We start from the raw sequence: 144,179 nt of genomic DNA on the forward strand, positions 1-144,179 counted from the left end.
ATCCTAAGGAAGCTACCAGAAAACTTCTAGAGCTCATCAATGACTTCAGTAAAATAGCAGGATACAAAATTAATGCACAGAAATCTCTTGCATTCCTATGCACTAACAATGAAAGATCAGAAAGAGAAATTAAGGAAACAATCCCATTTACCCTTGCATCAAGAAGAATAAAATACCTAGCAATAAACCTACCTAAGGAGGCATAAGACCTGTACTCAGAAAACTGTAAGATACTGATGAAAGAAATCAAAGATGACAAAAACAGATGGAGAGATATATTATGTTCTTGGATTGCAAAAATCAATATTGTGAAAATGACTATATAGATTCAGTGCAATCCCTATCAAATTACCAATGGCATTTTTCACAGAGTTAGAACGAAAAATTTTACAATTTGTATGGTAACACAAAAAACTCCGAATAGCCAAAGCAATCTTGAGAAAGAAAAACAAAGCTGGAGGAATCAGTCTCCCTGACTTCAAACTATACTACAAAGCTACAGTAATCAAGGCAGTATGGTCCTGGCACAAAACAAAAATATAGATCAATGGAACAGGATAGAAAGTGCAGAGAGATAAACCCACACACTGATGGTCACCTAATTATGACGAAGGAGGCAAGAATATACCATGGAGAAAAGACACCCTCTTCAATAAGTGGTGCTGGGAAAACTGGACAGTTACATGTAAAAGAATGAAATTAGAACACTTCTTAACACCATACACAAAAATAAACTCAAAATGGACCAAAGACCTAAACGTAAGATCGCACACTATAAAACTCTTAGAGGAAAACATAGGAAAAACACTCTTTGACATAAATCACAGCAAGATCTTTTTTGACCCACCTCCTAGAGTGATGAAAATAAAAACAAAAATAAGCAAATGGGACCTAGCTAAACTTAAAAGCTTTTGCACAGCAAAGGAAACCATAAACAAAATGAAAAGACAACCCTCAGAATGGGAGAAAATATTTGTAAATGAAGCAACTGACAAGAGATTAATCTCCAAAAGATACAAACAGCACATGCAGCTCAATATTAAAAAAACAAACAACCCAATCTAAAAATGGGCAAAAGATTTAAATAGACATTTCTCCAAAGAAGGCATACGGATGGCCAAAAAGCACGTGAAAAGATGCTCAGGAGAGCTAATTTTCAGAGAAATGCAAATCAAAACTACAATGAGGTATCACTTCACACCAGTCAGAATGACCATCATCAAAAAATCTAGAAACAATAAATGCTGGAGAGGGTGTGGAGAAAAGGGAACCCTCCTACACTGTTGGTGAGAATGTAAATTGGTGCAGCTACTATGGAAAGCAGTATGGAGGTTCCTCAAAAAACTAAAAATAGAACTACCATATGACCCCGCAATCCCACTCTTGGGCTATACCAAGAGAAAATAATTCAAAAGGATACATGCACCCCAATGTTCATTGCAGCACTATTTACAATAACCAGGACATGGTAGCAACCTAAATGTCCACAGACAGAGGAATGAATGAAGAAGATGTGGTACATATATACAATGAACTAATACTCAACCATAAAAAAGAATAAAATAATTCCATTTGCAACAACATGGATTGACCTAGAGATTGTCATACTGAGTGAAGTAAGTCAGACAAAGAAGGGCAAATATCATATGATATTGCTTATATATGGAATCTAAAAATAATGGTACAAATGAAGTTATTTACAAAACAGAAATAGAGTCACGGATGTAGAAAACAAACTTATGGTTATGGGGGGTGGGTGGGGGGAAGAAGGGTAGGGATAAATTGGGAGATTGGAATTAACATATACACACTACTATATATAAAACAGATAACTAATAAGGACCTAGTCTACAGCACAGGAAACTGTACTCAATACTCTGTGATGTCCTATATGGGGAAGGAATACAAAAAGAGTGGATATATGTATATGTATAACTGATTCAGTTTGCTGTACACCTGAAACTAATACAACATTGTAAATCAACTATACTCCAAGAAAAAGTTTTTTAAAATATGTACAATCTGAGACTCAAAGGAGATTAGGTAGTGTTTCTTTTTTTTTTTTTTTTTTTTTTGTGGTACACGCGCCTCTCACTGTTGTGGCCTCTCCCGTTGCGGAGCACAGGCTCCTGACGCAGGCTCAGTGGCCATGGTTCACGGGCCCAACCGCTCCATCTTCCCAGACCAGGGCACAAACCCATGTCCCCTAGCATCGGCAGACGGACTCTCAACCACTGCGCCACCAGGGAAGCCCTAGGTAGGGTTTCTAAAGTCCCAGTACTAGTAAACAGTGTTGTTCTGATTTTAATTTAGTTCTGATGGACTCAAAAGCCCATTTTCTTTCTTCTACCACAACTGTCATCAAGATGAATGGTGAAATCCATACTTCTCCCTTTTTTGTAAGCAAAACCATCTTTGAAGCAGGTGTCACATTTCAGGAAATGAAATTAAGTTTAGAATCTGAATAATTATATCCACAGTTTGAATTTGAATCTCATATCTATATTTTTTTACTGCTGCAGTTTCTGTTGTCTTTAATGATCATCTAAATTTATTCTTCCCATTATAATATTTAGCAACTAAGAGTATTAAGAAAGTTTGTTTCCTTATTAAAGTGTCAGAAGTGCACAATGAATTCATAATGTCAAGGCAATAGCTGTTATTTTAGTCTAAAATACAGAGGAAAAGGTCATTGCTTTTCTTATGAGCTTAACATATGTTCTTGATGACACACCAGAGTTCTATTGGTGAAAAACTACTGTAGGCTTTGAAAGCCAGTTATTTATATTTAGGAGAATTTCATTCTCCCTTTGGGTGTAGCTGATTGTTTAAAATAGAAATTAATATTTTTATTCATGTATTTTATATTTTAGAATGAGCTTTGCTTTAAACAAATACTACATGTGTGCATTGAAAATTTTAATTTCACTGGATATGAGTTGTGCAATCATGAAATTGACAGGAAAATAGCTGTCAATACTTTTAATTTTGTTATGTAGACATAAATACTATAGATCATAGTGTGACTACTTATACTTGTTTAACTCATTTTCATTTTGCATTTTTCTTTTTAAAATTTAATTAATTAATTAATTATTATTATTTTTTGCAGTACGTGGGCCTCTCACTGTTGTGGCCTCTCCCGTTGCGGAGTACAGGCTCCGGAAGCGCAGGCTCAGCGGCCATAGCTCACGGGCCCAGCCGCTCCGTGGGATCTTCCCGGACCAGGACACGAACCCGTGTCCCCTGCATTGGCAGAGTGGACTCTCAACCACTGCGCCACCAGGGAAGCCCACATTTTGCATCTTTAAGCCACTGCTTTGAGTTTATTGATATTGATCAAGTGGCCACTTGATGGTCACTTTTAAATTGGCATCAGGGTGCTCTTGAGCTGTGTATGAGGAAGCTGTTCATTAATTTTCTCTTTCTGTGTATGTGTAGCTCCTAAAAATAAAAGACTAGACCATTTCATCCAAACAAACTTAATTTTGTTTAAAGCAAATATATACTGTGAATGATTAGATAATAATCAATGCATTTGAAATCTGCTATTAATTTAGGGACTTAAATATGTCTAAAATAAACTGGCAGACAATAAAATACTTACAATGAATGGGAATTAAAATGAGGAAATATCCTGAATCTGCAAGCGCAAATTTCTGTTGTTTCTGTGGGAACCTCAGATATGTAAATGAGTACAGTTAACAATTAAGTTAAATGAAAATATTAATGTTTTAGTAACTTGGAAGAGATAAGCAAACTGTCTAATAAAGTTTGGTTTGTATCATTGTTGGAAACCTATTTTCTTTAATAATCAAAGAATTATTTTGAGGTCTATCTTTTTAATTTGGATATTCAGGATTAAGCTAAGTAACCGGGAAGCAAATTAATTAAAACCATTTTAGAACTGAGCTAGACAAGAAAAACCAGATCCTAGAGTCTTGATAAAGGTGGTTGGAACATTCTTTTTCATCAGTAAAAAGAAGTACAGTTCTTGGATAACAATCATCATATGGAAGAGGGTTTCTGGGGTTACCAAAAAATGGCATGTGATTTTGGGTTAAAGACACAGCCTTACTGATCTTTCACAGAAATCATGGTTCAAATATCAAATACATTGTCTGTTGAAACTACCTTCTGCAAAACTGACATTCTTTCAACTTTGGGCATGATTATTTACTAGAGAAAAATGTTTAGCTCTTCCTGAAGCTTAATCATATTTATATTTAGAATTATCATTAAAAATAGTATTTTTCAGGATAAAGAAGATGTGGTACATATATACATTGGAATACTACTCAGCCATAAAAAAGAATGAAATAATGTCATTGGCCACAACATGGATGGAACTAGAGATGATCATACTAAGTGAAGTAAGTCAGAAAGAGAAAGAAAAATACCATATGATATCAGATATATGTGGAATCTAAAATATGACAAAAATGAACTTACCTATGAAACAGAAACAGACTAACAGACTGTATAGCACAGGGCACTATATTCAATATCCTGTGATAAACCATAATGGAAAAGAATATTAAAAAAGAATGCATATATATGTTCAACTGAATCATTTTGCTGTACAGCAGAAATTAACACAACATTGTAAATCAAGTATACTTCAATAAAAAAATAATATGAGGTATCTGGAAAAATTAAGAAAGGCACTAAGATAAAAAACTCAGCGAGGTGTCATAATGGGTTCATATTTTCCAACAACATTCTGTTTGGAAATCTTTTACTGACCAGTTTAGTTTCATAAACTATACTTTTTGGTTATAAGAAGGAGTTTTAGATACTTCACATCCATATATTAACTAATAAATTTTCAGCCCATCATGTTCATGCCTACCAGAATTGTCTCTCTGGAAAATCAAATTATATATGCATTGCCCTGATTGAAAAGCAGGATTCCTTTTTATCTTGTAGGGGCAAGTATAATATCCTTAATATAGCTTACAACCCTCTATCACAAAATCCTCCAGATTTTCATTTCTCTACTTATTCTGCCACATTACCCTTTAGTTACAACTGCTCCTCATTGCTCTCCAAACCCTCAGACCATTCATTCTCTGCCTTTTCTGTCCCTGCCTTTTCCAGCTGATTTAAATTCATGAGCACTAATATTAAATTGGTTGCAATCCTACTGCATTTTTCTGATTCACTCACCCAGGTGACTATTCCATACCTTTCCTTCTCTCCTCCAACCTCTAATGCATTATTCTCCATCCTTATTCTCATCTGATTACCTTGTTCCCTATACCACTGAAAACAGCAGAATCATTCAGAAGCTCCCTTTATCACATCCACCCACCTGGATGCATCTGTCCCCTTCACTCTGCCTTCCCTCCTGCTACTAGAGAGAAAGTGTCTATGTTCCTGCCTAAGTTTAGTCCCTTTGTCTGTACATTAGATTCAATTCCTTCTCTCTTATTTAAGATGTTACTTGAGCAATTGCCACCTCTTTGGCACACACATTTCCCCATCTTGACTGCATCATTCACCAAAACATAGAAACATGTCATTGCTTTTCCCACTACAAACACACACACACACACACACACACACACACACACAATCCTCTCTTGATCCCATCCCTTACCCTTAGATACTGTCCCATGTTTCTGTTCCCCTTTTCTGCAAAAACTTGAGATACTTTCATTATCTCCAATTTTTCTCATCCATTAACTCTAGAACTCACTCAAATGAGGCTTTTGCTCTACTCTACCACTAAAGGTTTTTGTTTGTTTTGTTTTGTTTTTTGTTTCAAGGTCACCAAAGACCATCATATTGCTAAGTCCTTGGGCAGTAGTAGTGTTCAGTCTTCATTCTCAGTGCTCATCTTACTTGACCTATCAGGAATATTTAACTCAATGCAAATGCTCTGTGTTAAGGGCTGGATTTTTGTGTGCCCCACCCCCATATGTTGAAACTATGCCTTCCAATATGATGGTATTAGGAAGTGGGGCATTTGGAATTAGGCGATTAGCGATTAGAATTAGGTGAGCTCATGAGGGTGATGTCCTTATGGATGGGATCAATGTCCTTATAAAAATCATGAGAGAGCTTGCTTCCTTTCTCTGCTTCTGTCATATTAGGATACAATGAGAAATCTGCAATCCAGAAGAGGGCTCTCACCAAAATTTGTCCATGCCTGCATCCTAGAGTGAGACTTCCAGACTCCAGAACTGTGAGAAATGTGTTGTTTATAAGCCACCTTGTCTATGTATTCTGTCAATAGTAGCCAGAACTAAGGCACTCTCTCTTTGATACAGTTTCTTCTCTTGGCTTCCAGGAGATAATGTCAATCAAGTTTTCCCCCTCCTTCTAATCAGTCAATTTTTCTTAGACTCCTTTGCTGATTCTTTTCATCTCCCCAAACCCTAAGTTTTAGAGGCTCCCAGGTCCTCGGATCTCACCTCTTCTCTTTCTATTACCACTCTCTTTAAATACACTGATGATTTCCAAACCTAAATCTCTAGGCCAGACCTCTCCCCTGAACTCCCAGCTTATATTTCTCAACTTGACATCCTCGCTTGTATGTCTAACACAAAAACACATTATGTTCAAAACTAAAATCTTTATCTCTTTAAAAGTTTTCTCATTCCACAGTTATCTCTCCATAGTAGATATAAATTCTACTTTTTAAAATGTTTGGGTTAAAAATCTTGGAGTTCCGTTAACTTCTCACTTTCTCTTATACCCCACATATATTTCCAGTCTTTCAGCAAGTACTGTTGGCCATACCTTTAAAATATATGTAAATCAGACCACTTTTCATTATCTCCAAAATTACCACCCTTGTTGTATTCTTGTTTTTTGCTTATTTTACTCAAGATTTTACTTTTTAACAAGAAGCCAAAATGGTCCTTTTAAAACTTAAGTATGATTATATGCCTCTTTCGCTCAAAACTCCACATGGTCTTCCAACTTCCTCAGACTAAAGACCAAAGTTATTATCATGGCTGATGAGACTTTATATTAACTGCCTCTACCCTTACTACTTCTTTGACCTTATCTTCTATATTCTCTCCCTCTCTTGCTCTGCTCCACCTATATTGACCTCCTTGCTGTTCTTCAAATACACCAAGCAAGCTTCTACCTCAGAAACTTTTCAAGAAACTTGGAAAAAATTTCCCCAGGTATAAACATGGATTACCCCCTTACCTCCCTTTGGCTCTTATGAAAATATTGTCAAGAAAGCCTTCTCTCACCCCCTAACTAAAATTAAGCCTTCTTTCCTAATTTTCCATACCCATTTATTTTTTCATTTTACTCATTATAATCTATATATCATTTTGCTCAGGTTTCTGGTATATTATTTGTCTCCTTATCCCCAGTGAATGAAAAATATTGCCTGCCATATCAGTAAACAAAGGATGTTGCAGCCTTCAAGCCATCACATTACAACCACCCTGACAGTGAGCCCTGAGGGAACTCAGGAAAGAAGCATAATGCCCATCATCAAATCATCAGACACTGTGGCCACCACACCGACTCCCAACAGAGCACCCCGAGGAAACTCAGGGTGGGAAGCACAAGATACTGGCCCCAAATATCTGAGATGCGTATCAAAGGAGTCATTTCAGTGAGCCCAGACTCTTGCATCTCCCCATACACAGAAAAGCGCTAAATTCCTTAACTTGAGATATCTGGTTTTCTTTAATTAACAGTAATCTTTTGATGTCCTGACTACCTGGTCTTTGTTGCAAAAACTCCTCTATACCCTGGCTGCTCCCTTGCCTCTTTGGAGCTGTCTCTCAGAGCTATCTGAGATGCTGTGTCCTGGGCTTAAGTCAATTTTGTCCACCTAATAAAACATAACTCTCAACTTTTGGGTGGTGCTTTTTTTTTTCTGTCTACATCCCCATTAAATATTAACTCCATGAGGGCAGAGATTGTAGTCTGTTCTGTTAATGGCTATATCCCTGTTGATTTGATCAGAGATTCAATATGTATTTGTTGAAAGATTGAATACCTTCATAGTTTTATTAACTCTTCATGAGGCTTTATTAATCTTTTTTCTGAGATGTCTTGAATGTTGTTTGTTTAGCAAATTGTTATCTTCCATCTGTAGTACAACATTCTACCAGGGAGATTTTTCTCTCTTATGAAAGCAGCTTCTAGTTGTTTTTTATAAAAATAATAATAATCACTAACACCTATGTTGTGCTTACTCTGATCTAAACGCTTTACCTGTATTAATTACAGGTAGAATAAAAACCCTATGATGGCTGAGCTATTGTAACATCTATTTTACTGATGAGTTAACAAAGTTTAAAATTACACAGGTAGTAAGTGGTGGAGCAGGGATATTTCAAACTCAGGGAATATGGCTTTAAAGTCTGTACTTTCAAGCACAGTGTTTTGCAGCTTAGAGATAGAAGTTCACTGTTAAGTAAGTCTGCAGAAAAGATAAATATCAATAGATACTTTCATTTGACATATGGAAACCAACCCCTCTTAGTGTTGGAGACAGAGTGTTCTTGAAAAGGATTGGATACATTTGCATAGAGGAGTATGTGGGCATTCCGGTGGTGGTGGGGAAGTAACTGAGTTACAATTTGATATTCTGGTGGACTGGGATGATAGAAAAAGTTGACTGTTTTTATTGTCATAGAGACTGAACTAGAAATGGCTTTGAGTTGTGGCGAGGAGCAAGGAGAGTGGTTCTGCTTCCATGATGCAGCAAACCGTGGAAGTGATCCTGACTCAGCCAACTTGTTCTTTAGGAAGCAACTGGGCAGGTGAACCAAAAACGGGCTCAGGAAAGCCTCAAAAACTTGGGATACATGAGGGAGGATGTCATCTCAACTGAACCTATAACTCCCTCAAAAAGCCTCTGGAGAGTTTCCCTTGCAGAAGTGCTGTCCCCTACAGTCCTCTCTTCAGTTCTTGCTATTATTTCTGAAAAGCTTCACCTCACAGCTGGAACTCCATAGTCACTAGCTCCTAAGGTGACTGGCACTCTGCAAACTGACTTGACCTTGCCACTCTGGGGCTGCTTTATGTCTTATGAATATGCATAGGTGAGGGAATTAAAAAGCATTGATCCTCAGGGCCCTGGCCTCTTCTCTAAGCATCATGCTGGGGAGTGGGTTCTTCCACCCTCAGAGAATCTTTACAGCTGTGATAAGCTGCTATCTTATTTGAGGAACCTCCATATTGTTTTCCATAATGGCTATACTAATTTACATTCCTACCAACAGCACACAAAAGTTCCTTTTGCTCTACATCTTTGCCAACATTTGTTATTGCTTGCCTTTTTGATAATAGGCATCCTAACAGGTATGAGGTGATATCTCATTATGGTTTTGATTTGAATTTCCCTCATGATCAGGGATGTTGAACACTTTTTCATGCACCTGTAGGTCATTTGTATATCTTCTTTGGGAAAAACCTTTGGAAAAAAATGTTTTTTCAGGTCTTTTGCTCATTTTAAAATTGGATTATTTGTGATTTTTTTTGGCCACTGAGTTGTACTAGCTTTTGTGAATGTTGTGATAGAAGTCCAATTTTATTCCTCTACAATGTGGTTATCCAGTTTTCCCAGCACCATTTATTGAAAAGACTATTTTTTTCCCCATTGAGTATCCTTGGTTCCCCTGTCAAACTTTAGTTCACTGTATATGCATGGGTTTATTTCTGGGCTTTCTATTCTGTCCCATTGGTCTGTCTGTTTTTATGCCCATACCATACTGTCTTTTTATAGCTTTGTAATATAGTTCAAAATCAAGACATGTGACGCCTCCAGCTTTGTTCTTCTTTCTCAAGATAACTTTGGCTATTCCAGGTCTTTTATGGTTCCACACAAACTTTAGGACTGTTTTTCTCTATTTCTGTGAAAATGCCTTTGGAATCTTGAGATTGCATTGATCTATAGATGGCTTTGGGTAATATGGACACTTTTAACAATATTAATTCTTCTGATCCATGAACAAAGAATATATTTTCACTTGTTTTTTTCTTCTTCAATTTCTTTCATCAAAGTTTTGTAATTTTCAGTGTACAGCCTGCTGTCTCTAGAAATATGGGTGCTACTAGGCCCTGTAGAATATGTAGATTCTCCAATTGCCCCTGTCCCTATTTCTTTGCCCCTCTCTTTTGTGCCCTTTAGAGAGGGAATTGGGGAAATTCCTGCTGACGCCTTGTATACAGATAGGTCTAGTCAGGGCAATCTGCCCAAATAGACTGCAGTCACTATTCAGCCCAACACTGACATCACCTGGATGCAAACAGGAACAAATGACAGCAGCCAGTTTGATGAATTCAGAGCAGTTTGTCCAATCACTCATGAGCCCTGGCCATTGATTCTTTGTACTGACAGCTGGACTGTTCTAAAGGGATTAATTCTATAGCTTGGACAATGGGAAGCCAATTGTGATCAATGGGATGATCATAAATAAGCAATTGTGGGGGGCAAAATATGTGGAAAGACATTTGGGTTTGCCTGAAAGAGCCTGAGGTAGTCCTCACTGTTTTCCATATGCCAGTTCATAAGGCATTGACATCCCCTGGCAATCAGGAAACTGATGTCCTAACCTGGGTATGAACACTAGCAACTGATCCCTCAGCAGATATGAGAGATTGAGTGCATAGGAAGAGTGGCCCCTGTAGCACCCAGGTGGGATGGCACATTGCTAAGGCTGTTGGATTGCCCTTGAGATACAGTGATTTGTTTAAGTTCTGGTCAAGAACAGCATGTTCTGTGTATTCTCAACAATGTCCAAGGCAACTGGCCAAGGAGTCTGGGGCCATCTTCTGAAGTTCCCAACCAGTGAGGAATTGGCAAATTGATTATATTGGCCCCCTCCCTCTGAGTAAGGGTTCTAAATATGCCGTGATTTTTGTGGACCCTACATCTGGCCTAACCTAAGCTTTCCCCTCTTGGTGCATAAACCAGCCTGCCACCGTTGGGACATTAGAGAAGCTGAGTACAAAGTACAAATACCCTTGATGAATAGACAGATCAAGGATCACATTTCAAAGGAGAAAGACTATGCAAAAGAATACAATATCAAATAGAGGTTCCATCTCCTCTATAACCTACTAGCAGCAAGGTTGGTAGAAAGGAAAAATGGAGTATTAAAGTGACAGATAAAATTATGAACAGATAAAACCACCCTAGCTGGTAGGTCAAAGTACTTTCATAGGCTTTAATACATTTGAAAGATCAAAAACTAGGGCCTGTTGCCCTGTTTTCCAGACTGGGGTCCCCTGATGAGATACCCAACATTGTAAAGGTATGGAATTCTTGGATGATGGCCATTGCCCCTACTCTCGCCGTGGATCAATGTGCTATTCCACTGAGGACACCGAGTCCTATCATGCCTGGGAAAGGCATTATCTACTGCAGTTTACAGTGGGGCATCCCACTGGGATGAGTGAGTTACTTCAAACCCTTGTGTGAGGGGAAACTACTCAGTCACCACTGGGATCCCATTGTCCTGCTGCAAGCCAGATCTATTGAAACACACTATACTGGAATGGAACATGCCTCACTGAAAGAGGAGAGAAGGCGGGGGTTCTGGTCTGGAGTGTCCTGCCCCCATTCATCTCCTCACACCTGACAGTTCTGCCCACCCCCAGCCCTGGTCAACGTGTGTAGTATGCACAACCAGGTCAAGTTCCTTAAGCTGACAACCTCTCTCCTCAAGGCCAGGTGGGTACATTCTGTTCTCCACTGAGAGAACAGATGATAATTTGGCTGCTATCTTTTTTCCCTCAATTGCCTTGGAGGAGGTTATGGCACACACAGAAGCCCTTACTAAATTCACCTAGCAAACTTTAAATGATAGTCAATAAAGCCTGTCTTTACTGAACGCTAAAAAGCCTCTAATGAGAAAACCTGTGCTTCAAAATAGGATGGCTTTGGATATTATTACTGCCTTGCAAGGGGGTACTTGTGCTATTATCCAAACAGAATGTTTTGTGTTCATACCTGATGATCTGCTAATGTATCATCTTTATTAAATCACATGAGGAAACAAGAGAAAGTTCTGAGTGATTCTTTTTTTTTTTTTAATTTATTTTTGGCTGTGTTGGGTCTTCGTTGCTGTGCGTGGGCTTCTCATTGTAGTGGCTTCTCTTGTTGTAGATCCCGGGCTCTAGGTGCACGGGCTTCAGTAGTTGTGGCACGCAGGCTCAGTTGTTGTTGCTCATGGGCTCTAGAGCACAGGCTCAGTAATTGTGGCGCATGGGCTTAGCTGCTCCACGGCATGTGGGATCTTCCCGGACGAGGGCTTTTACTCGTGTCCCCTTCATTGGCAGGCGGATTCTTAACCACTGAGCCACCAGGGAAGCCCTGAGTGATTCTGTTGGCCTTAATAAATCATTGGTTTGGGTCGTGGGCTCTTGGTGGAAAAAAAATTACTTATTTTGGGAATCATTATCTTAACCTGCATTTTTCTCTTGCATGTGCCTATGTTGTTGCTGTGGTATTTGTTTCCAGAGCAGCCAGATAGCTATAAAATGAGCCACCTCCATGCTAGTAAAACCCTTTGCTGACCACTCAGGGCACATTGTGGAAAAGGGGGGGGCATGTAAGACTGTAAGAGCCAATCATGAGTGTAGAATGTGGGAGGAGGTCATAGAGAAGATGCAACAGTTGGTTGACCTGTGAGCTGGACCCAGACAATCAGAAGATCCTGAGCCCCTCCCCTGTCCTTGGAGTATACATTCCACCCACCCACACTAGGAGCTGTTTCAAGGATGTAAACTTGACAGAATAAAGTTGTTGTAGAGACCATCTGGATGGTTTATGTGACTGAACCCAGTAAATGCCTCTATATAAACTTTTAAGATTCTGGAGTGTGGGTGCAGAAATCTCATCTTGTGGCCATCCAAGACAAGCCTTTAATGAAAGTTCCCTTGTTTATTAAACCTGCCATCCACCAATCTAGTCTGCCTCTTTCTTTGGTCTTTCCTTTACCCTCAGTGTATGGGGGCCAGTTTACAGACCAACAAAACTTATTCCTAAGTATTTTCTTGTTTTTAATGCTATTGTGAGTGGGATTGATTTCTTTATTTCTTTTTTTGGTAGTTCATTGTTAGCATATAGAAATGCAGCTTATTTGTGTATTTTGATTTTGTATCCTGCAACTTTACTGAAGTCATTGATTAGTTCTATCAGTGTTTAGGTGGGAATCTTCTAGGTTTCCAATATAAAATATCATGTCATCTGCAAACAGATACTTTCACTTCTTCCCTTCTGATTTGGAAGCCTTTTATTTCTTTTTCTTGCCTGATTGCTCTGGCAGGACTTCCAGTACTATGTTGAATAGAAATGGTGTTTTGCCACTGATCTTACAGCAAAAGCTTTTAGCTTTTACTATTGAGTATGATGTTAGCTGTGGGCTTGTCATAGGGCCTTTATTATGAGTTACATTCCTTCTATATCCAATTTGCTGAGGGATTTTTTTCATTTAAAGCTGTTGAATTTTGTTAAAATTTTTTTGCATCTATTAAGATGACCATGTGATATTTTATCCTTCATTTTGTTAACATGGTTTATTTCATTTATTGATTTGTGTAATTTTTTGTTTTTCTTGGTTTTTTTTTTTCATGCAGAAAGTTTATTGAGGAGTGTCAAAATCAACACATATAGGAAAGTCCAGGAAGTGGGAACTGGGCAGAGGGAGGAGTTGAACTGTGATGTGGTTTCCATAAAGGCCTCAGATGACCTTAGGTGGGAGCTCTGGAGCTAGGATCATCTTTCAATGTTGTCCTAACTTGAGGCAAAGGGGTTGAGGTTCAGATTTTTTTTTTAAATTAAAGAATAGTTGACTTACAATATTGTATTTGTTTCAGGTGTATAACATAGGGACTCTATTTTTATAGATTACAAAGTTTTTACAAAATACTGACTATATTCCCTGTGCTATACATTACATCCCTGTTATTTATTTTATAACTGGTAGTTTGTTCCTCTTAATTCTCTTCACTTATTTTTCCCCTCCTCTTCCCCTTGATTTGTGTATGTTAATACATCCTTGCATCCTAGGGTTAAATCTCCACTTGATCATGGTGTGTGTTTCTTCTAATGTGCTGTTCAATTCAGTTTGCTAGTATTTTAATCAGAATTTTTGCCTCTATGTTCATCAAGGACATTTGGCCTGTAATTTTCTTTTCTTGTAGTGACCTTGTCTGGCTTTGGTATGAGAGTAATCCTGGCCTTGTAAAATGAGTTTGAGAGTGTTTTCTTCTCTTCAACTTTTTTTGGAAGAATTGGTATTAGTTCTTCTTTAAATGTTTGGTAGAATTTACCAGTGAAGACATCGGTCCCAGGATTTTCTTTTTTGGGAAGTTTTTGACTACCACTTCAATTTCCTTACTCACTGTTTTGTTCATATTTTCTATTTCTTCATGATTGATAGGTTGTATTTTTCCAGGAATTTATTCATTTTTTTCTAGATTGTCCAATTGGTCTGATTCTTAAAAGAATTATTTGTTCAGCTAATAGGTGGGGAAGGCAGTGTGAAGTAGCAGCAAATGTAGAGAGATAGAAAACAGCTTGGAACATTGACTGTCAGTGTTGGGTAGGGGTGAATTAGGTGGAATAATAATTAGCTTCTAAGGTTCACAATTTGGCTGCAAGGAGGGCTACAATTAGATGTGAGTGGTAGGGAGGGTGGTGGTCATCAATAATGTAACAGGCTAATGGATTTGAATTTTATTCTATAGATTATTGGAAGCCATTGGAAGGATTTTAAGCAGTAAATTACTTTGATGGTAATTCTTAACTCTTTAAGAGCAGTATTGTTACTTAAAAGTCTTCCCGCAAGCTTTGCCTAAATCTACTAAAAGTCAAAAAGGGACGTTTAATGGAAAAGTTAAACCAGATGCTTAATCCTTCTGATGGACTTGTCATACACAGATCGGTGAACTAAAAAAATAGCTGATGTCTAAAAAAGAAGATGAATTTATTCATTGATAAAGCAACCCTCTCTTTGTCAGGTTATATGGAAATGACCAAGTTACCTGTTTACTGTTTTCCCCAAACCTGGGATTGAATGTCCCATAGGGCACCTCTGTGGCTCAATTAAAACAAACAAACAGAAAGCTTTATAAGTATTTACAAAACTCATAAATCTTGAGACTGACTTCAGAGATGAGAAAAATTTAAATAAAATGTGTGAAAATAAAAACCATCTGGCTGCCCAAAGATTAATTTTAATCCAAACAATGAATCCAGCTCAGCTTTATGCATTCTCTACTCATAACAGCAAAGAATGTAGAAAAGCACTGGTTATACATTAGTGCTCAAACTGCAGGACTTTTTATTTATTTATTTTGTCTTGAGCATTGAAAAACCCAATATAAACTATTAATATCCTGTAAAATTAGATACAACCAAGTGTATTGATGTTTCATCTGATTTGTATTATACTCATTTCTTTGGTTTATTTTTATACAACATTGTTTTAAAAGCTAGTAAAATGAGTTTGAGAGTGTTTTCTTTGTCTAGTGTTCATTGTCTCCATATACAGAAATTCTATGAGAAACAATTCAAAAGGCATTTCTCCTATGCTGGATTCTTTGCTCATAATGCCAAGCATAGCTTAAACTACTTAACAAAATGTAGCTTCAAAATGAAATTCTTATATAAAATGCAAAACAGGAGGATATAAAAATAAGCCTGAGAAGTCCAAGTGATGGCTCTCAGACTAAGTCCTGTGCAAAGAAGATAACTCTGAGCACGCTCCTTGGGCTGAGCCTTGAGTACCTTCCATGGCTGAGGAGGAAAGGATTTGAGAAGTTAAGTACAGTTCTGGTTTTATGATGGTAAGAGTAATAGACAAAACTCTTATTGAATAAAGTATTTATTTGATAATCCAAAGACATCATGGGCATGATTAGCAACTCTTTGGCAGGTGGCAGTGCTCCCTAAAATATTATCAAATACAAAACTTCACCCAAATATTTGACTAATGATTAAATGACCTGAAATGGAAGAGCAAGTATAAATTAACTAGCTATAAAGTTTGAGTTTATTGGCTTAATGACACTTGACACTTTTAATGAGAGACTAGAAATATCAGGGTAAGAGAGGAAGCTCAAACTCTATATACTCTATATACAGCTGATGATTATGCAGAAATTATACATGGTTATTTTTTGGTGGGAGGATTGTAGATTTATTTGCATGTCTAGAATATATACAGAATAGTTTATTATCATTTTATCTTCTTATAGTGTTTTATAATTTACAGAGTACTCCTAAATGAGTTAAAACATAGAAAGTGCTGTTAGCATTCAGTGTTCTCTATATAAATGCTAGATGAGAGAGCTTTATCTCAAAGTACCAAAAATCTTTCTTTTTCATTGCTGCCAGGGATCCTAGGCTAGGTTTTTTAGTAACTACTGCCTCTCTCTTTGCCATTGACATGGCTGCTTTCCCCTCCCCTCTTATTTATTTATTTTGCTTTCCCAAAGTTTTTTTTTTTTTAAATTTATTGGAATATAGTTGATTTACATGTTATGTTACTTTCCGCTGTCAGTGAAGTGAATCAGTTATACATATACATATATCCACCCTTTTTAAGATTCTTTTCCCATATAGGACATTACAGAGTGTTGAGTAAAGTTCCCTGTGCTATACAATAGGTCCTTATTAATCTATTTTTTATATAGTAGTGTATATGTCAATCCCAATCTCCCAATTTATCCCTCCCCGCTACCCCCCACCCCTGGTAACCATAAGATTGTTTTCGACATCTGTGACTCTATTTCTGTTTTGTAAATAACAAAAGTTATTAAGTTCATTGGTACCCTTTTACAAATTTTTTTAAAAATTAATTAATTTTATTTTTGGCTGCGTTGGGTCTTCATTGCAGTGCGTGGGCTTCTCATTGCGGTGGTTTCTCTTGCTGCGGAGCATGGACTCTAGGTGCATGGGCTCAGTAGTTGTGGCTCGTGGGCTCTAGAGCACAGGCTCAGTAGCTGTGGTGCACGGGCTTAGTTGCTCCGGGGCATGTGGGATCTTCCTGGACCAGGGCTCGAATCCATGTCCCCTGCATTTTGGCAGGCCGATTCTTAACCACTGCACCACCAGGGAAGCCCCTGTACCCTTTTTTTTAGGTCTTCTGCCCATTTTTTGATTGGGTTGTTTTTTTTCTTGTTGAGTAGCACTTTTTAAATTAAGCATTTTATTTTGACATAATTGTAAATTTACATGTAGCTGTAAAATACTAGAGATATCCTGTGTACTCTTTGCACGCAAAACTGTAGAACAATATTACAATCAGCATTTTGATATTGACAATCAAAATACATAACATTAACATCTCAACAAGGATCCCTCATGTCCTACTACAGCCATACCTACCTCCTTCCTGCCCCCACCACCTCTTTAAACCCTGGCAGTCACTAATCAGCTCTCCATTTCTATAATTTTGTCATTTAAAGAATGTTGTATAAATAGAATCATACACTATGTATGCTTTCATAATTGGCTATTTTTTTCACTCAGCATAATTCTTTGGCCACTCATCCAGGTTGTAAAGTGTTTCAATAGTTCATTCCCTTTTATTGCTGAGTTAGTATCCCATGGTATAGATCTACCGTAATTTAACAATTTACTACATAATAGTAGACTGGATAATGGTCCCCAAAAATGTCAAGTCCTAATCCCAGGAACCTGCAAATATTATTTATATGGGAAATAAATGTGATTTGGTTAGGAAACTTGAATCCTGGATTATCTGAGTGGCCCTAAATTCAATCACAACCATCCTTAAAAGAGAGAGACAGAGGGAGATTTGACACATGCTGAAGAGGAGGCCATATGTTCATGGAGACAAAGAATTGAGTGACATGAACACAAACCTAGGGATGTTGGCAGCCACCAGAAGCTAACAGGCAAGGAATAGATTCTCCCCTGGAGCTCTAGAGCCTCCAGAGGGAGTATGGCCCTGCTGACACCTTAATCTCAGCCCAGTGAAACTAATTTTAGACTTCTAGCCTCCAGAACTGTGAGAGAATACATTTCCATTCTTGTAAGCAACCATGTTTGTGGTAATGAGCAAGTTCACACAGAATAGATCCACATTCCCCTCTCCCTAAGACTCTGGACTCTTCCCTTTATAGTACTCTGGGAAAGTTCTGACATTTCCAACTAGTTGACTGTAGGCAGCTATTGTGTCAATGTTACCATCATTTCCAGGTTCTCAAGCCAATACGTTAAATCACGTTTCCTGTGTGAATACACCAATATCAATATGCCTGGCCTATCTTATGTCATCCTTTTTGGTTTAATACCCTTAGAATCTACTCCCATACTTGTTCCCCAGACTCCTACCAGTGCAATGTGATAATATCCTGTACAGGTGCCTTCTCTTGGGCCTAATCTTGTACTCGTCTGGGATATGCTGGCATCTAATTGATTATTTTCCGGAGTGTAAAGATGGATAGTAGGTGTGGATCCTGATATCCCCTTATGAAAGAATTTTCTTAGGTGAAGTCACTGAAAGCTTTTTTTCTTGGGTGTATGGCAGTTGGGGTAAGACTGTTTCCCTCAGACAGAAGGGGTTGCTTCTGTCAGCTACAAAAGACAAGATATTCCCCTAAAGCTGCCATAATAAGTTTTCTGATGTTTCACGCTTGCTTTCAATTTATCCTTTTTCCTGTGTGTACATCCTGGACATCCAAAATGACTAGCCCGTGACTTCCTTGGCACTCTGGGGGCATGGGTTCGATCCCTGGTTGGGGAACTAAGATCCCACATGCTGTGTCGTGTGGCCAAAAATCAAAAAAGAAACAAAAGAAACAAAACAGAACTACTAGCCCTCACAACAGCCTCTGTAATCCCCATCATGGCCATAGTGACAAAATGCCACATCCACTTGATTTTCCTCTGTCTTCCAACACCTCACACCACCACTAGTGATAATGTGAGTAAATGTGAAATCACCTCTTGCCACAAGTATCCATTTCCCCTGACAAGGAAGGTATTTGTATATCCACCAAATGCATGCAATTCCAGAATCCTACTTTGAGGCTGTGTTTCTAGGAGCTACTCATGGTACAAATTACTATATTATACAGGTCTGCAGCAGGAAACAGATGGCACACCCAAATTGAGTGAGCAAAGAGTGTAGGCAAGGATAAAGGAAATTACAAGAGATGGTGAAGCAGCCTGGGCTAAGCAAGAGCAAGATGTTTCTACTCAAAAGAAGAAAAGGCGAGGAAAACTGGTTGCTGAACCTATGAGATCTACTTCTGGGCTATGTCAGGAGCTGTGATGTAGAGGAATACAGCTATTTCCAAACCACTGCATGGGAGGAAGGCAAGAAAATACACTCCCTGACCTCTTTCCCTTCCCACCCAGTCTTCTCCTAATGGTTTCTCCCATTTGCAACACTCAACCAAGGAAAAGGGATTCTGGTTAATATTGTGCATAGAAGTCAACTTCCCAGGGTACTGAGCAGGGTGAAGGGTAGAGTAGATTTAGAGGGGGGAGAGCCAGTTTAGCAGGCTTCCTGCTAAGGCAGTACTAGGAAGAGCACAGAAAGAGTGCTAAGTATCAACAGAAATAACATGGTACTGTTAGGACCACCAAACTTCTGGGCTTCTACTAGCCTACTGCTTAAGGTCTAGGCCAGTAGAAGAGTGGCCTTACACCTAGCACATGGGTGCTTTCTCAGAGGTGACCTGCAAAGGTGTGCACTATGCCAAGCGTTAGGCTCTACTTCTGATTAAGTATTCAACAAATTGCACTTTTCATCCCCCTAATGTTGGTTCCCTAATGTTGGTTCCTTTCTAACTTTTCCACTGAAGAATGATCCTAAAAGAACAGTGACTGCATATTCCTAGGCAGGAAAATTCCTTTGCAGTCCCCTGCAACTTGTCTTAAAACTTGGGCAAGTTTGCATTCTATTTTACTATTATCTGTATTGCTTTCATCATATTCTTTCTGAAAATTTAGATTAAAATGAATGCCTCCAGGTGTCCTATTGTAACTCCTAAGGGTGACTGCTAACCCCTAAGGGTATGTATAATGTCCTTTAAATTTCTGCTTAAGTGAGCTGATTATTCTTACACTGTTGTCACTTTTAAGACATCCAATCCTGATGTTTCCATTCTAATAGGAAAATACAGGATATAAGTACATAACACTATGCACAGACTATGGATGCATACACAAGTAGTTAAGTGCATAAAACTACAAGTGATACAAGTTACCTCTGGAGAGGGAAAAAGGAATAGGACTGGGGGTGATGCCGAAACTTAGCCTCTGTGCACTGGCGCTGAATTGAATCTTGGAGACAGAGTTTTGTGTGAAGTAGAAAAGAACTTTATTGCTTTGCCGGGCAAAGGGGGACACAGTGGGCTAATGCCCTCAAAACTGTGTGCCAACCTGGAAGGATTTGGTGAGGAGTTTTACAACAATGGTTCAAGGGTGAGGTTGCTGATAAAGATCAGGGTGTGTGCAGGGCCTGCATTCCTTTAATATGGCCTCAGGTGTTCTCCTGATGAGCTTCTTGTGGTCCTGGATGTTATCCAACTGTGACCTTCTCTCTGGAATAAAGAATGCTTCATCAAGTAGTTAATAACTTCCATTTGTTGGGGGTTTTAGTTCTGCAGAAGAGCTCAAAGATATTGTTATGTGTATCCCTTGAGGCAGAACTAGGACCCTGCACTATTGTTTGACTGCTCCTCCCTTGTCTCTGCATCCCCTCCCTCACCTGATTAGCAGCTGTTTGAATCTGCCCTTTGCAACTCAGGGAAGGTCATGGAGACAAGCCTATTGCCTATTCCCTACAAACAAGAAAGAGGGAACACAGAAAGGCTTCCATGCCCAAGAGCCCCACAGAGTCCTGCTTGGTTTCAGGGGTGAGAGCTATTTAGCAGTATCTTTGGGATAAAAAATTTGACGCAGATATGGCAAAATAGTGTTAAACTAGTTGTTGGTGACACACCTGGCATTATTTCATGAAATCAGCAAAAACTACAAATAAAGGCTCCCAGGCCCAAGCATTCCTGCCCCAGGATTGCTTACATTCATTTACAGCAAATCACTGAATTTAGTAGAGCACAGTTCAGACTCTGGATCTAGGCTATCTGGTTCAAATATGGAGTCCACTGTATAATGGTGGTATGATCTTTATTTAGTAAGTTGCTTAACATCTCAGTACCTTATTTTTCCCACCAGTATACTGAGGATAATAGGACTTACCCTATAAGGTTATAAGGATTGAAGAGCTTGATACATGTGAAGCACTTACAAAGGAAGACAGGTATTCTACTATAAACACTCTCAGACAAAGAATATTAATTGGAGATATGTCCAAAGACTTCTGCCAATCCCAAATTCACAAACACTGATGGCATATTTTCCCCATAAAATGAAATAATTATTAGCTCTCTTCACATCCCTTTTAATATGATCTAGTACTAGGAGATGGAACTGTTTTCAGGCATAGTTTTGATCAAAGATGTATGTATATACATGTATGTATAAATCTGTTTAGTTGTTCAAGTTCAGTTGGCAGTCCTTCAGCCAGCGAGGCTATTTAGTTACCCAAATCTAATTAGTTTCTGAGGTTCAGATACTTAGTAGTAAGGATGGTGAATACTTTAATTGAAAAATATATCCAAATCTATTCAGTTCCTGAGTTTGAATAGCAAGGGGTATGTGAATATGTGTATGTGCATACGTACACACATAGATCCACACATAGATCCATCAGAGTTCCTATGCAGGAAACTATTAACAGAAACCATTTTTTTTGCCAGAGCTGAATTATGTTTACTGTACAAAGAAACTAAAACTGTCCAAAATGAGCTCAGGAATAGTGCGAGTGTGGACGGCAGCAAAGGGTAGTGTTGATATGGTGAATGCCATCTGTAGTTAGATCTCCTATACCACTCTGCAAAAAAATGTATCTCCTGTGCCCCATTTGTTCTCAGGAAGCTACTTGAGGATATGATCCATACAAATGAAGGAGTAAATCTAAGACAGACATGAGATATAGGAAATGGGAAATCAGGGAATCCAATATAGGGGAGACACAAGCAATTCCTAGGATGATGGTGAAAAGAGATTCCAAGATGACAGCTGTGCACCAGTCACAGAAGGTAAAAAGTCCAGACTGGACAAAACAGATTATTGCTCCAGAAGCAATTTCTTCAAGATGGATGAAACTGATAAAACAACTGGTATGTCTGAACATAGAGTTTTGGATTTAATTAGCAATAAGTATATAGAAACCTATGTAAACAAAATAAATTATTAAGTCAAGGAAATAAAAATGCAGTACAGGGTAAGAATAACACATCACTTAGCTGTACAGTGTTACAGTAATCTTAATGATGTAAACATTCTTAATCACAGTCAATAATGTAAACACTGAATTACATATGCTGGGAAAAGGGGAGCAGGAAGGGTAAGTGCAATGGTTGGGAAGCAGAAGAACAAAGCTTTGTATCAGGAATTAAAGAAATACCTCAAACTGAAAACAAGTAAAAGCAATATAAGCATGTTACCTGAAGATATGGTAATAAATAACAACAAAATAAAACCAGTGAAACAGCTTGCTCTGGGGACAGGAAATAGGAGAGGAAGGTCAAGGGAGTGGTATTTTTCATTTAGAAAAAGAATTTTTTATAGATCTATTTGATTCTAAACTATGTGAATCCATTTGACTATGTGAAACTTTAAGAAATAACAGAACCCCCCACCCCCACACCCCCAGAAATCTAGCATGGTACCTGACTCATAAAAATTCAATAATGTTAATTATTTTATTATTATAATGACAAGAAAGATGACAATTTTTCACATCACCATTACACTCATGCTAGGGATAACAATGCTTCCTTTACTATAAATGCTATTTGATCTTTTTAAAACATGTTATTTACTATGCTTGGAATATATGGGCATGCTTAATGAAATAAAAAATTATAAAACATTCCAAATTTTTTTTTTTTACTTAAGCAAAGTATCTAATTTTATACAATTTACACACAACTTTTAACCAATGAAACTATTTCACTTCTTGACATTCAACAATTATAAGACTTTAACTCCCCAAGACATGCACTACAACCACAAAATAGATTCTGTCATCAATATGATGGTCTTGGCATCTTATATATAATGTTTCCACTTTAAATTAAGTCTTATTTACCAAAATAGAAACAGGCTAAGATAATGAACAGGAAGTTTATAAAAAAAGAATACGAACAGCGAATAACAACACTGACATACCAACCTCATTTGTAATGAAAGAAACACAAATTTAAAAAATAAGGTACCATTTTTCACCTATTTTGGCATAGATTAATTTTTTTAAAAAAGATCCTATCTACAGATGACCAGAGAGTATGTAGGTGGGGGGTGAGAGAGTGGTCACACATATAACAATAACTAGAAGTATAAGTTGTACAGCCTTTTTAGAGAACGATTTGGCAATACTTATAGAAGCTCTAAAAATGTTTATTTAATTCCTTTGAACCAATCATTCCATTTCTAGAAATTTACTTTCTTAAGGACATAATTAAACATGTACCTCAAAATGTGGTTACAAGGATATTCAACAAATCACTGCTTATAGTAAAAACTGCAGACATTCAAAATGTCTAACACAGAAGAAAGAATGAGTAAATTGTGGCACACCTCCATTATGGCAGACACTGGGCTTCCCCTAGATGTCATTCCCCCAGACTTTGCCTTAGCTTCTTCCTTACCCAACCCAAAAGTGTCAGAGGTCAACTTTCTCAGTGACCTGATCTGAGTCAACAGAAACTTTGTGGAAATTTTCTGGGGGCTCTTAAGAGGAAAAAAATCTTCCTCACTGACAAAACTGAGATGTGAGAGGAAAAACAGCCTTTCCTGCCTTTTAGATACAATTTTTATGAAGATGTGAAGCTGGAAGTTACAGCAGCAGCTCTTACAACCACGAGGGAGACAAGCCTAAGGCAAAACCAATAAGCTGAGGCTAGGCAAAAAAAAGCGTCCTTAATGACACCTCTGAACTGTTTATGTGAGACAATAAATGTCCTTGGTTATTTAAGTCGATTATATTTGAACATTATTACCTCTGGTCAATAGCATCCTGATAGAAACCGTACAACACAATACTTTAGAGTCACTAAAAGTTACGCTACAGCAGTCTATTTATGAACAGTAGATGTACAGTTCAGAGAAAAAAAAATTAAAAATAGTATGTTCCCATTTAAAACAAGAGTAACTATGTTAATATGGAATCGTTTGCCAAGAAAAAGGTCTGGGAAGATACTCCAGGTTTTAGGGATAGTTACCTCTGAAATAGTTATCTCTGAAAGATAGGAATTCGAATGTTCCCTTCTTGTGAATTCACATTTTCTGTTGCTTTCTAAAATGAACATATATCACTTTAAGATTCTCCCACCAGTTTCTATTTCTTCAGTAAATCCAATGCGATTTTGGGGAGGAAGAAGAGGTAAACATGCATTCTAGTGAGCTATCCTGAACTGGGAGTCTGCCTTTTTAATAGGAAAAGTTGTTTCTTCTTTTTTAAACTGTTTTGTGAAATAAAATTTGATACTCTCAGGCATTTATTTTTTAGTGAATACAGAAGATTACCGTTTTCATTTCCCTTTTTACTTAGAAAATCATATCATGACTTTGTACCATTTCGTATTGAAATTTCTTCTGTGAAGCAAAAACAGTCCCAAAATGAAGGATCTTCAGGGGTCATAGGAACAGCAGATGATATTAAATCATTAAAGGTGAGAATAGTAAACTGCCTCTGGGTTGGTTTAGAATCACCTTGAAATGAAACCTAAAAGGGTAAAAAATTGGATTACCTCAATGTTATACTGCATATTAATCTTATGGTCAATTTTGTAATTAGGAAAATAAGAAATCAGTAATCACATTTCAGCAATATTAAATTATACTTCAATAACATTAAATTACAACACAGTAGCATTTCTAGATAATTGCTTCTACTCCTTATATTAGTGTTGCCAATATAACAAATCAAGAAAAATATGAAATAACCTGATTCTCAAACTTTTTGTAGATAAAAATAACCTGTGGTATTTGTTTAAAATGTAGATTTACTGAGCCACACATCCAAAAATTCTGATTCAGTAGATGAGTCAAAAAGGATCCCAAAATATATAACTTTAACAAGCAGGTGGGTTATTCTGATAGAGAGGGACCACCAGGCAAACTTTTGAGAAATACTCTAGAGGGTGCGTCTGATAAAATACCCATAACCACACAGAGATGCAACACTTCATTAGGAAATGACTCATTCAACACTAAATTTAAACTATATCTTATACTCCGTGATAGAGCCCTTGTTCACAACTCAGCCCAGTGTGGACTGTCTTTAACATTCTATACATTCTACTAAAGATAGTACTTGGGTCTTCTACAGTGCTTTTACAAGGTTAATATCTATTTTATATGATGTAATTCTCATAACTATGCTGATATGGTTGTTACCTCAACTCTATAGATGGGGAAATTGAGGCTCAGTAAGATCAATCAATTTATACAAGCTTACAACACAGGTTAAATGGTAGACCTGAGCCTGAAACTCAGCCAGGTCTTCTGAATAGTACCCTCACCCTTTTCTCACTATGCCAGTGCTGCCTAAATAGGCTGTCTCCAGGGAAATAAAAAGAAAGTACTGCCATGTGCAGACATTACAAAAAATATAAAGCTCTATGGAATCATAAGGTATTAGCAGAAAGGGTAATGCTGAGACTTCAGCACACAAGGACAGGTAACCTGGGTTGGAACATCTTCAGATTACAGGGGTCAATTTTAACATGTCATTCTTTTAAAAGAAAATAATCTATGAAGAATTTTAATCTTTTTAATCTGTCAAAGGCATGATCTGTAGACTGAGCTTTTTTTCTAAAAGTAATGATGCATACATATTGATCACACTACATTCTCTCATGCAGATTCCCTAAAAATAGTAATAAGCATATAGTTTCAATTATTGTGACATTATCAGTATTCCTTAAATAAATACTTCCACAGAATCACAACTATATGTAGGCTGAGAGTCAAGACCCTAAGGTTTCTTTTTTAAAAAATTTCTCAACTTACCAATTAAATAGCAGAAGAAAGTAAAAATTGATTTTGATTGGAAGAATTGATGTTATGCTAGAATATATCACAAGATCTCTCACATTTTTGACACTTTGGAAATAATTTAGGAGAGTATTATAAAAAGGGGAAGGAGTTCAATTTGACAGATAATTCCATTACTCACTATCCCTCAACTTGGTACCCTTAATATTCAAAGACAGCCCCAATTCACCAGGAAATAAACCACTGTTAAGATGACCAAGACAGTGATTATCTTGAATATCTACTGAATATATGAATAGTAGGACAGTACCACCAAAATTTTTTGTCATATTTAAGTGTATTTGAATGTGAAGAAGCAAGTAACATACTTTTAAAACATTTCTGTGAAATCCCAGATGATCTTAAGGATTAGATAATGAACACTTCTAAAGTCTATAATTAAAAAAAAAAAAATGCCCAAACCTCTAACCTGATATAAACCAAATGATTATTTCCATCAATAAATAACAAATTCAACTTTAATACATGCTTTTTAGAAAAAAATCAGAGAAATCTTAAAATCTTACATCCTGATGTCTAGATCCATTGGGTTTCCTAAGAGCTACTGCAACAAAATGGTGCTCATCTATTTTGCTTTCCTGAAAAATAAAACATAAGTAAATAGAGAATACTAAATATAGAAACATAGATATATTTCTATTTACATTTAAAAAATTTCACTCCCCCCAACCATATACACACATACATACATATATATCTCCACTCCCCCTGACTTGAAGGAATAGTCACATATATTTTGGCCCTTTACTCTGTAATATTTCAATATATATTTCCTAATAGGGACATTCTCTCACATAACCACTGTAGTTAATAACTTTGGTAAATTTAACATTAAAATAATACTTAAATCTACTATCTGTACTCCAACTTTTGTGAATTAATCCAGTAATGTCCTTTTATATCATTTCCCCACCTCCAGTACAGGAGGCAGTCTAGGGTCAAGTATTACATTCAGTTGTCACTGTCTTCCTAGCTTTTCTTTTGTCTTTTATGATGTTAGTATTTTAAAATACAAGCCCCATCCCCCACTTTTTACTAATAAACGTTGGCTATTTTCAGTCTGATGGTTCTTAATGATTACACTTATATTATACATTCTTAGTAAGAATACTACATAGATAAAGTATCCTATCTAGAGGCACATCTAGATAGCCATCTGCCCTCACTGGTGATGTTAGTTTTGTATATGCTTAAAGTGTACATTTAAAAAAATTAGATTGCAGCACTGGTTTATAAGCATTTAGTTAACTACATACTACAGCCGATGGAAAATCATGGTGGAAATTCATAGGTAAGACTTAAAAAATATGTAATTTCCTATTTTCCCCTATGTATGAGACAAAGGGGGAGGGGGCTTTAAAATATAATAGACATTGAGGCAGTTACCAGAGAAAAGTATGAACAACTGTTAAAAACTAAACAAAATTTCACCAAAAAGCCACTTTACTAAGGCAGTCTTCCATAAGACATGAGTTGAAATAGGAAACTACAATCAGAAATAGTATTACTTAGGGACTTTTCATCCTTCATCCTCTTCCTCATATCTTCATATGTTAAGATATCCAAATTAGCAATAAATAAATAAATAAATAAAAGAAATTCAAAAGAGATAAATTTAGGAAAACACTTCAAGAGAAGAAAAAATAACTAGCTAAGTATGAGAAAACATTTAATAGGTCAAAGTTTGTTACCGTAAACAAAACTATTCTTTTTGAACATGGTTCTCCCATTCTTTACACTGAATGTATCAATAATATAAACACTAACATACAGAGATGTTTTGGCTATAATTGTTTTTGGAAAACAACTTAGATCAGCAGTTTTTGTAGTGTCTGTAAGGCGGAATATTAAGAGGTAACCGTGGGCAATAACTAGTTTTCATCCAGCCTGTCCACTAAAATGCCACTTAAATGCTCAATTTGTTTACTTACCTCATTATAAGCTAAAATTCAATGAGACTGATTTCAAAATATTCACCATATCTACTCGGACCTCATCAACATCACATAAATATGAAATTTGAAAACAGCAAAACTAGGGAAGTTATTTTACAATGACTCCAGTTTATCAAACATTAATATTTGATGTCTCACTAGAATAAAAGTTCTATGAGGTGATCACCTTTCCCTAAATCCTTTCTGCCTAGTACATCTATAATAAATATTAGTTGAAAAAAGAAATGAACCCAGCAAGCTAGCTAGCTAGTTAAGCTAGTACATTCAATGCTACTGAACTTGACTTAATTTTAAGACTTTATAAATTTTCAAAAGTTTCCTAAGCTTATAGTTTTTTATCCATAAAACTATTGTGAATAACAAAATTTCCTTAAAATCTCCAACAAACCCAAAGGGAGCAAGAATATTTTACTTTTTCAGGAGATAGTTTAGCATTAGATTACAAAGATTAACCTGCTTTAGTCAAATTTTATGTCATTTTCTTAGTATGTATTTTCACCTTATAAACAAAGTAAAATAACAGTTTAAGGTATAACTTAAATCATTCAACTTTTACAATGTTTTCCCAATGGTAAAGTACTAAAGAAAATCTCATAAATGTTAATATATCTTTTTTTTTTACATCTTTATTGGAGTATAATTGCTTTACAATGGTGTGTTAGTTTCTGCTTGATAACAAAGTGAATCAGTTATACATAGACGTATGTCCCCAAATCTCTTCCCTCTTTCGTCTCCCTCCCTCCCACCCTCCCTATCCCACCCCTCTAGGTGGCCACAAAGCACCCAGTTGATCTCCCTGTGCTATGCGGCTGCTTCCCACTAGCTATCTATTTTACGATTCATAGTGTATACATGCCCATGATACTCTCGCACTTTGTCACAGCTTACCCTTCCCCCTCCCCACATCCTCAAGTCCATTCTCTAGTAGGTCTGTGTCCTTATTCCTGTCTTACCCCTAGGTTCTTCATGACATTTTTTTTCTTAAATTCCATATATATGTGTTAGAATATGGTATTTGTCTTTCTCTTTCTGACTTACTTCACTCTGTATGACAGACTCTAGGCCCATCCACCTCACTAAAAAAATAACTCAATTTCATTTATATTTATGGCAGAGTAATATTCCATTGTATATATGTGCCACATCTTCTTTATCCATTCATCCGATGATGGACACTTAGGTTGTTTCCATCTTCTGGATATTGTAAATAGAGCGGCAATGAACATTTTGGAACATGACTCTTTTTGAATTTTGGTTTTCTTAGGGTATATGCCCAGTAGTGGGATTGCTGGGTCATATGGTAGTTCTATTTGTAGCTTTTTAAGGAACCTCCATACTGTTCTCCATAGTGGCTGTACAAATTCACATTCCCACCAGCAGTGTAAGAGTGTTCCCTTTTCTCCACACCCTCTCCAGCATTTATTGTTTCTAGATTTTTTGATGATAGTTATTCTGACTACTGTGAGATGATAATCTCATTGTAGTTTTGATCTGCATTTCTCTAATGATTAATGATGTTGAACATTCTTTCATGTGTTTGTTGGCAGTCTGTATATCTTCTTTGGAGAAATGTCTATTTAGGTCTTCTGCCCATTTTTGGATTGGGTTGTTTGTTTTTTTGTTATTGAGCTGTATGAGCTGCTTGTAAATTCTGGAGATTAATCCTTTGTTGGTTGCTTCATTTGCAAATATTTTCTCCCATTCTGAGGGTTGTCTTTTGGTCTTGTTTATGGTTTCCTTTGCTGTGCAAAAGCTTTGAAGTTTCATTAGGTCCCATTTGTTTATTTTTATTTCCATTTCTCTAGAAGGTGGGTCAAAAAGGATCTTGCTGTGATTTATGTCAGAGTGTTCTGCCTATGTTTTCCTCTAAGAGTTTGATAGTTTCTGACCTTACATTTAGGTCTTTAACCCATTTTGAGCTTATTTCTGTGCATGGTGTTAGAGAGTGTTCTAATCTCATACTTTCACATGTACCTGTCCAGTTTTCCCAGCACCACTTATTGAAGAGGCTGTCCTTTCTCCACTGTATATTCCTGCCTCCTTTATCAAATAAAGGTGACCATATGCATATGGGTTTATCTCTGGGCTTTCTATCCTGTTCCATTGATCTATATTTTTGTTTTTGTGCCAGTACCATACTGTCTTGATTACTGTAGCTTTCAGTATAGTCTGAAGTCAGGGAGCCTGATTCCTCCAGCTCCGTTTTTCGTTCTCAAGATTGCCTTGGCTATTCGGAGTCTTTTGTGTTTCCATACAAATTGTGAAATTTTTGCTTCTAGTTCTGTGAAAAATGCCAGTGGTAGTTTGATAGGGATTGCATCGAATCTGTAGATTGCTTTGGGTAGTAGAGTCATTTTCACAATGTTGATTCTTCCAATCCAAGAACATGGTATATCTCTCCATCTATTTGTATCATCTTTAACTTCTTTCATCAGTGTCTTATAATTTTCTGCATACAGGTCTTTCGTCTCCTTAGGTAGGGTTATTCCTAGATATTTTATTCTTTTTGTTGCAATGGTAAATGGGAGTGTTTTCTTGATTTCACTTTCAGATTTTTCATCATTAGTGTATAGGAATGCAAGAGATTTCTGTGCATTAAATTTGTATCCTGCTACTTTACCAAATTCATTGATTAGCTCTAGTAGTTTTCTGGTAGCATCTTTAGGATTCTCTATGTATAGGATCATGTTATCTGCAAACAGTCACAGCTTTACATCTTCTTTTCCAATTTGGATTCCTTTTATTTCCTTTTCTTCTCTGATTGCTCTGGCTAAAATTTCCAAAATTATGTTGAATAAGAGTGGTGAGAGTGGGCAACCTTGTCTTGTTCCTGATCTTAGAAGAAATGCTTTCAGTTTTTCACCATTGAGGATCATGTCGGCTGTGGGTTTCTCATATATGGCCTTTATTATGTTGAGGAAAGTTCACTCTATGCCTACTTTCTGCAGGGTTTTTATCATCAATGGGTGCTGAATTTTGTCGAAAGCTTTCTCTGCATCTATTGAGATGACCATATGGTTTTCCTTCAATTTGTTAATATGGTGTATCACATTGATTGATTTGCATATATTGAAGAATCCTTGTATTCCTGGAATAAACCCCAACTGATCATGGTGTATGATCCTCTTAATGTGCTGCTGGATTCTGTTTGCCAGTATTTTGTTGAGGATTTTTGCATCTATGATCATCAGTGATATTGGCCTGTAGTTTTCTTTCTTTGTGACATCCTTGTCTGGTTTTGGTATCAGGGTGATGGTGGCCTTGTAGAATGAGTTTGGGAGTGTTCCTCCCTCTGCTATATTTTGGAAGAGTTTGAGAAGGATAGGTGTTAGCTCTTCTCTAAATGTTTGATAGAATTCGCCTGTGAAGCCATCTGGTCCTGGGCTTTTGTTTGTTGGAAGATTTTTAATCACAGTTTCAAATTCAGTGCTTGTGATTGGTCTGTTCATATTTTCCATTTCTTCCTGATTCAGTGTTGGCAGGTTGTGCATTTCTAAGAATGTCCATTTCTTCCAGGTTGTCCATTTCATTGGCATAGAGTTGCTTGTGGTAATCCTTCATGATCTTTTGTATTTCTGCAGTGTCAGTTGTTACTTCTCCTTTTCATTTCTAATTCTATTGATTTGGGTCTTCTCCCTTTTTTTCTTGATGAGTCTGGCTAATGGTTTATCAATTTTGTTTATCTTCTCAAAGAACCAGCTTTTAGTTTTATTGATCTTTGCTATCGTTTCCTTCATTTCTTTTTCATTTATATCTGATCTGATCTTTGTGATTTCTTTCCTTCTGCTAACATTGGGATTTTTTTGTTCTTCTTTCTCTAATTGCTTTAGGTGCAAGGTTAGGTTGTTTATTCGAGATGTTTCCTGTTTCTTAAGGTAGGATTGTATTGCTATAAACTTCCCTCTCAGAAATGCTTTTGCTGCATCCCATAGGTTTTGGGTAGTTGTGTCTCCATTGTCATTTGTTTCTAGGTATTTTTTTTATTTCCTCTTTGATTTCAGTGATCACTTCGTTATTAAGTAGTGTTTTGTGTAGCCTCCATGTGCTTGTATTTTTTACAGCTCTTTTCCTGTAATTTATATCTAGTCTCAGAGCACTGTGGTCGGAAAAGATACTTGATACAATTTCAATTTTCTTAAATTTACCAACGTTTGATTTGTGACCCAAGATATGATCTATCCTGGAGAATGTTCCATGAGCACTTGAGAAAAATGTGTATTCTGTTGTTTTTGGATGGAATGTCCTATAAGTATCAATTAAGTCCATCTTGTTTAATGTATCATTTAAAGCTTGTGTTTCCTTATTTATTTTCATTTTGGATGATCTGTCCATTGGTGAAAGTGGGGTGTTAAAATCCCCTACTATGAATGTGTTACTATCAATTTCCCCTTTTATGGCTGTTAGTATTTGCCTTAGGTATTGTGGTGCTCCTATGTTGGGTGCATAAATATTTACAATTGTTATATCTTCTTCTTGGATCGATTCCTTGATCATTATGTAGTGTCCTTCTTTGCGTCTTCTATTAGTCTTTATGTTAAAGTCTATTTTGTCTGATATGAGTATTGCTACTCCAGCTTTCTTTTGATTTCCATTTGCATGGAATATCTTTTTCCATCCCCTCACTTTCAGTCTGTATGTATCTCTAGGTCTGAAGTGGGTCTCTTGTAGACAGCATATATATGGGTCTTGTTTTTGTATCCATTCAGCCAGTCTGTGTCTTTTGGTGGGAGCATTTAATCCATTTACATTTAAGGTAATTATCGATATGTATGTTCCTATTCCCATTTTCTTAATTGTTTTGGGTTTGTTATTGTAGATCTTTTCCTTCTCTTGTGTTTCTTGCCTAGAGAAGGTCCTTTAGGATTTGTTGTAAAGGTGGTTTGGTGGTGCTGAACTCTCTCAGCTTTTGCTTGTCTGTAAAGGTGTTAATTTCTCCATCATATCTGAATGAGATCCTTGCTGGGTAGAGTAATCTTGGCTGCAGGTTTTTCTCCTTCATCACTTTAAATATGTCCTGCCAGTCCCTTCTGGCTTGCAGAGTTTCTGCTGAAAGATCAGCTGTTAACCTTATGTGGATTCCCTTGTGTGTTATTTGTTGTTTTTCCCTTGCTGCTTTTAATATGTCTTCTTTGTATTTAATTTTTGACAGTTTGATTAATATGTGTCTTGGTGTGTTTCTCCTTGGATTTACCCTGTATGGGACTCTCTGTGCTTCCTGGACTTAACTATTTCCTTTCCCATATTAGGGAAGTTTTCAACTATAATCTCTTCAAATATTTTTTCAGTCCCTTTCTTTTTCTCTTCTTCTTCTGGAACCCCTATAATTCGAACGTTGGTGCGTTTAATGTTGTCCCAGAGGTCTCTGAGACTGTCCTCAGTTCTTTTCATTCTTTTTCTTTATTCTGCTCTGCAGTAGTTATTTCCACTATTTTATCTTCCAGGTCATTTATCCATTCTTCTGCCTCAGTTATTCTGCTATTGATCCCTTCTAGAGTATTTTTAATTTCATTTATTGTGTTGGTCATCATTGCTTGTTTCATCTTTAATTCTTCTATGTCCTTGTTAAATGTTTCTTGCATTTTCTCTATTCTATTTCCAAGATTTTGGATCATCTTTACTATCATTATTCTGAATTATTTGTCAGGTAGACTGGCTATTTCCTCTTCATTTGTTAGGTCTGGTGGGTTTTTATCTTGCTCCTTCATCTGCTGTGTGTTTTTCTGTTTTCTCATTTTGCTTATCTTACTGTGTTTGGGGTCTCCTTTTTGCAGGCTGCAGGTTCGTAGTTCCCATTGTTTTTGGTGTCTGTCCCCAGTGGCTAAGGTTGGTTCAGTGGGTTGTGTAGGCTTCCTGGTGGAGGGGACTTGTGCCTGTGTTCTGGTGGATGAGGCTGGATCTTGTCTTTCTGGTGGGCAGGTCCACGGCTGGCAGCATGTTTTGGGGTGTTTGTGGACTTATTATGATTTTAGCCTCTCTGCTAATGGGTGGGGCTGTGTTCCTGTCCTGCTAGTAGTCTGGCATAGGGTTTCCAGCACTGTAGCTTGCTGGTCATTGAGTGAAGCTGGGTGTTGGTGTTGAGATGGAGATCCCTGGGAGATTTTCGCCATTTGATATTACGTGGAGCTGGGAGATCTCTTGTGGACCAGTGTCCTGAAGTTGGCTCTTCCACCTCAGAGGCACAGCACTGACTCCTGGCTGCAGCACCGAGAGCCTTTCATCCACACGGCTTTTTTATGAGAAGAAATTCTGCAGAATCATTTCAGAAACTGAGGGAGGAAAGTGAATGAAGACAAAAAAGACCCTTTTCCTGCAATCCCTGGCCTCCTGGTATGAAGACACTAGGACAACATTCAATATTTCTACTTTATAAAGCACTTCCTTTCAAAAGCAAAGAATTTCTGTTTCATCTAATTTCATCATTTGAAACTTTTTGGTGGTAAATTTAACTTTCCTAAGAGAAACCAGTTACGAAAATTGAGAGCCTATGAAATCATGAGATTCCTCTTGGCATAAGAATTCATATTTCTTCTAGAGTATTAATTTTCCAGGTGTGAGATACAATACTCAGGTAAGTGGAAAATCCTTTGGAGGATTCGTTGTAATAAATAATGGATTCTTGATGATGTCCACGCTAGCATTTTAGGTCTACAACAGATACAATGCTAAGTAAGATACTGCCCCTGCCTTCAGAGAGCCCTGGGAAAGTAAAGCAAGTAGAGAAGTACAAAAATTATGAGGCAAAATGTGGTATGTTGTAAGAAAGAAAAAAAAAGCTTGGTCTTAAATGAAATAAAGAAAAGGCTCCTGAAATGGATTTAAATTGTTCAAGGAGAAGGCAAGGTGGAGATTGCGGCAGGGTGGATGGGTGGGTGGTGGTGAGGACACAGAAGAATTGAAACAAATATAAATACAAGAGGGTTGGAGATATTTAAAGAATATCAGATAGCAGGTTGTGATTTGGCTGCAATGTGGAGTGTATATAGGGAAACGACGGCCAAAAATGAAGAAGGATGAAGCAAAATAATGGAAGAGGAACCCAGTTAGGAGGCTACTGCATTAGTCTAAGTTGGATGTAAACAGTGCCCACACTAAGCGTTTTCAGAGGGGAGCATGTCACTGTTAATTAGAGGGTTTGGTATAACAAGGGGAGGAGGAGGGGAACTTAAAATGGGTCTGGGCTTTCTTAATCCTGGATGACTGGATGGTGGTACCATCAAAAAAGTAAAGTTAGAAAAAGAAAATAACTTGAAGGGCAATTATTATTTTGACTTATCTGCAGAATTTGTGGTGTCTGTGTAGTGTTCAAGGAGAAGTACCTAGCAGTGAGAAATAGGAGTCTGAAGAGTGAAAGAAACTGAGTTAAAGGTTTGGTAGTCATACGCAGAAAGGTAGTGTGCTTGAAACTGCTAATTGTGAGAGTGGATTCATGAAAACAGTAGATGCCTGGGAAAATGTCTATAATTAGAAGGTAGCAATGAAATGTACTTCTTAAATATAAGAGTTTTAGGGTTCAGTCTGTTGTCTTCTATATACTTCTAGATGGTTTCACAGACTACCTTCCACTAACAGCTCTCGTTTAATGACAAGCCTATTCTTTCCTTAAAGCTCTCAGCTTCTATTTCATAGCTAAACTCTCATCTTGAATGTTATTCAAAACACTAAGCAGATTTTTTAAAAAATACTCATTTGCTTTATAATTTTCATTTCATATTCTTCTTTTGAGTCTCCAAGTAAATAAACACTCCTTTTTCTCCCAGGATGCAGAATTTTACCATATGTCCTATGATGGCACTGTCCTTTAGTTCTGCTTAAATGAGGATAGTATCCTTAGCCTTCTGCACCATTAATTTGTGTGCCAATAGATACCACATATCCACACGTGCAGTCTAGACCCTATTTCTGGTATCCTGCAGGCATTCTTTTAATGCTGCCTGCAGGAACAGGGCTATTTTTTCCACTTAGCTTATCAATTCTCACACTAGGAAGAGAATCTATGAGTCTGAAGTAGTTCAGTTATTCACTGGCTATATGCATTAATTAATGAAAACTACAGTCTCTGACATGTACTATTTCTAGGTATTTGTCCCACCTCCAACCCAGGTAACAGTACTTTCTAAAATACCTTTAAAGGTACTTTCTAAAATACCCTGTGTGCTTACATTTAGTCATCAAATACTTATGGAGAAAAAACCAAGCCATGGGGCTAATCATGTTTGGCTATGACTCTGTTTCAAGAAGTTGTGTCTACACAGTACAGAAAGGAGAGAAGAGCAAGATGGCTACAAAGTTGTCCTGTGCAGAGGTTTCATTTGGAGTTACCCATGAAAAGTAGGGAAGGGTTGAAACTTCTTCCTACCTTGTTTTCAGTTTACTAAAGCAGCTGGACTCTACAGAGTAGGAACAGAAGGCAACTTATTCTCTCTCACCATTTCCCTTTAAACAAGTTCTGACAATTCATTTTTCTCTTTCCCTGGATGAAATCTTGATCAGATCTCATAAATGACATTTCTGGTCATTCTCAGTATCGAATTTTCTCTGAAAAATGTTTGATCCAAATTAAATTTTATTCTAATTTCATAAGAAATTCTTCCTCCCACTATCCTAGCTCAAACCTAATTCAGGGTTGGAAGTCTCCAATAGGGAAAGGAAGTGATTTCCTCTCTTCCTAACTGCAGATGCTCCCTCATTCACTATGCTGCCACCTCTAGTTCTTCTAGTGTGGGTGAATTTAGTGTGTATGAGTGAGAAAGGAAAAGACTGAATAAAAGGGAGGAAAGGACAGTGAAGATCATTCACGCCACGGTTGTACACTGAAATCATAGCCCTTCCTCAGCTGCATACCTAAAGACTGGTTCTTTATCTTGTGGGGGTACTTGGAGATGCCCAGACAGGAACCTCCCGTCTGTTTCTTGACTCTAGGTATGCCTCCCCTGGCTCTACGTTCATCATTCTCCCCTCAAACCCTGGCTTCTGGCTATCCATACCGTAAGATTCATTCTGTTAAGTTCACTCTCCCCTTCCAGGCCTGTTTATAGTATAAAAATAATCCACACTTAAATATATGCATCTAACATATATTATTTTTATATTTTTCTAACTGGTCCACTGAATGGGTAAAACACCCAGGTACATTCAGTAAAGAATTTAATTTTTCTTCCATAGATGTCTTCAAATATGCCCTGCTGGATCTCCCTTCCCACCTTCTGAACAAGCCCTTAAACAAACCCCATAGCTCTTCAGTCACTTTCAGCTTAAAAAAAAAATCCCATTTCAATTCTTAGAACACATTCTTCTCCTTGGCCTCACCTTGCTCTTCTGCTCTGGTTTCCTTAAGGTAAGGTGGCAGAGAGGAAAGGGATGGAGGAAACAGGCAAAGTAATGATCAATGATGTTGTAATCTAGTTTTTAGAACTCTGGGTCATATCAAGTATCCAAATGCTGGCTTAGTGAGCATCTGAGGAATTTTCAGAGAACTACTTCCAGTTCCTTTGTCCCGTACCACTGCCTGGAACTAGCAGTGCATTTAACGGCTGACTTCTTGTAATTCTTACTCTCATCAATTAATACACAGTAGAATGCACAATGCCTCTTTTTGGAATTCCTCTTGGGTAGGGTCCTTTCAAGACACTTCAGGCCCATTTTCCACAGCATCTATTTTGGTCCACAGGAACTCAGACATCTTTGTCACCCAAAACGTTTAAGCACAGCTGGCCCAATCACTGACTCTTCCCTCCTCACCCTGCTACTAGGCCTACTCCATCTGGCACCACAAAGGATTTCCCCATGAATGAAATGGCTGACGTTTGCCCCTTTCAGTATGAATTATTTTTTTAAACAAATGTATTAAAAAATACAGTATCCTAATATAATATAATTTACTTTTTAATTCATAGAATCCCTACCTTACATGGTATGTTAGCAGTTTTGACACAACTCTCTTTCTCAAGATACTTTCTGCCCTTGGATCCTCCTAACAGTACTTTCGTATTTTACTTCTTACCATTTTGGTCATTCTTTCTTATTCTCCTCCCCACTCCACCTTTAAAAAGTATTCTCAGGACTCTGTCCTTGGTCTTTCTCAATTCTACCTTAGGTAATCTCATTGCCACAACTGTAAATCCCATGGCTTCAACTACCATCCACGTGTTAATGATTATGATTTTTTCCCTTTAGCCCAGCCTTTCATTCTGTTCGCCTGCTTGACAACTTCACTTAGATGTTTTTATGGTATCTCAAACTTAAATCCCACTTGTTCTCTAGTATTCAGTATCTCAACAGATGGTCATATAAGTCACAGAATTGATCATAACATCTTTATCACCTCACTTCCTTAACCTCCATATACCATCATAGACGGAACATGGTTTTAAAATACAATTCTGATCTTACCACTCTCTATTTAAACCTTGTTAAATTCCCTTGAGAAAATTAGTAAACACCTTCTATTTTATCCATTCATCATGAATTCTTTATTCTGGATACTGACTTTCTCTGTACACAATTCTGATGACTATGGGAACAACCACATTATAATACAATCCATTTGCTGGGCTCTGGACACTTGATACAAGTTGTAACACACTTCCTTGGCTACAATAATTGGTCAAGAGATAAGCACCTAACACCCAACCTAAGCCTTTCTCCAGGGCTTATAGGGCTTGAACAGAAAGGGAGTTCACCAATCTCTTAGGGTTTTTAAACTACAAACTGTTACACATAAGAGTGGTAGGCAGTCATGTTTCCTGCCACACAGACCAGATAAAGTTAAGAAAGCTGGTGTACAGAATGAGAAATGTGGGTGGGAGAAAACTAAAGCCAGGAAGGCAAAAGTAAAAGATAAAATGAGTTCTGAGTTTTCCAGTCCCTAATTCTAGCCAATTCTGAAACCTGGTTATATGAATTACTCTAGTAACCTACAATAATGTCTTTTTGGCTAAAATGAATTTGTGTTAGGTTTTTCTCACTAGCAACCAAGAATTCCTAGTGACAAAAACCAAATAAAGAAAGAGACCAAAATATTAACCAACCCATAATGCCCTACATGATATCATCAGCCTAACATAGCATCTCTCTCAAATCCCCTCAACACAGTACACTGGCAAAATGGCATCCTTTAGTTGTTCATACACACAAAGCTGTTTTATTCCAGGGCCTCTTTTCCCTTCTCTTTTACTTAATGCAATATGACTTACCTTTCAAGTATCAGCTTAAATGTTATTGTGCTCAGAGTATCCCTGACTTTACCTTCAGAGCACACAGACTGGATTCCAAATGTGTCTAGTTTCAATGACTAGCCTCCCCAAGTTAAGCGTATGCTCACATGCACAAAATAAGAAAATGCTTATAGTTATAGCAATTCTGATAAATCTCTTACCTCAAATGCCCATTCTTTTTCTTCTTCCCCATCCAGAAACAAACGTGTTTCTTTATAAACTTGGCCTATATCCAGGTTTAATGGGGATATATCAAATTCAAGCCGCTGCAATTCAAATCCTAATCCAACACCTATTGCTTTTATGAAGCTTTCTTTCAGTGCCTAAGATACAGACAGACATTTTCTCTTAGAGCTTTAGTAAATTGTTCATAAAATCTACTGTCCCCAAAACATATGGATTTTTAATTCTTTACTACTTTACAGCTATAAGCTATTTATTTTTACCCTTATAGTAGCATGGAAACAAACCAGTTGTGAGAACTTAAGACAAATCATTTAAGCTCCCTTTGCCTCCATTCCCTCATGTAATAATAGTAGTACCTTACTAGTGGGGTTGTTATGATAATTAACTAACTTATGAAGGGCTTACAATAATGTTTTCTGGCACATAATAAATATTATATGTTAAATAAGGTCTCATGTGTACGAGATCCTTTAAGACAGAAAACCTTATTTATAAATACTGATAAACTGTCTTGTTTTTAGCTTTAAGAGTATCTTCTAGTTGAGCATTAAATATATGTTAAATTTTCTTAAATGTCATTAGAATATAATAATGTGTACATAAAAATCATGAAGTTTCCAAGTAATGACTTATTTACTTCAAACACTGTATGAACTACAGGTTTACCACAGGACTTTTGCTCCTGTTTTTAGCAAAGATAATGGAATCAACACAGGGGCTTACTCTCAAAACTAGAAAGAAATTATACCCAATTCCTATAAAACATATCCAGCTGAGTCCATTCATCCTTAAAGCTTCTGATTGTTTCCCATTCTTTGTTGGTAAACTTTCTTTTCATAATATGAAAAAATTCTGGAATTGAACCACGACCTGTCAATTGAGGAAACAGAGAATTACCAAAATTATTAGACAGCGCATAAAAGAAAACTATAGTCCAACTTTACTTTTGAATACAGTCACAACAACCCTAAACAAAATATCAGCAAATCAAAATAAGCTGAGAGAAGGGTAGCTTAATAGAACAGTGAAATTCTGTGAATTATTAAATAATTAAGGAGAAAAAAACATATGGTTCTATATAGATGCTCACCAAAAATTTGATAAAATTTAGCAGCCAAGCTATTATAAATCTTAAATAACTAGGGGAAATTTCCTATATATGAGAGAATATCAGAAATCCAAAACAAGTACTCTTAAAATAGAGCAATAGTATGCTGGGGTTTAAAATTTTGCTTTGCCATTTCACAGGAAAATCAGGGAACAATTTCTTTACTATAATTTTGGGGGAACTGGTAGAAAGCTAAGGAGTGTTCTTTTATCCTAAGTTATTAACATGACTGGAAAGTTAATATACACTTACTTCCTTCACAATAACTGTTTTTAAACATGTTTTCTAATATGACTTTTCCAAACAAAAACAGATTTTAATTTCTGTTCTATTGGCTCATTTTTTAAAAAATCTCAAGTATATCCTTAGCTCCACTGTTCCATAGACAATAAAATTTTACATAGCATCCTAAAAATGAATAGAACTCAAAGGATCTGACTCCCAGAACTAAGACACAAATTAAAATATATGGTATGTCTTTCATATATTTTTTCAAAATATTATAATTATGTGTTTGTCTATCTTTACTACTAAACAGAAACCTCCTATCATCATTCATTTACTTATTGTACAAGTATGTAGAATGTGTACAAATACTATACCAATATGAATTGACCTAATGGTTAAAAACAAATCAGTCATGGTTCTTAGCCTCACACAATTACAGCCTAATTGGTCAATCAGAAAGTCTGGCAACAAGGTAGGTGAATCACAAATGTTTACTATATGAATAAATGTACATTAACTATTATGTGGTAAATTACTCCTAAATGCTCTATTGCCCTGTATCCTTAGTTCATGATTGCATTACTTCCAGTAAGCCTCTTGAAAGTAGTCCCTCTGCAGATTCTGTTAACATAGCTTGTCTACTCCGCAACTCCCATTTCTAAAATACTCAACTCCAAAATCTGACATTCCCAACTGGCTGCAACCATAGCATGTCTGGAAAGAAGAAATATGTCAATTCCCCTACTTAATGCTTTACTGGCATTTAACAACTAACTAACCCCATGAGAATTCAACATTTAGAACGACAACTATATCATTCACTCTAAAAATACCCAAGTGCTCAATGCCAGGAATATCATGATAATCAAAACAGACATGGGTCCTTATGTTCATAGAGAGTTTAAAGTTTCTCCTACAGTAACCAAGTACCTTTTCCATAGTTACCTCAAGGGTAGAAAATATTAAAAACGAGCTCTCCCACAAAATCGTCTACAATTCCCCCACCATCCCTACTTCAAAATGGTCAAAACAGTCTCCTCTTGTTTACCTAGGAAATATTTCTAATGACATTCCAGTGATATGTGGTTCTTCACTTCACTTCTTCACTTCCTTGTTTGTTTTCAAGTTCAACAGACTCATTTAATTAATCTGTCTACTCTTTAGTCCTCTACTATTCGTAAGAAAGATAACCTTACAATCCATTTTTATTAATCAACTAATGTTTATTGTTTGTATCTGTTCATATTAATGTTAAAAGGCTATTATTTCCTAAAAGCCCTGCAAAGCTGTAAAGTCATTTCACGCAACAGCACTGACATATTAAACTGGGACCTTAGGAGTTCCAGGGCAGGGCAGGAGATTCTTACCCTTTTGGGTCTATGAACCCCCTTTGATAGTCTGGTGCTTATTCCTCAAGCCCCTTAAATAAAGACTGTCTTATTAAAATGCAATGCATCACTAGTACATACTGGCTTGACAGATAAAACACTAAAGAAAGTAAAGAAAGCAAGCTTGCAAAAGTTATAAAAGTAAATCTGGAGATTTTAAACACTGGGAGCACTATACCTACATAAATTGTAAACTGTTTCCTCTTGAATAGATTCGGGTACAAATAGTGTAAATAAGAACAATGAGAAGAACAGCTACCTTGGATTTTGGAAGACAGCATTATATATTTTGAGTGGAATTGTAGTTTTAACAGAATACTATCCAAAAAGCCTAAAATTTAAAAAGATATGCCTGTTGTCATCTATAGTGTCATTATGTTTGTTGGTTTCTTCAAGTTATAATTCCATAACCTTCAAGAAACCCCCTGATTTTTACATAAATATGATGGGGCAATCGAAGAAAAAATTTAAATATTCACACTAATAAAAAAAAACTCATTTAACATAAAAAGCAATCTAGCACAACCACTGGAAAAGAATCATAACTGATCATGTACAGCTTAAAAATATCCGATATGAGTGTGTTTTCATATACTTTTGAGAGCATCATATCCCACAAAATAAGAGATTGACAGCAACAGAAAAAGATGACTTTGTAAATATTCAGCCAAAGACAACAGCGCCACATTGTGGCATTATGGTGAAAATACACAGTGAATGAGTACTCTGTTAAGGACTTAGTTTATCTAGGAAATTGGAATTAAAAAAAAATCAGTAGGAAATACCAGAATAGTACGTTTGCCCCTCAAACTAGCTGAGACAGCACAATTATTAGACACATAAGTTGGCAAAGCCTCCTAATAATACCAACACATATTCATGTCTATTACAATATTTGATTTAATAGACATATAAGAACTTAAGTTAAAAAAAGATAAAGATAAAATAACTGAGAAACTTACATAGAACCACTAACCAGGTTTAGAAAAGCCAGATCCCTCATCTTATAGCTTAATCTTTAGGGAAAGCAGCACTAGATATTAACTAAGTGTTCTGCAATGATCAACTAACCAAGGTCACAGAGCAACTAGAAAGTTTATTAAACAGAGTAGTAACCTACAACAAAATAATTTATAGAGTTGAGCCTTGAACAAGGCGGGTTTGAACTGTGAGGGTCCATGTCTTCCAAAACTCATGCCCACACAGAAACTAAAAATGTGACCTTATTTGGAAATACAGTCTTTGCAGGTGCAATCAAATTAGGATGGATTAAGGTGGGTCCTATATCCAATGACTGGTGTCCTTATAAGGAGAAACATTTAGACACGAAGAGAGAATACAGGGAAAAAGGCAACATAACAATGAAGGTAGAAAGTAAACTGATATAGCTACAACTCAAGGAATGCCAAAGATTGCCAGGACACTAGGAAGAAGCAAAGAAGAATTCTTTCCTGGAATCTACAGAGGTAACATGGCCCTGTCAACACTTTGACTTCTGGCCTTCAGAACTGTCAGAGAATAAATTTCTGTTTTTTTAAGACACCAAGTTTTTGGTACTTTGTTAGGAGCCCTAGGAAACTAATACATTCATGCACACAATTTAATTCATTTATACAGACACACTCATATACTCTTAGCTTTAGTGTTATACCCCTGGAGTCAAATGTTCAAATCCTGGCTCTAACACTTCTTTACTATTATTTATTTAACTTCACTATGGCTGTTTCTTAAGCTATAAAATAGGGAAAAAGAGCTGGATAGTTTAAGAAATAAACATATAAAGGGCCTGGAGCTATTAAGTACCAAATAAATGTTAGCTCTAAGGCTATTGTGGTAGTTGTTTTATATATATATCCTCTTTTGTGAAATGTTTTATCAAGTCTTTGTCCATTCATTACGTAAGTCTTTCTTTTTTTAATGTATTTTTTTTTTTTTTTTTTTGCGGTACGTGGGCCTCTCACTGTTGTGGCTTCTCCCGTTGCTGAGCACAGGCTCCGGACGCGCAGGCTCGGCAGCCTTGGCTTACGGGCCCAGCCACTCCGCGGCATGTGGGATCTTCCCAGACCGGGGCACGAACCCGTGTCCCCTGCATCGGCAGGCGGACTCTCAACCACTGCGCCACCAGGGAAGCCCTAATGTATTTTTTTAAAATTAATTTATTATTTATTTTTGGCTGTGTTGGGTCTTCGTTGCTACATGCCGGCTTTCTCTAGTTGACGTGCGCGGGCTTCTCATTGCAGTGGCTTCTCTTGTTGCGGAGCATGGGCTTCAGTAGTTGTGGCATGTGGGCTCTAGAGCACAGGCTCGGTAGTTGTGGCGCACGGGCTTAGTTGCTCCGGGGCATGTGGGATCTTCCTGGACCAGGGCTCGAACCCATGTCCCCTGCATTGGCAGGCGGATTTTTAACCACTGTGCCCATTAGGTAAGTCTTAAGTGACTTTTCTATCAATACTTAAAAGTATTTTAAATATTAACAATATTAACCTCTGTCTGTCTTATTTGCCCCAGTTTGCGAGAAGAGATTTAATATAAAATCAATTACATATGCTAACTTTGCCCGTTCTTCTTATCTTTGTAAGTTTAAAAGGCATCCTTCTTTCAGAAATCTGGCCAAATATACAATTCTATTGTGTTCTAGTAATTGTTATTAAAATTTAATTCTAATTAATTCTGTTGTACACTGTGTAACAAGGATCTAATGGCTTTCAGACAATTTTACTCATGAAAAAAAAAGTTGATGGGTTACAATCTTTCTTTTTGTTGGCTCTATAAATTACATCTAATATAGTGTTTCCCAAACGCTAATAGGTCTAACAATCACCTGAGAAATTGTCTGAATATAGAATCCTTGGTTGTATCTAAGAAATTCTAGTTGAAGAGGTCTGGGAGGGTTTCAATGAACCTGCATTTTTTTCAAGGAACCTGCATTTTTAACAGGCATCCTGGCTGATTTTAATATCCTGGCCACCATTTCAGAAACACCATTCTATACATATAACAGTAATAACTATCACAACCACCTTAGAGCTAACATTTACTTATTAAGTACTTAATAATTCCAGGCACTTTACATGTTTATTCCCAATCTAGCCAATGCTAGTGGTGGTATGACTGTTGAGCCATCAGTATGTAAAACATATACACACAAGTTTTAGGGGAATTAAAGATTTAAATGTTAAAAAAAAAAAAAGTGCAATTTTAGAACAAAATCTAGGAGACTCTATAACCTACAGTTGGAGTAAATCTTTTACCAACTTATTTTTTTTTTAAATGAGACAGAGTTCAGAATTTATCAAGGAAAAGTTAGATATATTAATTAAATAAAAGACAAAATTCATATGGCAAAAAATACAACCAAATTCAAAAGATAGACAAATAACAGAGTGGGAAAATAGTTGTAACAGATTTGGTCAATGAAGTGTCAATATCCATAATACATAAAGAGCTTTTATACATGGATTAGAAAAGATTAATAAGTAGTTCACAGAAGAGCAAATTCAAGTAGCTAACAAGCTACCCTAGTGATTAGTGTAATGCACCATTTAATAAATAATCTTTAACCACTGAATTGAAATATTATGTATAAATACTGGGCACTAACCTTTAACCCTCCTAGCTGTCTATTCTTTTGCTAACACCACACTCTTTTGTTTACAATGCCTAATATAAAAAATTGTTAAGGCAAGTTCCCTCTCACTAAACTTTGTATACTCTTCTTAGATATCAGTTCCTTCACAAAAACTTTAAATTCATTTAACCCAGTTCCATGGAATTTTTCAGATTTTGTACTTGCAAATCCTTAAACAGGTATCAATAAAATCTAGTATTGAGAGGTCATATATTATAGAATGCAGTGTCTAAAAATATAGGCTTTGAGGTATGGGTTCAAATCCATGATATGCTACTTTTCAGCTTGGTTGCCTTGGGCAAATGTCTTAACCTACTCCATAAAATAACAATAACTTATAACTTAGGCTTAAGAGGGTGAAATAAGATAATGCATAGAAGGCATTTAACACAGAGAAGTTGTTCAATAAATACTAGTTCTATGTTGTGATCCCACTCAAATCCTCTGCACAGTGGAAAAGACCCATCCTGTAACTTGGAAAGGGGGAAAACTACCTGCCAGTAAAGACCTGGTTTTCCAGCAAGTTCAGAGCACAAAGAGAAGTGTGACTTATTTAAGCTGCTTGCTGGCTGTAAATCTCCAAGTTAAAAAAAAACAAAAAACAAAAAACAACATTTTGCACATCCTGCAAAATGCAGATCCAAAAAGAATGTAGATCAGCTTAGAATGTAGATCACAAACAATAGTGGAATACAGATCTTCCTTGACTTACGATAAGGTTACGTCCCGATAAACGCATTACTAAGTTGAAAATAGTTTAGGTCAAAAATGCATTTAATACCCCTAACCTATGGAACATCACAGCTTAGGCTAGCTTACTTTAAATGTGCTCAGAGCACTTACATTAGCCTACAGGTGGGCAAAATCATCTAACACAAAGACTATTTTATAATAAAGTGTTGAATACCTCATGAAATGTACTGAATACTGTACTGAAAGTGAAAAACAGAATGGTTGTACTAGTTGTTTTACCCTCGTGATTGTGTGGCTGACTGGGAGCTATGGCTCACTGCTGCTGCCCAGCATTATGAGTATGGAATGGCATATGGCTAGCACAGGAAAATGTCAAAATTCAAAGTATGGCTTCTACTGAATTGCTTTTAAACCATCATAAAGTTGAAAAATTTTAAGTTGGACACTATAGACTGTAGCAGCAACAAAGCTGGAAACCGAATCTGATGGATGCAAATGCAGGAGAGAAGAAGCTAGGGAGATAAATGCAGGGTGAGGAAGAAGACTCGAAGGAAGAACTATTTTAAATCACAACTCACTGATGAGAACAGTTTATATTCCAACTAGAATCTGATATGAATATCATTTTTCACTGTAGTTGCATAACCACTTTTTAATTTTTCAACAAATTTTAGGAATATTTTGTGTGAAACTGAGAACTCCTATTATTTGTACATTCAATAAATATTTACTGAGCACCTGCTATGTGCTAGACACGCTGCTAAGTACTAGGTATACTGTGGCAAAAACAAAACAAGCATAGCTCCTGAACTTATTTAATGAAGGAGAACAGATAATAATCAAATAGCTAAGTTATAATTACAAATGAGAAAGTCCATGAAGGAAAACAAGATCAGGTGGTCAGGAAAGTCCTTTCTGAGGAGGTACTGGTACTGGCTACTTCTCATCCTTCATGTCTAAGGTACTCACGAAAGAGTGGGGAGAAGAACAGGCAGAGCGATCAGCTTTTCTGAAATGACCTGAACAGGAAAAAGTCTACTACATTCAAGGTAATAAAAGATGAGTATGGACAGAAAATAGTGAGCAGAGAGCAGCTAAAAATGCAAATGGAGAGATAAATGAGAATAAGACGATAAAATCATGTTAAAGGGACTGAATTTTATTATGAACCAACCTAAAAGTTTTAAGAAAATTGCTTTAAGGAAATTTTTAAAGACCACTCTAACTCTGTACCAAGAATGTACTGAGAGAGAACAGAAGTGAAGAGGGGGAACCAAACAGGAAGCTATTAAAATAGTGCTATAAATAGTATGGTGGAAAGAGACAACAAATAGGCTCTACCATAGCTACCATATAATATCACCACTTACTTTATACTTACTGTACGTAATTTACATAACAACTGTTCAAGAGGAGTAGTTCTATGATACAGTCATTTCAAAGTTATTAAATTAGTATTAAATCTCAAAATATTGAGTCATTTTGTCCTGCCAATTAATATCCAGCAAAGTTTATAACAAAAATGTGAACTTGAAAGTATAAACCTGTGGGGAAAAATATTTTCAGTCTTTTCCCAAATTTTAATAATTTTTATACTGTATCTCTTATCTTGCCTTGTAAACATGGGAACCAAACTGAACAATTCATACTTTTATACTTTATACAATCCTTACTTTTATACTTCTAACTGCAAAAGCCTTTAGTGGTAGATAAAAATTAGAAAATGAAGGAAAAACAACCAATATTTCTCAATTGGGTACAGCAAATTATAAAGATGACCCACAAAACACCTCACCCCACTCCTGACCACAGGGTTGGGATTGTATTGCACTGGCAATTTATCTATTCTAGGGCCCCCAATATCTTATAATCCCTCTTCTCTGGATATCCATTAAACAATTATTTACTGAGTGCCAAGTATGCACCAGTTACTTCTGTATAAGTTTCCTCTCTCCATTAAGTAGAGAATAACGTGGTGGTTACAATAGGGTCCTTCTAGCATCTGGCTAGAAGGGAGAAACCCAAAACTTCTTACATCCATCAATATATTCTCTCCTGCCCTGCCACAGCAGCAATGGGAGAACTGGGAGATGGCGGGAAATGATCTGCACCTAGCAGAAATGTCTAATGTGATAAGGAAAGACTCCACAAGTTCCTACATGATGTTGACCTGCAGACAAAATGGGAGTAATAGAACTGAGTCTTACAATATACTCACGATGCCCCCAAAGTCTAACTCCATCTTGAGAGTTGATAATCTAATAACAATGCCCGAAACAAAGTACAATACTTCCCTTGCTCCTATACTGTTTTACCCTCCACCATTTAGCAACTCTTGGAAACTTTCCCTGCTCAATTTCCTCACTTACTCTGATAAGCAGAGCATTTCAAATGAATCGCCAGTGAAGTAAACCAGTGTCTACTTTCCTGAGAAATGATGCTGTGTCCATTAATCTTTCAGACACTAGTGACACAGTAACAATACTAATGGCAACTGGAAAACAGCTCTTCCCCAATGCATTACTGGATATATCAATAGCTTTTTGGCAATGAAAGAGCCAAATAGGAAAAGGCCTGGATACTGTGATTAGTCAAACAAGAGCAATGAAAAAAGATGGTGGATAAAAAAAGTCTAATAAAATATAATTAACAGAATCTTCACTTTTTGCTCAATTACCTTCCTATCATTTATTAAGTTTCAATTAGTACTTACTTGTTCATCTGGTATTGACCATAAGCCAACATTGCCCATTACGCCAACTGTAATTAAATCTGTGTCTCACAGGCATAATTTCTAAGCAGATATCAACCTGATGAGCCAACCATTACTGTGTAATTGTACTGACTGCATTCTAAGGAGCAATGGTCTCTCCAATAATTTCTGATTTTTAGGGAAAGGTCACATAAGGACCACAGAAAGCTATGAAGTTTATGGGCTCATTTGCATGCTCACTCTGAATCCTCTGTAACAGTGGTTCGTTGATAAGGTTCACAATAAGCCTTCTATGACCCTGCAAAAAACCAGATCCTCTCTCAGAAAAATGTACCTGTGCATACAAAATGTAGCAAACAATTTCAGGAGGTTAAAAAAAAAATGACTTGATGCTTATCCAGGGTCAAGAACCCCTGCTATCATTAGTATAGCCTCCTTCTGAACAAAGTTAAGAATAGAGGTTTAATAGATTTATGAGCAGGTCAGAGAAAAAGCTGTTGGTGGGAAAATTCAAAGCAAAGACACTGACAATAAAGATGAGAGAGGAGATTCACAGCAATACCCTGAGGCCTAACTACTGCAGCACAAAGTGCTTATTCATTCATTTGACAAATATTTATTGCACATTATTTTGAACTAGGTAGGGTGCCAGACGTGATAGCTACTATCAGAAGTAGCTAACATAGTTCCTGCTCTCATACAGCTTGTAAGGACCAGTGGGAAGAAAATCAACATCCTGAAAAATAATTATAAAATGAAATATATAATTGGAATGAAGGAAATATACTTTATGAGAGCCTAGAACAAAAGAACCTGGCTTAGATTGAAGGTCCACAAAGGCTTCCCTAAAGTAAGACTAAAGTGAAAGCTAACCAGTAAATAAGTTACCTATGCAGAAATGGGGGTGGGGGTAAAGTTATTACAAATATTCCAGTCCAAGGGAAACATAAGCAAAGATCCTGTGGTAGACACAGTGTGGAGATTAGGGAACTGCACTATGAAATTAGGAAAATGTTGGTTCTCTTATTTTAACAGCTTTCTTCTTATCCTGTTACTTATCTTCTGATAAAAATGATAGTATGCTGTGTCCCACCCACCCCATAATATACGTAAGGCACTTAGGAAAATGCCATGGCACACAGTAAGTGCACACTAATGTTAGTGATGATGAAAGTTATAGAGTAGTTGAGAGAACTTGTGTTCTAGTAAAATTACCTAGGTATAGTCAACACCACAATAAATGTTAGCAGTTCCTACAGCCACCAATTACAAATTTCTAAGGCAAAATATAAACAACTTAAAATATTTTAATAATTGCTTGCTCTTCATTTCCATTTATATAAATGTGCTACAAAGAGCTATATTTAGATACAGTACAAATACATGTTATCTCTACTTAAGGACTACAATATACTTTACCACTGAGATTATTCTTTTTTAAACAAACCAACAACTAATTGGTTAATTCTGGGAAAGACTTAAATGAAACCAAGTTCTTACAATACATATAATTACTATTTTTTTAATAGAATGATACTCAAAATTGACTCCCTGTTGAGTTCAATTTGATTGAACATCTACTACTTAAATAAAAAATATTGAGCTATGGAAAAACTGTTCTTTAGAAAATTTAACAGTCTTTGAGAATAGTTTCAAATTTAGTCTTACTTAACAAGCTGAGGTATAATTCAAAAAGAAAACCTTTGTTTTCACTTTGCCTCTAGGCAAAGTATTATACGAATCCCCAGTAACGAAGAATCTATCTTTTATGTAGAAGTCTGTTAACATTCAAGAAAATATATAGTAAACAAAGGATGTTGGGGCCCTCAAGCCAACAGCCACCCCCAACTGTGCACCCTGAGGGGATTCAGGATGGAGAAAAGCAGGATACTGGCCCTAGACAGTTAAGGTGCATATCAAAGGAATAATTTCAGTAAGCCCAAACTCTTGCATCTTCCCATACATAGAAAAGTGCTAAATTCATTAATGAAATGTTTGGTTTTCTTTAATTAACAGTAATCTTTTTATGTTCTGACTACCGGATTTTTGTTGCAAAAAACTCCTATATATCCTGGTTCCTCCCTTATCTCTTTGGAGCAGTCTCTCAGAGCTATTTGAGAGGCTGCTTCCCGGACTTGAGTCCTCAGAAAGTCTGCAGAATAATTCTCAAGTTTTGGGTTGTGCATTTTTTTCAGTCGACAATACCCTGCTCTCTCAGATATACTACCCTTGAGTACGAGCACGTTTTTCCTAAACTTAAATATCTACATCTCCTTGTCTGATATTATTCAACAGGTAAGAACTAAGAGAAGACACTTAATAACTCTTGTACTACAAAAATGCAACATTACCTGGAAAACTAGTCTTCATTATATCAATTCCAACTTGTAGCTCAGACTCCGCAGCAAGTACAGCATAGTCTCCTTGATGAGAGATGTTAAAGTTGAAATTGGGGTAAGGATTCAATGAGTCTTTCGCAAGGATTGGTTTTCCTTTTGCAGTTCTTTGCAAACGAATATTATTCCAAGGTATATTCAATTTCTCTGCAACTAATTTCCTCATCATCAGACGACCAGCCTGTTAATAAAACATTTTTTAAGTATTGATGTCTGTACTAAAGATTTAGGTAACACTGCCTATAACATACAAAGTCTATTTTTGTGGTTTCTAAAATATTCATTTCTTAAAGTTTTTAAAAAGTACCTAAGTATTAAATACCTGCTTTAAGATTTAAGAAATGCTTATGAAGACAGACAACTTAAAGTCCCTCTTTAGCAATTCCCTCCCTCCCCTTAACAAGTAACCAACCAATGTTATCAAGTATTCATCCCTTCAGTCTTTTCTCTAAGTACCCAAAATATGTTCATTTGCTTTTACTATCTATCCATTTATATGAAATCCTACTATATGTACTATTCTACCATGTATAATCTTTTAAATTTCTAAGTGTTGGGGATTATTTTATGTTTGTATATAACCATCTGGCCTGTGCATTTCATACTATCAAGGTACCACAACTTGACTATCCCCTATTGTTGGATATTTTAGGCTGGCTCTAGTTTTACTATTATAAAAAAAATTCCCCATTGAGCAACCTTGTTGTACTTACATCTCTGTGCATATGTGCATGTATTTCTAGATCATATATTCTTATCACTGGGCTCAACAATTAGCAATGCATGACCTATCTTTTTTCACATATACCCCATCCACTCTCTCCCTCCATTAATTATTAAGAAAGAAATGGGGCTTCCCTGGTGGCACAGTGGTTGAGAATCTACCTGCCAACGCAGAGGACACGGGTTCGAGCCCTGGTCTGGGAAGATCCCACATGCCACAGAGTAACTAAGCCTGTGTGCCACAAATACTGAGCCAGCGCTCTAGAGCCCACGAGCCACTACTACTGAACCCACGTGCCACAACTACTGAAGCCCGCGCACCTAGAGCCTGTGCTCTGCACCAACAGAAGCCACTGCAATGAGAAGCCCGCACACGGCAATGAAGAGTAGCCCCCCCACCCCACCCCCCGCCGCAACTAGAGAAAGCCCGTGTGCAGCAACGAAGACCCAACGCGGCCAAAAAGAAATAAATTAAATAAATTTTAAAAATATATGTATATTTTAAAAAAGAAATGACTAAAATCACACAAAAATACCTAAGGGTATAACAAGGCATATAATATTTTGAAAAATATTCCAAGTTTTTTTCCCTTCAGTTCTAAACAATGACTTTTAAATACTGCACGAGTTTGAATTTGACAACTTCTTACAAATTACAGAAAGTATAAAAATATTCACCAATATGCCTTCAAAAATCAATCAGCCCACATTTCAAAAGAAAAAGTGCTTTGACAGAGGAACATTTTCAAGGTAACAGTCTTTGATGGTAATTAGAAGTTGTTTCAAACTGCGCTATATACACAGAAGTTGTTTTGAAACCCGTTTCCATTTGTTGCTAAAAATACGTAAGTAAAATAAACAATTATATCTAAAGTACTGTTTCCCAAGCTATTTAGTCAGAAAGGTATGCCTAGGACTGCATCCTTCCTTGACTTAAGTTTCCCTGGTAAAAGGAGGCTGGACTCTTCCAGTTCCACGGCGTGCAAGGCTAAAGTAAGTCATAACTGTCAATATTTCTTAGGGCCTATCACGTGCAGGAGAATGGTAGGATACTTAACAGGCTAAGAATGTGCTATGGGCCCAAGCAAGGAAAAATAAATTTTGATAACTTAAAAATAAGAAAAAAAAACATTGTGGGTAAAAAGAACTACGTTGTAGGCCTTCTCAACACCTATTTTAGGGTTTAGCACGATCTCTATTTTCAATTACAACGGGGGAGGGTCTAATATTTACAGCGGACGAGGCCTCCGAGGAGACTACAAAGACGGTGGAGACCAGGCCGCGCGCACACACGGTAGAGTCAGCAGCACCTACCACTCTCGCCCTGGGGCGGCCACAAACTGGCGCCGACGCTAGCGTGGGAGGGGGGAGTCTCTACAGCCCGGCCCACCATCCCCAACATCTGCTTCCTCGGCCCTCAATACGAAAGACCTGTAGTACCAAAGCTGCCTTAGCGTCGCGTGCAAAGACGAACTGGCCAATGCGCTCCTTCTCCTCGGGCTGGATCGATCGCACCGCGAGCAGCCATTCGGCTCGGCTCGGCAGCCAAGCGCCACAGGAAAAGGCCCAGCGCACACCCTCCATTGCTGGCACCAAGCAGAATCGCTTAGCGGGGAAAACCATACACTGAAAACCTCACCGCCACCTCGGGCTTGATGGCGCGGACGCTAAAAGTGCCCCACCCACTTCCTCCCGGCGCTCGGGCGGAGGGGGCGGAGCGTCGCGCTACGTCAACTGCACGTTGCTCACCGAGAGCCCTCACTTCCACGCCGCCTACTCTGCCACCTCCTCCCCCGGGAGCGGAAGTGGAGACCCTCCTCTGCGCTTTGCGGCAACGCGTGACCGTCACGTGGGGCGGGGCTTCGGAGGCGAGCGAAGGGAGGGACAAAGGCCAAGAGCGTATAGAACGCCACTCACACTTGGAGAAGAGATAACGGGACAGAGGTGCAAGCCAATCGCAATCAGGCCTGTGGAGGCAGAGACTGGGGTGGAGACTTCGGAGACTGCAGTTCCAGGTGGGTGATTTCTGAGCTGTGAGAGAGGAGTGGGATGGTAGCGTCTTATTCCTGGGGTCCAGGATCGGCCCCTATTATCCACAGAGAAGAGAATTTTCTTGGCTTAGGCTACCAGTGCCGCTCCTTCGTGTTCCAGGGCGGGAGAGGTTTCTGTGGCAGGAAGGGGACTGCATGGTGCCCCCAAGAGTTGTGTTTCCCGCGGCCCTGAGTTGCCTTCCTCCCCTGTCCCCTTAGGCCGAAACTCATCTAGACACTCCAACCCTAGCAGCCCTCCCTGAAACCTGCCTTCTAAGGCTGGGGCAAAGACTCTGCATTGCCTCCAGTGTAGGGCGCGGACCCTGCCTGAATCCAAGGCTGCTACCAAGCAGCTAACTGTGTTGAGGCCATAAAGTGACCCTGGTGCGGTTTTTGTGGCTGCCAAGCCTGGGCCAGAGCCCTAGGGAGAAAACTGAGGATTCTGTTGTTGAGGCACCGGTGGGTGGTCCCATTGTTATCAGAGGTCTTTGCTCTGAAAGCAACAGAACCAAGTTGCATAATTTCAGGAGCCCTTCATAATTAACTCTGTGCCTTTGCTCAGTTATTTGCTTGTGATCAAAGATCCTTGCGGTTTTGGTCCAGGGAAAAGTTGATCTGTGTAGATGAATTTAAATGCCTAACTTTGTGGTAGATTAAATGCGACACTGGGATTCAGCCGACTCCCTTCTTCCTTTGGCTGCCAGGGAATGTCAACTAAAAGCCAGCAGTAGTAATTAACAGTTACTTGCGGCTTATTTCCATCCTCTTTAAGATAGGTTTTATTCTGTTTTCATCTGTATTTGTTTCTGTTAACTTTTCGTGATATCATCATTCCCCACCAATCATTTGCAAGTAAATGAGATCTTGAACATACACAAACACAAATCCTCAAAGGGCTGTAAAATGAAGTACTGGCTTCATACATCAGTTTAGCTAATACTATGTGTCAGGTGCTATATCTGCTTACAATCTGGCAAAGAAGATAAGACATGTACAAAAAGCTACAGTAAGAGAAAATGTAAAGATATGTAAAGTATAAAGTACTGTTACCCATACCAGCAATGATTTTAAGTCATTTGTCCACTTTTAACTTTATGTATCTAAGCACCATATTAACACTTTTCCATTCTTGTCTTTTTGAACTGACTATTACAATTTTGGTATATTTACTTTTCTATTTCTAAAAACACTTCTATGTCCATTATATCCCATGCTCGTCTATGCAGTAATTTTTACCGTTGGAGAAACAGATGAGAAAGAGAATTTGTGGAATTATTTAAACTCAGGTTTAGGAACGTATGGTCCACTCTTTTACCTTTCAGCTAAGCTTTGTGTATTCAATCTATAGAGCCTAATAAAGGTAGGTAATGTAGTGGTTTTTTGTACTTGTTTTCTCAGAATGTTCTCTTCTCCTCCCATCAGCACATTCCTTGTTCCTCTTTGTCATTCAGGACTCAGCTCAAATGTCATACGAAAGAGAATGTCTCCACAGACACGTATAAAAAGCTCACTCTTCCCACTCCCTATCCCCCAGCCCTGAGCCTAGTACCCTAGTGGACACTCTTTATAGGTTTGTTTAATCCGCTTCCCTATCTACTTTTTAAATTCTTACTTGTCCATCAGGGCTTAGCTCAAGCCTTACTTTTCCTAAAGGACTACTACAGAGTACTTAAAAATATATATATATTGTCTATATAATTAATTTGGCAATTAATCTAGTACTGCCTTATTGGCCTGAATTATTTATATGTGTGTTATCTTGCAAATTAGAATGTAACTGCCCGAGGGGAAGTTCATGTGTACCTTGCCTTTTACAAATAGTATACTTCAGCAAATGTTTTTGATGAACTTTTAGAATAGATTTTACTCTTCATGAGCTAATACTGATATTTATATTCTGTCTACTTCCTTCCCTTTTTTCTTAAGGCAGTATAAAGTGTGCAGTTAATAGCTTGCCTAACTATATTCAGTAAACCCAAAAATGTATTATAGTATTTTTTATTGCATTGGTTAGGGGGAAAAAGGATTAAAGTGATAGCTCAGCAAGCTTGTAGTAGTCATCTTACCAGATCCTGATCTGTGGCTTCTTAGGATTCTGAGAGACTTGTGTTCCAGTTTCAGTTCTATCACCAATTATCTATGTGACTTTGGGTAAATCACATAACCTCTCCCAGGTATCAGTTTCAATGGAAAAGCATCAAATGAGATCATCTCTAAGATTTGGTGATTTTTTTAGGTAATGTTCATTAGCTTTTTATTCTATTGCAAAACCTTGATTTCCCCTTTTCCTTTAATTCCTGTATCTGTTCTATCGCAAAGTTTTATTGGTTCTACTACTAAAATAGAGCTAAAATCTATTTCCCTCCATCTCCAGTCTCTAGTCTAAACCACCATATTTCTCACCTGAAATACTGATTAGTTTTCTATCTTGCTCAAGAAAGGGAAACATTCTCTTGCTATGTCTGTCCTCCATGCCATAAGCACTCCTGAAACAACCTGTCTTCAGAGCTAAGTCTAGAAGTCCATGCTCTTAATCACAGTGCTATAGGCCTCCTTAATTAGACTGAGAAGGAGATAAGAAACTTGAAAAGTGTTGTGGCACAGAAAAGAATGGGGAACTAGTTAACAGTGTGAATACTTCTGAGAGGTTAATAAGATGAGGGGAGTGAAGTTAGCATTTGACTACAAGATGGTAGTGTGGTGACATTGATATGAGCAATTTTATTTATTTTATTTTCATTTTTCTTTGATTATTTTATTCATTTATTTTATTGAAGTATAGTTGATTTATAAAGTTTCAGGTGTACAGCAAAGTGATTCAGTTTTATATATATTATATATATAATATAATATAATATATATAATATATATATAATATATATATAATATATATAAAATATAAAAATATATACTATATATGTTATATAAATATATATAAATATATGTGTATATATAATATATAAATTATATAAATGTACATAAATTATATATAAATTGTATATATAATATATATGAATATAATAACTATATATATAATAAATAATATATTTATATAAATATACAAATATATATAAATTTTATATAATATATATAATATATATATATAAAATATATATATATTCTTTTCCAAACAAGACATTGAATACAACTCCCTGTGCTATATGGTAAGTCCTTGTTGTTTATTGTATATATAGCAGTATGTATATTTTAATCCCAAATTATCAATTTATCTCTCCCCCCTTTCCCTTTTGGTAACCATCAGTTTGTTTTCCATGTCTGTGAGCCTATTTCTGTTTTTTAAATAAGTTCATTTGTATCATTTTTTAGATTCCACATATAAGTGATATCATATGATATTTATCTTTCTGTGTCTGACTTACTTCACTTAGATGATAATCTCTAGGTTCATCCATGTTGCTGCAAATGGCATTATTTCATTCTTTTTTATGGCTGAGTAATATTCCATTATACACACACACACACACACACACACACACACACACACACACACACACACTACATCTTCTTTATCCATTCATCTGCCAATGGACAGTTAGGTTGCTTCCATGTCTTGGCTATTGTAAATAGTGCTGCTGTGAACATAAGGGTGCATGTATCTCTTCTTTTTTTTTTTTTTTTTTTTTTTTGCGGTACACAGGCCTCTCACTGCTGTGGCCTCTCCCATTGCAGAACACAGGCTCCGGACGTGCAGGCTCAGCAGCCATGGCTTGCGGGCCTAGCCGCTCTGCAGCATGTGGGATCCTCCCAGACCAGGGCATGAACCCGTGTACCCTGCATCGGCAGGTGGACTCTCAACCACTGAGCCACCAGGGAAACCCCTGTATCTCTTCTAATTAGAGTTTTTGTCTTTCCTGGATATATGCCCAGGAGTGGGATCATATGGTGATTCTATTTTTAGTGTTTTAAGGAACCTTCACACTGTTCTCCATAGTGGCTGCACCAGTTTAGGTTGCCACCAACAGTATAGAAGGATTCCCTTTTCTCCACACCCTCTCTAGCATTTATTATTTGTAGATTTTTTGATGATGGCCATTCTGACAGGTGTTTTGATTTGCATTTCTCTAATAACTAGCAATGTTGAATATCTTTTCATGTGCCTATTGGCTATCTATATGTCTTCCTTGGGGAAATGTCTATTTAGGTTTTCTGCCCATCTTATGTTTGTTTTTTTTTTGATATTGTGTTGTATAAGCTGTTTGTATATTTTGGAAATTAAGCCCTTGTTTGTTTGCATCATTTACAAATATTTTCTCCCATTCTGTAGGTTGTCTTTTTGGTTTTTTTTAATGGTTTCTTTTGCTGTGCAAAAGCTTTTAAGTTTAATTAGATCCCATTTGTTTATTTTTGCTTCTGTTTCCATTACTCTATGGGAGAGATCCAAAAAAATATTTCTGTGAATTATGGCAAAGAGTGTTCTGCCTATGTTTTCCTCTAGGAGTTTTACATTTAGGTATCTGGTTTTACATTTAGGTCTTTAATCCATTTTGAGTTTATTTTTGCATATCGTGTTAGAGAATGTTCTAATTTTATTCTTTTACATGTAGCTGTACAGTTTTCTTAGCACCACTTATTGAAGAGACTGTCTTTTCTCCACTGTGTATTCTTGCCTCCTTCATCGTAGATTGATTGACTGTAAGTGTATGGGTTTATTTCTGGGCTTTCTAACCTGTCTCATTTATCTATGTGTCTGTTTTTGTGCCAGTACAATACTGTTTTGATTACTGTAGCTTTGTAATAGAGTCTGAAGTCAGGGAGCGTGATTCCTCCAGCCCTGTTCTTCTTTCTCAAGATTGTTTTGGCTATTTGGGGTCTTTTGTATTCCATGCAAATTTAAAAAAATTTTGTTCCAGTGATATGAGCAACTTGAATAGAGTGAAAAAGAGGAACTTGATTGTAGTGGGTTGCGATGATAACTGGTGGCAAAGTTACTGCAGACAGTTCTTTAAAGAAGTTTTTCTGGGAGTAAAGAAATAGGATGGTAGCTAGAGGAGGGTAAAAGATCAAAGGATAGATTTTTGTTTGATATTTGTTTAAAGATGGGAGATACTAAAATTTGTACATTGATCGAAAATGTTCAATAGAGTGATAGAAATTGTGGATATAGGAGTTTGTGTGTTCACCACTCTAAAGTGTACTCCAGAGTGGAGGACCTTGTCTCTATTGTTTTTGACTGTATGCCCAATATCTGGAATAGTGCTTACTACAATAATAGTTACTTCATAAATTTTCTATTATTTGTTGAATAAATGAATGACTTGGACTCTATTTATCTTACCTTCTCTCAATTCATCATTCACACATCAGCCAGAAAAAAATAAATCAAATCATGTCGCTGTCTAGTTCAGTCTTCCATAATTCCAGTTGCACTTAGAACAAAATTCCAGTTCCTTGTGGCCTATAGGATCCTGCATGAGGTAGCACCAGCCTTCTGTAACCCTATCTCCCCAACATTCTTGCTCTCATTAACTATACTCCAGCAATGCTGGCCTTCGTTCATATCCTAAAACTGAAGGACCCTTTCCCATTCTAGGGCTTTATACATGATTTCTCTCACCAACCCCTTACCTTGTCATTATTCGGGTGTCAGCTTAAATGACACCTTCTCAGAAAGGCTCTTCCTAATATTGTAGTGGATGAGAGCATGGGCTCTGGAGCCAGAGTGCCTGGGTTTACATCCCATCTCCTTGCTTACTTGCTATCTATTATTATCTTTAGGGTTTTGTTCCAAGATACTGAAAACCCATTCTTCACATTTTAATTCACATACACATGTAATGACAAATATGTCATGATTGCTGCCTGTCAAAAGTGATTGTAAGGTATCTATTTATCAATTTCAGATATCTTAAGCCTCATTTTCCCTGTATATAAAATAGGGACAATAGTATTATCTATTTTATAGTAGTTGTTTTGAAAATTAAAGAGTGTGTAAAGCATGTGGTACAGAGCCTGGCACAGAGTAAGCACTACGTAAGTGTTCACTGTTAACATTGTCATTATCTGAAGTTGAATACCACCCGCTGTTCATTTTTATATCTATTTCCCAGTTGTTTCTTCACAGTATTTATTGCAGTTTATAATTTGACAGTCTTCTTTTCTAGATACTAAACATCAGGAAAGGAGGGATCATGTCTGCCTTTATTCTCCATGCTCTCTCTAGTACCTAATACAGTACCTGGTATATAGTTAGCACTCTGTAATAAGTATTGAATAGAATAGGCCAGCAAAATGCTCTATATTGAAACATCAGTGACCAAACTAATATCAGTGGAAGACCCAATGAAATCAAAGCCCACATCAGTCACAGCACAACTTTAGTTTAATATTCCACTTCTATCAAGTTGCATATGCTCTTTTTCTTCTTTTTTTTTTGTTTTTGCGGTACGCGGGCCTCTCACTGTTGTGGCCTCTCCCGTTGCGGAGCACAGGCTCTGGACGCGCAGGCTCAGTGGCCATGGCTCACGGGCCCAGCCGCTCCGCGGCATGTGGGATCTTCCCGGACCGGGGCACAAACCCGTGTCCCCTGCATTGGCAGGTAGACTCTCAACCACTGCGCCACTAGGGAAGCCCTGCATATGCTCTTCTGTCGTTACTTAATATCAAAGGCTTGGTTCTTAGACTTGATTCTTGTACTTTTATTGAATAATTTTTTAAATCAAATTTTAATGGAACACATTAAAAGTAAAAACAAGAGAATAGTTTTGAAAATTGATTCAATGTTTTCGGCAGGAAGGTATTTCGTTGAAGCTGAGATGCATTCTTATAAAATACAAGACTGTTTTTTGTGCTACTAAGAAAGAAGAAAAGTGCCATTTAAACTATGACACAGCTTTCCATGACTTGGAATTTTTCGTACTTATGGAAAGCCCTTTTAAAAAAAATCATATCAACCTTGTACACACATTAAAAAAAAGTAAGCAAAATCAATTAGCTGAGATGCTCACATTCAGAATCTAACTCTTCTAATTCACCTTCGCCTCAGCATCTCAGTGTCCATGTTTTTCTACATAATGTTGTTCTCTGTTATCAGGAGCATTAATGATGTATCATTTCTTAAATGAGTGTCCATTTTTATCTTTAGGGTTTTCTTCAAAGACACTGATACACATCCTTCATATTTTGATGCACATACATATGTAATGACAAATATGAGTGTTATTTAACTAAAGTGATTATAAGATACCTATCTGTCAATTTCAGATATGTTAAGTGTGAAAGAATGTCTTAAAATTAGTGAAATATAATGTTGAATTTACAGAATATTTTGGAGGAAAAAAATTGCCTTACAGATATTTTACCAAGATTTAAGAATTGTTTAACAATTAATAATGTTATTGTCAAAGTATATGTTATTACTGATTTTAAACATTAATATTTTATATACCATTTGACAACGTTAGTTTAACATCAGTATCATTTAAGCATCACAACAGTACAATGTAATTGGCGTGTCCACTTTGCAGATGAGGAAGCCAAAGCCTTAAAGAGCCTCAATAGGGGTCACTACTAAGTGATGGATCATGTAAGACCCTGTTCCTTCAGCTCTCAATCCCAGGTTCTTTGCCATTTGCAAAATATATAAGTACAGACTTACTCAAACCTAATTTAAGAAATGAAAGCTTCAGCTTCTTGGATTTGTCATTCTGTGTAGAGTATACATGGCAGGCTTTATCTTTTAACAACATTTATAAAAGTGAATAGCTGTGTATGATCCTAATATATTTGAGAATACTTGAAAATTTCTAGTAAAGTTTGCTTTTTGTGACTATCTTTGTAGAAGTAAGAATTTCTTTATACTTATATCATTGTGTTTAATTCTTATTCATGAACAGTGAGACTGAATAATTGACTTAATTCAACACAGATCCAAATTACATTCATATTTTTAATGACAATGAACTTAATATAAAAAATTTGTGGTTGAGTTTTTTAAGTTGATGTTCTCAAGACCTATGCCACTATGAAGAAATATAGTTTTTATCCTTTTGAAAGTCTCAGGTTTGGATACCTTTTAGCTGTTTTGTTTTACATTCAACTTATTTTTAAAAACTGAGGAACCACCAAAAATAAAAGGAAATTTTCTTTGAATGTTCTAAGTGTTTTGAACAAGAACAAAACTGTAATGTCAAAGTAGTTTCTGATTTGAATTTATATATCATTGTCTTTTTCTTTTAATTTTTATTTTGAAATAATTACAGATATACAGGAAGTTACAAAAATAGTACAGAGAGATCACATGTATCCTTCACCCAATGTCCCCAGTGGTTATATCTTACATAATTATTGTCCAAATTCAAAACCAGGAATTTAACATTGATACAGTGTGTGTATAGTTCCATGTCATTTTATCACCTGTGTAGAGTACTGTAACTGTTGCCATAGTCAAGTCTCCTTTGTGCATATCCACCTCCCCCAACCCCCCACAACAAAGTCCTTAATCCCTGGAAACCACTACTTGCTTTTTCATGCCTATAATTTTGTCATTTCAAGAATATTATAGAAATGGAATCAAACAATATGTGACCTTTTGAGATTGAGTTTTTTCACTCATGATAATGTCCTTGTAATCCATCCAAGCTGTTGTGTATATAGTAGTTTGTTCCTTTTTAATGGTGAGTTATACTTCATGGTAAGAATGTTCCACAGTCTGTATACTCATTCATTTATTGAGCAACATTTTGGCTGTTTCCAGTTTTTGACTATATAAATAAAGCTGCTATGAAAAGTTATGTACAGGTTTTTAAGCCCACATAAGTTTTTGTTTCTCTAGGATAAATACCCAGGTCTATGATTATTGGGTAGTATGTTATATGTTTAGCTCCCCACCCTCCAGTTTTTTTGAGATATAATTGATATATAACATTGTATTTTTGGTGTACATGACTTGATATATGTATGTATTGCTGAATGATTACCACAATAAGTTTAGTTAACATCCATCACCTACAGTTACAGTTTTTTCTGATTTGAACTTGTAAGGTCTACTCTCTTAGCAGCTTTCAAATATTCAATACAATATTGTTAACTATAGTCATCATGCTGAATGTTACATTTACAGAACTTATTTATCTTATAACTGGAAATTTGTACATTTTGACCCCATTTACCCAGTTCTCCCTCCACACACACACCCCCACCTCTGGCTAACACCAATTTGTTCTATGTTTCTATGACTTTGGGTTTTTAGATCCCACATATAAGTTAACATCTTACAGTATTTGTCTTTCTGTCTGACTTAACATAATGCCCTCAAGGTCAATACATGTTGTCACAACTGGCAAGATTCCTTATTTTTTATGACTAAATAATTTTCCTCTGTGTGTGTGTGTTGTGTGTATCATATTTTCTTTATCCATTCATTTACCCATGGACGTTTAAGTTGTTTCCATGTCTTGGCTATTGTAAGTAATGCTGCAGTGAAATGGGGGTACAGATATCTGTTCAGGACAGTGATTTGATTTCTGTTGAATGTATACCCAGAAGTTGAATTGCTGGATCATATGGTACTTCTACCTTTAAGTTTTTGAGGAACCTGCGTACTATTTTCTATATTGTCTATACCAGTTTACATTCACAACAAATGTATACAAAGGTTTCTTTTCTCCACATCCCCAACAGCACTTGTTATTGCTTGTCTTTTTGATAGTAGCCATGCTGACAATTGTGAGGTGATATATTGGGGTTTTGATTAGCATTTCCCTGTTGATTAGTGGTGTTGAGTACTTTTTCATGTACCAGTTGGCCATTTGAATATTTCTTTTGAAAATATGTCTGTTTGAGTCCTTTGCCCACTTTTAATTGTGTTATTTGGAGTTTTTTTGCTATTGAGTTGTATGAGTTTGTTATACATTTTGGAAATTGGTACTTTATCAGATGAGTGGTTTCAGAGTATTTTCTCCCATTCTATAGGTTGCCTTTTCATTTTGTTGATTGTTTCATTTACTGTACAGAAGCTTATTAGTTTGCTGTAATCCCACTTATTTTTGTTTTTGTTGCTTATGTTTTAGGTGTCATATCCAAAACAATCATTGCTATTACCAATGTCAAGGAGCTTATTCTCTATTTTTCTTTTGGGAGTTTTATGGTATCAGGTTTTACATTTAAGTCTTTAATCAATTTTGAGTTAATTTTTGTGGATATTGTGAAATAGGGATCTAGTTTCATTCTTTTGCACGTGAATATACATTTTTGCAAACACCATTTATTGAAGAAACTGTCTTTTTACCATTGAGTTTGTGGCTTCCTTGTCAAACATTAGTTGAACATATATGTGTGTGAGTCTACTTTTGGGCTCTTGTTTCTTTCCCACTAGTCTATGTGTCTGTTTTTGTACCAGTACAAAACTGTTTTGATTACTATAGCTTTGTAATAGAGTTTAAAATCAGGAAGCTTTGCTCTTTCACAGGATTGTTTTGACTATTTGGCATCTATGGTAGTTCCATATGAATTGTAGGATTTTTTTTTTCTATTTTTGTGAGAAATGCCTTGGGAATCTTGATAGGGATTGTATTGAATCTATAGATGGCTTTGTGTAGAACAGACATTTTAATAATATTAATTCTTCCAATCCACAAACGTGGGATGTCTTTCCATTTATTTGTGTCTTCAATTTCTTTCATTAGTGTCTCGTAGTTTTTAGTGTGTAAGTTTTTCACCTACTTGGTTAAATTGACTCCAAAGTATTTTATTGTTATTGATGCTATTGTAAATGGGTTGTTTTCTTTATTTACTTCTTAGTTAATTTGTTGTTAGCATGTAGAAATCTGATTTTTGTATGTTGATGTTGTGTCCTGTAACTTTACTGAATTAATTAGTGCTAACATTTCTTGGTGGAGTCTTTAGAATTTTCTATATATAAAATCATGTCATCTGCAAACAAAGACAATTTTACTTCTTCCTTTCTGAATCTGATGCCTTTTATTTGTTTTTCTTGCCTGATTACTCTGGCTAGAACTTCCAGTACTATGTGAGAGTGGGTATCCTTATCCTGGTAGTGACATTAGAGGAAAAGCTTTTCAGCCTTTCACCACTGAGTATACTGTTAGCTGTGGGCTTGTCATATATGGCCTTTATTATGTTGAGGTACTTTTCTTCTATGCCCAGTTCATTGAGAATATTTATCGTGAATGGGTGTTAATTTTTCAAATGCGTTTTCTGTATCTGCTGAGATGATCATATGATTTTTATCTGACTGTTAATGTGATGAATCACATTTATAGATTTGCATATGTTGAACCGTTCTTGCATCCCAGGGATGAATCATGGGATATGATCTTTTTATTGTGCTGTTGAATTTGGTTTGCTAGTATTTTGTTGAGAATTTTTGCATCTGTATTCATCAGGGATGTTGGTCTATAGTTTTTTGGGTTTTTTTTGTAGTGGTCTTATTTGGCTTTGTTACCACAGTCATCTTGGTCTCGTAAAATGTGTTCAGGAGTATTCCCTCCTGTTCACTTTTTTTGGAAGAGTTTGAGAAGAATTGGCTTTAATTCTTCTTCAAGTGTTTGGTAACTTTCACCAGTGAATCCATCTGGTTCTGGACTTTTCTTCATTGGGGATTTTCTTTTGATTACTGATTTATTCTTAGAGAAATTGGACTATTCAGATTTTCTGTTTTTTCATGATTCAGACTTGGTAGGTGAATGTTTCCAGGAATTTATCCATTTCTTCTGGGTTGTCCAGTTAGTTGGCATATAATTATTAATGGTAATTTCTTATGATCCTTTGTATTTCTGTGGTATCAGTTGTAATGTCTCCTCTTTTACTTATACTTTTATTTATTTAGGTTCTCAATCTCTTTGTCTCTTTCTGTCTCTGTCTCTCCCTCTGTCTCTCCCCTCCCCCTGGATTAGTCAAGGTAAAGTCTTGGCAATTTTGTATTTTTTTTTCAAAGAACCAACTCTTAGTTTTGTCATCCTGTTTTCTATTTATTCATTTCTGTTATCTTTATTATTTCCTTACTTCTGCTAACTTTGGGCTTATTTTATTTTTCTAGTTCCTTGAAATATAAAATTAGGTTGTTTATTTGAAGTCTTTCTTTTTTCTTGATATATGTATATATTGCTGTAAACTTCCCTCTTAGAACTGTTTTTGCTCCACCCCATAAGGTTTGGTATGTTGTATTTCCATTTTCACTTGTCTCAAGATACTTTTTAAATTTTCTTTTTAATTTTTTCTCTGATACATTGGTTGTTCAGGAGTGTGTTGTTTAATTTCCATATATTTTTCCATATATATTATATATATATAATATATATAATATATCCATATATATAAATTCCATATATATTTCCATATATTTGTGTTGTTTAATATTCCATATATTATCAAGGTTTTCTCCTGATACTGATTTATAGTTTCATATGATTGTAGCCAGGAAACATAGTTGGTGTGATTTCAGTCTTCTTAAATTTGCTGAGACTTATTTTGTGGTCTAAAATATATTCTAGCCTAGAAGATGTTCTGTGTGAACTTGGTAAGAATGAGTATTCTGCTGTTGCTGGATGGAGTGTTTGTATATGTCTATTAGGTTCATTTGGTCTATAATGTTGTTCAAATATGCTGTTTCCTTATTGATTTTCTGGGTGATGTGTCCATTGTTGAGTGTGGGTGTTAAAGTCCCCAACTATTACTGTATTCCTATTTATTTCTCCTGTTAGTTCTGTTAGTATTTTTTTAAATATATATTTAGATACTCTGATGTTGGTTGCATAAATATTTACAACTGTTATATCTTCTTGATGGATTGACCCCAATTTCATTATATAATGCCCTTTGTCTCTTTTGACCATTTTTAGCTGAACATCTCTTTTGTCTGATACAAATATAGCTACCCCTGCTTTCTTTTGATTACCACTTGCTTAAAATAGCTTTACCCGTTCCTTCACTCTCAGTTTATGTGTGTCTTTAAAACTAAAGTGAATCTTTTGTAGTCAGCTTACGGTTGGATTTTTGTTTTTTAAATCCATTCATTCATTCTGTGTCTTTTGATTGATGAATTTAATCCATTCACATTTAAAGTAATTACTAATAGTAAAGACTTTTATTGGCATTTTGATTAACAAAATGTGTTCTGACTTCGTTTTTTACCTTTCTGTTAATACTGTTAGCTGTGGGCTTGTCATATATGGCCTTTATTAACAGTATTAACACACATCACATTAACAGTATTAACAAAATGTGTTCTGACTTCGTTTTTTACCTTTCTGTCTTCTTTGTGACTTGATGACTTTTTGTAGTGGTATTCTTTGACTCCTTTATCATAATTGTTTGTATAACTGCTATAGTTTTTTTTCTTTCTGGTTGCCATGAGGCTTACATAAAATTTCTCATGTTTTTAACATCCTATTTTAATCTGATAACATCATTTTGATAGCATACATAAACTTTACATTTTTACTTCTCCCCCTTTTCCATTTTAAGTTACTGATGTTTTAGTTAATATATTTTATATTGTGCATCAAATACATTATTGTAGTTATTACTTCTTTATGTTTTAACTTTTTTTTTTTTTTTTTGCGGTATGCGGGCCTCTCACTGTTGCGATCTCTCCCATTGCGGAGCATAGGCTCCAGACGCACAGGCTTAGTGGCCATGGCTCACGGGCCTAGCCGATCCGCGGCATATGGGATCTTCCTGGACCAGGGCAAAACCCGTGTCCCCTGCATTGGCAGGTGGACTCTCAACCACTGAGATGCCTGGGAAGCCCTATTTTTTAACTTTTAGAGTTATAAGTGAATTATGTACCACCATTACAGTATTAGAGAATGTCACTGTATATTTACCATTGCTAGTTAGCTTTACACTTACATTCGTGTTTTTTTATGATGTGAATTAGCATCCTTTCATTTATGCTTGAAGAACTCCGTTTAGTATTTCATTTAAGGCAGATCTAGTGGTGATGAACTCCCTCAGTTTTTGTTGGGGAAAGTCTTTATCTCATTCATTTCTGAAAGACTGCTTTGCCAGTTACAGTATTCTTAATTGACAGGCTTTTTTTCTTTCAATATTTTGAATACATCACCCCATTCTCTCCAGGGCTACAAAGTTTCTGTTGAGAAATCTGCCTGTAGTCTATGGGGGTGGTCCTTTGTATATGATGTGTTGCTCTTCTGCTCCTGTTTAAATTCTTTCTTGTCTGACTTTTGACAATGTAATTACAATGTGTCTCTGTAGCTCTTTTGGGGTACAATCTGTTTGGTCTCCTTTCGGTCTCGTAACTGTGGATGTCCATTTCTCTCCCCAGGTTTGTACAGTTTTCAGCCATTCTTGCTTTAAAAATATTTTCTGTCCTTTTCTCTTTTCTTCTAGGATTCTCATAATGCAAATATTATTCTTTTGATGGTGTCCTGTGGCTCTCATAAGCTTTTTTCACTCTTTTGCATTTTTTTCTCCTCCGACTAGATAATTTTAAATGTCTTATTTTCTAGTTCATTGATTCCTTCTTCTTCTTGACCAAGTCTGATATTAAGGCTCTCCATTGAATTCTTCAGATCAGTCATTGTGTTCTTCAACTCTAGGATTTCTGGGTTTTCTTTAATAGCATTTATGTTTTGGTTGAACTTCTTATTTTGCTCATGCACTATTTTTCTCATTTTGTTTAATTGTCTGTAAAGCTCACTAAACTTCTTTGAAGGGATTATTCTGAAATCTTTGCACACAATTCAGAGATCTCCATTACTTTAGGGTCAGTTATTGGAGCTTTATTACTTTCCTTTGATGGTGCCATGTTGGCTCAGCTCTCTGCTCCATTGCTGTTGTAAGCAAGGCAGTAGGTTGGGCTGCGCAGTGTCCTGAGAGTTCTGATTAGTTTTTCTGGTTGGGCAGGCATGGAAGCTGTATTCAGCCCTAGGCCAGGCTTTCAGTTTGCTTCCCAACTTGGGGGCTGTGTAACAGAATTCACAGCTGGTATGGCTTGCTGGCCAAGGACCTGAATCAGGCAAAACTGTGCACAAAGTTCCTTGGTCAGACAGGTTCACTAGCTGGGCTCTGCAGATGAACAGAGTCACTGGCTTGGTGCTCTGCAAGTGCTGCTGAACTGCTCTGTTTCCTGGATGCTCTGGCCAGGTTTCCAAGTAAGTGGGGCTGGGATTGTGCTCAGTAATAGGTAAAGCTAGGAATTAGCTTCCCTGCTTGGGCCAGCAGCAGCAGCAAAGTGGGCATCAAAGCCAGCAAGGTGGAGTTAAGGTGGCAGAGGAGTAGGTGGACCTGGAGTTCATCTCTTTCCACAGGATGCATCAGGAATACATCTATAGGTGCAACAATTCTCAGAACACTGGCTGAAAACTAGCAGAAGACCTTGGACACCAGAAATGACTATAAAGATTCCTGCATAACTGGGTAGGATGGAAAAAAAGTAGAGAGAAGGAGGAGGAGAGGAAGCAGACGGGACCTGAACCCTGGGGTGGGGGAGCTGAAGCAGAGGAGAGAGTCCTGAATTTGGGGAAACCCTCTCTCCAACGGAGAAGTTGATTGGGACGGAAGGGAAGCATTTGAGGCTGTTGGAAGAGGGTGAAGCAGCCAGTCTGTGGCAGACGGGACAGAGTGAGAAATACACAGGTGGTCCGAACCTCAGCCCTACATGCCCCGGACTGGAACATGTGTTCACAGGTGTGCAAGGGGGCTGGGAGCTGCTGCGTGGGGATTGGATAACAGGCCCAGAGCGAGAACTGCTGTTGTCTGTGGGGAGATGGACTGAGGGAATGAGAGAGGGGAAATCTGCAGCAGGGAATGCCTGTGGAAGAAGACTGAACTGCCATGGAAGCAGGGCGCTATTGCTGAGTCATACGCAGGGGAAGGAGCCACTATTGTAACCTCTCTCTCCCCACATGCTGATGCCTGCCAACGGACAATAAAAGAAGCGTGTTTAAGGCTGCCTCTTGTTTGCCGGCTGCCAAGCAATAAAAAAAAACCCCTTAGAGCTGGCCCTCAGGCGCCGGCTGCAGGACAATAATAAAAAGCCCTCTCAGGGCTGGCCATCGCACGCCTGCTGCCAGGTGCCAGAAAAACCCTGGCCAGGGCTGGCCCCCATGTGCCTTACGCCAGGTGCCAGAAAAGACCCTCAGTAGGGCCATATCTCTTGCACCCTTGGCCGCCAGCTTCCCTGTGCATTTGGTCCCGCTGGGGCTCCTGCAATCCAAGCAGTCATACCACCTCTACACCTGGTCCTCACAGGGCAGACCCAAGAGTTCCAAGGCAGCCTCAGGACCAGACTCCTGTGGGTGGACCACATGCTGAGGTGGGGATAAAACCAAAGCTGAACCCCAGGGACGGGGTGACTAAGGAAGAATATCGAAAATCTTTCTATTGGCTGTATAAGCTACAGATTAAATCCCTAGGATCAACTATGTAGACCTTGCATCTATGGAATATCTAAGTAGACAATGAGTGTTCCCACAAATGAAAACGGTCTAGCTCTGGCAGCTGTGGATTCTGGGGGCAAGCACACGCAGGAATTGGGCCAGATCAGAGTCTGAGTGGTCCCCACAGGGCCTTCAGCAGGTCCAGAGACCAGCCCAGAAGCAGGGGGAGCCTCTTGGGGAAGCAGAGGTGGGCTGTGGCTCACGGTGTGTGCAAGGACACTTACACTGGAGACCCCAGGGAAACATAATTATTACTATTAACTTTATTATGTCTTGATTCATTCTGTTGTTGGTTTTAGCTTTTTTTTTTTGGTTTCCTTTTCTTTTTTTTGTTTTAGTTTTTTTAGTCTTTTGGGATCTCTGTGTTCTATAACATATCTTTATATATTTTTTTATACATTTTTGTTTTTACTTTTCTCTTCTGTGTTCTTTTCCTTTATTTTCTCTTTCTCTTTTTCTTTAATATATATTTTTAACATTTCCATTTATACTTTGTCTTTCTGTTGTCCTGGGTTGTTTCCCTTTTTTAAAATTTTATTTTATTATTATTATTTTAAATCATATTTATCAGTTCTGTTTCCTTGCTTTATTCTTCACTTGGCACACTGCTTTGGTTTTGTTTTTCGGTTATGTGGTTTTGTTAGTTTCAGTCCTAATTGTTTGATTCCATTTTTGATTTCTTCTATTTGTTTCATTGTTCTCTTGCTTTTTGTTTGATTTGGCTCTGTTTTTGTTTCTTTTACGTGTTTTTTTCCTTGTTTCTGTTTTTACCATTTCTTTGGGGTTTTCTGTGTCTTTTTTTTTTTCTTTAATATATTTTCTATTTTTTAAATATATTTCTGTTTCTACATTGCTTTTTTGTTGTTCTGTCGTCTTTCTCTTTTTTTTAAATACTGTTTTGGTCAGTTTGTATTGTTTTCTGCTTCATTCTTCAGTTGGCACTCTGTTTTGGTTTTGATTTTTGGATTTGGGTTTTTGTCAGCTTTCTTCTTAATTGTTTGATTTCGTTCTTGGGTTCTTTTGTTTGTCTCGTTGTTCTCTTGCTATTTGATTCATTTGGTTCTGTTTTTGTTTCTTTTCTGTGTGTGTGTGTTTCCTTGTTTCTGTTTCTGCTTCTTTTATTTTCTACCATTTGTCTGGGGTTTTGTTCTTTTTTTTTTTTTTTTTTTTTATCCAGTTTATTGCTGGGATGAGCCACTTGCGGGGTCTTGATCCCTTGACCAGAAGTCGGACCTGAGGCTCTGGAGTGGGAGCACCAACTCCAGGATGCTGGACCACTAGAGAATTCCCAGCCCCAGGGAAGATTCAACACCGAGAGCTCTCACAAAGGCCTCTATCTGAATCCAAGACCCAGCTCCACCCAACTGCCAGCAGCTCCCAGTCCTGGATGCCTCATACCAAACAACAAACAAGACAGGAACACAAACCCACCCATCAGCACACAGATGACCCAAAGTCATACTAAGTTCACAGACACCCCAAAACACACCAACATGGCCCTACTCATCAGAGGGAAAAGACTCAGCTCCACCCACCAGAATGCAGGCATCAGTCCCTCCCATCAGAAACCCTACACAAGAAAGTGGACCAACCCTACCATGGGTGCAGAGAACAGAAGCAAGAGGAATTATGACCCTGCAGCCTAGGGAAAGGAGACTTCAAATACTGTAAATTAAACAAAATGAGAAGACAGAAATATAGGCAAAAGAGCAAGGTAAAAACCCACAAGACCAAATAAATGAAGAGGAAATAGGCAGATTACCTGAAAAAGAAATCAGAGTAATGATAGTGAAGATATCTGAAAACTTGGAAATAGAATAGAGAAAATACAAGAAATGTTCAACAAGGACCTAGAAGAACTCAATAACTGAAATGAAAAATACTCTAGAAGGAATCAATAGCAGAATGAGGCAGAAGAGTGGATAAGACAGCTGGAAGATAGACTGGTGGAAATAACTGCCACAGAGCAGAGTAAAGAAAAAAGAATGAAGAGAATGGAGGACAGTCTCAGAGACGTCTGGGACAACATTAAGTGCACCAGCATTCGAATTATAGGCGTCCCAAAAGAAAATGAAAAAACGAAAGGGTCTGAGAAAATATTTGAAGAGATTATAGTTGAAAACTTCCCCAACATGAGAAAGGAAATAGTAAAGTCCAGGAAGTGCAGAGAGTCCCATACAAGATAAACCCGAGGAGGAACATGCCAAGACACATATTAATCAAACTAACAAAAACACAAAGAAAAAGTATTAAAAGCAGCAAGGGAAAACCATCAAATAACATACAATGGAATCCCCATAAGGTTAACAGCTGATCTTTCAGCGGAAACTGCAGGTCAGAAGGGAGTGGCAAGATATAAAGTGATGAAAGGGAAAAACCTACAACCAAGATTACTCTACCCATCAAGGATCTCATTCAGATTCGATGGAGAAATCAAAAGCTTTACAGACAAGCAAAACTTAAGAGAATTCAGCACCATCAAACCAGCTTTACAACAATTGATAAAGGAACTTCTCTAGGTGGGAAACAAAGAGAAGGAAAGGACTTACAAAAACAAACCCAAAAGAATTAAAATGTTAATAGGAACATACATATTTATAATTACCCTGAATGTAAATGGATTAAATGCTGCAACCAAAAGACACAGACTGGCTGAATCAATACAAAAACAAGACCTGTATATATGCTTTCTACAAGAGACCCACTTCAGACCTAGGGACACATACAGACTGAAAGTAAGGGGATGGAAAAAGATATTCCATGCAAATGGAAATCAACAGAAAGCTGAAGTAAAAACACCCATGTCAGACAAACAGACTTTAAAATACTGTTACAAGAGACAAGGAAGGACATTATGTAATGATCAAGGGATCAATCCAAGAAGAAGATGTAACAATTATAAACATTTATGTACCTAACATAGGTGCACCTCAATACATAAGACAAATGCTAACGGTCATAAAAGGGGAAATTGACAGTAACACAATAATAGTAGGGGACTTTAACCACCCCACTTACACCAATGGACAGATCATCCAAACAGAAAATAAATAAGGAAACACAAGCTTTAAAAGACACATTAGACCAGATGGACTTAAATGATATTTATAAGACATTCCATCCAAAAACAACAGAATACACTTCTCAAGTGCACACAGAACATTCTCTAGGATAGATCACATCGTGGGTCACAAATCAAACCTTGGTAAATTTGAGAAAATTGAAATCGTATCAAGCATTGAGAAAACTGAAATTGTATCAAGCATCGTTTCCGACCACATTGCTATGAGACTAGATATCGATTAAAGGAAAATAATGTAAAAAGTACAGACACATGGAGGCTAAACAATATGCTACTAAACAACCAAGAGATCACTGAAGAAATCAAAGAGGAAATCAAAAAATACCTAGGAACAAATGACAATGAAAACACAACAACCCAAAACCTATATGGTGCAGCAAAAGCAGTTCTAAGAGGGAAGTTTATAGCAATACAATCCTACCTCAAGAAACCAGAAAAATCTCAAATAAACAACCTAACCTTAAACCTACAGCAATTAGAGAAAGAAGAATAAGAAAAACCCAAAGTTAGCAGAGGAAAGGAATCGTAAAGATCAGGTAAGAAATAAATGAAAAAGGAAGGAAACAATAGCAAAGATCCATAAAACTAAAAGCTGGTTCTTTGAGAAGATAAACAAAATTGATAAACCTTTAGCCAGACTCATCAGGAAAAAAGGGAGAAGACATATCAACAGAATTAGAAATGAAAAAGGAGAAGTAACAACTGACACCACAGAAATACAGAGGATCATGAGAGACTACTACAAGCAACTATATGCCAATAAAGTGGGCAACCTGGAAGAAATGGACAAATTCTTTGACAGGTACAACCTTCCAAGACTGAACAAGGAAGAAATAGAAAACATGAACAGACCAATCACAAGCACTGAAATTGAAACTGTGATTAAAAATCTACCAACAACAAAAACGCCCAGGGGCAGAGGCTTCACAGGTGAATTCTATCAGACATTTAGAGAAGAGCTAACACCCATCCTTCTCAAACTCTTCCAAAATACAACAGAGGGAGGAACACTCCCAAACTCATTCTATGAGGCCACCCTCACCCTGATACCAAAACCAGACAAAGATGTTCAGAAAAAAAGAAAATTACAGACCAATATCACTAATGAACGTAGATGCAAAAATCCTCAACAAAATACTAGCAAACAGAATCCAACAGCATATTAAAAGGATCATACACCATGATCAAGTGAGGTTTACCCCAGGAATGGAAGGATTCTTCAGTATATGCAAATCAATCAATGTGATACACCATATTAACGAACTAAAGGATAAAAACCATATGATACTCTCAATAGATGCAGAAAAAGCTTCTGACAAAATTCAACACCCATTTATGATTAAAACTCTCCAGAAAGTGGGCATAGAGGGAACATACCTCAACATAATAAAAGCCATATATGACAAAACTCACAACCAAGGTCATTCTCAATGGTGAAAAACTGAAAGCATTTCCACTAAGATCAGGAACAAGACAAGGGTGCCCACTCTCACCACTCTTATTCAACATAGTTTTGGAAGTTTTAGCCATGGCAATCAGAGAAGAAAAAGAAATAAAAGGAATCCAAATTGGAAAAGAAGAAGTAAAACTGTCACTGTTTGCAGATGACATGATATTATACATAGGAAATCCTAAAGATGCTACCAGAAAACTACTAGAGCTAATCAATGAATTTGGTAAAGTAGCAGGATACAAAATTCACGCACAGAAATTTCTTGCATTCCTATACACTAACAACAAAAATTCAGAAAGAGAAGTCAAGGAAACACTCCCATTTACCACTGCAACAAAAATAATAGTATACCTAGGAATAAACCTACCTAAGGAGGCAAAAGACCTATATGCAGAAAACTATAAAACACTGATGAAAGAAATCAAAAATGATATACCATGTTCCTAGATTGGCAGAATCAACATTGTGAAAATGACTATACTACCCAAAGCAATCTACAGATTCAATGCAATCCCTATCAAATTACCAATGGCATTTTTCACAAAACCAGAACAAAAAACTGTACAATTTGTATGGAAACACAAAAGACCCTGAATAGCCAAAACAATCTTGAGAAAGAAAAACGGAGCTGGAGGACTCAGGATCCCTGACTTCAGACCATACTAGAAAGCTACAGTAATCAAGACAGTATGGTACTGGCACAAAAACAAATATAGATCAATGGAACAGGATAGAAAGCCCAGCAATAAACTCACACACATATGGTCACCTTGTCTTTGACAAAGGAGGCAAGAACAGACAATGGAGAAAAGACAGCCTCTTCAGTAAGTGGAGCTGGAAAACTGGAAAGCTACATGTAAAAGAATGAAATTAGAACACTTCTTATCACTATACACAAAAATAAACTCAAAATGGGTTAAAGATCTAAATGTAAGGCCAGACACTATAAAACTCTTAGAGGAAAGCATAGGCAGAACACTCTTTGACATAAATCACAGCAAGATCTATTTTGACCCACTTCCTACAGTATTGAAAATAAAAAATAAAAAAAACAAATGGGACTTAATGAAACTTAAAAGCTTTTTCACAGCAAAGGAAGCCATAAACAAAATGAAAAGACAGCCCTCAGAATGGGAGAAAATATTTGCAAACACAGCAACTGACAAAGGATTAATGTCCAAAATATACAAGCAGCTCATGCAGCTCAATATCAAGAAAACAAACAACCCAATCCAAAAATGGGCAGAAGACCTAAATAGCCATTTCTCCAAAGAAGACATACAGATGGCCAACAAACTCATGAAAGCTGCTCAACATCACTAATTATTAGAGAAATGCAAATCAAAACTACAATAGAGGTATCACCTCACACCGGTTAGAATGGGCATCATCAGAAAATCTACAAACAATAAATGCTGGACAGGGTGTGGAGAAAAGGGAACCATCTTGCACTGTTGGTGGGAATGTAAATTGATAAAGCCACTGTGGAGAAGAGTGTGAGGCTTCCTTAGAAAGCTAAAAAAATAGAACTACCACATGACCCAGCAATCCCACTACTGGGCATATACCCTGAGAAAACCTTAATTCGGAAAGATACATGTACCAGAATGTTCATTGTAGCACTATTTACAGTAGCCAGGACATGGAAGCAGCCTAAATGTCCATCAACAGATGAATGGATAAAGAAGATGTGGCACATGTATACAATGGGATATTACTCAGCCATGAAAAAGAAGGATATTGAGTTATTTGTAATGAGGTGGATGGACCTAGAGACTGTCATACAGAGTGAAGTAAGTCATAAAGAGAGAAGCAGATACCATATGCTAACGCACATATGTGGAACCTAAAAATATGGTACTGATGAACCTAGTGACATGGCAGGAATAAAGACGCAGACGTAGAGAACGGACTTGAGGACACAGAGGGGTGAAGGGGAAGCTGGGACAAAGTGAGATAGTAGCTTTGACATATATACACTACCAAATGTAGAATGGAAGGCTAGTGGGAAGCTGCTTTATAGCACAGGGAGATCAGCTTGATGCTTTGTGATGACCTAGAGAGGTAGGACGGGGAGGATGGGAGGGAGCCCCAGAGGGAGGGGTTATGGGAATATATGTATACTTATAGCTGATTCACTTTGTTGTACAACAGAAACTAGCACAACCTTGTAAAACAATTGTACTCCAATAAAGATATTAAAAAAAAAAGCCAGCAAGCTCATGGTTTGGGCCTCACATCAGGCAGAATTGCACATTGAGTTCCCTGGCCAAATGAGATCACTGTCTTGAAAACACAAACTAAACAGCTTTTTAAGAAACTGCCAAATAATTTCCACTAGCAATGTATGAATGGTCCAGTGTCTTTGAATCCTTTCAAGCTTTTGGTGTGATTATTTTTAATATTATATTAGCAATTCTAATAGTAATAGTTCCCTGTGGACTTAATTTTACATTTTCATAGTGGAATCCTCGGAGATATAGGGGGTTTGGTCCAGACCTCTGCAATGAAGCAAATATTGCAGTACAGCAAGTTATATGGAGTTTTTGTTTTTCCAGTGCATATAAAAGTTATGTTTATACTGTATTATTGTCTATTAAATATGCAATAGCACTATGTCTAAAAAAGCAATGTATATACCTTAATTTTAAAATACTTTATTTCTAAAAAATACTAACAGCCATCTGACATCACAGGGTTGCCACAAATCATCAAAAGTACAATATCTGTGAGGTGCAATAAAATGAAGTATGCCTTTAATGACTAATGATATTGAACATCTCTTAATGTGCTTATTTGCCATCTGTATGTTCTCATTGGTGAAATATTTCTTCATGCCCTTTTCCTATTTCTTAATTGATTGTTTGGGTTTTTGTACTGTTGAGTTTTGAGAGTTCTTTATATATTCTAGATATGAATCTTTTATCAGATTTCATTTACAGATATTTTCTCCCAGCCCATATCTTGTCTTTTCATTATCTTAACATGGTCTTTCACAAAGGAAAAGTTTTTAGTTTTGGTAAAATTCAACCTACCAATTTTTTTCTCTATTTCATGGATTATACTTTTCCTGTCATATCTAAGAACTCATTGACTGACTCCTAGTCACAAAGATTTTCTCCTATAATTTCTTCCTTCTAAAAGTTTTATAGTTTTACATTTTATATTTAAATTTATGATGTATTTTGAGTTAATTTTTTTATGAAGTGTGATCATTAGATCAAGGTTCTTTTTTCATTTTTTTTGCCTGTGGATGTCCATTTGCTTCAATATCATCTGCTTTAGTACTATTCATTGAATTGCTTTGAACTTTGGTCAAAAATCAGTTGACTTTACTTGAGTGGGGCTACTTCTTAGTTATATTCTCTGTTCCACAGATCTATGTATTAGTCTTTTCACCAGTATCAGGCAGTCTTGATTACTGTAGCTATGTAAACCTTTAAGTCAGGTAGACTGATTCTTCTCACATTATTATTATTTTTCAAAATTGCGTCAGCTATTCTGTTTTCCTTATCATCCCATATATGTTTTAGAGTAAACAGCTCTATCTCAAAACAATTTTTTATGGAATTTTCATAGGAATTGTATTAAACTACTATAATCAATATGGGGAGAATTGACATACTTACTATGTTGATTTTTCTAATTCATGAATGTAGCATATCTCTCCATGTATTTAGGTTTCTTTGATTTCTTATATCAGCATTTTGTAGTTTGCAGTGTACGAGTCCTGTACATTTTTGTCAGATTTATACCTGTGAATTTTTCTGTCTCTCTTTCTCTCTCTCCCTCCCTTGCTATTGTAAGTGGTATTATTGTTTAAATTGTGGTTTCCATGTGTTCAAGGCTATTTTATAGAAAAACAATTGATTTTTGTATGTTAATATTATATCCTGTGGCATTGTTGAACTTACTATATATATATATATTTATGGATTATCTGGGATTTTTCATAGACAATTTTATAGCCTATAAATAGAGACAGTTTATTTCTTTCTTTCCAATATGTATGCTTTGTACAGGATTTTCTTGCCTTGGTGTGCTGGCTAGAGCTTCCAGTACCGTGATGAAAAGCAGTGGTAAGAGTGGATATCCTTGTCATTTTTCTCATTTTAGAGTGAAGGTATTCAGTCTCTTACCATTTAGTGTAGTGTTAGCAATAGGTTTTATTGTAGATGTTCCTTATCAAGTTGAGGAAGCTCTTCTCTATTCATTGTTGGCTGAGAGTTTTTCTTGTTAATACGTGTTGGATTTTTAAATGCTTTTTCTGTGTTTATGTGATCATATGATTTTTTCTTTCATAGCATCCTTCATGGTGGTTTATATTGATATTTGAATATTGAACTACTCTTACATCCCTGGATATGGTTGTAGTATATAATTTCTTTTATTTATTGCTGAACTATTTTTGATAATTTTTGAAATAATTTTTACATCATATTTGTCTTTTTTGTTTTTGTAGTAGTGTCTTTGGGGTGCTACAGTAAAACTCACTTAATAAAATTAGTTGGGAAGTATTCCCTCTTGTTTTATATTGTGGATGAAATTGTATAGATTGATATTCATACTTTAAACATTTGGTAAATTTAATTTATTTAATAGTAACATGACTATTCAAATTTTATATTTTATCTTGAGTGAGTTGTGGTAATGTGTTTTTTGTGGAATTAGTCTATTTCATCTGAACTATCAAATTGTTATGTATAGAGTTGTTTATAGTATTCCTTTATCCTTTTGATGTTTTCAAGGTCTGTAGTAATTCTCTTGTTTCACTCCTGATATTAATAATTTGTGTTTTCTCTCTTTTATTCTTTCTTTGTCAGTCTTGCTAGAGGTTTGTCTACTTTATTGAACTTTTCAAAGAATAAGCTCTTTGTTTCATTGATTTTCTCTGCATTTTAAAAATTTTAATTTCATAGATAATTTGCTATGTATCATTTTCTCTCTCTTGACTACATTGAGTTTATTTTGCTCTTCTTTTTCTAGTTTTCTTGAGGCAGGAGCTTAGGTGATTGATTTGAGACCTTTATACTTGCATAATGTAATCATTTCCTGAGATAAAGTTTTCTCTCAGCATTGTTTTAGCTACATCCCACACATTTAAGTATGTTGTGTTTTCGTTTTCATTCAATTCAATGTATTTTTTAAAAATTTCCCTTGAGACTTTCTCCTTGCCTCATGAATTGTTAACAAATGTGTTACTTCATTTCCAGGTGCGTGGAGATTTTAATTTTTATTTATTTAAATTTTTTTTGGTTGGAGTATAATTGCTTTACAATGTTGTGTTAATTTCTGCTGTACAATAAAGTGAATCAGCTGTGTGTATAAATATATCCCCTTCCTCTTGGACCCCCTCCCCATTCCCCAGTCCCACCTGTCTAGGTCATCACAGAGCACTAGGGTGAGCTCCCTGTACTATGCAGCAGGTTCCCACCAGCTATCTATTTTTCACATTGTAATGTTTTTATGTCACACCTAATCTCCCAGTTCATCCCACCCTCCCCTTCTCCCCCGTCCACGTTTCCATTCTCTACGTCTGCATCTCTATTCCTGCCTTACAAATAGGTTCGTGTGTACCATTTTTCTAGATTCCATATATATATGCGTTAATATACGATATTTGTTTTACTCTGACTTACTTCACTCTGTATGACAGACTCTGGGTCCATCCACGTCTCTACAAATGGCCCAATTTCGTTCCTTTTTATGGCTGAGTAATATTCCATTACATATATATGTACCACATCTTCTTTATCCATTCATCTGTCGATTAACATTTAGGTTGTTTCCACATACTGGCTATTGTAAATACAGCTGCAGTGACCATTGGGGTACTTGTATCTTTTTGAATTATGGTTTTCTCAGGTTATATGCCCAGTAGTGGGATTGCTGGGTCATATGGTAGTTCTAGTTTTAGTTTTCTGAGGAACCTCCATACTGTTCTCCACAGTGACTGTATCAATTTTCATTCCCACCAGCAGTGCAAAAGGGTTCCCTTTTCTCCATATCCTCTCCAGCATTTATTGTTTGTAGATTTTTTGATGATGGCCATTCTGACTGGTCTGAGGTGATACTTCATTGTAGTTTTGTTCTGCATTTCTCTAATAATTAGTGATGTGGAGCAACTTTTCAGGTGTTTGTTGGCCATCTGTATGTCTTCTTTGGAAAAATGTCTATTTAGGTCTTCCTCTCATTTATTGATTGGGTTGTTTGTTATTCTGTTATTGAGCTGTTTGTATATTTTGGAGATTGATCCTTTGTCTGTTGCTTCCTTTGCAAATATTTTCTGACATTCTGAGGGTTGTCTTTTCATTTTGTTGATGGCTTCCTTTACTGTGCGAAAGCTTTTAAGTTCCATTAGGTCCCATTTGTTTATTTTTGTTATTATTTTCATTACTCCAGGAGGTGGGTCAGAAAAGATCTTGCTGTGATTTGTGTCAAAGAGTGTTTTTCCTATGTTTTCCTCTAAGAGTTTTATAGTGTCTGGTCTTACCTTTAAGTCTTTAATACATTTTGAGTTTATTTTTGTGTATGGTGTTAGGGAGTGTTCTAATTTCATTCTTTTACATGTAGCTGTACAGTTTCCCCAGCACCACTTATTGAACAGATTGTCTTTCTCCATTGTATATTCTTGCCTCCTTTGTCATAGATTAGGTGACCATAGGTGCGTGGGTTCATCTCTGGGATTTCTATCCTATACCTTTGATGCATATTTCTGTTTTTGTGCCAGTGCCATACTGTCTTGATTACTGTAGCTTTTAATATAGTCTGAAGTCCTCCAGCTCCACTTTTCTTTCTCGAGATTGCTTTGGCTGTTCAGAGTCATTTGTGTTTCCATACAAATTGTAAAATTTTTTGCTCTAATTCTGTGAAAAATACCATTGGTAATTGATAGGGATTGCATTGAATCTGTAGATTGCTTTGGGTAGTATAGTCATTTTCACAATATTGATTCTTCCAATCCAAGAACATGGTATATCTCTCCATCTGTTTTTGTCATCTTTGATTGCTTTCATCAGTGTTTTATAGTTTTTTGAGTGCAGGTCTTTTGTCTCTTTAGGTAGGTTTATTCCTAGGTATTTTATTATTTTTGTTGCAGTGGTAAATGGGATTGTTTCTTTAATTTCTCTTTCTGATCTTTTGTTGTTAGTATATAGGAATGCAAGAGGTTTCTGTACATTAATTTTGTATCCTGCAACTTTACCAAATTCATTTATGAGTTCTAGTAGTTTTCTGGTGGCATCTTTAGGATTTCCTATGTATAGTATCATGTCATCTGCAAACAGTGACAGTTTTACTTCTTTCCCAAGTTTGCTTTCTTTTATTTCTTTTTTTTCTCCGATTGCCATGGCTAGGACTTCCAAAACTATGTTGAATAAGTGTGGCAAAAGTGGGCAACCTTGTCTTGTTCCTGATCTTAGAAGAAATGCTTTCAGTTTTTCACCATTGAGAATGATGTTGACTGTGGGTTTGTCATATTTGGCTTTTATTATGTTGAGGTAGGTTCCCTCTATGCCCACTTTCTGGAAATTTTTTTATCATAAATGGGTGTAGAATTTTGTCAAAAGCTTTTTCTGCATCTATCGAAATGATCATATGGTTTTTATTCTTCAGTTTGTTAATATGGTGTATCACATTGATTGATATGTGTATATTGAAGAATCCTTGCATCCCTGGGATAAATCCCACTTGATCCTGGTGTATGATCCTTTTAATGTGCTGTTGAATTCTGTTTGCTAGTATTTATTTGTTCAGGATTTTTGCATCTATGTTTATCAGTGATATTGGCCTGTAATTTTTCTGTGTGTGTGATATCTTTGGTTTTGGTATTAGGGTGATGATGGCCTTGTAGAACGAGTTTGAGAGTGTTCCTCACTCTGCAGTCTTTTGGAAGAGTTTGAGGAGGATTGGTGTTAGCTGTTCTCTAAATATTTGGTAGAATTTGCCTGTGAAGCCATCTGGTCCTGGATTTTTGTTTGTTAGAAGACTTTTAATCACAGTTTCAGTTTCATTAGTTGTGATTGGTCTGGTCATATTTTCTATTTCTTCCTGGTTCAGTCTTGGAAAGTTGTACTTTTCCAAGAATTTGTCCATTTCTTCCAGGTTGTCCATTTTATTGGCATATAGTTGCTTATAGTAGTCTCGTATCATCCTTTGTATTTCTGTGGTGTCAGTTGTAACTTCTCCTTTTGCAATTTTATTGATTTGAGTCCTCTCTCTTTTTTTCTTGATGAGTCTGGTTAACGGTTTATCAATTTTGTTTACCTTCTCAATGCACCAACTTTTAGTTTTATTGATCTTTGCTGTTATTTTTTTCATTTCTATTTCTTTTATTTCTACTCTCATCTTTATGATTTCTTTCCTTCTGCTAACTTTGGGTTTTCTTTCTTCTTCTTTCTCTAGTTGCTTTACGTGTAAGGTTAGATTGTTTATTTGAGATTTTTCTTGTTTCTTGAGGTGAGATTGAATTGCTATAAACTTCCCTCTTAGAACTGCTTTTGCTGCATCGCATAGGTTTTGGTTCATTGTGCTTTCATTATCATTTGTTTCTAGGTATTCTTTTATTTCTTCTTTGATTTCTTCAGTGATCTCTTGGTTATTTATCAGTGCAGTGTTTAGCCTCCATGAGTTTGTGTTTTTTACAGTTGTTTTCCTATAATTGATTTCTAATCTCATAGTATTGGTGTCAGAAAAGATGCTTGATACGATTTCAATTTTCTTAAATTTTCCAAAGCTTGATTTGTGACCCAGGATGTGATCTATCCTGGAAAATGTTCTGTGTGCACTTCAGAAGAAAGTGTATTCTGTTGCTTTCACCTGGAATGTCCTATAAGTATCAATTAAATCTATCTGGTCTATTGTGTCATTTAAAGCTTGTGTTTCCTTATTTTCTGTCTGGATGATCTGTCCATTGGTGTAAGTGGAGTGTTGAGGTCTCCCACTGTTATTGCGTTACTGTCATTTTCCCCTTTTTTGGCTGTTAGTATTTGCCTTAGGTATTGAGGTGCTCCTATGTTGGGTGCATAAACATTTATAATTATTCCGTCTTCTTCTTGGATTGATCCCTTGATCATTACATAGTGTCCTTTCTTTTCTCTTGGAACATTCTTTACTTTTAAGCCTATTTTGTCTATATGAGTATTGCTCCTTTAGCTTTCTTTTGGTTTCCATTTGCATGGAATACCTTTTTTCCATCCCCTCACTTTCCATCTGTATGTGTCCCTAGGTCTGAAGTGGATCTCTTATAGACAGCATATATACAAGTCTTATTTTTGTATCCATTCAGCCAGTCTATGTCTTTTGGTTGGAGCATTTAATCCATTTTCATTCAAGGTAATTATAGATATATATGTTCCTATTACCTTTCTCTTTATTGTTTTGGGTTTGTTTTTATAGGTCCTTTTCTTCTTTTTCTCTTGTGTTTCCTGCCTAGAGAAGTTCTTTTAGCATTTGTTGTAAAGCTGATTTGGTGGTGCTCAATTCTCTTAGCTTTTGCTTATCCCTAAAGCTTTCGATTTCTCCATCAAATCCGAATGAGATCCTTGATGGTTAGAGTAATCTTTGTTGTAGGTTTTTCTCTTTTATTACTTTAAAAATATCCTGACCCTCCCTTCTGGCCTGCAGAGTTTCTGCTGAAAAAACAGCTGATAACTTTATGGGGATTCCCTTTTACGTTATTTGTTGCTTTTCCCTTGCTACTTTTAATATTTTTTCTTTGTGTTTAATTTTTGTTAGTTTGATTAATATGTGTCTTGGTGGTTTCTCCTAGGGTTTATCTTGTATGGGACTCTCTGCAGTTTCTGCACTTTGGTGGCTATTTCCTTTCCCATGTTAGGGAAGTTTTCAACTATAATCTCTTCACATATTTTCTCAGATTCTTTCTCTTTTTCTTCTGGAACCCCTATAATTCGAATGTTGTGTGTTTAATGTTGTCCCAGAGGTCTCTGACACTGTCCTCAATTCTTTTCATTCTTTTTTCTTTATTCTGCTCCTCAGCAGTTATTGCCACCATTCTATCTTCCAGCTCATTATTTGTTCTTCTTTCTCATTCTGCTGTTGATTCCTTCTAGTGTATTTTTTTGCTTCAGTTATTGTGTTGTTCATCACAGTTTTATGTTCTTTAGTTCTTCTAGGTCTTTTTTAAACATTTCTTGTATTTTCTCAATCCATGCCTTCATTCTATTTCTGAGATTTTGTATCATCTTTATTAGTATCATTACTCTGAATTTCTTTTCAGGTAGGTTGCCTATTTTCTCTTCATTTATTTGGTGTTGTAGGTTTTTACTTTGGTCCTTCATCTGTAACACATTTTTTTGTCAACTCATTTTTTTTAATGTGTGGGGCTTTGTTCCTGTCTTACTGGTTGTTTGGCCTGAGGTGTCCAGCACTGGAGTTTGCAGGCAGTTGGGTAGAGTGAGGTCTTGGTGCCGAAGTGAGGATCTCCGGGAGATCTCACTCTGATTAATATTTCCTGGTGTCTGAGGTTCTCTGTTAGTCCAGCGGTTTGGACTTGTTATCCCCACCTCAGCAGCTCAGGCCCGACCCTCAGCCTGGGAAACAAGATTCTGCAAGCTGTGTGGCGTGGCAAAAAAAAGAAGAAAAAAAAAGTATGATATCGAAGAATAAAAAATAAAGTGAAAAATAAAAAATATATTGGAAAAACTAGAAATATAAGTGAAACAACAACAACAAGGTAAAACAGAACCAAAACAGGAAAAAAAAAAAAAAAAGAGGCAGGGAAGAAACCAAAAGGAGCAGAACAACCACAAAGAGTAAAAGATAAAATAAAATTAGAAAAATGAAAGACTTAATAGAAAAAATAAAAATATAAATGATACCACCACAAGGTAAACAGAACCACAACGTTTAAAAAAAAAAAAAGAAAAAAATGAAGAAAAGAAAAAGGGGCTGGAAAAAGCCTTGGCTTGGGTCAAGGACCTTAGGTGGTGGTGGGGGTTTAAGGTGGGGGCGGGCCCCTAGGCTCAGGACCTGCACAGCCGGAAAGGACAACATGGTTGGAGGGGGCCTCAGAGCGTGGATTAGAGTGCAGGGGCAGGGTTTGGGCTCTGCACAGCCAGTGGTGGCCTTGGAGTGCAGAGGATCAGGCCCAAGACCTCAGCCGGCTCCGTATGGCCCAGGTGGGCGGGGGAAACACTGGCTTTGTTCCTTTCTGATCCTCCAATCTCCCAAGGGTCTCTCTGCATCCCCGTTGCTCTCCTCACTGTGGGTGGGCCACTCTAGGTGTGGGAACCCCTCCCCCAGCCACCCCACAGGGGCATCCATCCCATCCTGCCTCCATTTCTTCTCCCCCACGCCACGTCCTACCTGGTTACTTGGGGGTTCTTCCCATCCCCTTCGGTGTCCGTGGCCCCTCACAAGTGCCTGGTAGGTGCCCTAGTTGTAAGGAGATGTGAACTCTGTGTCCTCCTATTTTGCTATCTTGACTCTGCCCCCTCAGATTTTAGTGTTAACCTTTCTCTTAATTGATTTCTAGTCTCATTTCATTGTGGCCACATAACATAATCTGTGTGCCTTCAATTCTTTTAAATCATTTAAGGGTAGGTCAGGATATGGTCACTTTTGCTATATGTTTCATAGGCACTTGAAAATCATGTGTATTCTGTTGATTAGATTCTGTTGGTTGCTGGTGTTATTGAGTTCTTGTGTATCATTGCTGATTTATTGTGTTCTTGTTCTATTAATTTTAGAGAGGACATTCAGGTCTCTAGCATTATAGCTATAATAAATGCATTTGTCTGTTTTTCTTTTCAGGTCTATCAGTTTTTGCTTCCCATTACTGCACCTCTTTTGTTTGATATGTACACATTTAGGTTTGCTATGTCTTCTTGCTGGATTGACATTATGTGATATATCTCTTTGTCCCTGATACTTTTCTTTGTTGATGTCTACTTTACCTGATATTAATATAGCCACACCTGTTTTCTTTTAATTCATGCTTATATAGTATATCTTTCTCTATCTTTTGACTTCCAACCTACTTATATCATTCTGTTTGAAGTGAGTTACTTTTAAGAAGTATAAAGTTGGGGTTATTTTTTTTTTAAATCTATTCTGCTGATCTCTGTCTTTTAATTGGTACGTGTGTATGTATGTGTGTGTGTGTGTGTGTGTGTGTGTGTGTGTGTGTGTACCATTTACATTTAGTACAGTTATTGAATATGTTAGTACTGAAGTTTGCTTTTTGGTTGTTTGTTTTCTGTTTATTCTGGTTTTTTGTTTTTTGGGGTTTTTTTTGCGGTATACGGGCCTCTCACTGCTGTGGCCTCTCCTGTTGCAGAGCACAGGCTCCAGACTCACAGGCTCAGCGGCCATGGCTCATGGGCCCAGCCGCTCCGTGGCATGTGGGATCTTCCCAGACCGGGGCACGAACCCATGTCCCCTGCATTGGCAGGTGGACTCTCAACCACTGCGACACCAGGGAAGCCCTGTTTATTCTGTTTTTAATTTCTCTTTTTTCTTTTTTCTGCCTCCTTTGGGTTACTTGAACCTTTTTTAGGATTCCATTTTCCGTTTTCATTCTGTTATAATGATTCTGGGTGTATCTCTTTGTATAGATGCTTTAGAGATTGTTCTAGGATTACATCACTTACATATGTACATGTATACATTCAGCCCTCCATATCTGTAGGTTCCACATCTGCACATTCAGAGGACTGAGCGTACTATGCCAGCCATTTAATATAAGGGAGTTAAGCATCTGAGGGGTTTGGTATTGGATGGGGAGGAGTGTCCTGGAACCGATCCCCTGTGGTTACCAAGGGACAACTGTATAAAATATATATATGTGCATGTATATAATATATACTTTGTAATTGCTCACTGAGGTTTTTCTGTGATGGCTGCTTAAAATTCTTGGCACATAATTCTGACATCAGTGTCATCTCACTGTTGATGTCTGTTGATTGTTTTTTCTTATTTAATTTGATATATTCCTGGTTCTTAGCTCTATTGAGTATTATATAAGACTCTAGATCTTATTTAAATCTTGTATTTTAGTGGGGGTTTTTTTAACACTGCTCTTTTCGGTTTAGGTTACCACCTCATTGCTGCCAGGTTGAGAAGGAAGTCCAGACTTTCCACTATACCTCTGTTGATACCTAGGAGAGGAAGGGCTCCTTTCTACTGCTGGACAGAATTAGAAGTTTAGGCTCCCCTCTCTGCATCCTCTGATACCAATCTCAGCCTCAGATTATCCGCTGATAACAAGAGGCACCTTGTTATTGCTCCTCACGTGGTCTCCAGTGACATCATTGGGGATGGCCTTGTTGCTGCTAATCGGTAGTGGAAGTCCTGATTCTTTACTTGGCCTCTGACTCTACTCCAGCCAGGAGGGGGTGGAATGCCATGTTACTGCCAGGTGGGGGTAGAAGGTCAGGCTCCCCACATGCCACATGATTGCCACTGATTGGGGGGGTTGTTGGTGGCCACTTGTTACCACCCAGAAATGATTAATGTCCTGACTCCCCACTCAGCCTTCACCAACAGCATTCCTTTGGGGGAATGGGAGGAGGAGAGCTGAGGCACCTCATTACAGTCTGGCAAGGGTGGAATTCTTGGCTCTCCATTCCACTTTTGCTGACATTGGTGGTATAGAGCCCCAGTTTTTTTGTGGTGTTTGTCAAAACTTTTGTCTTGCTAGGTTGCTCTTTTTCCTGGTCCTTTGCCTAAAGAGATCATGTTTTTCTTGGATCTCTTTATGTGTGTGCCCATTGGTGTTCAGTGTTGTCAGCTTCTTCACTATCTATGATATATTAGGCAAAAATAAAACCCAAGGAACTCATCACTGTCTTGTTCCTTGGGTCTGAAGTTCACTAGCCAGCCTGCCTGTTTCTCTCCACTTCTCACAGGCTCTGTATGTTTGTGAGATATATTTTTATATATGTCCAGGGTTTTTAGTTGTGCTTAGCAGGAGATACAGGGAAAAGTATGTCTACTCTACTTTACTAAAGCAGAGGTCTCATTTTTTATAGGAGTAATATTTATAAGAATTAAATTAAATGCTGTGTGAGACCCATGGCCCAGTACCTAACACATGGTACTGGCTCTATAAATGTTAGCTATTATTTTTGTCATATATGTCTTTCTTATTCAGAATGATCTTAAATTGTCATGGTAAGTTTTGACCAGTACATTTATGGTTGGATCTTTTGAGCACTAAAATTACTTTCTGAGCTTTCATTTGATATTAAAATCCAGGGTCAGAATAGTATTGAAAAGAGCATGGACTTTGAGTGAAACAAGCATGTTTCTGTTAGTTTTGTGTCTTACACCTTATTGTTTAATCTCAGCCTCAATTTCCCATTTTGAAAAAGTCATTATTAATACTAATCTTAAAGGATTATGAGCATTGAATGAAATAGCTGTATAAATTACTTATAAATTCTAATATTTTCAGGTTTGTTATATCACAGATAAACTATGAAAATTGAGTCTCTAACCATTCATTTGCTTATCAGTGTTTACCTGTTAACAGAAATGAAAGTTTTGCCATATAGTATTGTTCTCTGATTTGTTGCTTTAAAGGTCCAAAATGATTCGCTTTGATAGGGATGTAAGTGCTTAATTTAGATTGTTGTAATCATTATCAAAAATTTCCCTCCATATCTCCCCTTTTTTGTCAGTGTATTAACATGCTCAAATTTCTCCCATCTAAAGCAAAACAATATTTCTTAGAATTGCACCTCTAGTCCCAACCTCACTGAACTTAAAAGAAAAAGTTATACAAATTTGTTCATTATTCCCTCTTAAAACCACTGTAATCTGGCCTCTCCCCACCCCACCCTCAAATCATCGGTGACTTCAGTCCTTACCTTACCTAATCTCTCTCAGCTTTTGATAATATGGGAACTGCTTCATTCTTGAAATTCTCTTCCTTTGGCTTCCACCATCTTTCCTAATTTTCTTGCATTTCTCTTCCTGTTCTTTGTGAGTTTTTTCTCAGCTGTAGAACTTTTTCACCTGTATCTACTACAGATTGTATTTTCCATTATATTTTCAGTTTGTGTAGACCATCACCTGGTATGTAGCAGATGCTGCATAAGTAATTCTTCAACTTAAATTGTCTATCCCTTAAGATTAGTTATCCTTGGTGTTCCATCCTTGGCCCTCTTCTCTGCTAATTCTACTTACTTTCCTTGATTGATTTTTATTAATTTCAATGGCTTTAGTTATCTTGTGGATCAGATCCCTCTTCCCCTTTCATATATTTTCCAGTGCCCTTTCTCTTTTTTTTTTTTTTTTAAGAAAGAAATGCAAAATTTTATTTGAGCCAAATTTGAGGATTATAACCTGGGAAGAGCATCTCAGAAAGGTCTGAGAACTGTTCCAACTGATTCACTTTGTTATAAAGCAGAAACTAACACGCCCTTTCTCTTTGATTGTGCTTATAATCGTTGATTAAGTAAAGTTTCCATGTAGAAATTCACTCAAGCCAAATTGACAAAATAGGACATTTCAGCTTCTCTGCTTGACCATTCTACATAGAGTAAACATGGAGGGCTTTAACTTTTAACCACTTTACAAAAGTGAATACCTGTGTGTAATGCTGATGTATTAGTTGATACTTGAAAATTTCAAATAAAGCCATTTTACTTACATTACTAGTTATAGAAATAAAAATTACAATGTACATTTATCGTTGGTTTCACTTCTTATCTGTGAACTATGAGCCTCAGTAACTGACTTAATCCAAGGTCCAAATTATTTATGTATGTATTATAACTTGGTATAAATAATTAGGTATAAATTATATATACACATACAGTGATATTTAAACGTATTGCAAACCATGTTGCTTTTATTCAACGTTGTACAGGAGGTCTTAGCTACTACTGTAGTACAAAAAAAGAAATAAAATTGGTAAAAAATAGGAAAGAAAAGCAACCTTAGTATTTACAAATATGTAATTTTTATGCAGAAAACACGAGAGAATCAACAGATAAATATTTAGATTAATAAATGTGTTTATTGAGTTGCTGGGATTAAAATTAATATTCATCAATTAAGATAATCCTATTTGTTGTAATAGCTACATCTCAGTGGCTTAACAAAATTAAATTTGTTTTTCATTAAGAAAAAGTGTTTGGATTTTTTAAAGTTGATATTCTCATTACCAGTGCCAGTGAACATGCATATCTGTCCCATTAGATAGTAAGCTCCATGAGGATAGGAGCCACATCTTTGTTACTCACTGCTATATTCTTAGCAGAATGATATTTCTAAACTGTAAATCCAGTGGTATAATGCCACTCCTTAAAAGTTTTCTAAATATTCCTCATTACCTATAGAATGAAACCCAAGCCCCCTTGCATGGTATGTAAGACTTTGCATGAGCCATTCCCTATTTACTACTTAAGGTTTTTTTACCCTATCCCCTGTCCTCAACTTTGTATTTCTCCAAAGGGGCCGTAATAACTCTTATCCATGCCTTTGCATTTATAAATTAATTTTTTCTCTTGGAAATGTCTTTCTCACCTTTGGTAACCATTTTCCTTTTTTTTCTTTTTTTTTTTTTAACAGCTCAAGTACTGTACTCATCAGGATGGCTTCCTCAGTCCTCCTCCTCCCCTCTCTATTTTGTCCTTTCCACCCCTGAAAGCAAGTCTGAATGTTGTCCTTCCTCTATGCTTCCATAACACTGCTCATATCTCTATTATGACCCTTATACAGTTTACTTATTTCTTTCCCCACTAGCCTATAAACCTGTAAGAGCAGGGATTCTGTGCCTCATTTATCTTTATATTCCCAAATGTATGCACAGGTTTGAAACCCAGAAGATTTTAAATAAAAGTTTATAGAATAAGAAAGATCAGTGTTAAGGCTGTTGGGGCAATTCAAGTGAGAATGATGAGAGCTTAAACTAAAAGAATAGCAGTAGGGATGAAGAGAAGTGGTTTTAAAATGGATGTATATGGTTGGTGAAAGACGGCTTCCAAGTGTCTAGCTTGGGAAGTGTAGTGGCCGTTCATCTAGATGAGAAATAGAAAAATAATAGAGTTATGGCGGGGGAAAACCAACATGATATTACTTAAATTTTGGTAGTTTCCAGTGGTAATTATGACCACATTAAAGAATTGGAAAGTAGAGGTACCAAATGTCCAATAAGAATGTATTTTAAAATTAAGTTGTAGAAAAAAATTTTATGTATACACACACATACGTAATCAATCACATACAGAATGAAAGTATTATGAAACAAGTATTCAGTATCTACCCAAATCGTTTCCTTCATCTCTCCCTGATTAGACGGCTTAGAAGTCAGGGTAGTAATTTCTGCTGTAGATTGTCCCCTGTGGATCAAAAATCCTTGTCAACACCTATAATCCTAAACTTTGAGGGAACTTTTAAAAACCCAGACGAATCTAAGCTTATAGGAGATAAATTTATTTTTCCATCTTCAGTATCTAACTTCCTCTAATAAAGAAGGATTTAAATACGTATCTTTAAATGGATGAGAATTCGGAGCAGTTCCAATGGGTGTGTAGGTGATAAGGACTGAGTCTTTCAACCAATTCTGTGATTCTTTGAGGCAGGCCATGGAGAGACCCTATATTGCTGTTACAGATTATTGATGCTGTAGCCCATTGCTAGACTTGAGAAATAGACCAGGAGTAACACCCTGGCCTCATTGTGTTGTTGAGAAGATGCTTTGATCCTTTTCACAGCACTAACTCATGTCTATCTAGTGTATATCACGCTGGTTACCTGCTCTGTTATACTACCCCTTGTGTAGTATAAATACTCCCTGGCTAGTCCCTTTAAGTATTCCTTTCTATCATTATGGAGTCAGAAAGAGGAAGCTGGCTCAAGTCTCCACCAGTTGTCTCTTCTTTTCATTGATCCTGATACTCCATATAAAACTACTTTGCAATGATAGCTCTTATGTTCAGCTTTCCTCTTAAGCCCTAGGAATTATTAGAGAACTGTTTCTGCTGTCCCTCCCCCTACCACCTTTTAAATGTAAACATTTTGATTAATGTCATTTAAATGATTTCTTTGGCTTTTATGTTAACTTTCTAATAGAAAATAAGTACTAACTTTCATTTATTTAGCACATAGTAAATGCTAAACTATTTATTATTTTTAATCTTCTCAATAACACAACTAGATAGGTAAAGTTTATCCTTATTTTACAAATGAAGAAAATGAGAATCAAAGATCAGAAGTTACTTGCCTCAAATGTATCACAAGTATATTGCTGAGCCAGCATTGGAACTCAAGTCTTATCCTCTTCTAAAGCCCTACTCCTTCTTCTGTTTCATATTACATCATACCCCTGGGAAGATATATGATTTTATAGTTATTAGAAAAGGAGGAAAAACATGTAATTTTATAAACAGTTTTACAGGTGACTTAAGAAGTATGCCTTGTGAGGTGAGGAATTACTGGCATATTCCTTTTCATCCTAGGTCAGATGTTATCAACATTCTTTTGTTGTTGTTGTTGTTGTTTTGTTTGGCCGTGCCACACATCTTGCAGGATCTTAGTTCCCCTACCAGGAATCAAACCCAGGCCCCAGCAGTGAAAGTACAGAGTCCTAACCACTGGAGCACCAGGGAATTCCCTCAACATTCTTAAGTAAAGATTTGCACTGTTGTGATGATTATCTTTGTACCCCACTCTAACTTAGAATATTCTTTTCATCCTAGATCAGATGTTATTAACATTCTTACGTAAGATTTGCACTGTTGTGATGACTAGGCCACAGGGTGCCCAGACATTTGGTCAAACATTTTTCTGGGTGTGTCTGTGAGGCTGTTTCTGGATGAGATTAACATTTGAGTAGATAGACTGAGTAAATTATTGCCCACTCTAATGTGGGTGGGTCTTATCCAATCAATTGAAGACCTGAAGAGAACAAAAAGGCTGAGTAAGAAGAAACTTCACCTACCTGACTGCTGGAGCTGGAACATTATCATTTCCTGCCTTTGGACTTGAACTGAAAAATCATCTCTTCCTAGGTCTCCAGCCTGCCAGCTTTCAGACTAGAACTTATACCATCAGCTGTCCTGGTTCTCAGGCCTTTGGATTCAGACTGAAACTACATCGTTGGTTGTTCTGAGTCTTTGACTTGCCAGCCACGTATCTTGGGACCTCCATAATTTTGTGAGCCAATTATTTATATGTATATACATATATAATATATTTATATATGCACACATATACATACATACACACACACCACACACACATCACACATATACCAGTAGTTATATATATAACAAATAGGCTTATAGCCAAATATATAGCATACTGGTTCATTGGTTCTGTTTCTCTAAAGAACTCTAATACAACTGTTTTCTGCCTTACTTTTCTTCACAAATGCTCCCAAGCCTCTCATTACCTTTTTTCCCTCCATGACACCCACTCTCATTCTTAATATGTCTGTTTACTTACAGTTACTCAGAACACTGCTCACAAAATTACTGCAGGTAACTTATTTTTCCAATACTACTGTGAATTACATCCTATTAATGGCCCCTGCGTGTGCATGCACACACTCTTATACAGGCACATTATTCTTCATATAGTACATCAGCTAGTCAGTAACTTTCTGTGATAATGAAAATATTCTATGTTTGTGGTATACAATATAATAGCCATTAGCCACATGTATTAGCATTCTCCAGAGAAACAGAGCCAATTGGAAGGAGAGATAGATAGATAGATAGATAGATAGATAGATAGATAGATAGATAGGGAGATTGATTTACTGTGTGGAGTTGGCTTATGTTATTATGGAAGCTAAGCAGTCCTAAGATCCGCAGTCGGAAAACTGGTCCAGGAAAGCCAATAATAAAGTTGCAATCCAAATTTTAGTCTAAAGGCAGAAGTCTGATATTCCATCTCAAAGACAGTGGCAGAGAGAAAGAATTCTATCTTACTGGGCCTTTTGTTCTATTCAGGCCTTCAGTGGATTCAATGAGTCCCACTCACATTAAGGAAAACAATCTGCTTTCCTCAGTCTACTGATTCAAATGTTAAGCTCATCCAAAAAAACCATCACAGACACACCTAGAAATAATGTTTAGCCAAGTGTCTGGGTACCCTGTGGCCCAGCAAGTTGACACATAAAAGTAACCATCATATTACATATGGCTACTGACCGCTTAAAATATGGCTAGACCAACCAAGGAACTAAATTTCTAATTTTTATTTAATTTTAAGTAATTTAAATGTAAATAGGTATACATGGCTCACAGTTACTATTTTGTTTTTTTGTTTTGTTTTGTTTTGTTTTTTTATATATGTTCCCATATCTCTTCCCGCTTGCGTCTCCCTCCCTCCCACCCTCCCTATCCTACCCCTCCAGGCTGTCACAAAGCACCGAGCCAATATCCCTGTGCTATGCGGCTGCTTCCCACTAGCTATCTACCTTACGTTTGGTAGTGTATATATGTCCATGCCTCTCTCTCGCTTTGTCACCATTTACCCTTCCCCCTCCCCATAGCCTCAAGTCCATTCTCTAGTAAGTCTGTGTCTTTATTCCTGTTTCACCCCTAGGTTTTTCATGACATTTTTTTCCTTAAATTCCATATATATGTGTTAGCATACGGTATTTTTCTCTCTCTTTCTGACTTACTTCACTCTGTATGACAGACTCTAGGTCTATCCACCTCATTACAAATAGCTCAATTTCGTTTCTTTTTATGGCTGAGTAATATTCCATTGTATATATGTGCCACATCTTCTTTATCCATTCATCCGATGATGGACACTTAGGTTGTTTCCATCTCTGGGCTATTGTAAAAAGAGCTGCAATGAACATTTTGGTACATGACTCTTTTTGAATTATGGTTTTCTCAGGGTATATGCCCAGTAGTGGGATTGCTGGGTCATATGGTAGTTCTATTTGTAGTTTTTTAAGGAACCTCCATACTGTTCTCCACAGTGGCTGTATCAATTTACATTCCCACCAACAGTGTAAGAGGGTTCCCTTTTCTCCACACCCTCTCCAGCATTTATTGTTTCTAGATTTTTTGATGATGGCCATTCTGACTGATGTGAGATGATATCTCATTCGCAGTTACTATTTTGGACAACACAGTGGTAGATTGTCTCAGTCCTAGAATGAAGCTTTGACTGATGCTGCAGGACCATTCTGACTACTTCTCCAGTATCTGGCTTCCACCTGGGCTTGAAACACCTCCTCTGGGAGAACACAGCCACCATGTAAAAAGTCCAACTACCCTGAGACTGCCATGCTATGAGGAAGTATTAAGCTAGTCACATGGAGAGAGTATATCAAGAGAGGGAGAGAAAGCCCTATCTGTTCTAGCCATCCATCCCATTTGAAGGAAATGTGAATGAAGAAACTGTATTGGACCTCTAACCCAATCAGGCCTTCAGGTGACTTCAGCCAGAGCTGCCACCTGACTCAATGAAAACTCACAAGCAAGAAGTTCCATCTAAACCTGCAGAACCATGAGAGATAATAAATTGTTGTCTTAAGCCACTCAGTTTTGGGGTGATTTGCAAGGCAATAAATAACCAGAACAGAAGTATGCTAAGGAATCAAGGCTTCCTATTTTTCTGGCTCCCCTAGATCCCAATCTTCTTTTCTTTCTGTTTTCTACTTTCTTGCTTTTTGTGGTATAAACTTTTATGCTTAGAACTAAATTAGCAGTTTGGGAAAGTCACAGTTATCTGGCCTTCAAGTATCTTGGCTTTTTGACCTCATATTTAAAAGGCTTTCCTGCTTTCAGATAGGCCAAGTTGGACCAATGTTTGCCTTTTACTTCCTTAGTAAAGGCCATAACCAGTTAATACAATCTAATACCCTGATCTTTTTCAATCAGTTGTCTTTTTTTTTTTTTTTTTTTTTGCGGTATGCGGGCTTCTCACTGTTGTGGCCTCTCCCGTTGCAGAGCACAGGCTCCGGACGCGCAGGCTCAGCGGCCATGGCTCACGGCCCTAGCCGCTCCACGGCATGTGGGATCTTCCCAGACCGGGACACGAGCCCGCGTCCCCTGCATCTGCAGGCAGACTGTCAACCACTGCGCCACCAGGGAAGCCCCAATCAATTGTCTTTTAAAAGTCTAATCCCAGAAGACATATACCTATGCTTCAATATTAACATTTTAATCTCTACTTTGCTACCAGAAGAAAATGGATGGGAGGGAGAGGGATGTGTTGGGTAAATATTCAAATGATACCTGCTATATAAGCAATACCTCTTACATATAACAGACTAGTCATATACTCAGATCCTATATAAGTTATTTATACAACTTATAAATTGTGCTATTTAACACAGTTATATAGCCTTGAACTTTATCCCTTAATAATGTACTTTTTATTCCAGTGAGCTCAATATTTATAAAAATTTAAAAGGAATTTATTGCTAAATGTCAGGAAAACAAGTGTTTAGGACACGATTTACTATTATGATTGTTCTTAGTGAGCATTTTTTTGTGATTGACACTAAGAGGGCAAATTTTGGATCTGAAAATTTCATTAGGACTCTGTTACATCAGTGATTTGTTTTTTTCATTCCAGTTCTAAGAACAGATGGAAGTGGCTATGGATAATTCATATGATTTCAATCAACAAGGCTCATGTAATGGAATTCCATCTGAGAAGAAAAACAACTTCCTCGTGTCAGAAGATCATGGACAGAAAATCTTAAGTATACTACAGAATTTTCGAGAACAAAATGTCTTTTATGATTTCAAAATAATCGTGAAAGATGAAATAATCCCATGTCATCGTTGTGTGTTAGCAGCATGCAGTGACTTTTTCAGGTACTTTACCTTGTCTGTTTATCCCTCAGATTTTATGATACCACTAATTAAGTTATTTTTTACGGCTGTACTCAATTTCCCCCCACAGAACATGAAACAGTAATCTTTAATACTTAAAAAAAATAATTAGAACCTAGATTAACTAATGATTTTTGAATATGAAAATATAAGAGTACCTTTTTTAAAGTTCAAGTCTTCCCAGGCTAGGATTGGGAAGTTCTGTGGAACATTAGTCCCTTGAATTGTTCTGGAAAAATATTGTTTTGATCTGGGGTCAGTTTTGTTTGGGGGATCCCTGCACTGTATAATTTGGGAAAAGAGGAAAGGACAGATTGAGCAAAAATGGAAGCCAAGTTCAAAGAAAATGAGGAGTCTGAGAAGAAAATACATTTCAGTCATGTATTATATCCCATGGATTGTCCAGGAGAGAGGGACTCTAATGCAGAGAATTTCTCTTCACTTTAGCCAAGATAGTCCTACAGTAGGGAAAAGTACTTCCAGAACCATTTCTGGAGAGCACCCAACTTTTTCTGATTCTAATTCTGAATATAATTTGGTTCCCCATGTAGATCGTCCTACAAGGAATATCCTAGTCATGACACTGTAAGAATCCACTGTGATGACAGTGGGTTTCTGATTCTTAACAGTGATTAAGGGTCATGACCTTAGTACTGTGGTAACTGTATCAAGGTAATACCTGTGAGGCCTATTCATCAGACAGACAAACCTCTCTTGCTGACATCTTGACCTTCAGCCCTCCTAGTCATACTGCAATAAACTCAAATCCTAATTGCAGTATTTTGCATTATGTTCAGTTTTAGAAACAATTTTTATTCTAAGTAAGCAGGGGTTAAATCTCTTAACAAAACACCTGTTTCTGTAGGGTTTCCTGCTTTGAATTTGGGAGCAGTGGCTCAGTGCTGCATCACAGTTTACTGGGGACAAGGGGGGCTACAACTTTTACTAGCCTGTTGCCTAACTAGACTATATGTCTTCATGTATTCTTTTCATTTCTTCTCTCATGTATCCTAAGTTATTCTTCTTCAGACTCTACTGGGGCCCTAACTGTTCTTATGTTCTCCCACTCTGAGGTTCCGCTAGTTTCTTCCCACCTCTCTTCTAATCCACTTTTTCTTCCAAGTAACTTTCTTGCTCCCTTATCTTTCATATCACCTCTTCATCAGAGGAAGCTGTACAGTATAATGGTTAAGTACTTGGCCTCTTAATGCACATGCCCTAAATCTAAATCCCAGCTCCACCACTTACTAGGCTTGTGACCTTAGGTAAGTTACACAACCTCTTCAGGCTTCAGTTTCCTTATTTGTAAAAATTTAAGATAATAAAAATAGGACCTAACTCATAATGAGTGTTGAATGAAATATTGTGTATATATATATTTTTTGCGGTATGCGGGCTTCTCATTGTTGTGACCTCTCCCGCTGCGGAGCACAGGCTCCGGATGCGCAGGCCCAGTGGCCACGGCCCGCGGGCCTAACCGCTCCGCGGCATGTGGGATCCTCCCGGAGTGGGGCACGAACCCGTGTCCCCTGCATCGGCAGGCGGACTCTCAACCACTGCGCCACCAGGGAAGCCCAAAATAATGTATATTAATGATTATGTCAGTGCGCACTACATTCAATTAATGTTAGCTGCAATTATTATTATTTCCAAACCTAGCCAAAAAATGGAAATAATTTGGTATGAACACACAGTGTTATTTCTCCATAATGTTTTCATGTTAACAAAGTAAGAAATTCGTATAAGCATTTGAACTGGCAGTCCTCTACTCTTTATGTTGAAGTTATTTATTAATTAAATGTATTTGCACATATATTTGTCCATAGTACTTTGTTCAGCCTAGCTTTTTAGGGATCTACTTTCAATTTTTAAAAATGATTGTTAAAACAACATGTTTTTCAAAATTCGCATCTGTTTTGAAGTAAAACAAATGACAGTTTTATAATGACCTAGATCCTTTATTATATATAGTATTTTACTAAATGAGTATATAGTTCACATAAAAATATGTACAAATGTAGATAGAAAGTCTACATTATTTACACTCTTGTACGATAAGGCCACTAATTCATAATTTTGTGTTATGATCAAACTCACTGGAGTATTGGGATATAAACTCACAGAAATATTGGGGTATATAAAATTAAAATAGAAAATTACATAGTGCATGGTAAATGCCCTTTAAAATATTTTTGGAAAATTAAAATTATGATTGAGTGTAAAGTCACTGGAGACAAGATTCAAAAGGAATCACACGTATTGTGTAAACACTTTATGATAACATGGTAAATTTGAGATAGAAGTTAACTGGATACTTTAAAGATGAGTAGGATGAAATATAGAAATATATTACTTGTGTTTTCTCAAAGAAAATGTGGAAGTTGGTGGTAAATTAGAAATACATACAATTTTAGAAAACTTTTTTTCTTAAAATGATATTAATAATAGTTTGCATCAATTAACTTAGTTATTTCTCTCACAGCTCAGTGAAATAGGTACTACTAGTATCCCCATTTTCAGATGAAGAATTTGAAGCACAATCAAGTTGTTAACCTCCCCAAGGTCACACAGTTAATAAGTGGTATAGGCTAGATACCCACCCAGGCAGTCCTGTTCTAGAGGCCATGCTCTTATTATTACCCTAAACTGACTATAGATATCTTAATAATCTAATTATAACCACAGGTTAATGTTTCTAAGTTGATATACATTATTGAAATATCCTGCATAATGTGTAACATGTATAAATTTTTGTAACTCTATTTATTCGTTATTGTGTTAAAAAGTATTGAATACTCCTAGTAGAAAGGGGCGTTAGCATCCTTTTCCTAAGGAGTATTCTGTATTTGGAAGGCTCCTCATATTTTTCAGTTGGACACTTGTGCTGTAGTAACTTTAGCTACTCTCTATAGTAGACTTTAATAATGAAGTTTGGTTTTCCCCCAGAGTACTTGGGCGCCTGAGCACTACTCACAAAGGTGTCCTGGACAGTACTGGAACAAATACAAACCAGTATTAAACCAGGACCAAAATCAGATGATCTTTAGTCTTAATGAATGTTCAACTGGCAGTCTTTAGTTCTTTGTTGTAGCTCTTTCCTCTTTATCTTTATTTGCAGTTCTACTGAAAACCATCATAATGGGTTTGTTTAAAGTGTAAAAATGAATAACTCTGGATATGAAATTAATATAAGGATGGACAGCAATATTGATCTTACCAAAGCCAAATGTAAAATATATCTTAGTCTCCTGCCTAAATATTTCCGAATAATTTATATTTTTGCTTAAACTGAGCCAAAAAATTTCCTATTTCCTTAGAGTCTATCAGCTTTACCAGATGGGGATAAATTAGAACTTATTATGAAGAACTTTCAAGCTGGTCTAATTATTCAGATCTGGAGACCCGTCTCCATCTCTCAGTGGCTATTTCTACAAAAAACTTATTTTTAGCCTTTTTAGTTTGGTGTGGTACACTGTTGTTTAGTTTCATAAAATCATATTCCCTTTTTCCTAAAGTGCTGTATGAAATGTGTTTTTAGACATGTATTCAAGTTTATCTTATTTGGTGGATTTCCCCACACAGACAGAGTCATTGGAAACATCTGATATCTCACTGTATTCCATCTTTTACATATTTCACTGCTGCCAAATTGAAAATTATTTTGAAAAAGACTTTTAAATTCTAAACCCAGAAGCTTTTATATATTTTAAGTAATTTTAGTTATCACCTGCAGAGTTGATACTAAATTAACCCATAAGTAAATAAATTCAGCCATTAGAGAGATTTTACCCTAATTTTATGAATAATATATAAGAACATCGAATCAGATGCAAAATTTGAATCTTTTTGTAGCCTTTGGATCCATTGCTGTGGGTCAGCTATAATGTGTATATTTTGCAATATGGGAGTTATGTAATACGTATATTTTACAGATAAATCATATGGTCTCTAACTATTATAGATATTAAATTAATTTATTAGGATGCTTTAAAAATATATTTTGTAAATGTATTTTACATCAACCTAAGAGTAAAGGAAACCTCTTTAAGGTAATATTGAAAATTATCGTGGAATAAAATATTCCTGTTTATTTGTTCTCCTGTGTTCTTCATTTTTGCAGGGCTATGTTTGAAGTAAACATGAAAGAAAGAGATGGTGGAAGTGTTACCATTACTAATTTGTCCTCCAAAGCAGTAAAAGCATTTCTTGATTATGCCTATACTGGAAAAACAAAGATAACAGATGATAATGTGGAAATGTTCTTCCAGTTGTCATCATTTCTTCAAGTTTCCTTCTTGTCCAAAGCTTGCAGTGACTTTTTAATAAAAAGTATTAATCTTGTGAATTGTTTACAGTTATTATCTATATCAGATAGCTATGGTTCTGCCCGTTTGTTTGATCATGCTTTATACTTTGTACAACATCACTTTTCTTTATTATTTAAATCCAGTGATTTCTTAGAGATGAATTTTGGAGTACTGCAAAAATGTCTGGAATCAGATGAATTAAATGTTCCTGAAGAAGAAACTGTACTGAAAGTTGTCCTTAGTTGGACTAAACATAACTTAGAATCAAGGCAAAAGCATCTGCCTTATTTGATTAAAAAAGTAAGATTATATCAGTTATCTGAGGAGACACTTCAAGATTGTTTACTCAATGAAGAGTGTTTACTCAAAAGCACAAACTGTTTTGACATAATCATAGATGCAATTAAGTGTGTGCAAGGTTCTGGTGGACTTTTCCCTGATGCTCGACCATCCACAACTGAAAAATACATATTTGTTCACAAAACTGAGGAAAATGGAGAAGATCAATATACATTTTGCTATAATATTAAAAGTGATTCATGGAAGATACTGCCACAATCACACCTGATTGATTTGCCAGGATCTAGTCTGTCTAGTTATGGGGAGAAAATATTCTTGACAGGCGGTTGCAAAGGGCCGTGTTGTAGAACAGTTCGGCTTCATATTGCAGAGTCATATCATGATGCCACTGATCAAACCTGGTGCTACTGTCCGGTCAAAAATGATTTTTTCCTGGTATCAACTATGAAAACACCAAGAACCATGCATACATCAGTTATGGCTCTCAACAGATTATTTGTCATAGGTGGAAAGACTAGAGGATCCCAGGACATTAGAAGTCTCTTAGATGTTGAATCTTACAACCCTCTTTCCAAAGAATGGATATCTGTTAGCCCATTACCCAGGGGCATATACTATCCTGAAGCAAGTGCATGCCAAAATGTAATTTATGTTCTTGGATCAGAGGTAGAGATTACAGATGCTTTTAACCCATCACTTGATTGCTTTTTTAAATACAATGCTACAACTGATCAGTGGTCTGAACTAGTAGCAGAGTTTGGGCAGTTTTTTCATGCAACACTAATTAAAGCTGTCCCAGTAAACTGCACACTGTATATATGTGACCTTTCCACTTATAAGGTTTATAGTTTTTGTCCAGATACTTGTGTTTGGAAGGGTGAAGGGTCTTTTGAATGTGCAGGCTTCAACGCAGGTGCAGTTGGAATTGAAGATAAAATTTATATATTAGGTGGTGATTATGCACCAGATGAAATCACAGATGAAGTGCAGGTCTACCACAGCAGCAGGTCTGAGTGGGAAGAAGTTTCACCAATGCCAAGAGCCTTAACTGAATTTTACTGCCAGGTGATTCAGTTTAATAAATACAGGGACCCATGGTTTTCTAATCATTTCTAAAAGTAGTGTGTGATTAGGTATTCTAAAACTATTGCAGTTTTAGAAACCTGCAGTAAATTTATTAACCTTAATTATTGGTAAAACCGTCTTTACAGCTTAATAACATAAAATGCACCTTCTATGAGAGAATTACTATGAATGTATACCATATATGAATTAGCAGTTCCCAGAAACTTAAAATACAAAATAAATTTTACCAAAAATTATATTGTATTTAATTTAATCTTGGAGAGTCTAGAATATTACTATTTTCATATGTAAGTAAAATTCAGGCTTTGATGTTTTGATTTTTAAAGTACTTTATCCATGAAACACTAGTTAAAAACAAATCAAACTTCACAGAATTGTACAGTTAAGATGGGAGAAATCTCTCTAGGTAAAAATTATTTATTTACACTGTATTATATGAAGTGAAAAATAAATTAGAGTCGAGAATCCTATCTTGTTACTACAGGTATAAGAGTTGTCGAATTCCTATTTTTTCTGATCACTGGTTAGCTGCTTTTAAGCCCTTTCTTTTCTTTCACCATTTTTTAGTCAGAACATTTTCTGAAATGCAGTGTATTTCCCCAGGCTTCTAAACTGTACACTAAACATGGTTTAACTCTTTTCATGATTCGACTCTTCGTTAAGAGCATAATGTACTGTGCTGTATTGCCCTAATGCCATTGGCAGTTACTGAAATGTCTTAAAATTTGCTGATTCTATTAGTTTTCAGTGTTAGTTGGTTTCAGTTTTTAGCAGTATTATACCTTATTTTCTGGCTCAAGCTCAGTAAATTAACATTTTTGATTTAAATAATCAGTTCTAAGTTATACCTGACCTGAGTTTATCTTGACATGTAACCCATTTAGTGAAGTTCTTGGTTTCTGGGATTGTAGTCCTAAAATACTTTTTCTGTATCATTGCCAGTTTCCAATGTAAGTGAGGATGTAGAAAATCTGACCTCTAGATAAGTGGACCACTATTGTTGGCATTTCTTAAACTTTTACATGTACAAATTTGAGTTACAATAAGAAATTTCAGCGTTTAAATTAGTACCATATCAGTTTTCTGTGATGATATATACCAGCTGTAAAGTGCTGTGTATGTTTACTACTTCAGTAAATTATTCACAGTGAATTATTTTCTAAATTTAAAAATATGACTAGGCTTTTGGTATTGATAGTAGTATTTGAAACTTGCGTCTTGTTAGATGTTTCATCATCTTTAACCCAAACAATGAAAGAGTGTTACTCATCCTTGTTTTCAGCTAAGATGATTCTGCCTTGTAAGAGGATATGTTTCTTTATCAGTTTTACAGATATAGGTATTTTAGGTTTTAAGATACCTGACTTATATCTCAGGTAATGTGCAGGTTGTATTTCTGTGGAATCAAATGTAGATTCCCACACACTGTAGTAAATGTTAATCTGTTGTAAATGTACATATTCTTTAGAAGTGGAAATATACTTAAATGAAGGTCCTTTTATTTTACTATATAAATTTTTGCAATCATAAGTTTCAAATATATTTTTTAAAATAGAACAGAATATTAGACTGAATTATCGTGCAAGTCCAAAATCAGGGATTGTCTGTAATCAGATGACAGTTGCATAAAAAGTATTCTGTAGAATTGGTGGTTTCCTACCTTAGTTGGCTCTGCCCTTTCCTCTGTGTGTGTATTGTGTGTGTAAGAAAAAAAGAAAATTCAATGGAGGCTTTCTTTTACGTGTTACGTGGCATTCTGGAAACAAGTTATTTGAGAAAGACCATAACACAGTGGGGACTAAATTGTTAACTTAAGCATATATAAACAAATATTTCCAGAAAGGGAGAACTAAAGCAAAATAGAATCCATTCCTGATCTTGTTTCATTAATTTTATCTTGATTTCTACCATTCTTGTCATTGGCCATTGATTTCTGATGTTACTAGAAATATCCTTGTTATCAAGGCCTAGGTGACTCCCTCTGTATTTGATTTAATACACTTTCTAACGCACAAGGCTTTCTGCTTTAGTTTCTACAATTGCTGCAGGTTACTTGTTAATCACTTTCACTTATTGCCATCCCTTTACATCTGTACCTGAGTGCTCTTCATCAGTTATAACTGCAAGAAAAGTAGTCTGTCTAGTCATAAAACCCCAAACTCTTCCTTTACTTACTGTTCTTTTTCCTTGGCACCATAGCAATCTGTGCTGGGCTTGGCTCTGTTAATAATTGATCTTGTTCTCTCTAATTTTGCATCATCTGGTAAAGGTAACAGTTTCATTTGATCTATCAAATGGTTGTTGAAAATGGTTCTGGGTGTTCAAAATCCTCAAGGAACCGAATCACATACACACATTGTCAGTGACTGAACTGGTATTATTGATATCTTTCCGATCTTGCCAATCACTGCAGCTTCACTAAGAACCATATATATTATTCTGGCCTTACCCTCCATTCTGGATTTCTGACATGCAAATCTCAGTGCTCTCTCAAGTCTATTCTCAGTACCCAGAAGGAGCCGTCTTTCCTGTCTGTAAGGTTAGGAAATAATATCCCTTTATGACTTCTTCCCTTAGTCTTCTTTTTTTTTTTCTTTAAAGTCTGCTTCCCTTTCATTATCATCCTTCAGCCAGTGCTGCAGTGTAAGATACAAAATAATTATGCTCATTATCCAGATTGCTTTCATTCTTGTGGAAAAATTCTAATTAACATTTCTAAATCCTTTATCATTTGTCTGGGTCCACTACATTTGGCTTATGCATGCAAAAAATTTCCAATATTGTAATGTCTTCTAAAATTGAAAGTAGGTATGTGTCACTATTAAATATAAAAAAGGTTAAATTCAACATTTATACGAGATCAAAGTTAATGAACATTTTTAGAGCAATCTTCAAACTTGATTTACAATGTGGAGCACCTTTTGTTCATCTATTGCCTGTGAGACTAAGCAGTATGAAGAATATTTGCCTAATCAAAATTTACTGCATTCCCATAACACTCAACTCTGGTGTGGGGAGGGAAAGAGGTCTTTATCACAGCAGTATTCATTATATGTTACCCTTGAAAGCTAGAATATTATTTGAGAGCAACCACATCCTGTAACATGATTCAATTTTTCCCAGATACCAAGAAGAGCAATTGAATACATGTACAGGGTACCTAGCTCAAGGCATATGATTTGAAAATCAGAGTCAAGTATAGAGGGAGACATCTGTTTACCTTTTGAGATTTGGAAGCAATAAATGTAATGATTAAACATATTGTTGAATACATGATATTACTTTTAGATCATCATTCTCAGTTTAATTGGATCCAATGTTTGGAAACTCGTATGTCTAGAATTAAATGTGTTAAGACTCAAAAATGTCTTCCAATGGGCAGCTCTTGAGAGCAACCTAAAAACAAAAGCTGAAATTTATAAGGAAGGAGATTTCTGTTCAACATAAGAAACAATTTTACTCCACTTTATAAAGCCATATTTAGAATAAGACTAGTTATCAAAGACTGTGGCATATGGCAGATAGATGATTAGCCCAAATAAATTCCTACACAGGAGTATACAACCAAAGATTTCTACATTCTATTTACACATTTTGATCTTAATAGTTTTCTGACTCTTGACTAATTTCTTCCTCCTTCAGTTTATTTAGCGTTTAGGCATTCTGAGTAACTTGATTTCAATGATTCTGCATACTCAAGATTTCAATAAGACATGAATCTTAAAATTACATCATTTTAGGAGCATTCTTGTTGAAGGAAACTTGTTCTTTTTTTTTTAATCACTCAGGAAGAAGTCTGTAAAGGGTGCTGACATTTATAGTGAGCTGCTAATAGGGATTTTTCCTTCTGTCTACTGTAAGTGCACATTTGTTTTATAGTGAATAGAAGCTGAAAGACCAGTACCTAAATTTCTCCTGAATTGTTCTTATTTCACTGCAAATGGAGCTATATAGCTAAATGTAATGATTCTAATTAAAGATTATGTGATTTGAAAGAATATCTTTACATCTTAAAAATCTATATATGTTTATAAATTATATTTGATGGCACTATGATGCTTAATCAAATTTAATCTATAAATAGGGAATTTAATCACAGTATGATATTACTAATCAAAAGATAACTTTTCTAAATCATAGATTCATATTCAAACTTGAAAATAACCTTAGAATCTAATACAGTTTCCAACCTTGTATAGAAAGCCCCTCTAAATTCTAAAATACCCTTGACAGATGATTTTTTTTTCAAAATCTAATTCAGTTCTTTCAGGGTAAAGAGCTCACTACCTCCATTTTTGAACAGTTCTGTTAGAAAGTTCTTCCTACCATTGAAAGCAACTCTGCCTACCTGTAATAACTTTCAATCCCTGGTCCTAGGTTGCTGTCTCCAAGTATTGGAAACAGCATGTCTTCCATTCCTCTAAAATCAAGTCCTCACTTTCCTTCTTGTTCAAATGCTTAACACTTTAAAACTTGCCACAATGGCCAGGATTACATGCCTTCACCTTGTACAGTTGCCTCAGAGAATCTATCCTAGCTCTATTGCTTTTTTGGTGTGTTGAGCATAACCAGCATTGCAGAATCTCTTGATAATGCAATCATCTCATTCCCTTAACCAGTTCTCTAGCTCTTATAAATCCAATATCGGCTAGAGCCTTGCTGTATCTCTCTCCTTCTACCCCCTGTCAACATAATCACAAACATATACTTTCTGAGAGAGGAATTCTAAAGCCAAATTTTAGTGTCTTTTGATCATTTGTCATTGGATATGGTTTTCAGAATTTTAAAAGCGTTTCTAAAAGAGACCCTAAAAAGTATACAAAAAATAGAAACCAAAGCAGTCACATCCTTCGTAGTTAATGAAGGGACAATTTGCTCACAAATGAATAAAAACAATTTGCTCACAAATGAAAAAAACATTATGATAACAATCTAAGTTTGGAGATTCATCTGTGCTGATTGTTCAGTTGGATAGAGCATGATAATTCCATAAAACAATGCCATTATTAAATAACTCTATGGGTCAGTTAGCTTTATTCATCTCATTAACTTTGACAACACTCTCAGTCATATCTAACTAGCTCAACAAATTATGCTATTGGTTCCAAGGGTAACAAGGTTGCTGGAATAACTCCGAGTACATTCTCTGAGTATCACATTGTGGTGTAAATATTTCTTTACATGTCTGACTTCCTTACTTAATTGGAAACTCTTAGGAATAGGGACATATATTTATCATTTCTGGACCTAGCAATTAGCACAGTGCTTGCATATAATAAGGCATTTAATAAACTAACATTCTATTAAGCCAATATATGAAGCAAAATTTATTATAGTTATATTGTTATTGAATGGATTCGATATAAATGTACATTTTGCAATTTATTTTCATGTACAAAAGAAATTAATTTACATTAGGATTTTACATTTAAGAATTCTTCACATTGTACTTTAGTTATCTACTAATGTATGTGTTAATTCTTTTTGTAGTATTTGATATCTTGCTCATGTTCAAAGTCTGGGCTAGGTAATTTATACAACTTTTTGTTAGTATATGTTGTATATTAATTTTTGTTAGTATATGGAAAAGTTAATAATGAAGTATTTTTTATTTGAGAATGAAATTGCATTACACAGCACATTGCCCTCATTTGGAGAACATGTATAGTTGGTTGTATAGTCATATAGTATATGTATATTTGGTTCTTGAAAGTGAAATTATACTTTAAAATAATTTATTTCCTTAATTTTTTAGTGCTTGAGATTATTCTCTGAATTTTAATTATAATATTTAATTCTGTGTTTCCTTCCAAATGCAATAATAGATAAGACAATGACTGAAAGTTTCATTAGTAAACATGCAACACCCATTTCTCCTACAAGAGCATAATAGCTCTAGTGACTTTTTTCCCACTTGGGGAGACTGTTCAAAGCTACTTACATTGCATACTTAAGTGATTTACTTCATTTCCTGTTAGTAGAATATGGGCTTTTGCCATATGCTGTGAGACATAAAATCAGCATTTTTGCAAGTCCATGTTAACCATATTAACATGTAGTAAAACATTTCAATTATATAAAATAATTATTAATGTATTAAAGTGTATCTCAGAAAAGAATATATATATTCTGTTTGTATTTATTGTTATTAGAAATAAAAAAGGTAGAAAAAGGTGGATGCTAAAGCTTTCATTTTCTTGCCACCCCCTTCCCCAGATGCTCTGAGTAGCTCTAATGAGTCTCAGAATTCCTGAGAGAGTAGTGGTGGTGGCGGGTTACTGTCAGAAGGGGCTCTGTAGCTATGATGACATATCCAGCAACATAGACTTCAAGGTGGACATCCTGGTCTGAACAAATAGAATACAGCTAGATCTCAAATGAGTCATAGGTGGGGAGAGACCTCGAGGTTCTGACTGAACTAACAAAGAACAGACAAATGTCCATGAGCCACAAATGAAAGCAGTAGAAGCTAGCTGAAGGTACAGGGTCAGGCACTGTCCAACCCTGCTTCACTGGACATCAGCCTCACAAGAATCAGCCAGCTGCCAGGGTATAAGCCTTGTTCCTACCTCATGTGTCCAAATGCTCGGGGGAAGCTAGTGAAGGGGTCCAGAGTCTGAGAGACTAAGCCGTACCATAAAAAGACTTTTAAAATGTTTACGTTGGACATTTGCTCTCTTAATTCCAGTTCGTATAATTTTTCCTCTTTCTGGACAGGCCCACTTGCTATCATGTTTCTGGTTTTCCCATGCAATGAGTTGTGATTTACTAAACAACCTTGGAGCCCAAGCCCTCTTCTGGACTACTGCTCAGGTTGAAACAGAGTTCATCTTTGAAAACCCAACCCTTAAAAAAATCAACTGTCCCTATCCCACATGCTTGCATAAACCTAGTTACTTTCTCTGAATTTCTTAGGCTCTCTTAGCAAATCCTTGGTCCCACCTTATTGCTCCAGACTTAACCTTTATTACCTCCAATTCTCCATGTGCTTCAGATTTCTGTAGTTTACTTTGCCATCAAATATTGACTCATCACCTTCTCTTTAATCCCCCTAGACAGAAGCCTTTAACAAAGTTAATTTAAAATGTAAGGATATTGTAGGGAATTTACCTTTTACCAGGTTATTGGGGATGCTCCCCTCAAAGGAGAAGTCTCCTCTCTTGGTGAACATTTTAACACTTGCTAGCTTTCCTCTCAAGTCAATTAAACAGAAATGTTAATAATCTCGGTCTGATGCATTGGCATTTGAAGTTCTTTCCCTAAATTCTGAACTGCCTGAATTTGTCCCTTTCTCTCCACTACAGGAGAAAAGCCCCTTAATGACAAAATTTAATCTCCATATTCACAGAAAATAAGTTGCAAAACCCATTTAAACTAGCAGTTTGTCCCCTTTCCAACCACTAAGTAACTAAGAGTTAATATTGTGCTACAGGCTCTTATGCAGTTACAGTATGTTACAAATATGTTTTGTCAAAAACTATTTGTAGGGCTTCCCTGGTGGCGCAGTGGTTGAGAGTCTGCCTACCGATGCAGGGGACATAGGTTCGTGCCCCGGTCCGGGAAGATCCCACATGCCACGGAACGGCTAGGCCCGTGAGCCATGGCCACTGAGCCTGTGCGTCCGGAGCCCGTGCTCCACAACGGAAGAGGCCACAAACTATTTGTAGCAATTTAGCCAATATACAGATTTTAATAGATTTATATGTGTATTTTTCAAAGAAAATAATAATCCTAAAAAGTAATTATTCTTTTCACTATGAATATGGAGTTTCAAAATAATGTTTATAAAGTGTTTTGAGGTTTTTGAAACTACAAAATATCGAATTTTTAGGCAATGTGGCACTAAACCAATCTACCTAATGAACATTAATTAATCAAACTTCAGGTTATTTTAATTATTTTTATTTATGTTTATAAAACCCATGTTTCCAGGATAAAGTTTTTTTGCACTTATTAAATTTTGCAATTCTAAAGACTTCTATAAAGCTTAATGAAACTAATCCCAAGATAGCAAACTTAAAATTCATGAAAAACTTAAGAAATTTGTGGGACCTATCTTAAAATAGAATTTAAGCATAAATATTGAACAGATCATCCTAGTATTTACAGTGTTAGATATCACTGGACCTGATAAATATTTTTGCATTTCTTCCAAGTTCAGGGCTTGTTTAAACTGATTTTGCTCTAGTAGTCATTAGTGAATCTTCCATGGGAAGTTATTTACCCTTACCTAACCTTGACCAAAACATATGGTGCAAAATTAGTTTAAAATTTTCAATCAAGAAAAGCCTTTCTCTGGGGCCTTTTCAGATTTAAAAATCCAATTAGCTTAATTTTTTCCTTTTAGAGATTAACCACACTTTTATGCTATGAAACATTAATTGGAATTCAAGCTATAGCTCTTTTTTAAACAAACTTTCAACAAATCAGTAAATTTTTTCTTTTACAAATAGTATTCACCTTGTATCTATTCCTGAAGGAATAAAATATACCACAATATTCTTCCATTTAAATACAATTCACACTTCTCTTACAAGCACAAATTAATGAGCACTCTTGTTTCTAGGAATTTTCACAAAGAGAATTATTCGGTAGTTCAAAGCATCTAAATTTCTTCCCTTGATAAATGAAGTATTGAAGCTCTAACCAATAATTATTTTTATGGGATGTCTACCCAGGAATATATGTGTCAGGCAGTATTGCTTAAACTTGCTTCGAAAAACATATCTGGGAGTCTGTTAAAAATACCGAATCCAGGACCTTACTCGTAGGGATTTTCAGTTAGTAAGTCTAATAGATTCGGGTCCTAGGAACTAATATTTTTAACAAGCACTGCAAAATATTCTTATCAGTAAGCAGGCCTGGAAACATACTGGGGTAGAGATTGAGAGCCCAGCTCTCAAGTCAGGCAGGTCTGGGTTTATATCTCAGATCCACCACAGAGTGGTTTAAAAGCTGTATAAGCTTGAGCAAGTTACTTAAACATTCTGTGCCCCCAGGTTTTTTATTGGCAAAATTGAGATAATAGTTGTACCTCCCACAAAATGTTGTTGTGAGAATTAGATCAAATAATGCAGGTGACATGCTTGGCAATAGGAGATGTTCGATAAATGTCTTTTGTCTCCTCTCTTTTTTCATGTTTGATTTCAGCAGAAGCCATCTTCCCCTAACTCTCCAACATGCTACCACAGCCTTACATTCTACAATTAGAGATAAAATTTTAAATCTGAAAAGTACCCAAATCTACCTTGGCAGAGGGAATTGATGGGACAAAGTAAAACTTTGCCTAATACACAGTTTAGCTTTGACTTGGCCCTAACCATTCCCTCTTAGGCTCAACCATGGGTATCTCATTTATTAATTTATTCATTTAACAACCATTTCTTGAGTTGCTAATGTGTGTCATCAGTATACTAGGCTTGAGGGTACAATAGCAAGAAAATCAGATGTGTTCCCTATTCTCCTTGGACTCACTAAGTATTCTGCTGCTTCTGCAAGTCCCTCCAGATTTGTTTTGCCTGATCTCTATTGATAACAAACACTTTCAGTTTGGCCCCATTTTTGTTTTCCACTCTCTCTTTCAGGGCCTTGTGCCTTAGTAAGTTCTTTGGCTTCCACATCTGCTCTGCCCAGATGAGAATTCCCTTTTTCTCCTTGGCCCACATCTCTCAAGTTCAACAGTGGCTCCTGTGGCTGATGCCAGATGGAGAATGAAGCCCAGATCTCCTGTATACACATGAGCAGAGGGTCAGACAACCAGATTACAGAACCTAAAGCAGTCATAAAATGGGTGAGAGCTCTTAGAAGTCTACAAGGAATTTCAAATCTATTGAATGTTTTATTTTCACAAACTGAAATGTAGAAGAATGTATAAATCTTTGAACACAATTCAAAAAGTTTTTTCTCATTCGTTTCCCACCCTGGTATATGTATTCAGCCCTATGTAACATGTCATGTTGACAGACTCTCATATATCATGCAGAGTACTATTTTAATAGTTTTTCACCTGGTAAATTAAGATTACCATTTCTCACCAGTTCCCCAAGCATTCAGTTTCCCCCTCACCGAAATAACACAGACTTAAGAAAATGTGCAGAGGTCAGCTTATTGATATTTAGAAATACAAAATGAGAATGGTCAGTCATGAAAAATTGCACTTATGTATAATGATCCCTCTCATTAATAATTTGAGTCCACCTCGATCTTGCAAATGTAATTAATGCAGCATCAGGGGAGTAAACGAAAGCAGAGGCAAGTAGTATAAATTCCATGTGACCAGGAATACTGATGATAAAATGCAGTCAGGACCTCAGTAGTAAGGGGAGGGCTGAAGGATAGAAACTAGTGATTGTATAAGAAGAGTTCGATCAGCAGCTGCTGTAAGTTGTCATTCCTCAACCCTGTTCTGCTCAGCCAACATCTCTAGCCTTAAGTGGGCTACACTTACATATGGCCAGGAATTATGACAATCTATGTCTTTGAGTGGGGGAAAAAAGGCAGAAGGATATATTATGGGAAATAAGAGGGGTCTGGACTTACAAGTTTTGTTGAGTCCAAAGAATAGACACTCAAATCCAGTGGCTGGGGCCCAGATTTCCTTGTTATAAACTTCCGTTGTATCATAGAGATCTCTCTGAACAGGGGTGAGAAGCTTGCACATGAAGACCCTAATGCTTAATAAATGAAAATGGTTCTTTCTACTTTGAGTGCCTCGATTTATTTAGCTGGGCCTAGGTGCAGTCCACACTTCTGCAGAATAACAGTGTCATAGTTTGAATGGAAAAGCACATGGCATTAAGGTGTCACATAAAAAAGGCCAGCTGGGGCTTCCCTGGTGGCGCAGTGGTTGAGAGTCCGCCTGCCGATGCAGGGGACACGGGTTTGTGCCCCGGTCCGGGAAGATCCCACATGCCGCGGAGTGGCTGGGCCTGTGAGCCGTGGCCGCTGAGCCTGCGCGTCCGGATCCTGTGCTCTGCAATGGGAGAGGCCACAGCAGTGAGAGGCCCGCGTACCGCAAAAAAAAAAAAAAAAAAAAAAAAAAGGCCAGCTGGCTACCCCAGACAGGTCCTCATAGGATGGCAGGACTTTTTTGCCACCATGTCTATATCAGTTACCTATTGCTACATAACAAACTACCTCAAATCTAATGGCTTAAACAATCCTATTGCTCAATGATTCTATAGGTCAGGAATTTGGACAGGGCTCAGAAGGGGCATCTTATCTTTGTTCTACATGGGCTGGATAAATTCACATAGGGATGGAGGCCTCACACATCTGGTACCTTTGTGCTATCAGTCAATGGGACAGCTCAGTTCTCTTCCCTGGGGCTTCTCTCTTTGTGTAGTCTCTTTCCTCTAGGGCTGCACTGTCTAATATGGTAAGCACTATCCACATGTGGCTATTTACATCAAAAATTATATTAATCAAAATGTTTTAAAATTAAAAATGTAGTTTCTGAATTACAAGTCACACTTCAAGTACTCAGTAGTTATGTGTGGCTAGTGGATGCCACATTGGACAATATAGAGTATTTCCATCATAGCAGAAATTTCTGTTAGAAAGCACTGCTCTAGGGCCTTTCTCTCCATGTGGCTCCAGCAGGATAGCCTGAACTTCTTTCTGTGGTACCTGGCTTCTCTCTAACCTAGCTATGACAGCATAGCTACAGAGCCTCAAGACATGGGCTCAGACGTCCCAGACACCACTTCTATATTTATTGGTCAGGGCAATTCACAAAACAACACAGATTTAAGAGGTGGGAAATAGACTCCATAGCACATAGCAAAGACATATTGTAAAGGGTACAGAAACAAAGAGGTATGATTTATTGCGTGTCATTTCTAACAATCTACCAACATATCAAATCCAATTCTGAGTTCTCTCTAGGAAGTACTCACAGGTCAGAATCTGGACTCCTTTGAGCCTCTTCTCTCTTTACTCACATTCTCTGCACTATTTTTGGCGGCCGTATTCTCTCAGACCTCTGCTTCTATATCCTCTCTTTCTCCCTTACCATTGCAAGATAAAATTACATCATATGGTAAAAATTGCTTAAATTCCATTGTCAAAGTTTATGATCACTGCCATGCTTACACGGCATGCTCAAATCCTTTGCCCCTCTCTTGCTTTGTCATACTTACTGCACAAAATCAAAACTGAAGTGATCTGATGAGAACTTCTATAAATTCCCACCACCAACCACATCTACCCACCTCCTGGCATCTTTGTTCATATACTCAGTATTCCCCCTCTTTACAATAGATGAACTGTCCTTGTGGACACTCCCTGCTTGTGAGTAGATCAAATCCCCTCTCACTTCAACAATTCTTCCCCCTTTCTCCTTCAGCATCCCCATTTTCATGCATCATTTCCACCAGCATACAAACATGTTGATTCCATATACCTTCCAGCAACTGCCCCATTTCAACTGCATCCATTTTTTCATCTTTCTTCTCTGAGGATTTTGCCAATCATTTCACCAAAGCTGCTTTTGTTAAGGCCATCAGTGGCCGCATGATACTTCTTGATACCTGAATTATCAGCAGCGTTTTATCCAGTTCATCACTCCCTCCTCCTCGATATACTTTGCTCACGGGGCTTCCAGAATTCCACCCTGTTCTGGCTTTCTTTTTGCCTAACTCCACCTCAGTCTCCTATGCTTCTTCCTTCTCTTCTCCCACATCTCCTAATGTTAGAGTGCCCCAGAGATCAGCTCTTAAGACTTCTTTTCTTTTCCATCTACACTAACTCCCTGGGCAATCCTATCCAACAGCAAGGACTTAAATTCTATCCATTTTGTTGTCAAATCCAAGTTCCTATGCACAACACACAGTGATGCCAAACAAACTGAAATGTTTGGAGCAGAAAGGTATATTGCAAGGACCAAGCAAGGAGTATGGGATGCTCATACTCAAAAGATCTGAACACCCCAATGGATTTCAGGGAAGCGTTTTGTTTTTTGTTTTTTGTGGTACGCGGGCCTCTCACTGTTGTGGCCTCTCCCGTTGCGGAGCAACAGGCTCCGGACGCGCAGGCTCAGTGTCCATGGCTCACAGGCCTAGCCGCTCCGTGGCACGTGGGATCTTTCTGGACCGGGGCACGAACCCATATCCCCTGCATCAGGCAGGCAGACTCTCAACCACTGCGCCACCAGGGAAGCCCCAGGGAAGCGTTTTTAAAGACAAGGTGAGGGAGAGAGTCGCAGGGTACATGATCAGCTCATGCACAGTTCTTTAACTGGTTGATGGTGAAGTCACAGTGTTCTGTCATAGGGGTTAACATCATTAATCCTCAGGTTCAGCTGGTCTGGAGGCTATATGCTGGTGGAGATCATGCAGTTAGCTTTTATTCATCTGGTAGGGGGTTCATTATCTGGAAAACAACTTGGGAATGTGCATCAGACTCTGTTATCTATGTCCTTCAGGGAGAAAATAAAGATTCTGTGACTCAGTTATATGGCTGATCTATTGTTTAAGTTGCTACCAGTTCTCCTGGCCCAACTGCCATTTTTTGTTATTACATATTCACAATCTTTCAATCAGAAATTCTTGAACCAGCCTTTTGTGATTCAGGGGAGACCTGGGAGACTAAAGGTTTTCTACAAATGAGAGGCAGGAAGAGGACATGGGGGCAGGGGAGGTCTGTACCAGAAAGGGCCCAAAGGTTCCTGCTTGGTTACACATTTGTTGATGACTTCCAAATGTATAGTTCTAATCGACATGTATCTCAAAATTCCTACAAACTATCTCTTTTTTTAAAAATTTTATTTATTTTTTTATACAGCAGGTTCATATTAGTCATCAATTTTATACACATCAGTGTATACATGTCAATCCCAATTGCCCAATTCAGCACACCACCATCCCCACCACCCCGCAGCTTTCCCCCCTTGTTGCCCATACGTTTGTTCTCTACATCTGTGTCTCAACTTCTGCCCTGCAAACCGGTTCATCTGTACCATTTTTCTAGGTTAATATGTGTTATTATACATACATGTGTTAATATACGATATTTGTTTTTTCTCTTTCTGACTTACTTCACTCTGTATGACTCTAGATACATCCACGTCTCAACAAATGACCCAATTTCGTTCTTTTTTATGGCTGAGCAAACTATCAGCAAAATATACAATATATTTTGTATATATCAGCAAAATATACAATATTCACCAAAACCTTAAGGTTTCCAAAACTAAACTACTATACTCTCTTACAGCTCTGTAATGGCATCTCTACCCTATTTCCTCAGGACAAAGTTTTTTGTTGTTTTTTCTTTTATTTCTTTTTCCTTTTTTACTTCAAGTATACTTGATTGTGTTAGTTTCAGGTGTACAAAAAAGTGATTCAGTTACAAATATTTTTTGCTTGTTTGTTGTTTTTGTTTGTTTGTTGTGTTTAGGTAAGAATTGGATTTATTTAGAGAGAAACACACTCCACAGACAGTGTGAACCATCTCAGAAGGTGAGAGGCATGGTTAGTTTTTTGTTTGTTTGTTTGTTTTGTTTTGTTTTGTTTAACATCTTTATTGGGGTATAATTGCTTTACAATGGTGTGTTAGTTTCTGCTTTATAACAAAGTGAATCAGTTATACATATACATATGTTCCCATATGTCTTCCCTCTTGCATTTCCCTCCCTCCCACCCTCCCTATCCCACCCCTCCAGGCTGTCACAAAGCACCGAGCCAATATCCCTGTGCCATGCGGCTGCTTCCCACTAGCTATCTACCTTACTACGTTTGTTAGTGTGTATATGTCCATGACTCTCTCTCGCCCTGTCACAGCTCACCCTTCCCCCTCCCCATAACCTCAAGTCCGTTCTCTAGTAGGTCTGCGTCTTTCTTCCTGCCTTACCCCTAGGTTCTTCATGACATTTTTTTTTCTTAAATTCCATATATATGTGTTAGCATACGGTATTTGTCTTTTTCTTTCTGACTTACTTCGCTCTGTATGACAGACTCTAGGTGTATCCACCTCATTATAAATAGCTCCATTTTGTTTCTTTTTATGGCTGAGTAATATTCTATTGTATATATGTGCCACATCTTCTTTATCCATCCATCTGATGATGGGCACTTAGGTTGTTTCCATCTCTGGGCTATTGTAAATAGAACTGCAATGAACATTTTGGTACATTACTCTTTTTGAATTTTGGTTTTCTCAGGGTATATGCCCAGTAGTGGGATTGCATGCTCATATGGTAGTTCTATTTGTAGCTTTTTAAGGAACCTCCATACTGTTCTCCACAGTGGCTGAACCAATTCACATTCCCAACAGCAGTGCAAGAGTGTTCCCTTTTCTCCACACTCTCTCCAGCATTTATTGTTTCTAGATTTTTTGATGATAGTTATTCTGACTACTGTGAGATGATATCTCATTGTAGTTTTGATCTGCATTTCTCTAATGATTAATGATGTTGAGCATTCTTTCATGTGTTTGTTGGCAGTCTGTATATCTTCTTTGGAGAAATGTCTATTTAGGTCTTCTGCCCATTTTTGGATTGGGTTGTTTGTTTTCTTGTTATTGAGCTGCATGAGCTGCTTGTAAATTTTGGAGATTAATCCTTTGTCGGTTGCTTCATTTGCAAATATTTTCTCCCATTCTGAGGGTTGTCTTTTGGTCTTGTTTATGGTTTCCTTTGCTGTGCAAAAGCTTTGAAGTTTCATTAGGTCCCATTTGTTTATTTTTGTTTTTATTTCCATTACTCTAGGAGGTGGGTCAGAAAGGATCTTGCTGTGATTTATGTCATAGAGTGTTCTGCCTATGTTTTCCTCTAAGAGTTTGATAGTTTCTGGCCTTACATTTAGGTCTTTAATCCATTTTGAGCTTATTTTTGTGTATGGTGTTAGGGAGTGATCTAATCTCATACTTTTACATGTACCTGTCCAGTTTTCCCAGCACCACTTATTGAAGAGGCTGTCCTTTCTCCACTGTACATTCCTGCCACCTTTATCAAAGATAAGGTGTCCATATGTGCGTGGGTTTATCTCTGGGCTTTCTATCCTGTTCCATTGATCTATCTTTCTGTTTTTGTGCCAGTACCATACTGTCTTGATTACTGTAGCTTTGTAGTATAGTCTGAAGTCAGGGAGCCTGATTCCTCCACTCCTTTTTTCGTTCTCAAGATTGCCTTGGCTATTCGGGGTCTTTTGTGTTTCCATACAAATTGCAAAATTTTTTGTTCTAGTTCTGTGTAAAATGCCATTGGTAGTTTGATAGGGATTGCATTGAATCTATAGATTGCTTTGGGTAGTAGAGTCACTTTCACAATGTTGATTCTTCCAATCCAAGAACATGGTATGTCTCTCCATCTATTTGTATCATCTTTAATTTCTTTCATCAGTGTCTTATAATTTTCTGCATACAGGTCTTTTTTCTCCTTAGGTAGGGTTATTCCTAGATATTTTATTCTTTTTGTTGCAATGGTAAATGGGAGTGTTTTCTTGATTTCACTTTCAGATTTTTCATCATTAGTATAAAGGAATGCCAGAGATTTCTGTGCATTAATTTTGTATCCTGCCACTTTACCAAATTCATTGATTAGCTCTAGTAGTTTTCTGGTAGCATCTTTAGGATTCTCTATGTATAGGATCATGTCATCTGCAAACAGTGACAGCTTTACTTCTTCTTTTCCAATTTGGATTCCTTTTATTTCCTTTTCTTCTCTGATTGCTGTGGCTAAAACTTCCAAAACTATGTTGAATAAGAGTGGTGAGAGTGGGCAACCTTGTCTTGTTCCTGATCTTAGTAGAAATGCTTTCAGTTTTTCACCATTGAGGATGATGTTTACTGTAGGCTTGTCAAATATGGCCTTTATTATGTTGAGGAAAGTTCCCTCTATGCCTACTTTCTGCAGGGTTTTTATCATAAATGGGTGTTGAATTTTGTCAAAAGCTTTCTCTGCATCTATTGAGATGATCATATGGTTTTTCTCCTTCAATTTGTTAATAAGGTTTATCACATTGATAGATTTGCGTATGTTGAAGAGTCCTTGCATTCCTGGAATAAACCCCACTTGATCATGGTGTATGATCCTTTTAATGTGCTGTTGGATTCTGTTTGCTAGTATTTTGTTGAGGATTTTTGCATCTATGATCATCAGTGATATTGGCCTGTAGTTTTCTTTCTTTGTGACATCCTTGTCTGGTTTTGGTATCAAGGTGATGGTGGCCTCGTAGAAGGGATTTGGGAGTGTTCCTCCCTCTGCCATATTTTGGAAGAGTTTGAGAAGGATAGGTGTTAGCTCTTCTCTAAATGTTTGATAGAATTCGCCTGTGAAGCCATCTGGTTCTGGGCTTTTGTTTGTTGGAAGATTTTTAATCACAGTTTCAATTTCAGTGCTTGTGATTGGTCTGTTCATATTTTCTGTTTCTTCCTGATTCAGTCTTGGCAGGTTGTGCATTTCTAAGAATTTGTCCATTTCTTCCAGATTGTCCATTTTATTGGCATAGAGTTGCTTGTAGTAATCTCTCATGATCTTTTGTATTTCTGCAGTGTCAGTTGTTACCTCTCCTTTTTCATTTCTAATTCTATTGATTTGAGTCTTCTCCCTTTTTTTCTTGATGAGTCTGGCTAGTGGTTTATCTATTTTGTTTATCTTCTCAAAGAACCACCTTTTAGTTTTATTGACCTTTGCTATTGTTTCCTTCATTTCTTTTTCATTTATTTCTGATCTGATTTTTATGATTTCTTTCCTTCTGCTAGCTTTGGGGTTTTTTTGTTCTTCTTTCTCTAATTGCTTGAGGTGCAAGGTTAGGTTGTTTATTCGAGATGTTTCCTGCTTCTTAAGGTGGGCTTGTATTGCTATAAACTTCCCCCTTAGAACTGCTTTTGCTGCATCCTATAGGTTTTGGGTCGTTGTGTCTCCATTGTCATTTGTTTCTAGGTATTTTTTAATTTCCTCTTTGATTTCTTCAGTGATCACTTCGTTATTAAGTAGTGTATTGTTTAGCCTCCATGTGTTTGTATTTTTTACAGATCTTTTCCTGTAATTGATATCTAGTCTCATGGCGTTGTGGTTGGAAAAGATACTTGATATAATTTCAATTTTCTTAAATTTACCAAGGCTTGATTTGTGACCCAAGATATGATCTATCCTGGAGAATGTTCCATGAGCACTTGAGAAAAATGTGTATTCTGTTGTTTTTGGATGGAGTGTCCTATAAATATCAATTAAGTCCATCTTGTTTAATGTATCATTTAAAGCTTGTTTTTCCTTATTTATTTTCATTTTGGATGATCTGTCCATTGGTGAAAGTGGGGTGTTTAAGTCCCCTACTATGAATGTGTTACTGTCGATTTCCCCTTTTATGGCTGTTAGTATTTGCCTTATGTATTGAGGTGCTCCTATGTTGGGTGCATAAATATTTACAATTGTTATATCTTCTTCTTGGATTGATCCCTTGATCATTATGTAGTGTCCTTCTTTGTCTCTTCTCATAGTTTTTATTTTAAAGTCTATTTTGTCTGATATGAGAATTGCTACTCCAGCTTTCTTTTGGTTTCCATTTGCATGGAATATCTTTTTCCATCCCCTTACTTTCAGTCTGTATGTGTCTCTAGGTCTGAAGTGGGTCTCTTGTAGACAGCATATGGTTAGTTTTTATGAGTTGGGTAATTTCATAGGCTAATGAGTAGGAGGACTATTTCAATAATTTGGGGGAAGGGCATGGATTTCCAGGAATTGGGCCACCGCCCACTTTTTGGCCTTTTATGGTTAGCCTCTGAACTGTCATGGCACCTGTGGGTGTGTCATTTAGCATGTTAATGTATTACAATGAACATATAATGAGGCTCAAGGTCTACTGGAAGTCAAATCTTTCACCATCTTCGACCTAGTTGGTTCTAACCAGTTTCTGTAATGTCCTATGGCTATGTCATTCTTTTAAAGGTTGTGCCCTGCCTCCTTTCCTCCTGTTTCATCCTTCCCTCAGAGATTTTACTCCCATAATCTTATGGGAAGCAGAGGGGCAAAGGTCCATCTTCTGTAACAGCTGAGTAGGGGTGTTGACCCTGCCTGTCAGGGAGTAAAAATCTCTGGATGCCTGACCTATGTGTCCCAGGGGCAGGAGAGCGATTTGTTTTAAGTTGGTATGGGCTGGAGCCCTCTCATAGCCATCATCTTGATGTGGAACTGTTGTAATTGTTTCCTTGGCCTTCCTATGAATCTTCTTGATGATGAAGCACTTTTTGTAACAGCATCAGAGTAAAAGATAACTATCTATATATGACAAAAGACTTAAAAGGCACTGTTAAACATCTGATTATAGTGTAATTGATGAACTTGGTTACAATAACCAAAATTACAAATGACTACATTAACATACCAAATAATCCTAGTTAATTTAGTATTTTTCTTCCTGCTGATAAACTCTGTAACAGGAATAACATAAACTTGAACTTCAGTAAACCTAGGTACTACAGAAGTATTATATTTAACACTGATAACTCTAAAGATATGTCTGTATTAATCAAACCAACAAGCTTAAGCCAGCTTTAATAGCAGATATTAATTTAATGTTGAATATTTCCTAGATCACTTGAACCCAAAATTCATTTTGGCTGGTGATCTTCATATTTATGATATTTGTATGAGCACTTAAGTTCCTTTAAGCCAATTAAGTAGAGCTCTTTTTTTTTTTTTTTTTTTTTGCGGTACGCGGGCCTCTCACTGTTGTGGCCTCTCCCATTGCGGAGCACAGGCTCCGGACGTGCAGGCTCAGCGGCCATGGCTCATGGGCCCAGCTGCTCCGAGGCATGTGGGATCTTCACGAACCCGCGGCCCCTGCATCGGCAGGCGGACTCTCAACCACTGCGCCACCAGGGAAGCCCAAATAGAGCTCTTTTATGAATTAATTTTGGCAATATCATACATCTGCAACACACATACAGATACATAAAAACACACAAGCAAACAGAGACCTCATAGTTCGCATTTCAGAATTTCAGCCATGAATCAGGCACAACAACATAAAATCCATCAGTTACAAGGGGTTGGATTCAAATTGGTCTTCTGGCAAATGGAGCAAATCAAGGTTACATGTCTAGATGGCTAAACACTTTTTACTAATGTTTATAAAAAGACACTTAGGATTTCTATTTATCCAAATACTAAATTACTTTACCCATTTTTTCAAATTTTGCATTTTAAAAAGATGGTGGACGTAAGGGTTACTAGAGATGACCAGGTAGAACATTTGCATCTCAAAGGCACAGGCAAATTCCTCCTAGGATGACTTTGTTCCCTTGAGGCCAGAAAAATATTTTTTCTTCTTTTTCTTCTTTCTCAAAGAATTGGGTAGCCACCTCAATGATATCAAAAGACTGACACACCCATTTCACCGATGTTGTAAGGTTTTACTTTCCCTCAAAATTCCTATCAGGCTCTGAATATCATCTATGGTTAGTTTAGTTAGACCAGTGGCCTCCCATTTTAGTAATCTATTTACAAACCCTTTCAAGGATCTTCCTGGTTAAAGAAATTTGTGCCTTATATGTAGACACTCTATAACCCTTTTTAACTTAATAACCACCAACTGGATATCTTTGGCCAAGCCCAGAACCTCGATATTCCACACTCCAGGGTCTACTAAGGCTTCTATTTCAGCTCCAGATTCAATCTGTTCCTTTCCACTTTCTGTTAGAATCATTTGGTGATGAAGGTGGTTACCTTGCCCCTAGAGAAACAGAGTGGCCCCTAGCTTAGGTAACAAATCTCTTCCCATTAAAGGGATGGGACAATCAGGCACAAACAGAAAGGAATGTAAAAACAACTGGCCATTGATGTTGCACAAAAGGGGTTCCAGGAAAGTGTGCCCCTGCCTCTTCCCTGACACCCCCATTATATACTCCTTATGATTGCTAAGGTTTCCAGTCTTTTTGATTAAGACTGGAAAGGTTGCAATAGCATATATAAAAAATTTTATCAAGTGGACCACCACATCAATGACCACCCAAAGCTCGACATTAGTTATGTAGATAGTATTTCTAGACAGAGTCATTTTTGGGCTCTGGCCACTTCAGTCTTCTGATTGTAAAACCATCAATGGCCAAGGGACCCCCATTGCTCTCTGGCATCTGGGGCATTCCCTCTTTTAATGCCCTAGCTGTTTGCAAAGGGTGCGTTGATCACAATCCTTCCTCCATTGCCCCTTTTGTCCACACAGGGTACACTGGTCCTGTCTGGGTACCCATGGGTCTAGTGGTCCACCAGGGCCAGATTGGCCCAGAAAAGCTGACCCCCACCCCCGCCACTGGTGGTCTCTGAGAGGACAAAGCCACTGCAATCATTTGGGCCTTTTGCACATTTCTCTGGGTGCGTTCAGTCTTTTTGGTCATATTCCTATTATTGAAAACCAAATAAGCCAATTGGAGCAAATTATTCATCAGAGTCTGAGGAGCAGTAGTTGCTTTCTGAATTTTGTGCCTGATGTCTGGGGTACACTGGGCTATGAAATGCATAGCCAAAAGGGCCTGTCCCTCTGGGGAGGAGGGATCCACATTTGTATACTTCCTAAAGGCCTCCATTAGTCTCCCTTGGAAGACTGCAGGATTTTCATCCTGTCCCTGTTGGACCTCTTTTGCTTTTTCATAATTAACATGTTTTACTGTAAGTTTCTTCATAAGCTCTATTAAACAGGTGATCATATGGTCCTGTCTATACCTATCAATAGAATTCACCTGGTAATTCCATTGTGAGTTCAACTTGGGACAGTGTTGTTCCCCACCTGGTGTACTGCATGGCCCCATAGGGTGGGTCTGTTAAAATGTCCTCTGTGTCTTTCCTAGAGTTATTCCTCTGAGCTACACATGACTTAGTTTTTAGGGGGGTCCTTTGCCTAAATACAAGGCCATGAAAATTTGAACATATGGTACCTCACTCCATTTAAATTTCCTAACTCAGATTGTGGCCAAACCTGATTACATAACCTAATAAGTTTTTTCCTTTTTAATTCCTGTTGTCAGAATTTTTCTCAATCTTGGAATGTGTGGCCCAGGGGGGTATTGGTTGGGAATGGTGCAACATGATCCATTTCAGACCCAAGCCTGAGGTGATGTCTCTAAATCCCATGCTATCCAAAATTCCACTTTCATGACAAAACCCACCAGGAAATTTGGTCAAGATTGGCACTTAGGATTTTAGATGCTATCCCTTCCAAAGTAGTCTCCCAACCAGGTGATAGTGCCCCAAAAGTTGATGCAAACAAATGTATAGAAGGTGGCCCCAACAGGATTGACAATGAGTAGGAGTTGGTCTAGCTATAAGTGGGAAATAAAAGGTCAGCACTTATCAATAAAAAGTACATCTTGGCAGCCACACAGGGCTTCTGGGGTTTAGAAAAGAAAGAAAGAAAGAAAGAAATGGTACAGACATGAATATAGAATGTAGGAGAAAAACCTCAGAGTCAAGATGAGTATAGATTATCAAATCCTGCAACAACAATTCTGTCCTGGTCCTGCTGTTGTATGTGCATAAGCATAGCCATTCCACACCATCTTTCTATAGCAAACCATGCCAGTTGCCATCATTCCCCTGGTCTGGACCTAGGTTACCGATCAGAGTCCCAAAACATTTGGGGTTGACCAGCCTGACAAACATAGGCAAACATTGGCAGAGCAGCCTCCCTGGTACAGCTGGCTCAGTGTCCATTCTAACATGTCAGCTGAAACCGTGCACCTCAGATTGGACTTTAACCCACATGCAGGGACTAGAACCCAGCCAGAACCCACTCTCTTTTAATTGAGATCACACACTGTCTCAGGACTTAATGAAGCTCAGGTTATTTATGTCTAATCACAGAAAAAATTAAGTGAGAGATAAAGTGTAGGTAAAAAGTGGATTTATTTAGAGAGAAACACACTCCACAGAGTGTAGGCCATCTCAGAAGGTGAGAGGAGATAAATAAATAAATATATATATATATATATATGAAAGAATATATATATTCTTTTTCATATTCTCTTCAATTATAGCTTATTATATAATATTGAACATAGTTCCCTGAGTAGGTCCTTGATGTTTATGTATTTTATATATAGTAGTGTGTATCTGTTCATCCTAACTACCTAATATATCCCTCACCTGCGTTCCCCTTTGGTAACCATCATTTTCTGTGTTTGTGAGTCTATTTCTGTTTTGTAAAAATGTTCATTTGTATCAATTTTTTGGATTCCTCATATAAGTGATATCATATGATATTTGTCTCTCTGTGTCTGACTTACTTCACTTAGTATGATAATCTCTAGGTCGATCCATGTTGCTGCAAATGGCATTGTTTCATTCCTTTTTATGGCTGAGTAATATTCCATTCTCTCTCTCTCTATATATATATATATACACACATATATGTGTGTGTGTGTATATATCTATATCTATATCTATATATATGTATATATACCACATCTTCTTTATCCATTCCTTTGTTGAAGGACATTTAGGTTGCTTCCATGTCTTGGCTATTGTAAATAGTGCTAAAATGAACACTGGGGTGCATGTATCCAATTTTTTTAAAAAAATCTTTATTGGAACGTAATTGCTTTGCAATGCTGTGTTAGTTTCTGTTGTACAACAAAGTGAATCAGCCATATGCATAAATATATCCCCATATTCCCTCTCTCTTGAGCCTCCTGCTCACCCTCCCTATCCCACCCCTCTAGGTAGTCGCAAAGCACCAAGCTGATTGCCCTGTGCTATGCTGCTGCTTCTCACCAGCTATCTCTTTTACATTTGGTAGGGTATATATGTCGATGCTACTCTCACATTATCCCAGCTTCCCACCCACCACCCATGTCCTCAAGTCCATTCTCTATGTCTGCATCCTTATTCCTGCCCTGCAAATAGGTTCATCTGTACCATTTTTCTAGATTCCACATATATGCATTAATATAGGATATTTGTTTTTCTCTTCCTGACTTAATTCACTCTGTATGACAGTCTCTAAGTCCATCCACATCTCTACAAATGACTTAGTTTCATTCTTTTTTATGGCTGAGTAATATTCCATTGTATATACATGCCACATCTTCTTTATCCATTCACCTGTCATTGTAAATAGTGCAGCAGTGAACATTGTGGTACATGTCTCTTTTTGAATTATGGTCTTCTCAGGGTATATGCCCAGTAGTGGGATTGCTGGTTCATATGGTAGTTCAATTTTTATTTTTTAAGGAACCTCCATACTGTTCTTCATAGTTGTTGTATCAATTTACATTGCCACCAAGAGTACAGGAAGTTTCCCTTTTCACCACACCCTCTCCAACATTAACTGTTTCTAGATTTTTTGATAATGGCCATTCTGACCAGTGTGAGGTGGTACCTCACTGTAGTTTTGATTTGCATTTCTCTACTAATTAGTGATGTTGAGCATCTTTTCACGTGCCCCTTGGCCATCTCTATGTCTTCTTTGGTGAAATGTCTATTTAGATCTTCTGCCCATATTTTAATGGGGTTGTTTGCTTTTTTGATATTAAGCTCCATGAGCTGTTTGTATATTTTGAAGACTAATCCTTTGTCTGTTGTTTCATTTGCAAATATTTTCTCCCATTCTGAGGGCTGTCTTTTCGTCTTGTTTATGGTTTCTTTTGCTGTGCAAAAGCTTTTAATTTTAATTAGGTCTCATTTGTTTATTTTCATTACTCTGAGAAGTGGGTCAGAAAAGATCTTGCTGTGGTTTATGTCAAAGAGTGGTTTTCCTATGTTTTCCTCTGTAGTGTCCAGTGTTACATTTAGGTCTTTAATCCATTTGGTGTTTATTTTTGTGTTTGGTGTTTATTTTTGTATATGGTGTTAGGTGGTGCTCTAATTTCATTCTTTTACATGTAGCTGTTCAGTTTTCCCAGCACCACTTATTTAAGAGGCTGTCTTTTCTCCATTGTATGTTCTTGTCACCTTTGTGGTAAATTAGGTGACCATATGTGTAAGGGTTTATCTCTGGGATTTCTATCCTGTACCATTGATCTATGTTTCTTTTTTTGTGTCAGTACCATTCTGTCTTGATTACTGTAGCTTTGTAGTGTAGTTTGAAGTCAGGGAGCCTGATTCCTCCGGCTCCATTTTTCTTTCTCAAGATTGCTTTGGCTATTCGGGATCTTTTGTGTTTCCATACAAATTGTAAAATTTTTCTTCTAATTCTGTGAGGAATAACATTGGTAGTTTGATAGGGATTGCATTGAATCTGTAGATTGCTTTGGGTAGTATCATCATTTTCACAATATTGATTCTTCCAATCCAAGAACATGGTATATTTCTCCATCTGTTTATGTCATCTTTGATTTCTTTCTTCAGTGTTTTATAGTTTTCTGAGTGCAAGTTTTCACCTCCTTAGGTAGGTTTATTTCTAGGTATTTTATTATTTTTGTTGCAATGGTAAGTGGGATTGTTTCCCTAATTTCTCTTTCTGATTTTTTTTGTTAGTGTATAGGAATGCCAGAGATTTATGTGCATTAATTTTGTATCCTGCTACTTTACCAAATTCATTGATTAGTTCTAGTAGTTTTCTGGTGGCATCTTTAGGATATTCTATGTATAGTATCATTCATGTTATCTGCAAACAGTGAAAGTTTTACTTCGTTTCCAATTTGTATTCCTTTCATTTCTTTATCTTCTCTGATTGCCATGGCTAGGATTTCCAAAACTATGTTGAGTAAGAGTGATGAGAGTAGGCAACCTTGTCTTGCTCTTGATCTTAGTGGAAATGCTTTCAGTTTTTCACCATTGAGTATGATATTTGCTATGGGTTTGTCATATATGGCCTTTATTATGTTGAGGTAGGTTCCCTCTATGCCCACTTTCTGGAGAGTTTTTATCATAAATGGGAGTTGAATTTTGTCAAAATCTTTTTCTGCATCTATTGAGATGATCATATGGTTTTTATTCCTTAATTTGTTAATATGGTGTATCACATTAATTGATTTGCATATATTGAAGAATCCTTGCATTCCTGGGATAAATCTCACTTGATCATGGATCAAGTGAGGATCAATGATCCTTTTATTACATTGTTAGATTCTGTTTGCTAGTATTTTGTTCAGGATTTTTGCATCTATGCTCATCAATAATATTGGTCTGTAATTTTCATTTTTGTGTTATATCTTTGTCTGGTTTTGGTATCAGGGTGATGGTGGCTTCATCGAATGAATTTGGGAGTGTTCCTCCCTCTGCAATTTTTTGGAAAAGTTTGAGAAGGATCAGTGTTAGCTCTTCTCTAAATGTTTGTTAGAATTTGCCTGTGAAGCCATCTGGTCCTGGACTTTTGTTTGTTGGAAAAATTTTAATTACAGTTTCAATTTCATTGCTTGTGATATCTCTTTATATTTTCTAATTCTTCCTGGTTCAGTCTGGGAAAATTGTACTTTTCCAAGAATTTGGCCATTTCTTTGTGGTTGTCCATTTTATTGGCATATAGTTGTTTGTAGTAGTCTCTTATAATCCTTTGTATTTCTGTGGTGTCAGTTGTGATTTCTCCTTTTTCATTTCTAATTTTATTAATCTGTGTCCTCTCCCTTTTTTTCTTGATGGGTCTAGCTAAGGGTTTATCAATTTTGTTTATCTTCTCAAAAAACCAACTTTTAATTTTATTGACCTTTGCTATTGTTTCCTTCATTTCTATTTCATTTATTTCTGCGCTGATCTTTATGATTTCTTTCCTTCTACTGACTGAGTTTTTTTTTTCTTTTTCTCTCATTGCTTTAGGTATAGGGTTAGACTGTTTATTTGAGATTTTTCTTGTCTCTTGAGGTGAGATTGAATTGCTATAAACTTCCCTCGTAGAACTGCTTTTGCTGCATCCCATAGGTTTTGAGTCATTGTGTTGTCATTGCCATTTGTTTCTATGTAGTTTTTGATTTCTTCTTTGATTTCTTCACTGATCTCCTGGTTATTTGGCAGTGCAGTGTTTAGCCTCCATGTATTTGTGTTTTCTTACAGTTGTTTTTCCTGTAATTGATTTCCAATCTCATAGCATTGTGGTCGGAAAAGATGCTTGATACAATTTCAATTTTCTTAAATTTTCTGAGCGTTGATTTGTGACCCAAGATGTGATCTATCCTGGAGAATGTTCTGCATGCACTTGAGAAGGAAATGTATTCTGACAGTTTCACGTGGAATGTTCTATAAATATCACTTAAATCCATCTGTTCTATTGTGTCATTTAAAGCTTGTGTTTCCCTATTTATTTTCTGTTTGGATGATCTCTCCATTGGTGTAAATGGGGTGTTAAAATCCCCTACTATGATTGTGTTACTGTCGGTTTCCCCTTTTTTGGTTGTTAGCATTTGCCTTTTGTATTGAGGTACACCTATGCTGGGTACATAAACATTTATAATTGTTATATCTTCTTCTTGAACTGCTCCCTTGATCATTGTGTAGTGTCCATCTTTGTCTCTTATAAAATTCTTTATTTTAAAGTCTATTTTGTCTTATATGAGAATTGCTACTCCAGCTTTCTTTAGATTCCCATTTGCATGGAAAATCTTTTTCCATCCCCTCACTTTCAGTCTTTATGTGTCCCTAGGTCTGAAGTGGGTCTCTTGTAGACAGCATGTATATGGGTCTTGTTTTTGTATCCATTCAGCCAGTCTGTGTCTTTGATTGGGGCATTTAATCCACTTACATACAAGGTTATTATCAATATGTGTGTTCCTATTACCATTCTCTTAATTGTTTTTGGCTTGTTTTGGGGGGTCTTTTTCTTCTCTTGTGTTTCCCACCTACAGAAGTTTCTTTAGCATTTGTTTTAAAGCTGGTTTGGTGGTGCTGAATTCTCTTAGCTTTTGCTTCTCTTAAAAGCCTTTGATTTCTCCATCGAATCTAAATGAGACCTTTGCTGGATAGAGTAATCTTGGTTGTAGCTTTTTCTCTTTCTTCACTTAAATATATCCTGCTACTCCCTTATGGCCTGCAGAGTTTCTGCTGAAAAATCAGCTGATAACCTTATGGGGATTCCTTTGTATGTTATTTTTTGCTTTTCCCTTGCTGCTTTTAATATATTTCCTTTGTATTTAATTTTTGTTAGTTTGATTAATATGCCTTGGTGTGTTTCTCCTAGGGTTTATCCTGTGTGGAACTCTCTGCACTTCCTGGACTTGGGTGACTATTTCTTTTCCCATGTTAGGGCAGTTTTCCACTATAATCTCTTCAAATATTGTTGCAGTTTCTTATGTCAGGGCTGAGAGTAAGCTCATCACACAAGATGAATTGTGCAGAAACACGACAGTAGAGGGCTGCTGCTCTCTCAGGCAATAACAGCCCCGTCTCATCCTGCTGTGGTGACTTTTATTTAAGCATTATCTAAGTTTACATCTTAAGACTTGTTTACTTAACATTCCAGAAATACCAAAGCAGCCAGATATGCTTTTACTGATTATACAATACAATGGGCTTTCTTAAGAACATGCTGTGTTTCGTCCTTGAATGCAAAAGCAGCACAAGGACATTTCCTTGTGTTCCCATTATTCTGATTATACTGAGGACATTTCATGGATCAGTGCCCAAAGTGGCCAGGACTGTTTGCAGTTCTGGCTTTTTCTCACGCATCCAGCTTGCTGGGGGGAGAGCTCATGGGTCACGTCTCCTTCCATGTCCTCAGTTATTTCTCTACAAATATTTTCTCAGACTCTTTCTTTTTCTCTTCTGCTTCTGGGACCCTTATAATTCAAATATTGGTGTGTTTACTGTTGTCCCAGAAGTCTCTGAGATTGTCTTCAATTCTTTTCATTCTTTTTTCTGCTCCTTGGCAATTATATCTATCATTCTGTCTTCCAGCTCACTTATTCATTCTTCTGCCTCAGTTATTCTGTTATCTATTCCTTCTAGTGTATTTTTCATTTCGGCTATTGTATTGTTCATCTGTGTTTTTTTGTTCTTTAGTTCTTCTAGATCTTTATACAACATTTCTTTTATTTTCTCAATCTGTGCCTGCATTCTATTTCCCAGATTCTGAATCATCTTTACTATCACTACTCTGAATTCTTTTACAGGTACATTGCTATATCCTCTTCATTTATTTGGTCTTCTGGGTTTTTACCTTCCTACTTCATCTGTGACTTACTTTTTTGCTGTCTCTCTTTTTTTTTTTTATGGCTGGGATTTTTTTCCTGTCTTACTGGTTGTTTGGAGTGAGGCTTCCAACACTGGAGTTTGTAGGCTGTTGGGTAGAGTGGGTCTTGGTGCCAAGATAAGGACGTTTGGGAGATCTCCCTTTGATGAATATTCCATGAGGTCTGAAGTTCTCTGTTAGTCCAGTGGTTCAGACTTGGAGCTCTCATGACAGGAGCTTTGGCCCGACACCTGGCTCATGAACCAAGATCCTGCAAGCCAGATGGGGTGCAAAAAAAAAAAAAAAGGAGAACAATAACAAAGTGTAAAAAACAAAATTAGACTAGGAAACTAACAGATATGTTAGAAAGAATATAAAATAAAAATATAGATGAAACAACAACTGGAAGTTAAAACAGAACCATAAGAGTAAAAAAGAGGAGAAGAAAAAAAGTGCGGAAAAGGCCTTGGCTGTGGGGGGCGGGGCTTAGGCAGGGATGGGTTTATGCCATGGGCGGGGCCTATGCTTAGGACCCACAGGGCTGTAAAAGGCCTGGGTGGGGGAGTGTGTGTGGGAGGCTTAGGCTCAACAGAACACAAGGGACCCAGTTGTGCCTCTGGTCTCAGAGGGCTGGGGACGTGACCTGGGATCCCAGCTGGCTTCCTAGGCCCGAGTGGGCAGGGCAAATGTGCTCCACTCCTCTCCCACTCCTCTGGTCCTGGGGAACCCCTCCCACCTGCCTCTCTTGTTCTCCCCCAACCTCCCTCTTACACCCCCAGAACCATGTGGCCTGTAGGAGGCTTTGGAGGGAGGCTCCGACCTGGGAGCCCAGCAGGTTTCCCTGCTGAGTGGGCGGGGCAAATGTCCTCCACTCTTCTCCTCTCCTATGGTCCTGCAAGGCCCCTCCCACCTGCCTCTCCTGTTCTTCCCCAACCTCCCTCCTATGCCCCCAGGACCAACATAGTCTGGAGGGGGTCTCTCAGGTTGTACGACCTGGCCCAAAAGCCGGGCAGGCTTCCCAAGCCAGTTGGTCAGGGGAAATGCTTGGTGCACTCCCCCATGATCCAAGCTCCCAAGGGTCCCTCCAGGCGTGGGCACCACTTACCCCTGCCAGAGAACCCTCAGGGACACTGGCCCTGTCTGGCTTCTACTTCTCATCACTCCTGAATCCCCTCACGTCCTACCAGTTCACTTGGGGGTTCCTCCCATGTCCTTGGGCATCAAGGTCACCCACCAACATCTGGCAGGCACACTAATTGTGGGGAGAAGTGAACTCTGCATCTTCCCACACCTCCATATTCTGATTCCAAATCTTTATGTTCTTTCTGTATGCATCCTTTTTTTTTTGACATCTTGATTGGAGTATAAATGCTTTACAGTGTTGTGTTAGTTTCTGCTATATAACAAAGTGAATCAGCTATGTGTACATATATCAGCATATCACTCCCCCTTTCATCTCCCTCCCAAACACCGTACTCCACCCCTCTAGGTGGTCACAAAGCACAAAGCTGATCTCCCTGTGCTATGCAGCTGCTTCCCACTAGCTATCTATTTTACATTTGATAGTGTATATATGTCCATGCCACTCTCTCACTTCGTCCCAGCTTACCCTTCCCCATCCCCATGTCCTCAAGTCCATTCTCTATATCTCCGTCTTTATTCCTGTCCTGCCCCTAGGTTCGTCAGAACCATTTTTTTTTCTTTTTTTAGATTCCATATATACGTGTTAGCAGATGACATTGGTTTTTCTCTTTCTGACTTACTTCACTCTGTATGACAGACTCTTGGTCCATCCACCTCACTACAAATAACTTAATTTCATTTCTTTTTATGGCTGAGTAATATTCCATTGTATATATGTGCCACATCTTCTTTATCCATTCATCCTGTGATGGACACTTAGGTTGCGTCCATGTCTGGGCTATTGTAAATAGTGTTGCAATGAATATTGTGGTACATGGCTGTTTTTGATTTATGGTTTTCATAGGGTTTATGGCCAGTAGTGGCATTGCTGGGTCATATGGTAGTTATATTTTTAGTTTTTTGAGGAACCTCCATACTGTTCTCCATAGTGGCTGTATCAATTTACATTCCCACCAACACTGCAAGAGGGTTCCCTTTTCTCCACACCATCTCCTGCATTTATTGTTTGTAGATTTTTTGATGATGACCACTCTGACTGGTGTGAGGTGATACGATATTGTAGTTTTGATTTGCATTTCTCTAATAATTAGTGATGTTGAGCATCCTTTCATGTGTTTGTTGGCAATCTCTATATCTTCTTTTGGAGAAATGTCTATTTAGGTCTTCTTCCCATTTTTGGATTGGGTTGTTTGTTTTTTTGATATTGAGCTGTTTGTATATTTTGGAGATTAATCCTTTGTCAGTTGCTTCATTTGCAAATATTTTCCCCCATTCTGAGGGTTGTCTTTTCATCTTCTTTATGGTTTCCTTTGCTGTGAAAAAAGCCTTTAAGTTTCATTAGGACCCATTTGTTTATTTTTATTTCCATTTCTCTAGGAAGTAAGTCAAAAAGGATCTTGCTGTGATGTATGTCATAGTGTTCTGCCTATCTTTTCCTCTAAGAGTTTTACAGTGTCTGGCCTTACATTTAGGTCTTTAATCCATTTTGAGTTTATTTTTGTACACAGTGTTATGGAGTGTTCTAATTTCATTGTGTTACATGTAGCTGTCCAGTTTTCCCAGAACCACTTATTGAAGAGGCTGTCTTTTCTCCATTGTATATTCTTGCCTCCGTTATCAAAAATAAGGTGACCATATGTGCGTGGGTTGATCTCTGGGCTTTCTATCCTGTTCTAATTATCTATATTTCTTTTTTTGTGCTTGTACCATACTGCCTTGATTACTGTAGCTTTGTAGTATAGTCCAAAGTCAGGGAGCCTGATTCCTCCAGCTCCATTTTTCTTTCTTGAAATTGCTTTGGCTATTCGGGGTCTTTTGTGTTTCCATAAAAATTGTGAAAGTTTTTGCTCTAGTTCTCTGAAAAGTGTCATTGGTAGTTTGATAGGGATTGCACTGAATCTGTAGATTGCTTTGGGTAGTATAATAATTTTAACAATGTTGATTCTTCCAATCCAAGAACATGGTATGTCCCTCCAACTGTTTGTATAGTCTTTAATTTCTTTCATCAGTGTCTTATAGTTTTCTGCATACAGGTCTTTTGTCTCCTTAGGTAGGTTTATTCCTAGGTATCTTATTCTTTTTGTTGCAGTGGTAAGTGGGAGTTATTCTTTAATTTCCCTTTCAGATTTTTAATCATTAATGTATAAGAATGCAAGAGATTTCTGTGCAGTAATTTTGTATCCTGCCAAATTCATTGATTAGTTCTAGTAGTTTTCTGGTAGCATCTTTAGGGACCTCTATGTATAGTATCATGTCATCTGCAAACAGTAACGATTTTATTCTTTTCTGATTTGGATACCTTTTATTTCTTTTTCTTCTCTGATTGCTGTGGCTAAAACGTCCAAAACTATGTTGAATAATTGTGGTGAGAGTGGACAACCTTGTTTTGTTCCTGATCTTAGAGGAAATGGTTTCAGCTTTTCACCATTGAGAACAACGTTGGCTGTGGGTGTGTCATTTATAATGTTGAGGTACTTTCCCTCTGCCTACTTTCTGCAGAGTTTTTATCATAAATGGGTGTTGAATATTGTCAAAAGCTTTTTCTGCATTTATTGAGAATATCATATGATTTTTATCCTTCAATTTGTCAACCTGATGTATCACATTGATTGATTTGTGTATATTGAAGAATCCTTGCATTCCTGTGATACACCCCACTTGATCATGGTGTATGATCCTTTTAATGTGCCGCTGGATTTTGTTTGTTAGTATTTTATTGAGGATTTTTGTATCTATATTAGTCAGTGATATTGGCCTGTAGTTTTCCTTTTTTGTAACACCTTTGTCTGGTTTTGGTATCAGGGTGATAGTGGCCTCGTGAAATGAGTTTGGGGGAGTTCCTTCCTCTGCTATATTTTGCAAGAGTTTGAGAAGGATGGGTGTTAGCTCTTCTCTAAATGTTTGATAAAATTCGCTGTGAAGCCATCTGGTCCTAGGCTTTTGTTTGTTGGAAGCTTTTAAATAACAGTTTCAATTTCAGTGCTTGTGATTCGTCTGTTTATATTTTCTATTTTTTTCTGGTTTAGTCTCAGAAGGTTGTGCATTTTTAAGAATTTGTCCATTTCTTCCAGACTGTCCATTTTATTGGCATATAGTTTCTTGTCATAATCTCTCATGATCCTTTGTATTTGTGCCGTGTCAGGTGTTACTTCTTTATCATTTCTAATTCTGTTAATTTGAGTCTTCTCCCTTTTTTTCTTGATGAATCTGGCTAATGGTTTTATCAATTTTGTTTATCTTCTCAAAGAAAAATCTTTTAGTTTTATTGATCTTTGTTATTGTTTTCTTCATGTCTTTTTCATTTTTTTCTGATTTGATCTTTATGATTTCCTTCCTTCTGCTAACTTTGGCGTTTTTTTGTTGTTCTTTTCTCTAATTGCTTTAGGTGTAAGTTTAGGTTGTGTTTTTTAAGATTATTCTTGTTTCCTGAGGTTGGATTGTATTGCTATAAACTTCCCACTTGGAACTGTTTTTTGCTACATCCCATAGATTTTATGTCATCGTGTTTTCATTGTCATTTGTATGTAGGTATTTTTTATTTCCTCTTTGATTTCTTCAGTGATCTCTTGGTTATTTAGTAGTGTATTGTACAGCCTCCATGTGTTTGCATTTCTTGGGTTTTTTCCTGTAATTGATATCTAGTCTCATAGCTTTGTGGTCAGAAAAGGTACTTGATATGATTTCAATTTTCTTAAATTTACCAAGGTTTGATTTGTGAACCAAGATATGATCTATCCTGGAGAATGTTCCGTGAGCACTTGAGTAGAAAGAGTATTCTGTTGTTTTTGGATGGAATGTCCTGTAAATATCAATTAAGTCCATCTTGTTTAATGTATCATTTAAAGCTTGTGTGCTCTTATTTATCTTCATTTTGGATGGTCTTTACATTGGTGAAAGTGAGATGTTAAAGTCCCCTACTATTATTGTGTTCCTGTCGATTTGACCTGTTATGGCAGTTAGCATTTGCCTTATGTATTAAGTTACTTCTATGTTAGTGCATAGATATTTACTATTTTTATATCTCCTTCTTGGATTGATCCCGTGATCATTATGTAGTGTCCTTCTTTCTGTCTTGTAATAGTCTTTATTTTAAAGTCTATTTTGTCTGATATGGGAATTGCTACTCCAGCTTTCTTTTGATTTCCATTTGCATGGAATAACTTTTCCCATCCGTTCACTTTCAGTCTGTATGCATCCCTAAGTCTGAAGTGGACTCTTGTAGATAGCATATATACAGGTGTTGTTTTGTATCCATTCAGCTAGTCTATATCTTTTGGTTGGAGCATTTAAACCATTTACATTTAAGGTAATTATCGATATGTATGTTCCTATTACCATTTTCTTAATTGTTTGGGGGTTGCTTTTTTAGATCTTTTCATTCTCTTCTGTTTCCTGCCTAGAGAATTTCCTTTAGCATTTGTTTTAAAGCTCGTTTGGTGGTGCTGAATTCTCTTAGCTTGTGCTTGTCTGTAAAAGTTTTAATTTTTCTGTTGAATCTGAATGAGATCCTGCAGGTAGAGTAATCTTTGTTGTAGGTTTTTCCATTTCATCACTTTAAATATGTCCTGCCACCCCCTTCTGGCTTGTAGTGTTTCTGCTGAAAGATCAGCTGTAAACCTTTTGGGGAGTCCCTTGTATGTTATGTGTGCTTTTCCCTTGCTACTTTTAATATTTTTTATTTGTATTTATTTTTTGATAGTTTGATTAATATGTGTCTTGGCATGTTTCTCCTTGGATTTATCATGTATGGGACTCTCTGTGTTTGCTGGACTTGACTATTTCCTTTCCCATATTAGGGTAGTTTTCAACCCTAATCTCTTCAAATATTTTCTCAGTCCCTTTCTTTTTCTCTTCTTCTCTGGAACCACTATAATTCTAATGTTGGTGCATTTAATGTTGTCCCAGATGTCTCTGAGGCTGCCCTCAATTCTTTTCATTCTTTTTTCTTTATTCTGATCTGTAGTGGTTATTTACACTATTTTATCTTCCAGGTCACTTATCCGTTTCTCTGCCTCAGTTATTCTGCTGTTGATTTCTTCTAGAAAAATTTTAATTTCATTTATTGTGTTGTTCATCATTGTGTGTTTGCTCCTTAGTTCTTCTAGGTCCTTGTTAAATGTTTCTTGTATTTTCTCCATTCTATTTCCAAGATTTTGGATCATCTTTAGTATATTACTCTGAATTCTTTTTCTGGTAGACTGCCTATTTCCTCTTCATTTGTTTGGTCTGGTGGGTTTTTACTTTGCTCCTTCGTCTGCTGCGTATTTGTCTATCTTCTCATTTTGCTTAACTTACTGTGTTTGGGGTCTCTTTTTGCAGGATGCAGGTTCGTATTTCACGTTGTTTTTGGTGTCTGCCCCCAGTGGGAAAGGATGATTCAGTGGGTTGTGTAGACTTCCTGGTGGAGGGAACTGGTGCCTGTGTTCTGGTGGATGAGGCTGCATCTTGTCTTTCTGGTGGGCAGAACCATGTCTGGTGGTGTGTTTTGGGGTGTTTGTGAACTTATTATGATTTTAGGCAGCCTCTCTGCTAATGGGTTGTGTTGTGTTCCTGTCTTGCTAGTTGTTTGGCATGGGGCGTTCAGCACTGGAGCTTCTGGCCGTTGCATGGACCTGGGTCTTAGTGTTGCAATGGAGAGCTCTGGGAGAGCTCTCCCTGATTCAGATGCCTTAGGACTGGGAGGTCTCTGGTGGTCCAATGTCCTGAACTTGGCTCTCCCACATCAGAAACTCAGACCTGACACCAGGCAGGAGCATCAAGACCCTGTCAGCCACAAGGCTCAGAACAAAAGGGAGAAAAAAGAAAATAATAATAAATTAAAATTTTATTAAAATAAGAAAACAGTAATAATAATATAAAAGAGAGCAACCAAACAATACACAAATCCACCAATTATTACAAGTGCTAAAAACTAATCTAAGATAAACATAAAATCAGAAACAAATCAGTCACAGACAGCAAACCCCAAGTCTACAGTTGCTCCCACAGTCCACTGCCTCAATTTTGTGATGATTCATTGTCTGTTCAGGTATTCCCTAGATGCAGGGTACATCAAGTTGACTGTGGAGTTGTAATCCAATTCTCCTGAGGCTGCATGTAGAAATTTCCCTTTCTGTTCTTTGTTCGCACAGCTCCTTGGGTTCACATTTGGTTTTGGACCCATCTCTGCCTATAGGTCGCCCTCAAGAATCTGTTCTTCCCAGAGAGGATGGGGTTAAAGCAGCGGCTGATTAGGGGCTCTTGCTCATTCAGGCTGGGGGAGGGAGGGGTATGGTAGTTATATTTGTAATGCAGGGTGAGTCTGCAGTGGCAGAGGCTGCCTGACATTGCAAATGCCTGAGGTGCACCATTTGTTCTCCTGGGGTACTTGTCTCTGGATCATGGGACTCTTGCTGTGGTGTGCTGCACAGGCTGCTCCCACGGGGGGTGTGGATAGTGACTTGTGCTTGCACACAGGACTCTTGGTGGCAGCAGAAGCAACGTTAGCATTTCACATCGTCTCTGGGGTCCAAGCTGATAGCTCTGGCTTGTGTCCATCTCTGGAGCTCGTTTAGGCGTTTGCTCTGCCTTCCATGCGCAGACAGAGAAGGAATCCCCTCTCCTCATGCACCCCAAAACAATGGCCTCTTGCCTCTTAGGCAGGTCCAGACTTTCTTCCGGACTCCCTCCCATCTAGCTGTGGCACACTAGCCCCCTTCAGGCTGTGTTCACGCAGCTAACCCCAGTCCTCTCCCTGGGATCTGACCTCCAAAGCCTGAACCTCAGCTCCCAGCCCCAACGCACACCAGCAGGTGAGCAGACAAGTCTCTGAGACTGGTGAGTTCTGGTCAGCACCAATCCTCTGTGCGTGAATCTCTCTGTTTTGCCCTCTGCACCCCTGTTGCTGCACTCTCCTCCATGGCTCTGAAGCTTCCCCCCTCCCATCCCCCATCTGCGCCAGTGAAGGGTCTTCCTAGTGTGCAGAAACTTTTCCTCCTTCATAGCTCCCTCCCAGAGGTACGGGTCCCATCCCTATTCTTTTGTCTCTGTTTTTTCTTTTTTCTTTTGCCTTACCTGGGTATGTGGGGATTTTCTTGCCAGTTGGGAAGTCTGAGGTATTCTGCCAGCATTCAGTAGGTGTTCTGTAGGAGTTGTTCCACATATAGATGTATTTTTGACGTATTAGTGGGGAGGAAGGTGATCTCCACGTCTTACTCCTCTGCCATCTTGAAGGTTCCTTAAGCTGCATGTATTTTTTGAATTAGAGTTTTCTACAGATATGCCAGGAGCAGGATTTCTGGATCATGTGGTAACTCTATTTTTAGTTTTTTAAGGACCCTCTGTACTGTTCTCCTTAGAGGCTACACCATACTGTTCTCCTTAGTGGTTTACATTCCCACCAACAGTGTATGGTGGCTCCCTTTCCTCCACACGCTCTCAACTTTTATTATTTGTAGACTTTTTGACGATGGCCATTCTGACTGGTGTGAGGTGAAAACTGATGGTAGTTTTGATTTGCATTTCTCTAATAATTAGTGATATTGAGCAGCTTTTCATGTGCTTTTAGCCATCTGTATGTCTTCTTTGGAAAAATGTCTATTAGATCCTCCACCCATTTTTGGATTGGGTTGTTTGTTTTCTTGATATTGAGCCACATAAGGTGTTTGTATATTTTGGAGATTAATCCCTTGTCAGTTGCTTCATTTGCAAATATTTTCTCCCATTGTACAGGTTGTCTTTTTATTTCATTTATGCTTTTCTTTGCTGTGCAAAAGCTTTTAAGTATAATAGATCCCATTTGTTTATTTTTGTTATTTTCATTTCCCCAGGAGGTGGATCATGAATGATCTTACTGCGATTTATGTCAAAGAGTGTTCTGCCTATGTTTTCCTCTAAGAGTTTTATAGCACCCAGCCTTACATTCAGATTTTTAATCCACTTTGAGTTTGTTTTTGTATATGGTATTAGAGAATGTTCTAATTTCATTCTTTTACATGTAGCTCTTTTCACCATTGTAATTCCCTGCCTCCTTTTTCATAGATTAGGTGACCAACAGTGCGTGCGTTTATCTCTGGGCTTTCTATCCAGTTCCATTGATCCATATTTCTGTTTTCGTGCCAGTACTATACCATTTTGATTGCTGTAGGTTTGTACTACAGTCAGAGAGCTTGATTCCTCCAGGTCTGTTTTCGTTTCTCAGGATTTCTCTGGCTATGTGTGGTCTTCTGTGTTTCCATGCAAGTTGTAAAATTTTTTGTTCTAACAGTGATAGTTTTACTTCTTCCTTTCCAATATGGATTCCTTTTATTTGTTCTTCTTCTCTGATCACTGTGGCTAGGACTTCTGCATCTATGTTGAATAAAAGTGGCGAGGGTGGGCATCTTTGTCTTGTTCCTGATCTTAGAGGGAATGCTTTCAGCTTTTCATCCCTGAGTATGATGTTAGCTGTGGGTTTGTCATAGATGACCTTTATTACGTTGAGGTATGTTCCCTCTATGCCAATTTTCTGGAGTTCTTATCATAAGTGGATGTTAAATTTTATCAAAACCTTTTTCTGCATCTATCTAGATGATCAAATTATTTTTATCCTTCAATTTGTTAATGTGGTGTATTAATTTTCAGATATTGAAAAATCTTTGCATCCCTGGGATAAATCCCACTGGATCATGGTGTATGATTCTTTTAATGTATTGTTGGGTTTGATTTGCTAGTATTTTGTTGAGGATTTTTGTATCAATTGGCCTGGAATTTTCTATTTTGTGTTTTATCTTTGTCTAGTTTTGGTATCGAGGTGATGGGGGCCTCATGGAATGAGTTCACATGTGTTCCTTCATGTGTACTTTTTTTGGGAATATTGTCAGAAGGATAGGTTTTAACTCTTCTCTAAATGTTTGGTAGAATTCACCTGTGAAGCCTCTGGTCCTGGACTTTTGTTTGTTGGGAGTCTCTAAATTACTGATTCAATTTCAGTACTTGCAATTGGTCTGTTCATATTTTCTATTTCTTCCTGTTTCAGCCTTAAGAGATTGTACGTTTCTAAGAATTTGTCCATTTCTTCTTGGTTGTCCTTTTTACTGGTGTATAGTTGCTCATAGTAGTCTTACGATCCCTTGTATTTCCATGGTGTCGGTTGTCCCTTCTCCTTTTTCATTTCGATTTTATTCATCTGGACCCTCTCCCTTTTTTTCTTGATGTGTCTGCCCTATGGTTTATCAATTTTGTTTATCTTTTCAAAGAGCCAGGTTTTAGTTTCATTGATCTTTTCTATTGTTGTCTTAGTCTCTATTTCATTTATTATATCTCTGATCTTTATGATTTCTTTTCTTCTGCTAACTATGGGTTTTGTTTGTTTTTTCTCTAGTTGCTTTAGGTGTAAGTTTAGGTTGTTTATTTGAGATTTTTCTAGTTTCCTGAGGTAAGCTTGTATCTCTATAAATTTCCCTCTCAGAACTGCTTTTGCTGCATCCCATAGGTTTTGGATTGTCTTATTTTTGTTTTCATTTGTCTTTAGGCATGTTTTGAGTTCTTCTTTGATTTCTACAGTGATCCGTTGGTTGTTTAGTAGCGTATTGTTTAGCCTCCACGTGTTTGTATTTTTTGCAGTTTTTTCTTGTAGTTGGTTTCTAGCCTCATAGCATTGTTGTTGGAAAGGATGCTTGATATGACTTCAATTTTCTTAAATTTACCAAGGCTTGCTCTGTGGCCCCACACATGATGTATCCAGGGGAATGTTCTATGTGCACTTGAAAAGGATGTGTGTTCTGCTGCTTTGAGATAGAATGTTCTATAAATATCAATTAAGTCCATCTAGTCTAAAGTGTCATTTAAGGCCTGTGTTTCCTTATTGATTTTCTGTGTGGATGACCTGTCCATTGATGTAAGTGGAGTGTTAAAATACCCCACTATTATTGTGTTACAGTCAATTTCTCCTTTTGTCTGTTAACATTTGCCTTATATATGAGGGTGCTCCTATGTTGCACACATGTATATTTACAACTGTTATATCTTCTTCTTGGATTGATCCTTTGCTCATTATGTAGTGTTCTTCTTTGTGTCTTGTAACAGTCTGTATTTTAAAGTCTATTTTGTTTCATATAATTATTGCTAATCTGGCCTTCTTTTGATGTCCATTTGCATGGAATAACTTTTTCCAACCCCTCACTTTCATTCTGTATGTGTCTCTAGATCTGAAGTCAGTCTCTTGTAGGCAACATATATACAGGTCTTGTTTTTGTATCCAGTCAACCTGTCTATGTCTTTTGGTTGAAGCATTT

At 37.1% G+C, this 144,179-nt stretch overlaps 2 protein-coding genes across 5 annotated transcripts; one reads left to right on the forward strand and one right to left on the reverse strand.

Annotated features, from left to right (window-relative positions):
- Positions 1 to 20,280: 20,280 nt before the first annotated feature.
- Positions 20,281 to 54,087, reverse strand: AASDHPPT (aminoadipate-semialdehyde dehydrogenase-phosphopantetheinyl transferase). 3 transcript variants are annotated; one of them, XM_027095706.1, is made up of 7 exons: positions 53,773 to 54,008; positions 51,565 to 51,790; positions 40,204 to 40,325; positions 39,431 to 39,592; positions 26,608 to 26,679; positions 24,617 to 24,767; positions 20,281 to 20,517 (listed from the first exon to the last, which is right to left on the reverse strand). In XM_027095706.1, exons 1-7 carry the CDS (start codon positions 53,953 to 53,955, stop codon positions 20,393 to 20,395), a joined length of 1,041 nt encoding a protein of 346 aa, XP_026951507.1. In that variant the 5' UTR covers positions 53,956 to 54,008; the 3' UTR covers positions 20,281 to 20,392. The 3 variants fall into 3 exon arrangements, with proteins under 3 accessions (XP_026951507.1, XP_026951509.1, XP_026951508.1); XM_027095708.1 differs by lacking the exon at positions 53,773 to 54,008 and adding an exon at positions 53,647 to 53,766; XM_027095707.1 differs by lacking the exon at positions 20,281 to 20,517 and having other exon boundaries at positions 22,725 to 24,767; positions 53,773 to 54,087.
- On the forward strand, positions 53,928 to 104,062 carry KBTBD3 (kelch repeat and BTB domain containing 3). 2 transcript variants are annotated; one of them, XM_027095705.1, is made up of 3 exons: positions 53,928 to 54,347; positions 97,798 to 98,042; positions 102,181 to 104,062. In XM_027095705.1, the coding sequence occupies exons 2-3, from the start codon at positions 97,810 to 97,812 to the stop codon at positions 103,781 to 103,783; spliced, it is 1,836 nt and encodes a 611-aa protein (XP_026951506.1). In that variant the 5' UTR covers positions 53,928 to 54,347; positions 97,798 to 97,809; the 3' UTR covers positions 103,784 to 104,062. The 2 variants fall into 2 exon arrangements, with proteins under 2 accessions (XP_026951506.1, XP_026951505.1); XM_027095704.1 differs by lacking the exon at positions 53,928 to 54,347 and adding an exon at positions 94,260 to 94,404.
- The last annotated feature ends 40,117 nt before the right edge of the window (positions 104,063 to 144,179 follow it).

Source organism: Aethalodelphis obliquidens, unplaced genomic scaffold, assembly GCF_003676395.1.
Source record: "Aethalodelphis obliquidens isolate GAN/ISIS:26980383/991018 unplaced genomic scaffold, ASM367639v1 scaffold93, whole genome shotgun sequence".
Classification (NCBI taxonomy): Eukaryota; Metazoa; Chordata; class Mammalia; order Artiodactyla; family Delphinidae; genus Aethalodelphis; species Aethalodelphis obliquidens.

Excerpts from the sequence above, each read along its gene's own strand:
- KBTBD3 (XM_027095705.1), top strand. The coding sequence starts at position 97,810 with ATGGAAGTGGCTATGGATAATTCATATGATTTCAATCAACAAGGCTCA. Across the intron at positions 98,043-102,180 it reads GCATGCAGTGACTTTTTCAG|GGCTATGTTTGAAGTAAACA; the intron begins GTACTTTACCTT and ends TCATTTTTGCAG.
- AASDHPPT (XM_027095706.1), bottom strand. The coding sequence starts at position 53,955 with ATGGTTTTCCCCGCTAAGCGATTCTGCTTGGTGCCAGCAATGGAGGGT. Across the intron at positions 24,768-26,607 it reads ATGGATCTAGACATCAGGAT|GTTTCATTTCAAGGTGATTC; the intron begins GTAAGATTTTAA and ends TTACCCTTTTAG. Across the intron at positions 20,518-24,616 it reads AGAAATTTCAATACGAAATG|AGAGAAGGTCACAGTTGGAT; the intron begins GTACAAAGTCAT and ends TCTTTATTCCAG.